This window comes from Engraulis encrasicolus, chromosome 13, assembly GCF_034702125.1.
Source record: "Engraulis encrasicolus isolate BLACKSEA-1 chromosome 13, IST_EnEncr_1.0, whole genome shotgun sequence".
Lineage (NCBI taxonomy): Eukaryota > Metazoa > Chordata > Actinopteri > Clupeiformes > Engraulidae > Engraulis > Engraulis encrasicolus.
The window spans coordinates 17,756,177-17,883,676 of NC_085869.1; the positions used below are offsets into that span (position 1 = coordinate 17,756,177).

At 42.6% G+C, this 127,500-nt stretch overlaps 3 protein-coding genes and 1 long non-coding RNA gene across 6 annotated transcripts in view; 3 read left to right on the forward strand and 1 right to left on the reverse strand.

Annotated features, from left to right (window-relative positions):
• The first annotated feature begins 23,394 nt into the window (after positions 1-23,394).
• Positions 23,395-27,565, forward strand: pcdh8 (protocadherin 8). Its single transcript, XM_063212858.1, has 4 exons — positions 23,395-25,743; positions 25,886-25,956; positions 26,462-26,595; positions 26,935-27,565. The coding sequence occupies exons 1-4, from the start codon at positions 23,395-23,397 to the stop codon at positions 27,300-27,302; spliced, it is 2,922 nt and encodes a 973-aa protein (XP_063068928.1). The 3' UTR covers positions 27,303-27,565.
• A 3,536-nt stretch (positions 27,566-31,101) lies between these two features.
• Positions 31,102-99,618, reverse strand: LOC134460773 (uncharacterized). Of its 2 annotated transcripts, none has more exons than XR_010037166.1 (3): positions 99,495-99,618; positions 88,721-88,790; positions 31,102-33,401 (listed from the first exon to the last, which is right to left on the reverse strand). It is a non-coding gene; the product is annotated as an uncharacterized LOC134460773 (long non-coding RNA). The 2 variants fall into 2 exon arrangements; XR_010037167.1 differs by lacking the exon at positions 31,102-33,401 and adding an exon at positions 84,790-84,930.
• On the forward strand, positions 39,942-44,406 carry slitrk5b (SLIT and NTRK-like family, member 5b). Of its 2 annotated transcripts, none has more exons than XM_063213312.1 (2): positions 39,942-40,124; positions 41,043-44,406. In XM_063213312.1, exon 2 carries the CDS (start codon positions 41,093-41,095, stop codon positions 43,730-43,732), a length of 2,640 nt encoding a protein of 879 aa, XP_063069382.1. In that variant the 5' UTR covers positions 39,942-40,124; positions 41,043-41,092; the 3' UTR covers positions 43,733-44,406. The 2 variants fall into 2 exon arrangements, with proteins under 2 accessions (XP_063069382.1, XP_063069381.1); XM_063213311.1 differs by lacking the exon at positions 39,942-40,124 and adding an exon at positions 40,602-40,648.
• Positions 99,619-122,386: 22,768 nt separating the features above from the next.
• LOC134460781 (glypican-6-like) overlaps positions 122,387-127,500 on the forward strand; it is an 86,213-nt gene continuing 81,099 nt past the window's right edge. The window contains exon 1 of the mRNA XM_063213323.1: positions 122,387-122,992. Within this exon, the coding sequence (XP_063069393.1) occupies positions 122,839-122,992 (154 nt within the window). The 5' untranslated portion in view covers positions 122,387-122,838. The remainder of the gene's footprint in view (positions 122,993-127,500) is intronic.

Consider the following 127,500-nt stretch of genomic DNA (forward strand, 5'->3'; position numbering starts at 1 on the left):
CACGAGGGTGCGGGGCCCAACGGTGAGTCAGTTCTGTGTCGCTAATTATGAGGGCCCCCTTTAAGCCAAAAGTGCCCGGGCCCTATTTCTCCCCCAGTCCAGGTCTGGTGATGTTATATTGATTCCGCTCTGCTCGCAGTGTCTGGAGACAATAAAGAGATGGAGTATTTCAGTTAGGCGCCTCTTTGTGATTTTGCTTAGAGCGAGAGACGCTGATGTTAAAGGCTTCTCTGCGACTCCCAGCTCGCACATAAACAGATGCTCACAGATGGGCTGAACCTGAGATGCTGGAGCCGCTCCAGTCTCGGCAACTATGCATGCAGAATTCTTCCTCAAACTTTTGGCACCAACTTCCTGTTTCATCCATAGACATGGGCTGAATCTCAAATGGTGCACTTGTGCACTTTAGTGTTCATGTTTCAGTGTGTATGCCGTATTAGTTACGCACTGAAACATAGTGCCCGAAGTGCACAAGTGTACCATTTGAGATTCAGCCAGGGTTAGTTTGGTTGGAGCAATAGAGTTTTTTCCAGGTGACATGTTTTGAAGAACACTTAATGTAACAGCCAATTCAATATGTGCATTAAGGCAAGTGGTAGGCCTACAATATGTTGTAAACAATGGTTTGCCTTGAACAGCTTATTCATGCTAATTCTCATTATATCCCCGGATACTGTATATACTAAGGTTTTGCCTTGACCGCCACTGTATGCTGCAGATATGTTATTTTAACATGATAACCTTTGAACTTTTGAATAAATACAGGAGCTGATTAACTTTTGGAGTCCAATAATTTCAGAAAGACCAACCCTCAACATGGCTGATAATTTGCATGAAAACTTTTGAATGGGTGGACGGATTTGCACCAAATCTTGTGTGCTATCTAGAAAAAATACATGTTGGATGCCTGAAATGTTCAAGATGGCATTAGCTTAAGGTATTAACCCGGGGATTGTGGTGGCATTTCTGACAGTATGGGACGACTGTTAGTTGTTGTTTCAGTAAGACTCGCATTGTTCATATCAGTATATTAAACAGTAACGAGCAAATAACAGTAGGCCTAACGCACAAATGATAACAGTTTCTTGTCCATATCTATTTATAAAATATCCCCATGCTGTCGCTCAAGTAATATTAGCTTGATGTTAGTTGCCTAGTCACTGGCAGCACATCATTGTCACTGTAGCTTGTTATGCTGATATGTTGCTAATGGGGCTACAATCAAAATTATATTGAGAGTGATTAGATCTCCTCATAGTTACCGCGTGGCGCCAACTTGGCTTCTGACATTTATCAGCATATGCACAGCCAACTTGACCTGTCATAGAGCAAATCCATCTGGGGCATGTGTCTGACCTTTTTGACCGCCGCCTTTTTGTCATGACTGGAATTAAAATGACAAGCCCCTTCCTCTTTGCCATCACCTGCGCCAGCCTGCCTATCGAGGAGCGCGGCTTTGACAGTAGGAATACAAATTATGTTGGAGGGAGCCCACACTTATCATGATTCCAGTGGCAAAATGTGCCACGGCTAACAGCATAGACTCTGTGAGCTGGAGAAAATGGTGCTTTGTGATGTGAAGTCATCTGTGAATAATAGACTTTATTTTCCCTTTCCTATACTTGCAATCTATTTAAAGATGTCTCGTTTTCATCACCAAAAGGTGTTAGCTCATAGCACTTTCCCAGTTGTAGCCATTCAGCTAACAGAGCTCTTTGTATTTTGTCTGAAAAAGGCTAGCACAGTGCAAATCTGATTTGAAAAGACCATAAAGATCACATCAGCCATGATCTCTTTACTTCCTTTTTTGATGCCAAGACTAGGGCTGCACGATATCTGAAAAAAAAACTGGATACTCGATAACAGCATGCAATACCTCGATAACGATATTTAAATTATATTTAGAAATACAGTTGAGTGTTTCTTGTCGCTAATTTGTCAATCTGTTGAGGGGGGCATAGCTTTGGTCATGGAGGGCTTCTTGGGAACTTGTTGACATTCAGCAAGTGGAATGCACAGAAATGTTTTACTTGTTCGCAATAATAAGGTAATTTTCACGATACGCATATCGCCCCTCTTGATATCGCGATTTCGATACATTTTCGATATATTGTGCAGCCCTAGCCAAGACATCCATTCTAATCAGCATAACTTGTAAAGTGCTCTGTATCATAACCAAAGGTTAAAAAAAAAACACAGGGCCAGTGATGAACCAAGAAGGTGGCTGTAGCCATAGCCTGTACATGCTGCTGCAGCCTGCCTCTAGCTCGCCTCTTTCTCATCTGGTGTTGCTGAGCCAAAGTCCAGAGAGGAAGCAGGCTAAAAGTAGGTTATGTCTCGTCTGCCTCCTCCTCTCCTCCGACTGAGACTTGGCGCCTTCTCACCATCTGCTGTGGTGCTTCACAGGTCACTATTGTGTTCTTCGCCAAACAGCTATGAGAAAAATGATTAATTAACATTTCCGAAAAGGTGTGTATAGAGAGTCCAATTCGTTTCTTCTCTGAACATTTCATTCGTAAACCCCCTTTCAACGTTGTGTTGCCCATTGTTTGGATTTTAAAATGTTGTCAAATGGCTCACAGCAATCTCTCCTAATTACGTGTACAGGCCTATGTTTTGCACAGACGCATTGAGATAGGCCTACTGAACATCATGTTCTTTTGAAGCAGGAAAGTGGCAGTGAGTGTAGGTGGATATGTGACCATGTGAAGCTCAGCTGGTATTGACAGGAGACAAGCGCAGACAAAATAAGGTCCTTTGTGCCCATATGGAGAACAAGACGAATGGAGGAACAAGCACCTGGCACATTTCCAACCATTCCAGACACTGCTGGGTAGTTTGTGCAATTGAACTATCTAGGCTACAGTCACTCCGCCGTTGATGTGTGTTTTCACAAAAGATAAATGCAGTGTGGAAAATAATATTTTTAGGCCCCAGCTAGACACTTCCAGAGGTTAAAGCATAGAGGTAAATCAATGTTTTGTCTTCCACCTTCAGTTGTAGTCCGGGCACGTGAAAACAGCCAAGCAGAGAGACAAAGAGAAGACAATTAATCGAGAAGAGACAGAAAAGTGCTTGGAGTGCTCTTGAGCGACACTTCAACATGGGAAAAAAAATCATGTGTCTGATTTTTTCTCTCTCTGTCTCTCTCTCTCTCTTCTCTCTCTCTCTCTCTCTCTCTCTCTCTCTCTCTGTTGCCGTTTGCCCAAGATGAATGGGCTTTTCAGATTTAAGAAAGTGCATGGTTGAAATACAAAGAGGGGCTCATCTATCAGAACTGAATAGCCGTGTGCTGTGCTGCATGGAGGGGGAGGGAGGAGGGCAGTGGGACTGTGAGGCTTGGGGGGGCTGTGGGCCTCTGATTAGACCCTAGGCCAGCCACTCTCAGGGTCTGCCGCCGCGCAAAAAAACATCAATCCTCTCTCTTTTCTGCCTCCAATGCCTTTGAACTGCAGGAGACAATTTCTCCACTGTAAGCTCTGTTTTAGACATTCTCTGAGAGACTTGCTAACATCCGCATATGTTACTGAACATTTCATGCCACTTTTCACATGTTCAAGGCAGATTTTATCTGAGGGAGAAGCAGTCAGAGGGGGGGGGGATGCCATCTGAAGTACGCTATGTGAGCCTTGCTTGTGCCAAGATTCGGACCATTCTCATTTCTGAAACATAAAGTACCAGTATATGAAGAATAATAAGTCACGGTACACAAATCCCTTGTTTCCATAGACATACGAAGAACTGTGGCCTTGGGGAAATACAGGAAACAACGGAAGTGATGAAGAGAAATAGGTGAAAAGAGTGAGTCAAAAAACAAGTTATTTTTTCACAAGTTTTTGAGTTACTGACAATTACATTTACAAAGAAGACAATGCTCAAGGAACTGTAAACATTCTACGCCGGAAAGCTCATTGCAGCTCTATTGTGCGAAAACAGCACATTCATTCATTTTTATGTACAGCACCCACCGTGTTTAATGTCCACCGAGACCAGGCAAGAGCACTGTGGTGCAATAAATGTCAGGCTAACATTAAATCAAACTGACATATCTTCTTAAGGATGAGGCCATTAAAAATTAACATGATTATTTAGACATGCAATGGCAGAGCTGAAATCTTTGACTAAACCGAGGCAGTTATGATCCCCGGGTCTGTCTGAAATGATTACGCTTCGTGTCAGTCTTTTAAAATGCTCAATCAGCCTTAATTGCTTTTAATTTACGACATTGCTGCATGCCAATGCTTTGAGCTGACACTGGCTCTGATGCACTGATGTTGCAGCAGCAGTGATGCATTCGCTAATGTCTCTCAGTGCTCAGTAACACAATAGCTTGTTGAAACGTCTAGTGGTACAAAACACTTGAGCGACTCATGTTTAAGAGTTTTACATCGGAAACAACGTCAGATTTCATGTAGTTTTGCGATTTGCGATTGTTCCAGCGCCAAAACATTTGCCTTATACCCTAGCCTACCCTTATCTGTCCTATCTCGTGCAAGTACCCAAGGTTAACAACTTAATTTAACAATCAGTGTAATTGTAATCATACTTGGAAATGTTTAGCAAAAGGTTGTAGGAAACAATACAGTACTATTTACATTAAGCCCCTGTGGTCTTCTCTTCACTGATGTTGAAGGAAGCTAAAGGCATCTCCGAGAGGCGTGACTGTGGTGTAGTGTCCTTCAAGCTACCTTCTACACTGACTATTGGGGTAGCCTAACTGTTGAAAAAAACTTAAAGGGACACTGTGCAGGAAATGGTCAAAAAAGGTACTGCAACTACAGTATGCTGTTCATTGAAACTGGGCTGCCTAATGCCAAATTTGATCTTTACATGAAAGTTTACTAAGTAATAAACAAATATTTTTTAGTGTGGTCCAAGTACAGCCATTTTTGCAGCTAAATTTAGTGAATACTTAGAATTTGATGGTGGTGGTAAGTAATCATGAAAAAGGTAACATTAGTGAATGGGCAGCATGAATTCTGGAAATAAACAACTAAAAATCTCACACAGTGTCCCTTTAAAGGTGCACTGTGTAGAATGGTGGCCTGAGTAGGTATTACAACACAACTATGCCGCTCATTGAAACTGTGCTGCCAATTGTCAGATTTGTTCTTTTCATTAATATTTTCTAAATAATAAATTAATATTTACTAGTATGACCAAAGTACAGTACATTTTGCAGCTAAAAACTGGAAAGTAAATGGTGGACAATGGAGAGGATCCCCCTTTTTCTGTATGAAAAGTGCACATTCCCAGTCATAATGAATACAACATAATGAATTTGATGTTGGTGGTAAGTGTTCATGAACAAGGTAACATTTGTGAATGGGCAGCATGAATTCTGGAAATAAACACAATATTACACAGTGCACCTTAAAGGGGTATGCCACTATTTTGGGGCTTAATACAGTTAAAATCGTTGGCTGGGGTTTATAAAGGTGGTAAAGTGTCTTGTTTTTCATGTGAAGCGTTGTCTTGCTTTAAGACAAGTTAAAAGAGGGAGTATGTCGCTAAGCTAGTGAAAGTCAATGCATCCATGTAGCATTGCTACATACTACACGGATCCATTGACTTTCACTAGCTTAGCGACATGCTCCCTCTTTTAACTTGTCTTAAAGCAAGACACTGTAACTGTATTAAGCCCCAAAATAGTGGCATACTCCTTTAAACTACCTACTATAAGCCATACACGGCCATTATATTACACAGAGCCTTCTGTAATACATTACGACTCGGTCATTGCCTTTCTGGTGACAGTATACTGTATTTATAACAGGGGAAAACACTGTGTCAATACGACAAAAGATGCTAAGCATTACTCGTTAGTTATCAAAAATAAAGAGTCTTTTGCAACAGTCAGGTCCCTTTTTGAGTAATGCGATGTTATTTTCTTGTACGATGCCAGTGTTGTATCCTTCTGGCAGACAGCATCTCAAGCTTTCAATGCTTCATTGATGCAGACATTGAAAAGATTGCACAAAAAATACATCCATGTTTAGCAAGAACTCTCAAATCCTGATACAAGACGCACCTTTCACATGTCTATTAGTAGTCAGTGAATGCCTCAGCCACAACCGCTCTGATGCTTGTTCAGCAGCCTTTGACAACTCCTTTAAAGCTTCTTTGAGTGACCATCCTTGAAAACTAAAATCCTGCAGTTCTGTCTGATTTACCGACAAAGCCTCCAGCACCTTTTGCCACAGGTCTTGTGTAAGTGTGTGTCTTTGTGCCTGTGTGTGTGTGTGTGTGTGTGTGTGTGTGTGTGTGTGTGTGTGTGTGTGTGTGTGTGTGTGTGTGTGTGTGTGTGTGTGTGTGTGTGTGTGTGTGTGTGTGTGTGTGTGTGTGTGTGTGTGTGTGTGTGTGTGCATGCTATGCTTGCTGGCAAACCCATGTCCAAACCCTTGTCATTTTCTAAACCAATAGTGCTGTATGTGCCGTACCGAATACCTTGGCTGCTTCTTTCTCAAAGACTTAAAAGAGTTTCATTATAGAACATATAAGAGGGCAGTTCTTCAGGGTAAATGGTTGCCATTTAGCAGTACGTACGTCTGTGCTTTAAATGAGCTCTTAGGAAATGTGTCATGAGGTGAACAGCAAGTGGACACTATATTAAGTCATTCATTGTTTTGGCAGAAATAGATAAAATGACCTACCGATCCTGAACACACATACACACAGACGCACACACACAGACGTGCACACACACAGATGCGCACACCCACACACACAGACACGCACACAGACACACGCGCACGCACACACAGACACACGCGCACGCACACACACACATACACACACACACACACACACACACAGACACACAGACACACGCGCACGCACGCACACACACACACACACACACACACACACACACACACACACACACACACACACACACACACACACACACACACACACACGCGCACGCACACACACACACACTTTTTTTTACCCATGATTGGCGATAAACTCTTTACAAGTCTTGGCAGTGAGTGATGTAAATGTGTCCCAAAGAAAGCAGTCATGCATCACAGCACGCGGTGAACACTTCCTTCGACAGCTGTCAGTCTCTACTCGGTGAGAGCCCAACATTGCCCCATTTATTTAGCTTTAGACAGTTTTGTTGTTGGTTTTGGATTATAGCTACTACATTGGACTCATTTGACTTTCTTACTGCAGTTATGATTGTGTAAAATTAAGCGTGATCCAAAATACATTGCCTTTTTTCTTTCTTTCTTTTCAAAACACATATTGTTTTAGCCAGTGTGTTAAGCCAGTGAACCCAGTGTTTGTTCAATAGTGCTTAAGTTCTAACCCTCTTTATAATCTCTGCTCATTTATCCAACATGCAAAAAAAGGCATTCAAGGCAGCAAGGCAGAATGAATGCCTCGCCTTCCCTTCCAGAATGGTTGATCTGTTGTTTCTTTGTCTCTCTCTCTCTCTCTCTCTCTCTCTCTCTCTCTCTCTCTCTCTCTCTCTCTCTCTCTCTCTCTCTCTCTCTCTCTCCCTCTCTGTGTCATTCTCCCCCTCTCTCTCTCTCTCTCTCTCTCTCTCTCTCTCTCTCTCTCTCTCTCTCTCTCTCTCTCTCTCTCTCTCTGTCTCTATCTCCCTCTCTCTGTCATTGTCTCTATCTCCCTCTCTCTGTCATTGTCTCTCTCTCTCGCTCTCTCTCGCTCTCTCTCTCACTCTCTCTCTCTCTCTCTCTCTCCGCTGCCCTTCATCCAGAACACATGGGCTGCTGGAGGTTCGCATCTGAGCCCACGAGAATGATGATATGTGAGCCTCTAAGCCTCCTGAACCAATGGGTTTAACGTTAGCGCATGGGGCGAAATGGAGGGACGGCACGGCCTGGCACACACGCCCAGACCAGAACGTGTCAGAAGCTCGACCAAGACGTGTGAAGGAGCAGAGAGTGCAGGAGAGAGATGGAGGGGGGGGGGGGATGGGGGGGAGGTACGTGGGGGCTGGCGGCTCAATCGCTGGCGGCCCCTGGCTGTCTCAACCGCGCATTCACAGTTCACAGAGCTCACCGCGACACAGCCAGCCACAGCTCCCGGGGTGCTCGGGCTGTGCCGTGCGCGCCAGCCCTTGCCGAGCTCCGCCACAGTCTCTCGGTCCTGCTAATGGAAGGCGAAAAGCATTATGACAGGCCAATGAAGAATTCATTCGAAATATATTCGGGAGTCCCAGCGACGTCCCTCTGTGAATCCTCTCAGTGGAAGAGGGGACACCGCACAGGCTATGAAGGTCTTAAAACCTTAAAGTGCTAAATCACTGTTGGTTTGTACCTGGAATGCAACTTCTACAGACTAGATACAATACTCCCAATAACACTAGTACAATAACGGCTAGTACATTTTGAGCTGTTGTGATTTCCACATGTAAATAATGTGCTGCACATGTACTATGTCACAAAATCACTGTTGGTTTGTACCTGCGATGCAACTTCTACAGACTAGATACAATACTCCCCAATAGCACTAGCACAGTAACATCTAGTAGGCCTACATTTTGAACGGTTGTGATTTCCGCATCTAACTAATGTGCTGTACACGCACTATGTGACAAAATCACTGTTGGTTTGTACCTGCGATGCAACTTCTACAGACTAGATACAATACTCCCCAATAACACTAGCACAGTAACATCTAGTAGGCCTACATTTTGAACGGTTGTGATTTCCGCATCTAACTAATGTGCTGTACACGCATGTGACATGTGGCGTGCTCTGAAGCGTGCATCATGCCACCGCACTGTTGATTCTGCTTGACTGAGTATATTGACAGGGGTAGTCATGTAGATGTTATTGTGCCACTGCCAAACTTAAGTGTTAAGCATGTAGACATTTTTTTATGTCTCACAGAGAAGCATCAAAATCGATAAAGCGTGAAAACACTGGGGAGTTCGTCACAGAAATGCGTTCGACTCTGCACCGCACCACACCATACCACACCACATGTTGCATGGCTTTCTCCCATTCTTTTTCCAGCAAAGTGAAGCCGTGTGAGGCATGAAAATGAAGAGAAAACGCTGTGCGACACACACACACACACACACACACACACACACACACACACACACACACACACACACACACACACACACACACACACACACACACACACACACACGCACGCACGCACACACACACACACACACACACGTGCTTGAAAATGATCATAATGCTCAGGTAGTGAGTGAGTGAGTTTCTCTCCCGTCGCCCAGATTGAAAATACAATCATGCTTGAAAAGGGAATTGCAGCTGAAGGTAGAGAAAAGGAGGGCAAATGGAGTTGGAGGTGGCAGTGGAGGAGGTGGAGGAAGTGGTGGAGGAGGTGGAGGAGGTGGAGGAGGTGGTGGTGGGGCCTGTGGGTGGGAGTGCAGTGGTGTAGAACAGGGGGGGAGAGAACTGGCTACAGGAGGAATGATGAGTCCTGACGGCCCGTCCCTCCCCTCTGCACGCTGCTGACAGACAGGGAGGCTGACACGGGAGGGGGTAACGGGGTCAGTTGTCCCGGGCCCAGGGAAAGAGGGGTCCCAGAATTGGGACCTCGTTACATTGTACTGTATGTACTGTATGTATTGAGAAGGGGGGGAACGGGGGCGCTGTGGCGCAATGCGCTAAGCCCCCCAAATTTGGGCTTGCATGCCCATGGGGACCCCAGTTCGAGTCCGGCCGGGGTAATTACCCAATCCTCCCCCATCTCTCTCTCCCACCCACTTCCTGTCAGCATCTCATACTATCCTGTCAATAAAAGGCATAAAAAGCCCCTAAAAATGAGAAGGGGGGCCCTTTCAGATGATTTTGTTCTGGGCCCGGTCAAAGCTGCCAGCGGCCCTGCAAACAGCTCCAACCACATGGAGACCATGTCACCCCAACCATGATGGAGGCTCACAGATGAAGTTGCTTTGCAGTACTCTATCATTAAAGCTTCTCTCTCTCTCTCTCTCTCTCTCTCTCTCTCTCTCTCTCTCTCTCTCTCTCTTTCGCTCTCTCTCTCCCTCTCTCTCTCTCTCTCTCTCTCTCTCTCTCTCTCTCTCTCTCTCTCTCTCTCTCTCTCTCTCTCTCTCTCTCTCTCTCTCTCTCTCTCGTGCAACGGCCTTGAATGACATTTGCAGGATAAGCAAAAAGTCAAGCAGAAAAGCGTCAGGGCATGCTTACTGTATATACTACATGCTTTTTATGCCCGAAATATCTGCCACCTGAAGGATCTGGAGACACTTGACACCTTGACATTATATAATGTGTCCTCCCGGAAACTTCCAGAAATGACAAATATTCAAATGACGAACACCACACAAGCTCTTTATTATTCACAAGATGTACCAGATATATATATATACTATGCTCTAGTCTAACCCAATAGCATTTTAAGATGTTTGCGTATGCATGTCCTTTGCATATGTGAGCGGTTCCTTTTCCATGTCAAACATAATAATTGGAAAGAGTTGCCACACGTTTGGCATGTCTGAAAGCACAGGTCTACTTGAAATATTAAACTCCGAGATCTCTTAGCAGACACAAAGCAGCACTCCCTCCCCGTGTGCCACTGAATATATTCATAGGGGCTGCCTGCTTGATAGGAGAGGAGAGGAGCGCACCACTGATAGCAAGCAGGTGCATAAAACTCCCCTGTTTATGAATGATAAATTGTAAGGTTTGGACAAGACTGCAGGTTGCCAGTTTCCCAGAGACTAGCACAAGCTGTGATGCTTTTACTGGTGATTTGGGCTTTTTTCTTCCCCCCTTTCACATACACACACACACGCATACCTGGTCAAGGACAGATGGGTCCTTGGAGAGAGAAGCAGTTTCTTTGATTTACATCAAAAATTCATCATGTTTTTGAAGAGGGTTCATCTCAATTCCATTCCTGTAAGTCTCTTTTCAAGTCTCAGTATTACATAACACAGGTCATTTGCACAGGTCATTTGGTAATTCAACCCCCACCACCTCTCTAATAACCCAAACCTCTACCCTCTCAAACATACAGCAGCCTACTTGTACACACATCCCCCACCTTCCCAGACTAACATTTACAAGAATTACCAACAGCTAGTGGATATTTAAAGCCATGTCTGTCATTCATTTCACAACCACAGAAATAGCAAAAGATGTCATTGTTTGTTATCTGTTGCTTAGTTACTATTGTATGGATCTAATTAATCTCTGACAGTGATGCATTGCAGAGGGATCATTTAATGAGAAGGTTTAAAATACATTCAAACACAACACAAATCAGTGTTAGTGTATTTGACAGCATGTGTGGCCTTTACCAGAACACTACTGTACTGTAGGTTGAGAGTGTCTGTTCAACCAATCCGTCAAGAAAAGCAAACCAGAGCGTTAATAAATATATAAATGAAAATTCAGCACCTTCTGCCCAAGATTGTCTTTCATCCTGGGTATGTAAATGAGATTTTCCAATTCACTTCATCCATGCTGCTTATACACTATGGCCTCTGGCACTGTATGTGTTTAAAGGAGCTGTTGACAAACTCCTTTTCAGATCGCTCTTTAGTTATTTAAGACTTTGTGTGCATCTGTGGTGCATATCTCTCTTTAATCTGTGTGTGCGTGTGTGTCTGTGTGTCTGTGTATGTGTGTTTGTGTGTGTCTGTGTGTGTGTGTGTGCACGTTTGTGTGTGTCTGTGTGTGTGTGTGTGCGCGTGTTTGTGTGTGTGCGCGCGTTTGTGTGTGTCTGTGTGTGTGTTTGTGTGTGTGTGTGTGTTTGTGTGTTTATGTGTGGGTGCGCAATGCATGCTTGTGTATGCGCATGCATGCATTTGTGCGTGCCTATGCTCATATGTACACGTGGAAGCACATCAATGTTTTATCTGTATGAGGGTGCGAATATGTTGTGTATGTGTTTGCAATTGTATACTTGTGTTCATAGGTCAATGTTACACAGGAGAAGGGAAGAATATAAGTTTTAGCAGAGCTTGGCTCATTTCAGTTCCATTTAGTATAACAGCGCCGAGGTCAAGGATCACCAGGGACCCGGCTGCGGCTGGCAAAGGAAATTATTATGCTAATTTAAACCTTGGTGGTCCCATGTCGTGAAACTTGCTGAGCTTTAAGAACTTTGCAAAGCTGTGGCCAATTTGGTAGATCCCTCTCTGCTAAGCAGCATATGAAATTAAGCCGGTACTTTAAAAATCAGTTAGCATTCAACCTCCAAGACTCACTGACAGGAGGAAGGTCACCCAAAGTGAGAAAACATTATTTAATTTATTTTAGCTCACACCATTAATTAACTGCATTTTGGAGGAAAGCTCTTTAAATAAAGGGTTGAAAATGGGTTGCCTAAATACAAATGGCTACGGCTTTCAAAAGGGAGGGGGTAGGGACGCCTTGGACTGACCACAGGGCGTCCACCAAAATTAAAAAAAAAAAAACCTACCCCATCACTCTTAGAAGAGATAGGCTACCTACGACCTATATACGAACATTTTATTTGAGTTGTAGGTATCACCTAGGTAGGTATTGTGTTTTCCAATGTGGCCAACATGGGTAACCAAATTCACCGCATTAAGAGTCCAACATTTATACAGTACTGGGTGAGGGCCATTTGCTGTGTCTGTTTTAGCCTAGGACTCAACATTCAACATTCAACAAACATTTATTCAACAGACATCTGTGTGACATTGTTGATCACTGTCTCATTGCCACGGAGGAGTATATCGGATTTGTTCTTTTTACAGTCTATTCTGAGAGAGGGTCTTTTTTTAAATAGCCCCCTGCCCCCCTCACCATGCAGTGTGGATCTGATTAACCTGCGCTCGGCTCACCAGGACGATTCCTGTTTACCCGGTGACTCAGCCCCGTAATGGAGGCTGATAACGCTCGGCAGGCTACAGAAACATTATCTGCACCTCAGGATTCACAGGAGATTGCCATCCCTTTCACCCTCCATGATCTGCACCACACATCCATATCAGTGCAGGAAAATATACTGGTAACCTTTGGAGAATGCGAGGCCTTATTTGCTTATCTATTTATTGGGGAGCCTCTGGTCGATATATCTGATTTAAAAAAAAAAACTGAATCGCTCACTACAATCACTATGGCTCTAAAGCAGCCTTTTTAATATTTCTTATCAGTCTTGCAGGTGTGTGAGTTTGTAGGTCGGTCTAATGCAAAATTGAAGGAATAGCTTTAGCACCGGGGTAACTAAACATTTTCTTGTTCCATTTTTTCATGGGAAGGATTGCTGGTGCAAAAGGATATGTGTGTATGCCACACATCTCAAAGCACATCACTGAGTGTAATTTTTTGGAACAAAGGACAGTGCAATTCCTATGGCTTGCTTTCTCACTACTGCCATCTAGTGTAAAAATCTGTTTGTGTGTGTGTGTGTGTTTTTTTTTTTTCAGAGAATGAGATCACTCAAATGATGGTCATTGTGTAGCTCACAAAAAGCACTGCTGCGTTTCCACCCTAAAACGCATGAATGTTGAAGTGATTTGTTTGTTAGATGAGGCAATCGTGTTCTAACAGGTACACAGAGTACGGTAACTTGGTAACAGATAGTCAGGATTGGTCCCAATGCAGCCAGCTAGGGGAGAAAGGTGCAGGGGAAACTGGCACAGCCACCCAGCACTCAGCCAAATCAATCTTCCTCTAAATTAGGGACAATCCACATCAATTGTCGATAGTCTTCAGGAGGAAATTACTTGCAATGAGGCCCGCAATATTCACACCCTTCAGAAGGGCAGATTCTGAATAGAAGCGGAAATAAAGAAAAGTGTACACCTGAAGATCAAAAGAAAGGTAGAATTTGACACTTCTTGCATATGCACATTTTTAATATAATAAGAGACTTACTCACACTCTCATTTCGCCTGCTTGCACGGCTGACTGAGAGCAGCCAATCAGTCTGAGAAGAGCACACACTTTCAGGCACAAACCCACAAACCGTTAAACATGACGTGAATATATCACCTGATGATCTTCAGACCAAACTTAGGACTTGTCTTTTTGAGACAAGAAAATATCAGGCTTCTATACAACAAAATCAGTTTGTGCTGTACACAATGATGTTAAAATGCAACAGAGAAATGAAAACAGTAATAGTGCAGTGTAAAATACGTGCACTAAATTTGACACAGGTGGAAATCATGTCTGTCTGGCCTTTAACATCATACCTCTTTGGGGCTCTAGTTCAGTGGTTCCCAACCTATGGGTCAGGACCCCCCTTATGGGTCGCCAAAGATCCAACGGGGGTCGCGGAGCCCTCTTGATTTTAAGGGGTTTCGTTTTAAATATATATAGCCCATGTTGAATAAAAGACAAAGCATTTAACTAATAAATGCATAGACGAAACAAATTGTAAGTGCTACATTAAACATTTATTCTATATTTGACCAAAGACGAATTGAGGAATAAAATAACTAAAATAAGTTATCGCAGGAAACGGAGGGCATCTTGTGACTCCGTCTCGTGCGGGCGCTCGCGTGGTTGGGTCACCAAAGCTTAACATAGTAAAAACATGGGTCCCCTAAGAAAAAGGTTGGGAACCACCGCTCTAGATTATACTTCAGTAAGGCCTTTGATATGTGATGCCATGTGAAAAAGTATTTGTTGTTATTTGTTTGTAAATGTTTCAGGCCTAGTCCATTGCCAATGTCGACTTCTTCAATGCAGCCTTCTTTTCACCAATTCTGAAGGAGATCCTCGAAATCCATCCTGCATGCACATATTTTGCTTATGTTGAAAGGATTATTTCCTTGTTCTCCTTTGGTGTGTATAGTTGACTTTGTATGCCCTACACTTCAAAATGGCACCAAAATCCCGAACCAAAACAGAAAGCAAACATATAACTTCTCCTCTACGACTTTCAAATGGAATCTCTAAATGAAAATGGCCATGCAAGCATTTGTATGCCTAATTTCTCGAAGTTATATGGCAATCAAATATTTGTACTGTAAGTGTGTTTCAGCCAACACTAGGGGCTACAATTGGAAGTGTCCATATTGTAGCCCCGTCCTATTGTCAATTGCAGGCCTCCAGATATTGAAATAAATGTGCTAATACGTATATTTCAATATTTGCAACAGCTGTGTTGCAAATGGGTTTGGAGCCTGATGATCAACACCCATGATTATATTTGTCAGTATGTTACAATAGTAACATACAATAGTAGTAAGGTACAGTATTTGGAACCATAACATAGAGCTAAAATGACTGAAATGAAATTGCTTTGCGTAAGCATGGCCCAACTGCATTCGTCCTCCTCACTCTGTGGAGCAGCCGTGTCTCCAAGTGATCCTGAATGGCTTCAAACAACATGAAATTGTTCCAGTTTTTCCTTTTCAGTCTGCATAGTGACTCATGTGTGTCAAGAGAATTGGATTTAATTTTAGATAGTGATCACGCAGAGGCCAATTCTTTGAAAAGCCCCAAGAATTGAGCATTGCCAAAATCAACAGCTTGACTAATTGATTCCCGCACAAAAGCTCCCGGGCACTGCGAGGACACAGTTGGGATTCAAAGCAGTTGAAAATCAATACATATGGAGAGTGGTGTCATTGTTTGGCCTGATTGATACACACTCCCAGAGTAATACTGAGTGGCTTTGCGGCCAGTAATAGTTTTATCAATATTAATCTCTGAGGCATGCTGTGATTCTAGACCCCTAGATGGCGCTGTCTCCTGAGAGTTACCAGAAGGCCCCTATACTAGACGCCTAATTGGTCAAGCAAAACAACACCACCACAAAACCCACAACAACAACAACAACAACAGCACCATCCTGATCCAAAGATGAGATTTAGGTGCAAATCCCTCCTCGTGTGGGCGTAGAAAGAACACTTGCAAATCTGATGCTTTAATGCGTGTCATGCCTGCCTACACAACGGAAATGCAATCTTTTTTTTTCTCCGCCGTGATTATTTTTGTCCCCCCAATGGCCACTCTATTCTGCAAGGGACTCCATTGGAGAAGAGAGAGGCGTTTGAAGACGGCGGGGTTCAAACCAGGCTGGGCTGGGTTGGGTTGGGGAGTCTGCATGGGGATGGGGTAGTGGTGGGGAAATCAAGCGAGCATCATTTATCTCGGGATGCAAATGTGTCTTTTGATCTTGCTGTGTTTTCTCAAAGACCTCATACAAAAAAGTACAACAAACACTTGTCCCTCTCGGTGCCAAAACACATTCACGCAGGGGGCTTGTGTGTGCAGTGCGCTGTGCTGTGCGGATCCAGCATACATTCCAAATGTGCATCTATATCACATGAGGTATCACTAGGGCTGGATGGATGCAAACATGATAAGCCCATTGAGAGCCAATTATAAGCATTCTGTTTACGATTCAAGTGCATCTTAATAGACTAATTAAAATTTCATGAAAAGATGAATAACGGTGAAATATGTCATGCATTTCATTACAATAATTGGTCTTTGCTTAGCAAATCTTTTCCCATTTTCCCCCAGCACTGATACATGGAATGCAAATTGCGATATTCCAATTTTGGATGAGCAGAGTAGACCACACATTTTCTATTCATTTGCTACACACATTTTTAAGGCTGGGAGAACACACATGCAGACAGACACTCACATAGACTACCCAAACACTCAAAACAGACTAAAACACTGGCAATACTTAAAGCCTATTGTAATCACAGACATAGACAAGTCCACACACACACACACACACACACACACACACACACACACACACACACACACACACACACACACACACACACACACACACACACACACACACACACACACACACACACACACACACACACACACACAAGTACAATTCTACTGTAAGTGGTACATTAATTAGGTAAAAAGTCTGTTGGCCTGGGTGATTGTGCTAAGACGCAGGGGCGTGCCATGTCTCTCTAGCCTGACTTAAGGTGTTAATGCCACAGGATGGAGGCACACACACAACACTCTGATCATCTGTCACCTAACGCATCTGCTCTGCTCTCTGCCACGCCACGCCAGCCATCTGACACAGAAGGCCAAACACTCCATCAAAGCTGGGAGGCTAAGCCCCCGTCTAGCGGCTAGACTCATCAAATCCCAAACTAAAAGCCACCCCCATGGCGCTTGGTGCGTACGGTATGACCCCCCGTTACCCGTCAACTGACATGGATGCTGCCGCTTTTCGGGTAAACATGGGGTCAGTGTAAGAGAGACAAGAGGCATCTGAGGACAAATAGAAAGCAGGAGACAGTGTAGTAAGATGGAAGAGAAGTCATAAGCCTACATTTAAACCACTAATATATTGCAAAACACATTTCAAAACATAGAATTCAAAACATTCAGCATTGAGTGACAACATGATAAGTCATCAATGTACCAGAATGGCATCATGAGGGATGTTAGATGCACACATTCATGAGTCCATGTGTGAAATAGCATTGTCCTCATACTGTACAGCTGTTAATATTTGTTATGTATTTTTTGGCATGTTAGCCTTTATTCAGATAGGACAGTGAAAGAGGGACAGGTAATGAGTGGGGAGAGAGAGAGAGACGGGGAAGGATCGTCAAATGACCCGGGCAGGAATGGAACCTGGGTCGCCGGCATAGTGGCCCAGTGCCTTAGAATTAGGCCACGGTAGGGACGTGCTAGCCAGGCTGCGCCCTCCCAGTGACGCAACACCTTCGCCGGCGTTGCTTCTATCAAATTGAATCGCGATTGCAAGTCTATGATAATCAGGCAAGGGTCGTACAACTGTTAATATACTACTGTGCAGGGCACCGTCTCCTATTTATACAGACGCTAAAGTTGTTACTTAGGTTACTACAAAATGATGTAGTTATTCCTATTTGAATGCTGACGAACAGCAGGAGTAATTCTTCGTGCTAAGTCTAAACATCTTAACAGGATTTCAGTGTAAGGAAGGCTTTGTGACCACTCCTAGAAAACCTGCCACCCTGTGTGCCCCCTTATTTGTTAGTTAATACATTCGAGTTCATTCTTAAAACACGTACAGTACACATGTATGCACACTCATGCATGCACACATGCACATGCACACATGAACACACTCGCATGCGGATGAATAATTGTATTACATTCCAGGAAATATCATGACAACGAATGTTCTGTTATGACATGCATGCAAACACATTTTACTTCTTTATTTGGACTGGCAGATATACATTAATCGTGGCACAATTCAAATTTGGCTTCAAGGAGTCTTATACAGCACTAACACAAATCTTCTGTTCATGATGTGCTATGTGTTTAAGATGGCACCTGCGTTTTCAGATGATGATGCTCCCAATGATGCAAGATAAAGAACAGAGTTTAGTGAACTATTTGGGCCTTCTTTTTGACAGTCCATAGATCTGTACATAGACCACACATACACATTTTATGTGCATGGCTCAGACTACCAAAGATGAGCACAATGACTTTGCAGGAGTAATTGCAGTTGTTTAGAGCAGTATACAGTGGTTGGTATTTCAGAAATTTTAATGAGTAGTAGATATCCATATATGAGTGAAATGTATATGCCATTTCTAAAATAATAACTTATCTATTGTTCTCATTGATCAATGTAAGATCAGGTGAATTTTGTAAGTGATGAATAGCATCTCCCTAAGTCAAACCAGTCTGTTTTAAAACTTGAGTTTTAAAACTTGGATGTAAAGTTGTCCGTTTTGCGCCGCTCCTAGCGGTCATAACGTGCAATGTACAGTCCCTTGTGGGTGGCGCAACTATTCAATACATGAACCATGGTCTCCCTTTGATGTCCGTGGTGCATCATGCAGTATATGTTGTGTTGAGTTGGGTACCACAGCGACAAGTTGGCTTTAGTTGGTCATACTTGTAAGCACGCTTTGATTGTGAATTTATGAATGTCATCATGCAAGGCTGTATTACACAGAAATCAATCACACACACATGCACGTGCATGCATGCAGGCATGCACACACACACACAGTCACACACAAATCCGTGCACGCATGCACGCACACACATGCACATGTGCACACGCGTGCACACACACACACACACATGTGAACATGCGCACGCGCACACACACACACACACACACACTGAGCCTGACCTCGCAGAGAATAATACCAAACCCTTGCAGTTATTACAGAAGGGAAGAGGTAGCCAATGTTCTCCTTGGCTCTCCTGTGGCCTCTTCAGTGCCTTGAGCAGTTCTGAGGAGGAAGGAACAGTACAGTTATCCAGAGCAGTGCAGTACAGTACTGTATGTCTGGCAGACGGGTAGGATCTTATGAAATTGGGAGCTGAGTGAACTGCTGACCTATAGTCCTTAGGCACACACACACACGTGCTCGAGCGCGCACGCACACAGGCACGCACGCACACACACACACATACACACACTCAAACACACACACACACACACATACACACACTCAAACACACACACACACACACACACACACACACACACACACACACACACACACACACACACACACACACACACACACACACACACACACACACAGACACAGGCACAAACACACACACAGACACAGGCACAAACACACACACACAAACAATCTGGCACAATCTTGATGTATGAAGTATACTTGTACACATTACGTTGTACACACAAAAAAAAGTGTTTTGAAGATCCTGATTAAGGTTCCCGTTTCAGGTATTGGGAGATACAGTATGTGGATATAAGAGCCTATTTCAGGAGAACTACTCTCTCTGCCATATTCTGCCAAAGAGCCAAAGCCTTGTTTTTTGTTATCAACAAATGGTGGTTTAACTTACAGTGTGTGTGTGTGTGTGTGTGTGTGTGTGTGTGTGTGTGTGTGTGTGTGTGTGTGTGTGTGTGTGTGTGTGTGTGTGTGTGTGTGTGTGTGTGTGTGTGTGTGTGTGTGTGTGTGTGTGTGTGCACTTGCCTATGTTTGTACTAAATTGTGAGCATACTACAGAAGTGTGGATAAGACTTCTGCAACAATATAATAACAAAATAATAACCCCATGAGCAGCCATGTCCATTTCAATACTGGGCTACATCACAACAGCTATATTCCAATGTGGGTCACAAGAGGCTATGATGCGCTTGAACAGAGTAAATGCTTTTGGCGAAAAACGTTTTGGAATACATTTTGAAATGGAAAAAAAAACAGAGATGATAAACTTCAGATGTTGTCTGCCAATCCTCCTGTCTTTAATTACTGAAACAAAGAGCTCATTAGTCCAACAGATGGCGGCTCTTGTTAGCATGCAGTAATGCTCTTATGGCCACCACCACGTGCCTGAATCAATCTGTGATCTTCCTTAATCACCGCCCTTAAGTAGCAATCAAGGAACCCGACGTTCTGCTTTCAATTCGCCTCCATTTCAGACTGAAATAAATGTGTTTTTTTTCTAGCTAGAATGGCTGTGAAGATTACTAGGGGCAGGAGTCATTGAATATAGTTGCTGCTTTCAATAGTTGTTTGTTTTTGTCATCTTTTTTCGATCAATGTGTATGGGGTTTGAAGCCATCGCTAAACATGTCCGAGTCGCCATGTGTCTTTTCTGATCACTATTTAAAATCCACTGCAGAAAGTACCTACACTACAGCTTTTATGGTGAAGTCGTCCATATTTAGTGAGCGTGTGTGTGTTGATGTTGATATGAAGACAAGGCCACGGTACCTTCTTCCTCGACGAGCTAATAAGATGAGAAGTAAGCCTCTCAGAAACTCTGAAAGGCTGCTTGGAAATCCTCTTAGAGGGAAACAGCTCGTGCTCCAATTGTTTAGTATTATCCTTCAAACTACTTCATATGAGCCCTAAAATCCAGGATTTGGACACCCTACACATGCCAGACCGTGGTTTGGTAAAAATCTGCCTCTCTGAATGATTGTCTGAGGATAATCACCAATCACCATGTTTACCATCCACCATGTTGCTGTCATATTATGAAGATACACTTGCCAGTGAAGTTTTCATTCTTGTTTAGCCTATTGGCCAGTGTAGGCCTACATCTTTTTTCCCATGTTTTTGTAAGCTTGTTTAGTTTATTAATTTATTACTATAAATATTAACTTATTTATTAGTTTATTAACTTATTTAGGTTATTAATTTTAAGTTATTTGTTTAGGGCCAAACTGATATTGATGCTGGGTTGCTGAGATGCAAGGCTGCTTTTCAAACTGTGAAATTCATCAAAAACTGTTATATATAAATAAGAAGCTTCTTGGCTACTTTACGTTCCCACTTACACCCCCTCTACAATGCATTTCACAGTCTGAACAAGCTGATAAAACTGTAGCTACTGATAAGATGTGCTGTTCTTTGCTCACTGTTATCTATCACAAATCGAATGGTCCTTATCTTTTTAAAAGAGGAAGAAAATCCAAACAACATCTTATCTCAAATTAAATGTCTAATCAATGTTTATTTCCTATATGAGCTTCTTTGAAATGGTCTATGATAAGGTATGGGGTTGTAGATAAAACCACACCAAACCTCAGCACTCCAAACTTTTTATCTTGTTTGTAAGTGGAACGGAGGCCAGCTAGAGTGTGGCGTGGACCGTTAGTAAGCCTCCCTCCCGATGCCTCAATACAGTGCGGTAGCGTTGGCTATCGGACCGCCCTTTAGCTCAGTGAGCTCGTATTGTGACTCCCATTGCCAAACCGATGTAGTTGATGAGGTGGCAGGTTTGCGCCCCAAGGGGGACGAACTGTGCAGGAACATCTCAGTCACATAAGGGGTTCATAAAGCACATAAGGTTGTCATAAAGCACAACCACAAAGGCGCAGAGTGAGAAGACCATGTCCTCTGTCGGTATAACATCAACATGGGGTGTCAGACTTGTAGACCAAAGGTTGCCGGTTCGACTTCCGACCCGCCAGGTTGGTGGGGGGAATAATTTACCAATGCTCTCCCCATCCTCCTCTCCCCTGACCATGGTACCGTCCTGCCGCACTACTCCCTTTCGGACGCTATTGGGAGCTGTCCCATTGCACGGGTGAGGCATGAATGCATTTTGTTGTGTGCAGTGTGCACTTGTGTGCTGTGGAGTGCTGTGTCACAATGACAATGGGAGTTGGAGTTTCTCAGTTTGGCTTTCACTCTTTCACTTCACTTCACATTATCTGTAGTTAGTTTTCTGTGAATTTAAAGTTAGTGTGCAACATTTTGGGTGTCACAATTTATGCTGCCCATTCACGAATATGCCTTTTTCATGAATACTTTCTTCTGACATCAAAGGCTTTTTTAAAACAGTTGCAGGCCTAGTGTTACAATAAAACAGACTCTTCCATCTAATGTTTCTTAAATATGTGTTCCAATCTCGCTCACAACAGTGACGGGTGTAGCATTCAAGGGAAGGGAAAACATTCACACTGAACCGTTAAAGCCTTGTAAATGATATCTTGTATATGTGTTAATTGCTGAAGACAGTGCTCTGTGTGCCTGTGTAAATAAAAGCACTGCATGCAAAGTACCAGACTGATAAAAAGTAGCCTACTCTCTGCTGCATCTCAATGAACGCAATTTTCACAAACAATAGCAGTGAAGTGAAGTGGCTCCTTTGAAGATGTAAATCGGGAACTGGCCTGCAGTATGTATGGGCTCTTTTCAGGGGCGGAGCTATAGAGGGGGCGAGCAGGGCATTTCCCCCGGGGCCACGGGCCCTCCTGTATTGGTGGTTGGGGCCCTATTGTCACCTTGGCGGGCTGTATAAGGGGCCCTATAAGTGTCTTGTCCCGGCCCTGTGTGCAATTGATTCGCCACTGGCTCTTTTCATGATTCTTTTCCAGTGTAGTGGGTAATGCAAACAACAAGCCACAGTTTTCTGTTTGTATGAATTATTGCAGTCCTTTATGTTGGGAAGGAGTATTGGGAAGGAGTAAGTTGTCTAAAAAAGGGTTGCATAGAACTCAATTGGAGAAAATACTTTGGAATTACACTACCAAATAAAAGTGCATGTTTAATTTGGTGCACAAGTTCAGATGAACTATTAGTAATGCAAATAAGAAACATTTTATTTTACGCACAAATTTTCCACTTCCAAAAAGCATATCGAAAAGTGCATGTTTAAGTTGGTGCATAAGTTCAACAATTAGCAAATAAGAAATTGTTTATTATTATTATTATTATTATTATTATTATTATTATTATTACACAATTACTTTTTACGCACAATTGTTTTTGAACAAACACGGTCGTCATATGGAGGAACTGTAACCACACCTTTTGACATGGGAGATGGAACTCCCACCCTGTGGCAGGCCGAGCGACGATCATTGGTCTACAGGGTATTTGATTTGCATAAGTCATGACTTACACGCATCTGGTAACAGTTGCCCAGTCAGTGAGCAGCAAATCATCTGCCAACAACTATGTGAACTTAGGTGTAGTGTTGTTTCGTCGATTGTTGTCAAATTTAACCTTCATTTCAAACATTTTCCTTTTATCAGTCAGACATGGCCTTTCTGGTGAAAAGTTTAACACTTGGGCTTTACATCAGTTTAGTTCACTGTACAACGACAAAGTATTTCACGTACGAGGAAGACGCACCGGGCACGGAGATTGGAAATCTATCTCGGGATTTACAGATTGATCCAGATGAGGACCCCAACACTTCATTTCGTTTCATGCAGGACCCGGACTCGTCTTTGATTCAAATGAGGCAAGTGGACGGACTTTTGACTGTGGGAGAGACCATAGACCGCGAACAACTGTGCCAGCAATCACCAAGGTGCCTCATCACATTTGACGTCGTCACGTTTTCCAAAGAGAAGTTTCAGCTAATTCATGTTGAAATCGAGGTGAAAGACATTAATGACAACTCGCCACAATTTCCTGCAAATGAAACTGTGTTAGAGATTTTGGAGAATGCCCCACTGGATTCGCGCTTCCCGTTGGATATAGCAGTTGACAAGGATGTTGGCAACAACTACATCCAAAGTTACCAAGTCTCTCACAACAGCCATTTTGGCATTGAAGTGCGCACGAAAGAAGACGGCGTTAAATTCGCAGAACTGGTGTTAGTAAAGAGACTGGATAGGGAGATCGAGGATTCATATACAGTCGAAGTAACAGCTTCCGATGGAGGGGCTCCACCGAGAAAGGGGACAGTCAAAGTTGAAATCAAAGTTCTGGACTTCAATGATAACAGCCCAACATTTGAACACAATTCACTGAAAGTCGAACTGTACGAAGATTCACCTGTTGGATTTCGTGTGTTGAAAGTCCACGCATTTGACCCAGACGCTGGTCTAAATGGTCAAGTGTTCTATGGGTTTGTCGAGGGAACCAGTGCCGAAATCATGCGAGTTTTTGAAGTTGATCAACATTCTGGCTCAGTAACCTTGAAAGAGATGGTTGACTTCGAAAAGAAAAGGTCCTATGAGATCAACATCAAGGCGTCTGATTTGGGCGCGAACCCCGTGCCATCCACATGTAGGGTCATAGTGGAGATTTTGGATGTGAACGATAACGCGCCAGAAATCAGCATTCAGCCCATGACGTCTGCCAGCGACGGCGTTGCGTTCATCACAGAGTCTGCCGCCAAGGAGAGTTTTGTGGCTTTGCTCAGCACCTCGGACAGGGACTCCGGCTCCAACGGCTACGTGCGCAGCAGCCTGCACGGCCACCATCACTTCAAGCTTCAACAAGCCTACGGTGACAACCAGATGATTGTAACTGCCACAATGTTAGACAGAGAGACAATCCCTGAATATAACATAACTGTGGAAGCAGAGGACTTTGGATCCCCTCCCTTTAAAACAGTGAAGCACTATACAATCAGGGTCACTGATGAGAACGACAACGCCCCTCTTTTTAACTCATCACTTTATGAAGTTTTCATCTCTGAAAATAACATCCCAGGTTCCTTCATCACAACAGTTGTGGCTACTGATATTGACATTGGTAAGAACAGCAAAGTGGCATATAAACTTGTAGAAAGTCATGCCTTGGATGGTGACCCAATAACAACATTTGTATCCATCGACCCAGTTTCAGGATCACTGTACACTTTGAGGTCGTTTGATTTCGAGACTGTGAAGCAGACTGAGTTGACTGTTGAAGCAAGTGACGGCGGCGTACCTTCCCTCTCCAGCACCTGTGTGGTCAGAATATATGTCATCGATCAAAATGACAACTACCCATACATTACATATCCAGACATCCAGAACGACACAACTGAAGTGCAGATTCCCTTCAACGCCCCTGCTGGATATGTAATACTTCATGTCAAAGCTGAAGATGAGGACGATGGTGAAAACAGCAAACTAAGCTATGAACTATCGGAGGGTGACCGAAAGATGTTTTCTGTGGACAAAAACACAGGGCAGGTTTCTCTGAAGCAAAAAGTGAGTTGTTCCTCCGATGAGGGCATGGACGTGAAGATCAGAGTGAGTGACAGTGGCATCCCCTCTCTCTTCACCGAGGCCTCCATCCAGTTTGTGATATCAGAAACCCAAGACTTTCATGAGCAGTATGTCATTGCTGTGGAGGATGAGCGTGAAGACAACGCCCATGTGGACGTCTCCTCAACAGTCATGGCACTTGTCGGTGCAGGATGCACTCTGCTGCTGGTAGCAAGTGTGAGTCTCACACTTTTCTGCAAGTTCCAGCAGAAGACAAGAGACTACGCTTCTAAATCAGACAGGAAACATGGATTGTTTGGAACGACATCTTTGACTGTGTACAATGCCTCAGAGGCCAATATATACGGTGGCACAGCACGCTTCCTAAACCACGGGAAGAAGCCTGTTCATGATGACTCATGTGTGTATGAAGACAAAACCACTGATTCAGAGTCAAAGGTGAGGTTGTTATAGGGGGCTACTGGTATTCAGACATAAACCAATAAATAAATAAATGATGAGAATACACAATAATGTTCAGATGAACACACAGCCCATTTTTTATTAATGGTTGTACATATTCTCTTATGCACTTACACAGATTTTCGGAGCATCGAGGTCCTTTGATGGAACAACATTGTGGCAGGATGACAAATTCAACTTCCAAAGAAGGTAAGGCTATTTGGAGACTTTCAAGCTCACCCATTAAATATTAAGCATCTCAATACCAGAGAATTTTAATTTTTTTGCTCCACTGTGTTTCAATCTCAAGTATAGCCTCATAATTGTACCATTGTAGAATGGTAGAGTGGTACAATTTTACCATTCCAAATGTAGCATTCTACCAGTGGAACACTGCCCTAGTCATTAAAAAGACTTCAGTAAAAAAAAAAAGTCTTAAGTAATACATTATGACTAGGTCATTGCCATTCTGGAAACAGCAAAATTGTAACAGGGGCCTTGGCTTAGCACACATTCACTCAAAAATTCACTTTTAAAACCTTTCCAGGCGCGCAGTCAGATTGATTTTCTTGTTTTTAAATCTAACAGCAGTGGTGGTCACCAGTGGGGGCTACTCTGACTTCACAAACCGACCCATGGAGTATTTTTATTAACTCAGAACATCAATAACCGCTGACACACATGCAGGGACTAACATGTTTGATTGTATCCACAGTGGCACTGGCAATACGGACCAGCAGAGCGTGAAGGACAGTGGCAAGGGGGACAGTGACTTCAATGACAGCGACTCTGACATCAGTGGGGAAGGACTCAGGAGGACACTTTCCACCTTTCAGCCGTGGGCAAAAAGTGAGTTTTGTCTTTGTTAAACAGCACAGAAACGCACACCCATGCACCAGTCACCTATAGTCAGGGCTCTAGATTAACTTTTTTTTTCATCACCAGCCAAAATGGCATAGTAGATGTTAATCTCACCAGCCAAACACACACTTACTAAGGGATAAAAGTGTCTAGTAAGTTGGCATTTTCTTCCAGCCAACCGGACATTTCACCAGCATTTGGCCGGTTGGCTGGTGTTCATTTAGAGCCCTGCCTATAGTGTTGGAAACTACAGACTGATGGTAAGTGTTTTAAACAGGAGACTGATGTAATTCTCAATCCCACAACCATATTTTTTCTCTGTTCCAGACTCTTTTCATTCATCTAATGCACTCGCCGTGGATTGGCAAAGCAGCTACTGTGTCATCCCCACAACCCACAGCCTCCATGCCGCCCCAGGGAACGCGTACACAATAGGCTTTTCCCATGCAGCAGCCTATAGTAATACCCATGTTAATCCGCAGTCCTGGAAGGAATCCTGCTACAACACAAACATTCCCAAAGCCGACGGATCGGCACAGACGTTCTGTGGGACAGGCGTCCTCCTAGCTCCTCCACACAGCAGCAGTCACCATCATCAGACGAGAGACCTGGGTGCCAAGGCAGAGGACCAGCGCGAGCCGGCCCAGGACTTCCTCACAGTCACAACACTCTCAGAGATCGCTACCACCTTTTAATCGCTGTGAAATCCCAACACGGTTTTGTCTCTCTTTTTTTCCCCCTTTCTTTTTCTTTTCTTTCCCGCCGTGATTCACAGAAGGGGTTTTGTGTTCGACAGATTTGTTAATGCACCCCGAATTAACATATAAATAAGAATCACTCTCTGTAAGTGAACAGGAGATGTAAATATTTTTGCATAAATAGAGAAAGAACTTGTCTGTACACACATGAATCATAAAAAGTGGATTTTTATCATTTGACACTTGTTTTTTCTATCTAAATAAAGGAATTGTTGAAAAGCCTGAAGTGTTACCAATTCCGGCAGTTAAACCTTTCAATCTCATGAGGCTATAGATGGTGTTTTGTGCAGAATACAAATCAGAGCCAAGGCTTGACGTGACATTTTATATGAAACCAGAAATTGGTGTGAAATTCATATTGCATGATATCTATTGAATCCATGATTGACAAAGAAAGGCCTACACATAACACATGCCTAAATATACCCTTTTAATTTTAGTTTTAATTGTGCTTGTAATATAACCCGAGGATAATAGCTTTACAGTTTATCTGGAATAATCTCATTTTTTGACAGTAATTTTCTAAATGGTGTTTATGGAAAACACGTTTAAGCACAGTCATTCAAACGAGTTTCGGTTTGCAATAATTTGATTTCAAGGGAAATGCCAAAAGAAATAACTTAATCAATGCACTAATAATACAAATCCCTGAACGATACATCCTTGTATATTAAAGCTTTATTTGAAAGGAACTTGAACTTGGAGTTTTCCTCTTTAATTGGCGAACAGGCTGGAAGTGGAATTGTCATAGAGAGCAATAAGAGATGTCCCTGCACCCCTAACCTATTTGAATGGGAAAGAATACTCAGACAGGCCTCTCATTCTGTTATGGCTATAAGAAACATAGGAAGTATTTATTAAAGCTAATGTGTTCCTTTAAAATATGCCAGAAAAGGTACTGTAGTTCAGCATCAGAAAACACAGTGTTATCATGCTCTTCCTAATCAGGTTCAGCAGCCTAAGAACAATGCAAGCAGTTCTATGTAGCCTACATTACAGGGGTACGAAAATTAAAGTTCAGAGAACCTGTGGTCAGACTTGGATTAAAGAAGCAAAAAAAATACACAGTCATAGTGTTCAGTATGTACAGTATTTGTCTGGTGTAGATAATTGTTTTTTTCCCTCCAATGGTGAGGCAAACCATCCCAGTCTGTTATTTTGTGTGTGGGTGCCACCTTGTTGACAAGGCGACTGCTGACTATGCCTGCTATTGCTGCTGAAATACAGTCTTACAGGTGCTGACGGAACACAAACTCCTATCTGCTGCAGAGTGCAGAAGAACAGGACTGTTATATAGAACATAATGCAATATTAATAATAGGGAGAGAATGCTATTGATTTGAAAAGTGTGTGTGTGTGTGTGTTTGTTTGTGTGTGTGTGTGTGTGCGTGTGTGCGTGCGTGCGTGTGTGTGTGTGCCTAAGGACTGTAGGTCAGTGTGTGTGTCCTTTGAACTACGTTCTGCAATTATCCCTAAAAGGTCCATTTCAGCATGACTTATAAATCCCGTAATTGTTTAGTCTATGGCTATATGCAAAAGGGCTCTGTGAACACAAAGCCAATCTGCGACTTGTCTGAATGCGGATTATTCAGACAGAGAATTCCCAGATAAACTCAAAAGTTCAGCCAAGACAACATATCTGGGCTTTTAAAAGCTTAAGATCTATTTCGAGACATCCTGTAATGCATTTGGCCACAAAATGAAAAGAGAAATTTGACCCACATGCGCCAGCTGTGCCACCAGAAGAGTCTGAAGTCTAAAATCCTTCTTTTCCCCCCCTGCCTTCCCAGGGCAGATGAAAAACACTAAGAAATGAAAAGGGCTGAATTAGTACATTGTGGTGGTCAGGGAATCTAACAGGGGGACAAAGGGGTCATTTTTCCCAGGCCCAGATAGAGAGGGGGCCCAAAATTGAGTTTCCATTACATTGTAGGTATTGGTGAGGGGGCCCTTTCAGATGACTTTGTCCTGGGCCCAGCAAAAGCTGTCAGCTGCCCTGTTGGTGTTAGATGGCATTTGACTGGACTTCACAAAAAATATTTTCACCACTGTACATGTAATCTTGAATGCCTACGAACTAATTAGAGAGTGCCTTTTGTTTGATAACTCGGTGTAGAATGACATAAAAAGCTAAAACGAAAGAATTCCAGCTGGTTTGTCAGTCAGTAAACATAAAACCTTTAGCTTGGATAGCTGGCCATTTTGCCCAACAACACTTTGCCTAAACGTTTCCCCAGCTCTTTAAAAGCAATGGTCTTCATTCAGCAAAGCAGCACAGCACAGCAGTGTTTTGCTCTTGTTGTCGCAAACTGAAGATGACACATCTCCAATACAATATGAAGGGCAAATGGCATTAATCGATCCGCCAGATATGAAATGACTAACTCTGTTTTGTATGTCCTACTATGTAGGTCAAATGGCTGTGTGTGCATCGACCAGACACGTGGGGCTACACATAGTAGCATAATTATCTGGAGTGAGTGGATGAAACCTCTCTGATTTTTGCTTATCAACCCATCAGTTATTCTATTTTTCTTATCAAATGAAAGTGTTGGACTATAATATGATTTAATGCACACCAGAGATTTATGAGGCCTAAAGATGATGTGCAGCACATGATGGCGTGTTTGTGAAGAGTACACTGTACACAACACAACCACTTTTACAGTTTTTTCTCGGTTGTTTACACACAATTTCTGGTACTTGACACACAATTCTGAAAACATTTCACCCATTCATTCACCATACCCATGAACCAATGCCACTGAACAACAATCACAACTCCTTCTTTACACTCAATTTTAACTTTCCATTGTAACACACAACTGTTCCAAATCACTAGCCAGAATTATCTGGATTTCACACACTTTTCATGTAGAATATAGCACTGGTTTTGAGAAACATTGTGACACAATTCCATTGAAAATACTAAAACCAATTGCTATACTACGTTGTACGTATGTGCACTTCCTCATCACATGGACAAACTCCATGGGCCTGTGGTATGGGACAGTGTATCTGGGGCAGAAGTACTCAGTTTGATTGGCAAGATATGTTGATATGCATAACAGCATATCTTGTAGAGATGTATAATTCATTGCTGTCAAATCATGCCTTATGAACTGTGTTGGCCTTGTGCTGTAGGAACCTAGTCTTCACTTGAGAGAGGTCAGCTCTCATCCTCTCGGCTCAGAGGTTGAAATGTTCCCCCTATGTCAATCCTTTTCAGCTGTACCATAAACATAAATATTGATTGAAGGCGTCATGTCTCAGTGCTACTGGACTACTAAGCAGCACTAGTAAATATACTGTAATATGCAGTTGTAATGCTGTTAAGAGCTGTATCCCCTGGCTTTTAAAAGAGCTCATTTTGGGGTCATCTGAAAAGTAGGCCTCTACTGTATATTCAAGCCATCACTACCATCATCTGGTGTGAGTAGTGGGAGAGGGACCTCTGCTGTGCCTGCACCAGATTTACAGCACAAGTAAGCAACATTGCCATGCTTCTGTCATCATGGCCACAGGCATATTGTGAAATATGTATCAAGTAATCAATCAGTTGAAAGTGTAGCCTACCTCTTCTGTATGCTCTTCACCAGAATGGCACAGTACAGTAGCCGCAGTAGGCATAGGACTGGAGCCACACACTAGCAAATATTTATACTTTGACATCTTAGACCAGAATGAAACGACAGAGTGTAAAAAACATAACTGTGGATTGTTGAGATGTATTTTTTATTAAAACCATTTAAATGTCAGAAAATCAGTAACATTGGAGCCATTAGTGTCATATGCCTGCACGCAGTGACTCTATACTGCCCTACAAAGGCAAAGTGCAGTAACTACGCCAACATTGAAACTGAGAAAAAAAGCCTTGGCATTAGGTTGGGTGAGTAACTATGAATTTGTCATGGCAATATCTCTAAAACTGGACACATTTGGACCATAAGGTTGTATCACAAGACAAAGGAGGTGTTATGAAAACCATTTTCAGTCTTAACCCAATTTTGACAAGTTACTGCACTTTGCTTTTCTATGGCAGTATATGCAATATATTATTCTGTCCTGTGTAAACTGAAGTATAGTCATGCACATCCATCAGTCTAACAGAAAGAGGCTTCACGGTCTGTAACAACTATTACGAAGTTACAATCTAGAATCTGGGTTAAACTTGCTTTCATAAGCCTGGTAAAGCCAGATAGCCTTAAATCCAATTCCTTTCCCGTGTCTCCTGAGTGATTTCCTCAATCTCTGTCCATGGTGCTGAACTGAATTGCACATTTATTGCATGTGTGCGCACTGTGATATGCATTGCCCTGTCAGTGCCTTGTGATTTAACGATGATTACACATCAGCATCACCTATTTCCCCCCTGACTGGAAACTTATTTTAATTTAATTAGTTCTGATTTAATTGTGTATTTTGATTATTTTGTAACGATCAGTAGCAAGATTAAACCACAAGGTAATTGTGGCAATCAATACTAAACGTCTACTTTTTTCTCTCCAGGGGTGTTTCATGCCCTCATCGCTCCATAGACAACTTCCCAGGCTTTCCCCTCTGTCCCGGTCAGGCGAATGCAAATGTAAACGCCAGAGCCCTTATCTTTGTATTTTCACCGACTTCAGTGTTAATGAAACTGTCCTCGAAGACCTGATATCTAAGACTTTTATCTTTGCCAGTCAATACTGCGGACAGGGTTGATATCCATCCATCCATCCACCCACCACTGTCAGTGATAGCTGCAGGACAGAGGACGGAGGGTGGGAATGGGGGTGGGGTGTTTGAATGATTCCAAGGCCTGGTTGGCTCACTGGCAGCAGAGGACATTTCAAGGACACTGTTAAATAGTGTTATTACTTTTAATGATGTGGCTGAAATTGTATTTTTGTTAATATCGTCCGAAATTTGAATGACCATTCACGTTCCTCAACCATCCCGAGCTCTGCTCCAAAAAATTGCCTTCTCCACCAAGGACATTGATTGAAGTGTTTTGTGTGTAGAAACTGTTTGCAAGACTAAATAACAACGTACGTGAGTTTCACTTAATTACACGACTGCTTGGTTTTTTTTTTTGTCCAAACAGTGGGAGCGTTATTACAAAACTCAACAAGTTACTGCCTTCAGTTAGACCCAACTCGGGTTTTTAGGTCGTCATATCCTTGGACTTGGAAATTCCTGACATATTGTACAGCACACATTACATCCCAACAGAAAAGATGTTATAACATAATAAACACACTCTCCAGGTTCTTAGCAATGAGCAATGACAGGATAAAATAAAAGAGCCTTCTTTTGTTTATGCCAAAGCAGACCCTCACATTTCCTCTGTGAGTGCTTTTGTAAACCGCGGTCTCTTACTACATGGCAGGGGAGGAAAACATGTCACCAGTACTCAAGTCTTATGCCGCAAAGGAATCACAAGGCATCCGTCTCTCTCTCTCTCTCTCCTTGTGCCCCTTGCTGCAAGGACGGGCCAGCTGTTCATCAGACTATTGCATATTTCACTGTCTGACCACGGTGGATGGACATGGCTGGTTTGGCCATAGGGCATACAGGGCATTTGCCTGGTGGACTGTTGATGATTTTGGCCTGGTCCTCCCCTCCCCTCAGTGTAGTGGTTTCAGTCCTCATGCCGCTACAGCAGACCTCTCTGAGTCCGAAATCGGCGATTTACATATTCAGTTTGGCTGTTGTGGTCAAATTAGCTTACAATATATCACTAAAATTGTTGTCACAGCAGACTTCATTGTCTCTCAGTCAGGGGCGGAGCTATAGGGAGGGCGAGCAGGGCGCTTGCCCCTGGGCCCAGGGCCCTCCCGTGTTGGGCGTGGGGGCACTATTGTGAGCTTGGCAAGCTGTATGGGGGGCCCTAGCAGTGTCTTGCCATGGGGCCCTGTGTGGAATTTTCCCGCCACTGCTCTCTGTGCCTGGCGGACCGGTCTTCGCTGAATACTGCCCCAGTCCACCCCTGACAGTAGCTGGCATCAATCCATCCAGTCAGCCATGTTTGTGGGATCTAGTGTGCCACTTGATCTGGAAGAAGGAAAAAAACAAAGCCAATCAAGATTCAGTGAAGAGTGCTTGAGATAATGTGCCTATCAATTACCCTGATTGACTAGGCTGTGTAATTAGCCACACCATTCAGTCTTCTTTTTTTTACGAGGCAGGCTGGCTGCAGGCAGTGTTGTTGACTTTAGTTCATTAGCATGCGAGACGGCAGAGAGGGATTCTCACTTTATTCATCAAGAGAGAGAGAGAGGATGTTTCTTATTCACTGTTGTATTTCAATTAACACCTGGCTGTCATGTCTCTAACTCTATGGAAATGCACATCTGGTGGGCGTTAGGCTGTCACTTCGATCGCTTAACTTGTATTCCAGGTTGACGCGATACCTCAGATGCCTGTGATTTATGAGATTTTGAACAAATACACTGAAATGGACCATAGCATGTTCACTAGTAAGGACTAAAAAAGTGGAGACCCAAAAAACAGTGTACATTATTGTTTTCTTGATTATTTACTTTATCTATTTACTAGTTTAAAGGACCAGTTCTGCCAATTTCAATATGCTGCTGTATTGCTGACGCTACCCTTGACTTGTCAGAACCCGGTGATGCTGCATTTTTTGGCTCAGCCCTTTCCGAGATATGAGCTATTCTGATGGGGGCAGCTTCTGTTTACATTTTTTAAAATCTTAACATAGGCCTACTGCAAATATTTTCCCAAAAGGTATCACTGTTTGCTAGTTGTCTGCTGATGTTGCATAACCTTTTGGATGTTTTTGAGAATAAATAAAAATGTTTTTTTGAAATGTAAACAAACACCTGCCCCCATTACAATGACCATGATTTCAGAAAAGGCTGAAGAAAAAGAAAAAAAAAACTCAGGTACTGACAAGTCCAGGGTAGTGTGAGCATTAGCCTACAACTGCATGTTGAAATTGACAGAAGTTATCCTTTAAGGGGCTGAGGTGCAGAGGTATATAAAGGAGTACATTCAGGATGTAAGTACAACACTAGCATATAATACCCGGAAAGCACTGATGATCATCAAAGACACAAGCCACCCTGCACACAAACTGCTCAGCCTCCTGCCCTCTGGAAAGAGGTACAGGCGCCTCCGTTCCCGTACCACCAGGCTGGCGAGCAGCACAATGCACCAAGCGATCAAGATGCTGAACACTCAACCCACTCTCCCTCCACTGTCAGCCTCTAGCCAGCAAGGCCACTGACAACCCCCCCCCACCCCCCACCACCATATCTGCGACTGAACATTCCACCTGCACTACTATACTCGTGACTGAACTTTCAACCTGCACTAACTCAAAACATGCACACACACACACACACACACACACACACACACACACACACACACACACACACACACACACACACACACAAGCACACTGCACTTTCTGCACTAAACCCAAACATACACACACTGACACACACACACACACACACACACACACACACACACACACACACACACACACACACACACACACACACACACACACGAACACACACACAAGACGCACACCGCACCTTCTACCTGCACTAAACACATACACACACATACACACACACACACACACACACACACACACACACACTGCTGCTGGTGTACTTGACAGACCTTTTTTAATATTTATTTTCTTCAAAATGCTACTATTACCATGTCAGAACGCTATAAAGGACTTTTTTTAGGAAAAGCACAAAAGCACAACAGATACCTCTTAATGTATGTCCTCTACAAGTCTTCTGTTGTCCAGTCTTGCACTTTAAATGTCTGTATGAGCACTGTCTATGTCCATACTGTCTTAAGTCCATGTATAAGTACTGTCTATGTCTATACTGTCTATGTCCTTACCTAGATTAGTCTATGTCTAATGGGAAAGCAAGAAATGTAATTTCAAATTCTTTGTATGACCAGTGCATGTAAAGAAATTGACAATAAAACCTACTTGACTTGACTTGACTAATATATATTACATGACACATAGTTATTCCACTGCACCTAAAGAGGGTTTTCATAAATCAGCATATTTGCTTCACTATAGGTGGGGAGCCCCATGATGCGTTGTGTGACGGGGGGCAGTGGTTGCAGTAACCGGAATGACACACAAAAGACACTCAAGATAGTTTTGCTGATATATTTGACATTAGTTTGTCTTCATATAACCGAATGAGTCCTGGCACTGCACTCATTCGTGGCATTTGACACCTGGCAAATTGGAGCTCAGTGCAATGAATAGTTTGAAAATCAGACAGACAGACAGACCGACAGACAGACAGATAGATATGCAGAAATACACACAGACAGCAGACAGAAAGCAGAGAGACAGATAGATAAATCTTGTATGACCATCCTGACCTTCATAACCAAAGACTAAATTCAGCCGTTGGTCAGCATTGCCATCCAGTGGCACACAAGAGTACTACAAGTGCTGTGAACAAAATTAAATGAAACCTGGTGACAGGGGCTGTTAAGATTTAATATTATATTAATTAGGGTTTACACAGGCAATATCATGTCTCCATATCTACCATATGTACAGTAATTATGTGTGCATTAGTGTCTTTAGTTGCCTTTCGTTGTGTAATTGCTGTAGTAACAATCCATTTCCAATAAGGAAATCCGTCTGCATGGAGGCTAGGTCAGTGTGTGTGGACGATTTACAGTATATGAACTCAATTCCAGTCAAATAGGTTATATTACAAAAAGCAAATTATATTGGGGGGCGCTAACAGGAACGCTAGGGCATTATCTTTCCTCATTTACTGTCAGCCTCAGTTGGAGCATGATTTGCTGCTCAGTATGAGCAGGGGATCCTGGTTTAACGATGTTCAGACCTTATCACAAAAGGTGATCTAATGATTTTCTGGACCTGCCCGTCCTAATGAGTGTGCAAATGTCAGACAGGAGGATCATCTAATTACTGAAGTCATCTTTGTTAAGAGAAAAGCTAAAAGAGAATGGTCAGGGCAGGCAGGGAATCTCAACCCCCCCCTCCTCATTAGTGTAGTTTGATTCATTTTTGAATCACGTTATTAGAAGGGAAAAAAATCAAGATCAACATTGTTAAAAAGTAGATTTTGAATGTTTTGCTGTTAGGGTTTTTCATCGCCTTAAGCAGAGCAGACTTGTTGGATGAGAGTATAGCCACTTTTTTTTTTTTTGCAGATGTCAGATTGAATAAATAGCAGATGACTCAGTGGGGTGGCTGTGCTGTATAATGCACCAACTTCCTGCTTTCCAAGGAGCCTTATTCAGGTGATGAAAATGCATGATGCCATTAGAGCCCTGCTGAAACCCACAGCAGACACCAGGGCTGGACTGGACATCCAGCATAGCGGGCATTTCCTGGTGGGTCCTGCACTCCTTAAAACCCTTTGAGGAGTGCCATCACAAATATGTGCTTAGAATTTTGCCCAAATTTTGAGTTCTCATTATGATGTCATAAGGACTTTGCGAGATTTTCAACACAGACTTCTATGGGAGCTGTAGAGTGTTCAAGTAAAATTCTAGAAGAACCTTTAGAATTTCCTTACTCCTCAAAGGGTTAAAGAGGGCCCCTCATAATTAGCAGTGTGATTCTCCGGTGGGCCCTGCACCCTTGTGGGCCCCTATTTTCAGAAAAGTTAAGAAAATATATAGTATACTGTATACACAGCATATATACAGTATATATTATTATTTATTTTCATTTTTTATATACATTTCTGAAAATAGGGGCCCACAAGGGTGCAGGGCCCACCGGTGAGGTCAGTCAGTTCCACGCTGCTAATTATGAGGGGCCTTCTTTCAGGCAAAAGTGCCCGGGCCCTATTTCTCCCTCAGTCCAGCCCTGGCCGGCACTCTTCCGCCGTCATCATTTCGCATTATCGGAAGATGGCCGTGACCTGTTAGAGTTATTGATGAGGTCTCACAACTTAGATATTAAGCTAACAAATTATGCTAAAAACACCCGATGAAATAAACGGTCTTGGAAATATCAGTGTCTGTGAATTTAGCTTTTTGAGTATGTGTAGATGTGAAGTCAGCAAAACCACCCATACAGTAAGCGCAATTTTATGATGAAATTTTATGATGGAAAAAAACCTGCATTGTTTAAAAAAGGTAGCCGTTGACTTGAGAGAATGGAGTGAGCATTTCCTATGTCAGGTGCGCACGCATAAGATGGCCCCGTCTTCACACACCTAGCCAGTCTCACCTAGCGGATAGGCCGCGTGGCATTTTTCTGACAGGACCGCAACGCTGCAGCATCCTGCTTTGTGACTGGTGATCCCTGTATTGCTTACTGTCTTTGTTGACATACAGAGTTGGCTTGGTATACGTGACCTTAGCTTTTGTTTCACAAGGAAACGACTTGACAAAATACCCCTCTGGCAGCTTGTCACATTGTTTCACGTCTTCTGCCCAGATAGTCCACAAGAGACAGATATGCTTTGATGTTAATTTCGCCTGAACGTTATGTGAATGCAGACCTAATGACCCCAGATTATGAGTCATCAATCCTTTCCAATCATACTCTCTCTCTTGGGTTTGACTCAGGGGAGGGTGAAAATATCTTTAATTGCAGATATACAAATGAGCTCAGTCTTCTAGAAGCTTTGGCTAAATATTAAATCAGCCCTACACGTGACTGTACACTTCTTTGCTTAACATACCCCTCAGCCAGCCACGAGCCATTCAGGAGTAAAAGCCATGTAAGAGTTGTTACACCCTACAGAGAACAAGACTTTATAAATAAACCTGACCGTCAGGGGTGCAGACAGGGGGGACAAAGGGGACAGTTGTCCCGGGCCCAAGGAGAGATGGGGCCCAGAATTGGTTCCTCATTACATTGCACCTACTGGGCAGGGGGGCCCTTTCAGATGACTTTGTCCCAGGCCCGACCAAAGCTGTCAGCGGCCCTGCTGACAGTTGTTGGGGAAAATGCATATTGGTAACTTCTGCAGGGAGGGCGGGCACAGCGCAGCTAGGGAGAAGTGAGTCTATTAATTAGCGGGTATGCGATAATTATACCTCAACGAATGTTTTGCTTTCCGCAGCATTTGCACTGCGAGAGGGCAAATAACTAACTACTCTTATTACTTTAGTATGCAGCTGACCTGAGAGGCTCTTGTGTCTTCAAAAACGCTTTCTGCATACAGATGACCTTGTTGTACTGTGAGTGAGTGAGTGAGTGAGTGAGTGAGTGAGTGAGTGAGTGAGTGAGTGAGTGAGTGAGTGAGTGAGTGAGTGAGTGAGTGAGTGAGTGAGTGAGTGAGTGAGTGAGTGAGTGAGTGAGTGAGTGAGTGAGTGAGAGAGAGAGAGAGAGAGAGAGAGAGAGAGAGAGAGAGAGAGAGAGAGAGAGTGTGTGTGTGTGTGTGTGTGTGTGTGTGTGTGTGTGCGGGCCCGCGTACATGAACCTTCTGTGATCAGGATTACTGCGTTTATGGAGTAATTATGTTAATCCACATCTTTGCATTTCTAATCATCACTCGCTGCCTATACCACTAACCGCTCACACATTGTGTGTCACTTCATTAGGCTAAGCAATTATTAATTATTCCTCTGCAACCTAGAACTATTACAGCATCAAGTGTGTAAATATTGTGTCATCATACCGTTATTAATAGATGATGCAAGACTGGCAACAGGGCCAAGGGCATAGTGGTGATATCATCCTTGGCACATTATGGCCAAAGTGCCAGGCAAATGGGACTTCTCCATTTGAAAAACATCTCTGGCATTTTACAGTGCTACTATATGCAACTCCCCCTAGCTCGGGCTTGTGTAATTCATGCATGACAATGGTGAAATTGTATATTTCATGCACTGAATGGTCGTGCTGTTACAGAGGGTAGTGTCTCACACCACAGACTGGATGTGGCAAAGGCCGGGGATGACTCAGTTTGGTGTCAGCCTTCGGGAGTGGATGTAGGCTATGCTCACGGCGGGCATGTAGGCCATAGTTAGTCATGCGCATCCTCTATGGTTATTTTCTATGCACGTTTGGGGTTTTACCGTCACATTCTCGTTAAATACACATGAGATTTTGCATGCACAATGTAGGCTTCCAACTTGGGAAAGGGTAGACTACACATGGGAACAGAACACCAAAGCGCAAAACGTGTTCTTACCCCTCATATGTGTTGGGGGGTCTTCTTGAACTATGCATGGTGAGCTAGAAAATCACCTTTTGAACATTCTGTAACTATTGCGCAAGCATGGTCTCGTTCGCTGGTCTGTGTTGCTGTTTGGGCTTTTGCCATTCACAATCACTCTTTGAACTTCAGAGAGGCGGGACTCAGCGATAGTGACAAGCGTTGCACATTTGAGGAAAATCGCTCCAACAGCGTGTATCTCAGTCAGTCCCATTCTTAAACCATGAGAGGGGTAGGAGATGGCAATAGTAAAGACTGCTACTTTAGCTGCCCTCTTTAGTGGAGAGCTGCGCTTGCACTGTGGAGCAAACAATTATTTCAGGAGCGTGTATTTATCACCTCTTCATCTTGGCGTGCGTGTGTGTTTGTTTGCTCCCACTTCAGAGCGCGCGAGTGCACTGCCATGTCGGATTCATCGTCACGTTGTGAGTCGACAGCAGCCCAAGCAGCAGTGGTTGCTTGGCAGAGCAGAAACCAAATCATGAGCAACTGTACCATATTTGCACATTCGCGAGGACGGGACGCCGAATGTGATGTTCTCTGCTGAACACTTGGATATTTACATGGAATTGTTGCCACTTCGAAGAGGTCTTCTCGAGTAAGCGCTTTAAAAATGTATCTGTCGACATTTGCTCTCTATATATGTCAAAGTCATTTACTATTCAGTCGACTGAACATTTGACGTTAGACAAAATAGCGGTAATCGCCGCTTGCAGTTGCAACTGTTGGATATATGTCACCATACGCCCAAACTTACGGAACTAATGTAGAAAAGGGGAGTGATCCTTCATTAATGTGTTTCCACTGAATGCGAAATCAACTTACCAACTCGGTGACATGCAAGAAATAACTGAACAGCGACATATCCGTAATGCCGAGGCTGATAAAGTGATCGGGCTGTCACAAGGACATTACAAGGGAAGCTGTGTTAATGCCCTCAAAGTAGTCTATGTGGGTGCGCGCACTCGCGCCCTTGGCGTGTGTGTGTGTGCATGAGAGGCAAAGAAATGGAGAAAGCTCATAAACGCTCGGAGGAACTTTCGCTCACCGAATATGCACAACAATAGGCAGACAGAAGAGTTTGGTGCGAGACCTTTCACGATGATAAGGGAATTCTTCTAGGTGAGTACTGTTCTAAACAAGGGGCGCAAAAATAGGTTACAGACGGATGTAGTTGATTTGAAGCTTTTCCAGTTGCAGTCATTGCCTATATGTTTTAAACCATACTCAAACCATATACCGGACAAGCATGTACAAAAAAGAATAATGGATATATGCTGCGTTTTGACCTTTCTCTCTTAAGACGCACTGATCGTCGGTTATATTTCTCCTCCTCATACACAGCCATGTCCATGTTGAAATGAATAATATTTCAAGTCTCATGCTGTTCATCCTGTCAAGCAGGAGTTGGATTCTCATGTATTATGTTGCTTTACTTTATGTGGGTCGAGGGAAGTGATTAAAATAATGCTCTTTCAACAGCAAAATGTATTTTTTTCTCTCTTTTTTTCCCCAGATGACTTGGCTCTGTTGCACAGCCGCGAGTTTGACCATCCATTCCCCAAGATGCATATTTGGATCAGTACCACTCTGCTAGCTGTCACATCATTGAGTTTTGTGGAGATGCTTGACAGATATGGAGAGGTATGCAGAGAGCTGTGTGACTGCGAGGAGAAAGATGGGAGTCTGGGCGTCAGTTGTGAAAACAGGGGGATAACTAGCCTGGCAGAGATAGAACCGGTGCACTATTCCACATATAATCTACTCCTCACTGGAAACCTTCTTAAGAAACTCTCTCTCAACGACTTTGTGCAGTATGAGGGAGCCATCATCTTGCATCTGGGAAACAATGACATATCAGAAATCGAGGCAGGGGCGTTTAATGGACTTCAAGGATTAAAAAGACTGCATCTCAACAATAATAAAATCGACTCGTTAAGGGAGGATATGTTTATTGGTCTCGAGCTGCTGGAGTACCTTCAGCTCGACTACAATTACATTTCCCACGTTGATGCCAGTGCCTTCAGCAAGCTGCGTCATCTGGAGGTGTTGATTTTGAACGACAACCTCTTGTCTGCCCTGCCACCCAACGTCTTCCAGTACGTCCCCTTGACTCACCTCGACCTGCGAGGAAACCAGCTGAAGCTGCTGCCGTACCACGGTCTGCTGGAGCACATGAATAAAATTGTGGAATTACAACTGGAGGAGAACCCGTGGAATTGTTCGTGTGAACTCATCCCCCTCAAGGCCTGGCTGGAGAGCATTTCTTACACGGCTCTGGTCGGAGACGTCGTCTGCGAGACCCCCTTCCGACTCCACGGGAGGGATCTGGGTGAGGTCTCCAAGCAGGAACTGTGCCCCCGGAGAGCAATTGCCGAGTACGAAATGCATGCAGAGCCTGCCAGGAGCAGTGAGGCGTACGTTCAGACCACACCGGCTTCAGTGGCGGCCTCTGTAACATCAGCAGGGGGGACTTTACGGTCTTCAAGGCCTACTAAGGGCTCTCGCCAGTCGGGCAAGCTGAGATCTAAACCCACTCAGCGGCCGTCTCCCAATAAACAAAACTACGGGCCCATGGTGTCGTATCAAACCAAATCCCCTGTGCCTTTGGACTGTCCTGCTTCGTGCAATTGCAACCTCCAAATATCAGACCTTGGATTAAATGTGAACTGCCAAGAGAGGAAGATCGAGAGCATTGCTGATCTTGACCCTAAACCGTACAACCCTAAAAAGATGTATCTAACCGGCAATTACATCCCAGCCGTGCATAGATCCGATTTTGCTGATGCCACAGGATTAGACTTGCTCCACCTGGGCAACAATCGAATTTCCACCATCCATGACAGTGCTTTTCGGGATTTGGCCAATTTGCGACGGCTTTACTTGAATGGGAATTTAATAGAGCGTTTGACAGACGACATGTTTTACGGCTTGGAGAGCCTCCAGTTCCTATATTTAGAATACAATGTCATCCGCGAAATCGCGCCAGCCACCTTTGAGCAAGTCCCAAACCTCCAGCTGCTCTTCCTCAACAACAACCTCCTGAAAACCCTACCAGAGGGGGTGTTTAATGGATTAACGCTCGCTCGGCTGAATCTGCGTAATAATCACCTCCGTAATCTACTGGTGGGGGGCGTGCTGGACCAGCTGCGGTCGCTGGTGCAGATAGATCTTTACGAGAACCCGTGGGACTGCTCCTGTAGCGTCGTGGAGATGAAGCTGTGGCTGGAGCAGCTCGCCAGTGGCACCGTCGTCAACAGTGTGGTGTGCGAGTCTCCCATGAGGCTCTCGGGGGAGGACATGAGATTCATCCACGCCTCCCACCTCTGCCCAAACACCTCCAGCGGTGGCGGCGGCGGCGGCGGCCTGCCAGGCTCAGGCTCGGCCTCAGCCGCGCCCCCCTCGGAGGAGTCTTTACCTGGCAGCACAATCTCCTTGGAGTCCTCCCTGGATTACGACAGCTCGTACAGCCCCGTCCCCCTCTCCGTGCTCATACTGGCCCTGCTCATGATATTCATCATGTCTGTGTTCATCCTGGCAGGGTTGTTTGCCGTGGTGAGACGCCGGCGGAAGAAGACTCAGAACGAACGGGCCCCGTCCATAAGCGCAGACCTGAGCGCTTTCAACAGTCTGTACAGCAGCGGCAGATCTACTGCCAAAGTGAAATCCTCGGCGGGCCAGTTGTACGAGTACATCCCTCCTCCTGGTAATCAGCCAGCCAAGAACCCCACCTTCCCCATTAATGAGAACAGCATAGTTGAGCGCTTCCGAGACTTTGATGATTTGAACGGAGCGTTCACCCCAAATTCCGATGATGAATTGGCGAGCAACGCCAGGAGCTCAGAGTACAGCGAGTGCACTGGCGATGCACTCAAACCCTCCCCCATGCAGGAGGACAACTTTTTCTACAGGGATATTTTAGCACGGGACAACAAACAGGTACCTTACAGGGGTAGTAGTAAGCAGCATTGCAAGCACGGAGGAGGCCATTCCTCCAGCCACTACAGCCAGGATTATGATGTCAGGCCACAGTTTTTGCATCCAGACAGCCGAGCCCAACAGACAATGGTGTACTGCACCACCACACCAGCCACAGTTTATGTTGAACCCAACAGAAGCGAATATTGGGAGCTGAAAGCCAAGCTTCACTTTGAACCAGACTACCTTGAAGTCCACGAGAAACGGACAACATTCACCCAGTTTTGATTTGTTTGTTTTTTCTAGGAAATCCTCACATGGATCATGCTTTTTAGTTCTGGGTAGAATGCATCTTAAAAACATTGTAAATTCTTAACATGTAATAATGATGAATTGACTGTTCAACTCTCTATATAACAGATGATGTTTTTTTTCTTGGAGTGGATCAACATTGTGCCATTTTAGTATGCGAAGCCATGGCCGAATTACAGACATTCTAACTGTATTCATTGTATTCTGATTATAATGGATATCTCCAAATATGCATCCATGTGTTCTGCATATGAATTGAATATTGATGTGTAATGCAATTTCTTTACTGGGTTTACTGTGTCTGTCTGCAATTCCATATCCATTTGACTGTGTTTCTCATATATTGCACTATTTGTTAAGGTCATCAGCAAACAATATGATGTCTGTTTTGTAGGATTTACCATTGACAATCTTTTATAGACTTGTATATTAGTCATTGCTGATGCAATTACAGTGAAACAGTGAAACACAGATAACAGCGACATTATTTTTTGCAGGCATGTCAACACATTCATATTATGTACATTATCACATGAAATAACATTCCTCCACCATTCATCCGTTTGATTCAGTCATATTTATTTTGTTGCAAAAAATGACTGTGTGTGTGTGCATGTGCACTTGTGAATGGGTGTGTGTGAGTGACGGTGTGTCTGTGTGCGTGTGTCTGCGTGCGTGCACGCGCGCGTGTGTGTGTGTGTGCGTGTGCGCATGTGAATGTGTGTGTGTGTGTGTGTGTGTGTCTGTGTGCACGTGTGTGTGTGTGTGTGTGTGTGTGCACGTGCATGTGAATGTGTGTGTGTGTGTGCGTGCCTGCTTGTATGTAGCTCCTGGTAAAAACTGAAAGACTTGGTACTTTCACAACCTCTGCACAAGAGTCAGGTTTGGAAATTCAGCCTGCTTTCTGTCTGCAGGTTGAGCTACATGAATTGTTATTCAAGTCCCCTGGGAGCTTGTCATTGCCAGGCTGCCAGTCCCCACTGTGACCTGGCATCATTTCCTTATTACTCATGACAAGATATGTAAATATGATTTTAACAGAGCATTATGAGGTTGTGTGTGGTGTTCATATTTTCCTTTTTTTATGGGAAGCATTGAAGGAATTATTAGCAATATGGTCTTTTACCAACAATGGTTCACCGTTGAACATGTGCCAATAAAAAATTCATGAACTGCTGGAGGCGGTAGGGCAGGCTTGTTTTAACAGAAACATTATTTGTTGCCGTCCTAAATGTAGTAGTCCATGCTTCCATCTGCAGCACACTGCATTAGCAAGATAGTGTTGTTTGAAAAGTTATGTCAAGTTGGTTTTGTTTTAATCGATTTGTGTGGAAACCGCGGGGGCAGAGCATTCATGTAAAAACAAATCTGGCACATCATTTTTTTGTTATTATTGTTTTGGTTTGAGGTAAAAGATATCTATCCATTTTGTGAAGCTCCCCTAAAAATATATAATTATTATGATTTTGATACACACACTGCCCCCCCCTTCTTTGTTGGAAACACAAGGAAATGAAAGCAAGATATTTAACAGAACAGTACATTGTGAAAGTAAGCATTGGCATGAACAGAATTTTGCTTGCAAGACTTCAGGGAAAGGCACAGGACAACACTGTCAAAGTTGAAAAGTAATGTGAGATTAACCTTTAACAGGTATATGTTCTTATGCTATGGACCTGAATATTATGATTATATATGATCATGTGTTGTGACATTCAGGCTGTTTGGTCAATCTAAATGTTATTCAAAGCCAATTGTGTACATACGCACATAATGCAAATTATTCCTGATGTATTTTAATCTTTATAGATGTCGCACAAACTACAGTATTTCACTTGTGAGAAGTGAATGGACTCACTATTGGTGTATTGAACTGACGAGATACAAATGGCTATTTGAGTGCTTTGAGTGAGTGTTGGCATCATTTGTGGCTGCCAATAATTTCTATGATTCCTACCATACATATACAGTACTAACATGGCAGTGTGGGATATATAAATCCGTGGCTTGAATTTCCTGGTCTGTGAACTTGAAACTAATAAATTGTAACTGTATAGTGCACATTGTCTTCCTGTCTACTACACCAAGGATATATTAAAATGCAGTATGTTTCCTATTGTTGGTGTATTGCAATTTCAAGATAAAAAAAAATATTGTTTGTCATGGTTCCCATGCTGAGTGACTATGTGTCATCCTCTCCACATTCTTGAGAGGTGATGGGGGTGGAAGAAACACATAATTGCGAAACTAATTTACATTTTTGCATGGGAGTTTGGAGAGAGAGAGAGAGAGAGAGAGAGAGAGAGAGAGAGAGAGAGAGAGAGAGAGAGAGAGAGAGAGAGAGAGAGAGAGATTTACTACACCATGTAGGCTAAATAAGCTGAAGAATTTATAGGAAAACACAGTACCAACAACAGACAGTAGGCTTTGTTGTTTTTGCAGGACGTCAAATAGAACTCTGCGTGTCAGCTGTTTAATTCAGCATATGACCACAACATTAAAGGACTTGGCTTCATGCCCAATGGCAAATTTCCATGCAGACCTTGGGATTGCTGTGCCTTAAATCACTGAGCACAATCTGTTTTGAAAAAAAGAAAAGCGTTTGTTGACCACGTTTATGCCACAAAAGTAAAAAATAAAAATTGTGCATGGACCAGAAAAAAGCGGTGTTGTTCTTGCTCTACTCGTTTGCATTCGCTTACTAAGATTAGTGGAAGCACAAATTCTATTCATATCCCCCAGCTAGGCTCATTAAAAGCTCACCTCTGGCTTTGCCAATGTCCAGTATAATCTTCCATACTATAGGTAAGAAAATAGCATTTTTCCCTTTGCTTTGTGGGGCACACTGGGAGGCTGGAGCTAATGCAGTCATAATGTCCTACTCTTATCGGCCTGCTAAATACATCGTTGTTTTTAAATATACATAGCTATGTATAAAATATATATAACATTGTGAGGAAATGGATGTGTATTACGGTACATGGCTCATTCTCATGTGGAATTCATTATTGTTGCAGAGGAGAAGAGGGTAGTTTTCTTAAAATGGCTACCTTGTGCAAATCCTTTCGGAAAGCTTTAAAGCCAGTCTTATCAACAAGGCACCACATTTTGATTTCAGATATTATCTGCATTACATGGGTGCACACACTGCACAGCCATTCCAATCCAACATACCATAGAAGGCTAAAAAAGCTGGGTTTATGTCACATTTAAATAAATATGATGTGCAACACAAGTTAAACAATTAACATTTTCCCCCTGTCTTGCCCACTTTGAGTTTAACAAGACTCCTGAGATATCTCCTTGAGTAACTCCTGCATGTTAATGGCTCAGTTTTTATGTGCCATGGCATTGCTCCCTAGTGTTTGCTGCAGCTCCCCCTGAACATTTTCTGACAATAAATATTTCACGCCGTTCAGAAAATACTTAAAACCCAAATGCTTTCAGGTATTGTGCCATGGCCACGATACCGCGCTAAATATCTTGACTCAACTATTTGGCAGATTACGGGTGTTACGTTACGCCGAATGCTTGCGGACCACGGTGCTGCTTGGAAGAGAGAAAAAATTAGGACAGATCTAGATTATGTAAGCTTGAGGAGGCTCTGTCAGCTACCGAGGAGACTGCATATGACTGCAAGTTGTGCACTGGAGGAGAAAACTCAAATCTGCGTGTATTATTCAAGCAAACAGTGGCTGATTATCACTGCGAGTGGAATGCTGTCTCATTTCCATAAAAAACATGTTCTGGCCATGCGTGGAGGGCCGTGCGGTGTGTTGATATATCTCTGTCTTTGTAGACCCCTCTCCTACATCTCATCTGTGCGTCTTGGTCGCAGCGACATTCCAACGTGTGTGTGCGCCTTGTGTGCATAAATTATTGAGCTGCCGATCTAGTCATGCATGCCTCAAGGAGTTCAACCAGCGAGGAAATAGGGCTATCCTCTCGCCACACATCCTGTGCCTGAATAAAAAAAAAAAACTTTTACATAATTCACAGGCGCACCTCGTAGCTGCTAAACAAGTGTGACTGTCATTGCATTCGCCATGTGTGTATACGTTTTTAATAAACACAGACCCCAGGCTTCACTCTGATACTTAACTGTTCATCTAATTGAAAGGAACAGGTTTTTAATTAAAAAGTTTAAGCAGATATTTGAAGTGTCCCTGTGCATCTTGTAAGAACATTTAGCACAGCTTGAGGCGATGGGTGAGGGGCACGGTGACATTTATACAGGCTCATGGAGTCATGCTTAGTCTCAGCAAGCAAGATGACAACTCTTAGAACCCTCCCCCCATCGCTTTCTCTTTTAACGCTGTAAATTATTCTGCATGTTGGGGATTTTATCCAGACTAGTGGGTCTACAACACACACACACACACTCACACTTCTCGTGTGTTTCTGTCTTTGTCTGTTTTTTTGTCTTCTCCACACCTGGAAACAAGCCATGCTACATGTTTTATGTTCCATGTAGCTCCTATAGGCCCCTGAGATGACCGAGTATAGTCTTCGGTTCTTTTGACTTAAAGGGACACTGTGCAGGAAATGGTCAAAAAAGGTACTGCAACTATGCTGCTCATTGAAACTGGGCTGCCTATTGCCAAATTTGATCTTTACATGAAAGTTTACTAAGTAATAAACAAATATTTTCTAGTATGGTCCAAGTCGAGTCATTTTTGCAGCTAAAAATGGCTATTTTTGGAAATTCAAAATGGCGGACCATGGAGAAGATCCCCCTTTTCATGTATGAAAAGTGCCATTTTTCCAGTCAAATTGAATACTTAGAATTTGATGGTGGTCTTAAGTATTCATGAAAAAGATAACATTAGTGAATGGGCAACACAAATTCTGGAAATAAACAACTAAAAATCTCACACAGTGTCCCTTTAAAGACAATTCTGCGAGTTCCCAAACTACTCCGCAGTGCTTGTAGCATTGTCTTAACTAGTGTATAATTCATGACAGTAAGAAATAGCTCTAACAGTCCTTTAAAAAAAGAGAGAGAGAGAGATTCTGACATTCATCAATGTTAACTCATTTGAGGTTTGTTCCACAGATACACACTCTTATAAATATTTAAGTTGGTCTTCCGCACAGCTATATATTTTGGCTGTTGGTTGGGATATGATGAGTGTTTTTTTGTGTTTTTGTATGTAACAGTGGAAGACATGAGTATTAATTCACTCTAAATTCTGCATTCCTCACATCAATGCATTTGACAGCTCATTTCCTCTTAAACCTCTCAGGTGATTCATCTGAAAACTGTCATGTAAACAGCAGGTTTGTACTTTTTTGCGCATGTGTAGTATGAGTAGAATTGTTACTGTAGTGTGGGTAATTCCTATTTTACCTCAGAAAGTATGCACAGAGGCTTACTGCAAACAAACTACTAGAATTTCACTGCCTTCACAAGTGCACAGCCAGATTCTACAGAACACAATTTTCCCAAGCTGTCTTTGACATCTTCAGGAAAAGTATGTGCAAATCTGTCCTGAATGTTTTACTAGTAGCCTAGATATTCACCCAGAGAATGCTGGGCACTGTTTTCACGCATCAACTTTCTCATACTTTCTATCATGTTTGCATTATCAGGACAACTTCATAATGCCCTGATGGTCTAGACTCTAGACTTACAGAGAGCTACATGTCTACTTGTGCAGACATTCACGTCATTGGTACATACTGTAAAAGGTATTGGAAAGCAAGCAGCTATTCAACGATGGCATTGAGAGCATCTGTGAAGAGTTTGTGCTAGCACTGTTGGTGCCCTGTCCTTAACCTTTACCTTGGTGCCCCATCCTCAAGCTTGATGGAAAATGCTATGAGGATTGAACAGACAAAATGTACAGAGCATATGTGTCTTATAAAGACCAGATTCTCCAGCAACATATTTTTTTATGTGCTTTTGAAGTAGGCTACTGTATAAGCATTCACATTGTGTAGGCTTTTCCATTGATCAGTGGTTGGTGTTGCTGCCACAATAATTAATGGGGAAATTGTTATCTCCCAAGGATGGTCAAGTAGTGCCACATATGCAAAACAGTCTTTTGAAGCACCTTTTCTTAGCAGTGCTAGTGGCACTATATGAACCCAGAAGAAGGTTGTGGAAGTGTTGCTACTAATGATGCTAACAGGTCACGCAGGGGTCCCTAAGCAGAAAGATGTATTGCAATTCCATGGAAATGAACGTGGCTGGCAAACACAGCACAATATAGGGGATGGTGTGCTGTTTTTTAGCTACCATAACCCCACGTGAAGGCTCCGTATAATCTGTGAATTATTTCCTCATTCATTCAGGCCAAGGTAGTCCAGTTCAAAGAGCTGTTCTAAATTGATTTTTTATTGTTTAGTAAGTGACTATTAGTAAGTAACTTCAGTAAGATACACCACCATGTTAGTTGCCATGGCTACACCTATGTTGGTTGCCTGCTGTGACGCATGTCTGTTGACCTTGTGCGGAGCGTGAAGATGCTTCACCGTTCAACTTTCAAAAGGTTTACTCAATTTTTGGCAAGATGACAGGAGCCAGGAGGTATACAGTTTCTGTCAAACACACTTCACCTCACACAACAAAAAAAGGATCTCACTTCAATGCACACATCAAGGTCTGACTGAGTGTGAGTGGCTGCAGGACCCAAAAAATGAGAACAGCTTGGATATCATCACTCATGGGCAAGTGGTAAGCTGTTTAGAGAGTCAGCCGGTGTGATTTCTGGCACAGCCAACCAAAGAAATTAGATTGGATAAGGACAATCACTCCCTGGAAAATGCATTGGCCACAGTGTAGTGCAAAGGCGTAGCCTGAGGACGCTGTGTGCTTGGACAGTGGGTGTGGTTTTAATTATAGACTAGAAGCATGTCCAGAAAAAGGCCCTTTATAAGGGTGTTAGAAGCATTTTTTAGTAAAAGTTGGGAACCTAGTTTTCTAAGACAATTAGAGTACCCTGAATTCAGCTAGCCTGGTTCCCAAGCTGAATTTTGAGTTTTTGACCATGAAATGGGCAAAAAACAAAATGGCCGCCGAAATTCTTGATTTTGGGCAGAATACGTAGAAAGTACCACTTCTCCATGGAAATAAATGTGCAATGCTCACATATTTGCATTTATCATGTATTCCTACACTTACACAAAGGCAAAATGTCATGGCAAAAGGATAAAAAATACTATAATTATGCCGTTCTAATAATAAGATATTCTCGTAAACTGGCATTCAATAGCAATAGCCTCCATGAAGCACATTATCATACAAAATTGTCATTCAATAAGATTTGGAAAGAAAAAGAGAGGCAAAGAAGATAGTATTATCTAAAAGACTAAATATTGGGACATGAATATGTCCCCTGTTCTTTGAAGGACTTTGATGCCAAACATCTCTTCGGCTGTCGGCAATAAGGTTGTCTTGAGAGATGGCTCACTCATCTCCTTCAGAGAACGGGGACATATTCATGTCCTAATGGTCTCTTTCAGTCGAATCGTTCGCATATCTATGGGAGAGTTACAATCACTCCCGATTGCTGGTCCAAACTAAGCAGAACTCCAAGCACATCCTGTAAGGATAGCGTTCCTATCACCCTACAGACAATCAGTGGTCCTGCCCAGAACCCTATGTTCCTGTGGCAGCGTGTTCACATCTAGCCGGTAGAACCGGACAAAGGTGGCGGGGTTGGCCCAACCAACCACTCTGCACACCTCTGAAACTGCTGCACCCTTGAAGAGAGGACAAGATGTAGAGACCTGCACTGGTAAAGTGAGCCCTAATCTGAGCCGGGGGTTGGCGACCCTTGGACTCATATGCCAGGGCAATGGTTTGAACCAACCATTTGGAGACCTCTATTTCAAAACTGTGAGCCCTGTAGAGGGCTTGATGAAGCACACAAACAGCTGCTCAGTGTTCCTAAAAGAGTGAGTCCTGTTCATGTAGATGTGTAAAGCGTGCACAGGGCACAAGTTGTGTTGTCACCTCTCTTCCACGGATCTGAAAGGTGGTGTGCAAAAGCAGTTTGGAGAGGCCCCTCTTGGAGGGGCTTGAAAGGGGCCCCACACATAGCCTCCAGTACTAGAGAGATATCCCAGGAGGGTATCGTCTGATGTAGCATGGGGCGTAAGTATCTAGTGGATGGGCACTCAGAGTGTTGGAACCGAATCCTACATGGCACGATGAAATCGCTGCAAAGTAGACTTAAATGGTAAAGCCTTGTCTCCCCCCAATAAGTCTTGTAGGAAGGACAACACCATCTGTACTGAACACTTTCGCGTTGGTCACACTAGCGTTGGAAGACAGGTTCAGGTTATACAGTGTCAAAGTAGATTGGGCCCTGGCCCCTTAAACTGTCCTGATAACGTTATCCAGAAAAGCGGTTAGGTTCAAATGTTCCCTTGCCAGACCCATAGGGGCAGGTGGCCCCTGGGCTGGGGTATGTCCTCCTCCTGGTCCGTTGCCAGACTCGAACCTGCAGGAGAGGGGAAAGTAGCAGGAGGGGCTGAAGCCCCTATGCTCTCAGCTGAGGCCCCTGAGCCCCGTGGGCTAAGGGGGGACAAACCCTGAGAAATCTCGCTTCCTTGCAGGAGGGGAAAAAGGGAGGCGTCAGGCGAAGGCGCTCGTGGTGCATTATCCAGGACTTTGGGAGCGCACCATGCCTGGTGACAGGGTGCGCTTTCATGCCAAGCGCAGTGGCCTGGGGTGATGGGCTCCAAGGCAGCTGCTCGAGCTGGGGAAGCCACATCAGCCACTAGGGTGGTGGTCAGTACCTGTTGTATGAGATTCTCTGTGGTGGCAAGGAGTTGGGATAAAGAGTCGTCCACCTTAGGCGGGAGATCGAAGCACTTTGCCAGGGGGGAGTCAGAGTCTGGCTCCACTGAAATTCTTTGCCAGCAGTCGACCGTAGTCAAGAGAACAAAGGGACAGAGCAGGCTAGAACTAGTCAAGCTCTTGTAACTCGTGTCCTTATGGGTACTTGTGACCTCAGTCAGGAGACGTGAGTCCAAGGAACCGGGTACGCACAAATGTTTGTAAAGAACTTTTACTCCGTATTGTTTCTAATCTGCCGTGAGTAGATTCCGTCATTGTGAAGTTTCTTGCTGCCATGGGGAGGACACTGTACATTTCATATGTTTGATCTGCAATGTGTGATCTCAGGTTAAAAGAGAGTGTCCACCTACACAAAGCTGGGGCTGTCTCGGTGATCACAATTATGCTCTTTTATTGCCTGTGACATTTACCCACCCCTGATCAGAATCTGGCTAAACTTGTGAGCCAATCTCTTGACCACAAAGTGGCCTTTTTGGAATTCAGACAAAATGGTTCTGGAAGCTGATTCATCAAGTAGATACACTGGGCCCCATTGTGCATAATTAAGATGGCCATACCACTTAAAGTAGGGCAACATTAGGCTGAAAGAGTGAAAATTCAGATCCCAGGTAGCTTCACGTTGTTCTCTTGTGTATTGCAGCAGAACAGTAACCATATCCATATACTGCCACCAGTTCACATCATCAGATTGACTCTCAGCAATATCATGCAGAAGATTTCTGTCCTTTTCCTGATACTGGAATGAAATCAGTTCACTAATGTCTGAGGATCATCACCATTAGCCATCCTAGCAAGACAGGTAGAGAAGACTTGGCATGAGAAGACCCTAAAGCTATTGCAGAGTAAACTTGTGTATCGTGGCTTTGTTGTATGCCTTTCCTGCCAGAACAAGTTCAACAGGGCCGTAGCCAAGCAATCCACCATCCATACATTGGTCAGTCCAGATCCATTCATATGTTCTCCTATGGCCTTAAGGAAGTTGATTGACAAGTGAAGTCCTCCTAGGCGAGGTATTCATCTGTTGTTCTATTCTGAAATTGCCCACTTTAACTCTTCAAGTCTGCAGTACAATGCTTGGTCAACTGTGATAACTGTTCCTGTCCAAAATGTTAAGATATGACAATGCATTTGTATTCAAAGTATCAAAACGTGTGCAGTAGCGAGGACTATTGGCAAATACCCCGCAGCAGTCTGTTGTTCCTTTGATGACAGTGACTGATTGAACACTGGCCAAGAAGTCTTCATGTCTAAGTTTTGACAGTGCAAGAAGAAAGCTAGATCCGTAGCCTTTGCTTGTCTAGCATACTTACGCTCCTCTCCAGATTTTCCAAAGCATGATTAAGCAATGGGTGCTGAAAAAGTTGGCTTGAATGTCCTATGAGTAATCCAGAGAGGATGTAGCTCCATCAGGGAATTTGGCACATTTAATGTATGTCTAGTAGACACCTTTGGTTGTTTGGTTGGCCTCTCTGCCATGCTGCCATTTGTGTTGCATGGGAAGTATTCTTCCCGTCAAGTGTTTCATCCAGGATATCAATGTTATCACATGTGTAGTGGATGAATTTATCTGCCACAATGTTTGTTGGAATAATGGCACCACTCTCTTGGTTCAGTGTTTTAGAGTGCCCTCAGCTAAGGAGGATCTGGACTTGGAAGACCTGGTCCTAACTCAGACAATGACCTGCCTGATTGAAAATTCATATTAGGGCTTTTACCCAATAGCTTGATGAAGAGTACAAGCAAGACTGACATGTTTCGGAGTCCATTTTTTGCCATCACTGACACAATAAACAAGGACTTTAGCCTCATTCAGAACTCTTCTTTGAGGAAGTTTTTCCTTGCCACCAATTCCATCATCTTCAAGAGATGTCTGGCCACTAACAACCAGGCTGAGTAGCATGTATAGACTATCTGGAATGTATGCAATAGTATCTGATAGAATATGTAAAATATGTCTGAACATTTTTCAAAATTTACGTTATATGTAATATCATGGTGCCATCTAGCGATTTCTGGACAGTTTTCAGAGAGCCAATAGCAACTTTCAGTGATTTTTTGGAAACACTAAATACTTCACATTATGCAAAGTATTTCTAAAATACTTACATCAATTTTCTTAACCATATAAACACACATAGGCAACAAATATCTTCAAATCTCAAATATCTAGAAAAGCTAAATATTTAAAACGTTTAGGCTAACACCTAGCCTACAATATTAGCATTATTAGCATTCTAGAAGCTATTTTATACTTTTTAAAATCCTCTATAGTAGATACATTCATCAACAAACATTAATGGGACACAAAATGTTAGAAAAGAGCATTTATTTCCAAGTACAGCAATACTTGGTAAAAATGCTCTGTCAAAAATAGCGTATTTTGGCAGCCATTTTGTTTTTTCAATTTTAACTGTCAAAACCTCAAAATCCAGCTTGGGAACCAGTCTAGTTGAATTCAGCACACTTAAATTATGTTAAGTACATAAGTTCCCAACTTTTACTAAAAAATGCTTCTAACATTCACAAATATGAAAAATGTGTCTAGACTATTATTTATTTCTTCAAATGCTACTATTACTATGTCAGAACGCTATAAAGGACTTTTAGGAAAAAGAACAACAAAATACCTCCTCTTAATGTATGTTCTCTACAAGTCTTCTGTTGTCCAGTCTTGCACTTTAAATGTCTGTATGAGCAATGTCTACGTCCATACTGTCTATGTCCATGTATGAGTACTGTCTATGTCTATACTGTCTATGTCCTTACCTAGATTAGTCTATGTCTGCATGGGAGAGCAAGAAACGCAATTTCAAATTCTTTGTATGACCAGTGCATGTAAAGAAATTGACAATAAACTTGACTTGACTTGACTTGACTGGTTCCATGATTTAAAAAAAATGTGACTCTCACATCGACGCCGGATGTCCGGAATTTGAATTGCATTGTGGGTCCGAGCGGCTGCTGCAAGTTCAAGCTCTGGTTGAAAGAGGATGTGCTGTTAGACAGTGTTAACTACGGGGAATAAGTAATCACAGCTGTCAAAAATTCACGGTGTCCTGTGACCTGTTCCACACTCCATCCCTGGCGGTAGGGGCATTGCACTTTACTATGCCACCAGTAGAAGAAGAAAGTCCATGGCCGTGTCTCAAATGCTGCACTTGTGCACTTCGGGCACTGTTTTTCAGTGCCTAGGGCGCTCACACTGAAAATTTCAGTTGAGCCAGTGCACTGAAAGTGCCAGGATGATCCCCTAACAATGGCGGAAAAATGCAGTGCTTTAATGATAGACACTGCACGCACTAAGCGGCGGCCATGTTGACAATAACACAGAGGAAATGTGGCATTCAGTTCAGTAGAAGAGTTTGGTCAACAGTCTCTTAATTCTGTAAGTAATGTTGATGGGACACCAGTCTTTTCATGCCAACCAAAGTATTGTATGTGTGATTGTTGTCATTTGGGGTGAAGGACATGGAAATACAAGCACCAGACGCTGTGCATTGTAAACAGTAGCCAACTTATATTTTGGCGAGCTAATGCCATGCTCATCCGTCACTTCCAGCGAGGGCACAGTGCATAGTGCTCAAATTTTTCCACGACACTATGCACTAAAGACTTCAGTGCACTGTGTGCACTGTGCACTGACTGTCAGTGCACTGACAAAAGTGCGTAGTTTGAGACATAGTCCCTGTGTCTCGTATCGAACACTTGTGTCAGTGCACTGGGTTAGCGCATAGTGCTCACAGTGCACTGGGGGTCTTTAGTGCATAGTGTCGTGTAAAAGTTTGAGCACTATGCTGTGCCCTCACTGGAAGTGATGGGTGAGCATAGCATTAGCTCACCAAAATATTGGTTGGTTACTGTTACATTGCACAGTGTGTCGTGCTTGTATTTACATTTCCTTCATCCCAACTGGCAGCTATTTCGCATACAATACTTGGCTTGGCATGGAAAGGTTGGTGTCTCAGCAACATTACTTACAGAATTAGGAGACTGTTGACCAAACTCTTGTACTGAACTGAACGCCACATTTCTTCCGTTTCATTATCAACATGGTGAGCGTTTAGTTTGTGCAGTGTCCATCGTTCAAGCACTGCATTTTTCACCATTGTTAGGGCATCATCCGGGCGCTTTCAGTACACTCAATTAACCAAATGTTTCTGCGAGAGCACCCTACGCACTGAAATGTAGTGCCCGAAGTGCTCAAGCGCGCCATCTGAGATACAGGTAAGGCTTTCAGGCCGACCAGAACGGAGCTGGTGCCGGTGCCCGCACTAGTTACGTTCGGCAGTTAAGTGCTTATCTGCGAACCGCCCGTGTTCATAACGGGCTCTGAACTTTTTCCGAACGTGATTGTGTTACCCGGATGAACCTGCTGCCGGCCACGCTGTCATCACGGTTCGCAGAGAAAAACCTAGTATCTTGCACCAACTTTCCGGTTCGCGAAAGCTAAAATCTGTGGTGTGAACACGACGGCCGGTTCGCGATTAGGTGCGGGAACGGGCATCGGCACGGTTCTCAGTCGGTCTGAATGCGCTAAGGGAGTGATCCTGGGCAAATCCTGGTTTGTGTTCGTAGTATGCCCTTGTAGGACTTCATAGAATTTGAAGTGGCCCCTCGAATGAAAAAGGTTTCCCGCCCCTGGTCTACCATCTTTGCTGCCAACTGAGTGGGGAAGGAGCATGAAGCTGTTCCCTGACTGGGATACCCTGAGCATGTTATCATCCCCGGCACTGCTCCTTTAACCCGTTAAGACATGGCGTTATAAATTTGCTGTTACCAGAACAGCAATGACCAAGTCGTAGTGCATTACCAAAGGCCCTGTGTTATGTCAAAGTAGTGTAGTACTATGGTAGTTAACTTTTCAATGTCTTTTACAGCGTGCCACTGGAGGTACGGCGTGCATTAAGGGGCTACGGTGCTTGTTTGGCTGCCTGCCCTCTTGCATGGGTGAAGAATAAATGCATTTTCGTTGTATACTGTGTTGCAATGACAGCAGGGGGTCCCCAGTGGGCATTTCTCCATTGGCTATTCTGCCTTCAGATCAGCCGTTCTAATTGTATGGATCTAGTGACCCCATTCAAGGATTCAGAGACATACTGCACCGCCTATTAGTATTGACAACCCTTCATTTAATTTATTACAAAATGCGCAATAGATCCAGAGATAAATGGAAATATACACAACTTTTACCGCCAGGATCTTTTAATTGGAGGTCTGAAGATATTTAGAATAGAAAAAATATATATTTTTTCCAAATGGATTTTAAGGAAAGGATTTAAAGGATAACTTCAGTCAGTTTCAACATGTAGTTGTAATGCTCACACTACCCTGGACTTGTCAGTACCTGAGTTTTTTTTTTTTTCTTTTTCAGCCTTTTCCGAGATATTGGTCATTGTAATGGGGGCAGCGCTTTGTTTGCATTTTTTTAAAAATGTATTCCCAAAAGCATCCAAAAGGTTATACAACATCAGCAGACAACTAGCAAACAGCAGAACCTTTTGGGAAAATATTTGGAGAAGGCCTATGTAAAAAAATGTTTTAAATGTAAACAAACGCTGCCCCCATTAGAATAGCTCATATCTCGGAAAGGGCTGAGCCGAAAAAGGTGGCATCACCGGGTACTGACAAGTCAAGGGTGGCGTGAGCAATACAACAGCATATTGAAATTGACTGAAGTGGTCCTTTAAATAAAAGGGGCACAAGGTAGGATGACGTCGCTTGTGCGGTGCCCGTGGCATACCTGTCTCAAAATGTACTCCGTAATGAAAAAATGCTGTTCAAATGAACTCGCTGTGAGAATGTTTTTCATCACGGAATGCCAGCAGTTGATACAAATCTGAATGCGGTATGTAAAGCGATTTTTCGTATGAAAAGTGTTTCCCACGACACTCCTGCTCTGTCAAAAAGTTGCATTCAGGGTTTTCTGACAGCGGACCGTGGAAGTGGTCGCGAGAATCATCGTTCACTTAGCCGATGGTTTTGTGAATCATTACTGACTCAGGACAGTGATTAATGAAACTTTTTATCCTACCTGGAGCCCCTTTAAAGGGAATAAAAAGAAAAAGGGCATGCACAGAAATATTGGCACCCTTTCTTAATATGTGGTTGCTCACCCTTGCACAGCCTCCAAACGTTTTTTGTATTCATCAACAAGGTTTTTGCACTCCTATGGTGGTATTCCCCCCCCCCCCACACACACACACACACACACACTCATCCTCTTCAACAGGTATGGCTTATTTCTTCTAATGACAGATTTCACACCCACACCCCCAAGACTTTCAACTGGGTTTACATCTGGCATCACATTTTAGAACAATGTTTTTTCCAACCATTCCACTGTGATTTTGGATGTGTGATTTGTTTTTTTTTCTGTCTTGCTGGAATGTACGTGATCTTCACCTCAAACCAATTGTTCTTGCAAAGGGTGATGCCAGGGAGGCCCGTCATGATACCTGAGCGGTCAAGGCCTCCAATACCGGATGCAACAAAGCAGTGACATAGTATTATATTTTGCGTTGCCCCCTAAAAAGTTAAACAGTAACACTATTACATGGTCCATGGTTGAGATAGTTCTAGCCAGGGCTGGACTGGGAGAAAACTAGAGATGCCTCGGATCCGGTTCCGGATCCGGATCCGGCAGGATAATAGGGTTTTTCACAGGATCTTAAGCAGTGGATCCGGTATCTGGCATGTTACCTAAAAATCAGGGTCTGGTGCATCTCTAGCCTAGGCTTTTCAGTCAGTCTTTCACAACCCCAATCACTGCATGGAGTGAAAGCCCTTTGGAAGCGGCCGTTGCAGGCAGTGTGGCAATAAGCCATTGAGTCTAAAAAATAGTTTTAGCCAACGTAATAAAAAGGGCCCATGTGTGCGAGTAGACTATAGGTTTCAACCCTTTTGTAGGATCCGGTATCCGGTTCCGGATCCGGCAGGATCTTAAGCAGTGGAGCCGGTATCCGGCAGAATCCTAAAAATCAGGATCCGGTGCATCTCTAGAGAAAACACCAGGCCGGGCATTTTCAGCCAAGACCAGTCAGCCAGGCATTGAGAGTGACAATGAGGCTTGTGACAACATGTCTAGTCTTCTGTTACGAGCTAGTTTGAACACAACAGCCAAAATGGATATTCAATTCTGACTCGGAGATGTCTGCTGTAGAGGCATGACTGATACCACTACATTGAGGGGAGGGCCAGGCCAAAATCATCAACGGTCCACTGGGCAAATGTCCTGTATGCCTAATGGCCAATCCAGGCCTGGTTCCAGCCTATGCTGAAGCTGCTGTGCCATGCAACAGACTTTTGGATGAAACAGGAAACCTTATTCAAGTACATCTTACAACATAGTTCTTTTAACTTCAACATTAACAATAGAGGAGGAGATCACATTTCCCTTGCTATCAGAAAAGTTCAAAAACAAAGCCATGGACTTGATTTGCCTATAGCAAAAAAAAAAGGGGGGGGAAAGGGAAGTAAGACTTTTGGAAGTGTATTTAAATAATGGATACATAGCCTTAGCCTATTCAGCAAAAACTGACAGGGGAAAAAATGAGTTGCACGTAAGAAAATGCATGCAAATATGAAAGAAAATGATAATAAGTAGGCTACCAAAAAAGTTTTAAAAAGAACAGAGGAAATTCAACACAAAAAGCAGAGGGGAGATAAACACATAATCTAGTTTCATTATTCATCATGACGCAGACTGGTTTCAGACTTTATATTAGAAAATCAGAATTGGTGTTCAATCATTCTTGGATGTCTGACTCCTGTGTGTTGAGAATACTTAAACTTGTATGGTTTTGAAGTTGCCTAGTTTCCCATTGTTCAATGTGAAGAATAACTTTAATTAATATGTCCTTGGCGGAATTCTATTATTGTTATCATTGACTCTATTAACTAGGAGGAAGTGGTGAAGGTGTCTTTTGAACACTCAGGATTTTCCTAATCCTTGATCCTACAAATGCCTTATCAGCGCACGTTTTTTTTTAATCTCATACATGGGATTGACACTTTGATGTGCAATTATGATTGTTTGATATTTTTTCTGATGTTCCAGGAAACAGTGAATTGTATTTGAAATACCAAACATCAAACGTTTTCTTTATGAGAATGTAGCTGAAAGGAGTCAAAAGATGTTCTACATTTGACCTCTACCTCCGAATATAAAAGTTGCAAGAGGCAACCTGTACTACGTATATTCTTCACGTTCTGTACCATTTATATGCATTTCTTGTTTGATACAGGCCTACACTACAGCTCAAATGTTAAAGGTCACACAGTTGATGTAACGCATTGCTCAGTCATTGCATCAACTCATTGCTGTCTACAGTGGCTGACATGTAGTTTTTTTGTTGGCATATTTCTTATACAGTACAAGTACATCATGCGTGACAGGCTATTGGTTCTGATATTTTAAGTGAATGGGCGTTAATTATTAGTAATTGTAATGCACTATAGCCATCATAATCAACTTTCCAATACAGTGCAACTGAAAATGAACCCATCGCTGTGGAGATCTGCCTACTAGGGCTATAACGATATTGTATCTAACCGACAAATCATGATTCACAATACTGTATGCCAGAAGGCAGTATCGTGATACACCCTTTCAAAGTTTTGTTACCTTTCAGTCCAGAAAACAACCACATGATATATGATTGTTCCTCAAATCATCATCATTACTATTTTTTAACTTTTTTATATTATTAGTTGCCTCTTGTAACCTATTCTACAAACTGTCATAGTTCTTGAGATTTCAAAAATCTTGATATGAACCGAATTGTGAGTTGAGTGTATAGTTACAGCCCTACTGCTCACTGATGTGTTTTTTTTTCTCTTTTGATTGTTTGTGTATGATTTAACGAAACGGCAGTGCATTGGCACATTACTTCCACCTGCACTAATTGAACAAGCAGCATTAACTGCGTATAAAATTATCTCATTAAGATGCATGACAGTTGGAAGCATTTTGGTAAATGCATTTCCTATATGTATTGATGGAAAATCATACATAAACCCTAATGATCACACAGATTCATGGAGCACAAATCACCTGATTTATAGGATTTATAGGATCACCTTGAATGAGAAACCTGGCAGGATTTTTGCTCTCTGTAGCCAGGATTGACACTTCTGACTGAAAATAGCAATCACACTTCAAAGTGTTTCAGATTTCGAGGCCGGGGCATGTAGCACTTCTCTTAGTGAGGTGAAGATGAAGATTCCATTAATATTGTATGCGAGACACCTTTGTGGAGGTTGATTAGAAACTTGCTGCTCCCTTTAATGAACCTCCGACATTCTCACTCATGCCATACACTGTGAGACCCCTGATTTGGACAGGTTACAAACGTTCAAATCAGGAAAAGAAATGCACATTTTACCATTACTATTTTTTCCCTATATTTTTAAAATGTTTTTCCATACTATTTATTTTTGTATATTTTTATAGGATGTAGCCTATATTTAATGTGAAATGTATGCATTATGCTGCTTGCAGCATTTATACTACATATAATTTAGCGTCTCTCAAATGTATCAGTTTCTGTGCAGCGCAACACATCTGGTCGTGAAGGTCAAAGGGTTGGCCAACTAACTCAGTCCACGCCGACCTCCTTGGAGAAACCGTGCAAATAATCCAGAAATGATAATCCCCTTACTGTCACTCTGACAAGACTGCGCTCACTCAATCACCCGTCCACTTTCCTTCCCTTTGTCACCCGCAGATGGATGCTGCAACACTGCCCAGCGAGCTGACACACACATATGACATTAACCTCCGACCTTGGCCAGGAGTGATCTACTAGTTATCAGTCCCTTCCAGCTGTGGATCTTGTCTCTGCCAAGGACGTGTCGTCCTTCCTCACCAGTGAGCCAGAAGAATTAGCCGCACAGCACACCCCTGGCGTGATTGTCGGTGCGTCGCCGCCCGCCGCCGTCGCTGAGAAAAGTCAGCGTGACGACGCCGGGGTTGCGACTGTGATTAGCCCTAATTAATCTTCATAAAAATTCAAAAGGCTAATGTGTGCCACAGCGGCCAATAGAGCCAGTCAAGCTTGCACAAGCTGCACACCGCACTGTCCTCTGCTTCATGGATGAACACTTTTTTTTACTAAGCTGCCAGTGGAGAGAATGGTGATAAAAGACTGATACAAGAGAAAATCAAACACACAAGCAATTCACTGTGCTTTACATCAGTAAGAAAACGCATTCAGATCAGCAGACAATAATTTACAAAAGAGAGATGAAGAGAGATTAAAAAAAATAAACGCTCTCATGAATGTATGCATGCTTTCCAAATGTTTTAAAGATGTCCCATTAGATCTGACGAAACACACAACCCACTAACACAAGATGTCTTATCAGGGAAGAATATCGCTGGCTGGCTGGCAGCGAGACTTTTGTGTGTGTGCTGCACATTTGGATATAATCTGCCCTCCGCCACTCGGATGTAAACAAGAAGAGTGGCCTCATTACCGTATTGGAAACTCTGGGGTTTGTTGCTGCAAGCGTTTTGCATCCGATGCACAAACATGCTGCCTCTGCAGCTGAGGTTTCGGAGGAAGGAGGCTGTTAGTTTACAGGCATAGTACTCTGTATGGTCCTTCCAGAGATGTCTTCCCAAGTTTTGCTCGCACTGATTCTCACTGATGTTTCCGCAAACGATGCCTCGCTCTGCGCTGGAGCCAGATAGTTCGTTCAGCGTTAGCACATCCTTCATGCACTTTTGTCCCATCGGTTAACCCAGTGGTTCCCAAACTTTTTTCCTTGCGCACCCGCTTGTACATTTCAATGTGGTTCGCGCACCCCCTAACCGAATGTTTTTGTGCACTTATGGCCACTCAAATATGGCTTCACTGCACAAATCATTGCACATTATTTTCAGATTTCCAATAGACTTGCTGTTTCTTCTAGCATACAATTCACCATACAATTAAACGCTACTTCATTTTCATTAATGCTGTATAAAAGACATGCACCCCAGTTTGGGAAACCGTGGGCTAGACAGCAGGATGTGTGGGGGAGACATATTGAGGGCATGGACAGACTCTAAGGTGGTCCTTTTAGGAGCCTCAAAGGGAACTCCCATCACTGTCCCTTTCTCTCATTCGTTCGAGCTCATTACATATCGGAGGCATGATTCTAAGACCCCACAGACACTACTGAGGGCACTATTAACACTGGCATCAATGGGAAGCGGGGGCAAGTTGTATCGGAGGCGTGATTCTAAGACCCCACAGACACTATTGAGGGCACTAGTAACCAGGAGTGGGGGAGAAATAGGACCTGGGCACTTTTGGCTTAAAGGGGTCTCTCATAACGCAGAACTGACTCACCGGTGGGCCCCGCACCCTTGTGGGCCCCTATTTTCACTTTTAAAAAAAATATTTCTGAAAACAGGAGCCCACGAGGGTGCGAGGCCCACCGGGAAATGCCCGCTACGCCAGATGGCCAATCCAGCCCTGCTATTAACACTGGCATCAATGGGAAGCCGGGGCAAGTTGTACACTTGCTTTCATGCTGTACATGGCCCACTGAACTGAAAGACTTCTTCTAGTTCAGTGGTATGGTCCAAAACGTCTAGCGATGTCCCAGTTTCATCCCATTTGCTTACAGTCTTTTATCCACACCAAGTAGGCAGCTGCCTACCTGCCTTTTGTTACATTTCAGTGTTGCACCTACTGAACAGAAATACTTTGATAATATGCATACATTTGATGCTTTACAAACAGGATGCTTGCCTTCAAGGCCCTTCAACTGCCTACGTCTAGAGGGGGGGAAATCACATACTTAGGTATGGATATTACATGCAAATACATACATGAGTTCAAACTGTGGTGTTTACCATAATGTTTAGACCATATAATCCCACAGACAGTTGCAGAAAGACATAATGCGTTTTCAGAGGAATTATTTTTTCCCCCCAGTACAAATGTGCAGAAGAGCGCAGCATCATTACAATGTCTAGAGCAATTTTTCACAAGAGTGCAGTAGGCAGTCACATCAACAAACAAAACCATAGCCAGATGTAGAAGCTTTAGATGTAATTTGTCTGATTCAAAGAAACCTTAGGTTTTGCAACACCGTGTCATTGCGTTTTTTTTTCTCTCTATTGACAGCCACAGTGACAGACATGGCTTATGGCAGATGAGACAGCTCACGGATATGACTGTGGAGAACACAGTCTGGAGATAAGTCACAAAGCTGTGGATTACCAGCCCAAAGCACCCCTTCTATAAAGGAACAAATCTAGGTGGTCGTGACCTTGGGCAGCACTTTGGTGGCAGCCTAAGGCAATGTGGGCGCGATTGTTCCTTAAACTTCGGCTTTTTTCGCACACCTCAGCTGGCAGGTGCGTCGGAGATGGCACCATGGGTCACTCAGCAATAGTTTAAAGAAACTCCCACACACTGACCATTTCGCTGTTCTTTCTTTAATAAACAACGTTTCGGTACTAGAGCTTCATCAGGCAATGATTGCCTGATGAAGGTCTAGTACCGAAACGTCGTTTAATCCTGATTGCCTGATGAAGGTCTAGTACCGAAACGTTGTTTATTAAAGAAAGAACAGCGAAATGGTCAGTGTGCGGGCGTTTCTTTAAACTATCGCCATTGTTCCTTAGAATACTCAGGAAGGGTTACAATCCTGCTCACAACACTGTGGCCACTGCAGTTGGTGTGGTCCACATCCGTTAGGTTCCAAGCAGCCATGCTAATGTGCATTAAGCTAATGTGTTAATAGCGACTTGAAATGAGCCTACATGGGTGTGAGTGAGACTAATGCGTAGCCAGTGAACCGACGTGCTTCTCAGTGCTTCTCAACGTGCTTCTATAATACAAGAAATTAATCCAAAAAAAGTAGGATATTTGTTTGGTATTTTTAGCTTTCATTTATGATAGTACATTGTAGATCAGGGGTCCCCAACCTTTCTGGGTCAGAGGGCTACCAAGGGCTACCCGAGGGCTACTGAGAGCTACCCGAGGGCTATTTTGTTCAAAATCCTCTACTGATGTTTTGACATAATTCCCAAATCACTCTAGGTTGAATGATAATTTGCTTATAAGTTATAAGGAAATATTAGTTATAGGCTATAAAGAAATAATTGCATATCCTCCTGACTACCAGCAGTTTTTTTTTTTCCTCTCTAGAGGACATCTGTAAACCGCAATATCTCCCACCCCATACACACTACTGTGCTAACTCCCAATGGTCTTTGAAGAGGACATTCAGAGCTTTCCAATGATACCATGTGTGTAGGGGTGGGGCTTTGGGAACTTTCTATTTCTTTGCAAGGAAAATGGTGTCCATTAAAAATAGGCCGCTTTTGGCTAAAGGGAAAGTAAATGCATAATACTTAAAAGTGGGAAATTATTGTCTTAAAACATCATCTTTATATGTTATTTCAATCTCTTCAGAGCACAATTAAACCATTTCTAAATTAATGTAACATTATTTAATCCCCATATTTAGGCGTTAAAGAAATGTCCTCTAAAATGGACATTGGTAGTGACATCTTCCATTTTGTTAGTATTTTTCTAGTCAGAAAGTCAGTATCAGAATCAGAAGGAGAGACACTTTACAGCACATTATTGATAAATAATCCTAGATGTGATGTTTGAGGAAGATGCTGAAGGTTCAGAGACCTCTTAGGATTCATTTCAAGCAGGAAAAGTAGAATCAGAATAAGCAGAACTTTTCCTATTGATGCATTTGTCGCCCCATGTGGAGCATGACTCTGATGTGTGTCTGACCTTTGCAGGACAATATTTCAACCAAAAATTAAATTAAGACTAAATTAATCCTATAGACATGAAGACATGTTTGTTCCAGAGATAATAACCCATATTTCACACATCAGAACTATAAAATTAGTCAACTCTGGTGAAAGTTCTCAGTTGAGGGACCACATGTCATTCAAGCTTCAACTGCAAGTCCAGTTGCTTAAAACAAAATTGCTTTGACTTGAGATGACCTGCATGAATGATAATGGTCACAGACACATCCAGTTTCCACCTCAAACCAATAAAACACTCATTGTTAACTCATAAATGCTCAAATTTACTAATTATTAAACTGATTGTTATGCTTTTTCATCCAGATTGATTGATAGCAATTAAGGTACATTTTCAATGTACGGCCTTCCAATGTCCACTGTAATGGACACATTAAATCTTTAAAATGAAAAATAAAAATTCGAAAAAAATGTTGTCAATCTAATTTTTTGCCTTCAAACAATTGGGGGAGTGAAAAAAAACAAAGATTTTTAAACTTTTTTTCCCCTGGTAGTCAGGAGGATATTTAAATCAAGAAAAAACATTAACTGTGACTAAAATCTTGTAGTCGACACTGTTTACAAACATCCTTGGTGGGCACATCAGAAGCTCCCGGAGGGCTACCTGTCGCCCGCGGGCACCACGTTGGTGACACCTGGTGTAGATGGTGACAGGAAGCCAGTTGGGAGAGAGACACAGGGAAGGGTTGGGAAAGAACCCGGGTCGGCCGCACAGCAGACGAATGCCCTACCGTTAGCGCCACGCTAGGGCCATGAATCACATATTTAATAGTATAGGGCCTATATGACGATTAGGTTAGGTGTATACTTTTATGAACAATGTAGCCTACACAACTGTTTTTCCTATTGGAGATGAACATGGTCTCCAGGGTTCGCTTTGGTGGAGGAGGTGCAATAGTCTAGACAGACAGACATTACCAGTCAGTGCATAACAGATATGCCTATTGTTGATGGCTCACTCACTGCACATTCTCCCTCAAGAGACACCATAAACTCTTGCCTGATTATCATCGACTTTCAAATCTCGTACCGCGATGTTGGTCTGACCAAGAAAATAACCACACAGTGGAGTCATCATCTTGATCCCACGCACTTTGGCTGATCAAAAGGCGTCTAGGGTTGAAAAATGGCGGTATAGACTGTGCACGTCACCTTTACCCGCCCAAAACAATTATTTCTTTACATCAATGACGTGTGAAATCGCCCCCAATCATCAAAGCAATGCCTTACAATTCTCCAAGAGCTACCATTTTCGCACACATTGACTCAGAGGACCCTTTGACCGAAGACTTTCCAGCCACGCAAACATCTTATACTTCCGTCTTTGCTTCCTACTGAGTGGGGAATATGAGCATGGAGTCCATGAGCCCTGAGCCCTGTTATCATCCCCTGCACCAGTGTTGCCAGATTGGGCTGCTTAGGATGGCCGTGTGCGGTGTAAAAATGGCATTTAGCAGAAACACCCGCCCAATTTTTGCCATAGAAATCAATAGAATTGGGCGGGATTTTGTGCTTCTAGGCGGGTTTTGAGCATTTTTTGGGCTGGAAATCATCAGCCTCATCTGGCAACCCTACCCTGCACTGCTCCTCTGGGGTGTTCGTTTGGCTGCCCTCTTGCATGGGTGAAGAATAAATGCATTTTCGTTGTATACTGCGTTGCAGTGACAGCGGGAGGTCCCCAGTGGGCCTTTTTCTCTATCGGCTATTCTGCCTTCATATCAGCCGTTCTAATTGTATGGATCTTGTGACCCCATTCAATGATTCATGAGACATACAGCTTCCCCAACCCCTGCTATACTATACTGCCTGAGAAGAATGGGCAAACTGTTCCACACAGAAATTATTATCCTGCACACATAACAACATTGTTGCCACTCTACTTGGTGTGGTCCACGTCAGTTAGATTATCTGGGGAATAGCCGCCAAACATAATTTTATTGCCATCAATGACAATGCTCATACAGTAAACTCTTCTGAATCTGAATAGACAAACTGCTACACACATGCATTACTGTTATATCCTGCACACAACACTGTGGCCAATGTAGTTGGTGTGGTCCACATCCGTTAGGTTACATGCAGCCATGCTAATGTGCATTAAGCTAATGTGTTTGTAGCGACTTGAAATGAGCCTGCATGGGTGTGAGTGAGACTAATGCTAAGCCCTTGAAACTACGTGCAATGCTTCTCACTGATTCAGTCCCATTGCTTACAATTTGAAATCGTGTGCAATCATCTGCAATGCAAGAGATGAATTACATTTTCACTGCAATTATCAAAAGAATGCCCCCCAATTCTCCAAGATCTACCATTTCCAGCGCCACAACATCCTATACTGCCTGAAAAGAATGATTCAGAATCAGATTCAAGATCTTTCATGGGTATATCCGCCAAACACAATTTCGTTGCCATCAATGACGATGACAATACATTCTTTAATCTGAATAGAAAAACTGCTACACACACATGAACTACTGTAATATCCTGCACACAACACTGTGGCCAATGTAGTCGGTGTGGTCCACATCCGTTAGGTTCCATGCAGACATGCTGATGTGCATTAAGCTAATGTGTTAATAGTGAGTTGAAATGAGCCTACATGGGTGTGAGTGAGACTAATGGGCAGCCAGTCAACCAATGTGTAAAGGTTCTCCCATTGGTTACAATTTGAGACTGCATGTGGTACAAGAGAAGAATACGATAAGATGATGGGATTCAGTACATCTTGTTCCTGGAATAATTTGTAGGCTATTGGAAAGAAAAAATGGAAAGTACGTATCTGACGGGGACAAAAATCAGTTCAAGGGAAATCATACATTGCTCTTCAAGTCAACAAAGAAATATGTTGAGCTTATCAAATCAATGTAATGAGTGTATAAACATTTATAAATGAGGTCATCTTCAGTAGAGCATAATGAAGAGGACACACGTGTACAAAGTATACACTAGTAAGGTCATGCTGGTCTGTGCTTGGTCTCAAATGTGAGAGAGCTCATTTTTTTCCAGGGATCTTTCAGAGGGATACCCGCCACACAACACACAGTGGTGTCATCATCATCTTGATCCCACGCACGTAGGCTGATCAAAGGCATCTAGGGTGGAAATGGCAGAAGAACAATGTACCACCTTTACCCACTAAGACAATTATTTCTCTCCCCGTCACTGATATGTGAAGATCCCCTAACATTACAAGAATAAGAATACCTTCCCATTCTCTGATCTGCCATTTTCTTACACATTGACTCAGAAGGCCCTTTGACCAAAGACCCTCCCTGACAACATCCTAAGCTACCTCAATCACAAATGAAGAAGCTGAAAAAAATGGTCTGAGATCAGAGAAAATATCTGATATTAATTACCGTATATTGAATACTACACTAGAGGCTATGTTTGCTTTGTAGTGCATTGAATTCATGCAAGCATTGAATCAGTCTAAGAAGAAATTACACAATACGCACAATTTTCACAGTTGGCTATAAAACAGTATTTCGCAGAGCAAACCCTTTCCCATTTCCCATTTCCTTCTGTAAGCAATGACACCACATGGAAGAGAATGGACAAAGGTTTTACAACAGAAAGAGCAAAGCTGTTAGAAAGATCAATGGTATTAGAGGAACATCAAAGCTTTACTTATCAGTCAAAAAACTGTATCAGCTGTGGTCCAAAATCTTAGGACGGATGGATCTGCAACTGTCTCACAGAGGCATCCAGATGGGCCACAGGCTTTAAAGGGACAGTTTGGTCAATTTCAACATGCAGTTGTATTGCTCACACTACCCTGGACTTGTCAGTACCTGAGATTTTTTTTTTCTTCTTCTTCAGCCGTTTCCGAGATCCTGGTCATTGTAATGGGGGCAGCTCTTTGTTTACATTTCAAAAAAACATTTTTATTTATTCCCAAAAACATCCAAAAGGTTATAAAACATCAGCAGACAACTAGCAAACAGCAGTACCTTTTGGGAAAATATTTGGAGTTGGCCTATGTTTCATTTTTTAAAAATGTAAACAAACGCTGCCCCCATTAGAATTGCTCATATCTCGGAAAGGGCTGAGCCGAAAAATGTGGCATCACCAGGTACTGACAAGTCAAGGGTAGCGTGAGCAATACAACTGCATGTTGAAATTGACCAAACTGTCCCTTTAACACCTCCGCAGAAAGTTGTTATGCAAGTTCCTCACAGTTACTGTATCTAAAGAAGTAGAAATCTAAATCGGTCTGAGTGACTGGGTGATTATTTCCCATGACACAATGTGTCGCACATGGCGAGGAATGGCATATGTGGCTGTCGTCCTCCAAAGAAGCCTCTCTCACAGCCAAGTCACAAAAAGCCCAGAGTGTGCTAGGGTTAGGCCAGCCTTATTCTGACAAAAATGAAGACTAATGGGACTCTCTCTCTGCTCTCTCTACTCTGAAGTCATGATCCCAAGAACAGTCTTTTTAGAACTGATAGCATCAAAACTGTAGAAGAGAGCATGGTGCCTAAAGTGAAACATGCTATGGATAGCCTACAGGTCTTATGTGGGGCCGCATAAGTGCACCTGTTGGATGGAATCATGAATACATAGATATTCTAGGCTATTGCTCTATGCATAGAGAATATTACCATTACTCATTGCTAGGGCTGTGACAATATTGTATCGAACCGAGAAATCGTGATACACAGTCACGATACTGTATCGTGATACAAGGAGGTAGTATCGTGATATGCCTTTTCAAAGTTTTGTTACCCATTAGTTCAGAAAACAACCACATGATATGAAGTGATAGTGCTTCCAAGTTTCAAATTATCATCATTATTATATTTAAACTTTTTAAGAATAATTAGTAGCCTCTTGATACCTATTCTACCTATAAACTGTCTAAGTTTTTATTCATAATTTTATTTTATAATGTTAGTACATGTGAAAACGTGGAGTGTATCGAACCGTAGGGCATAAATTGTGATACGAACCGAATCGTGAGTTGAGTGTATCGTTACAGCCCTACTCATTGCCCTTCATTTTTGGTCATTGTGTTCTTTTCCAACTTGACAATGACCCTAAATTTTACAATTTGACACCTATGGCCCGTAAGCTACGCTACGACACAAACCGTCTGGCCGTGCCGCCCGCTCGCTCTGAGCGTTCCCAGTCAAGACTGTTCTCCGTCACTGTCCCCCAGTGGTGGAACAAACTCCCAGTGGCAGAAAGACGAGGCACATCTCTCTCAACCTTCAAGGAACAAGTAAAGACTTCTCTTTCTGGACTATTTACTGCACTAATGCTTGAGCTGGCCCAGTCCCAGGGTAGACTGACTCTACGGCATTGTTGTGTTTCTATGTGTGCACTCTGCTTAACACTGTGCTAATGTGCATAAAAAAACTAACCCTACATGACATCTGCCTGATTGTTCTGTATATTTCCTGCGCACTTTGTATCTGCAAGCGTTTTAGGTTATGATTACCGTATGTCCTCGTTTGTAAGTTGCTATGGTTAAAATGTGCCTACGAAATGCAATGTAATGTAAAGATATAATAGCCCTAGCATCTAATCCAAGAGTGCCATTTCTCTTCATCAGTGTTGCCAGATTGGGTGGTTACCTGCCCAATTGGGCTACTTGAGATGGCCGTTTGCAGGTAAAAACGGGAATATATTGGCCATTTGGCGCTTTTTTCTGCAGTTTTGTGCCCATAGAAAGCGATGCAATTTGTTGATATTGGGCGGAATCCAGCGCATTTTAGCGTTTTTTGAGAACCTTTTGGGCGGGATTTGATCAGACACATCTGGCAACACTGCTCTTCATCCCCAGAGCTAGAGTAATTTTGACTACAAATTTTGTAGAGTTGCATGCAACCTCCCTATTGTGGCCTCACAGGTTTGGCTTGCTTGCCAAATATATATTAGGAAGCCCTGCTGATTTTATTAGTTCACAGTCACCAGCTGTGGCCTCAAAGATTAATCTGATGATGGGTTAAGGTAATATAAACACATGGCTCATAAACACAGTTGGCTAATGTGTAAATGCATCATGTTCAAGTATCTAAGTGGGACCCTTTCTCATTGAAGCATTCATCATCCGCACAGATAGGGCTGAGGTGGTGATAAAGCACTTGACCCTTTGCCATACTAAACAAAAAGGTGAGTTTTTTGGAGATTTTTTTTTCACAATGTATTGTGATCCATGTTGACATGATCATCTATTACATAGATATGTTTGACAATTAAAAATGTGTAAATGCCCCAATATAATATAGCCTATAGAGGCTAAGGCAGCCAGAAGCTGAACACTTCTTCCGTTTCATTAACAACATGGTGTTAAGTGCGTGTAGTGTCCATCATTCAAGCACTGCATTGTTGGCCATGATTAGGGCATCATCCGGGAAATTCTAAGCGTGAGCGCTCTACGTGCTGAAACATAGTGCCCGAAGTGCACAAGTACGCGATATGAGACACAAAATGGTAGCTCTTGGAGAATTGTAAGGCATTGCTTTGATGATTGGGGGCGATTTCACACGTCATTGATGTAAAGAAATAATTGTTTTGGGCGGGTAAAGGTGACGTGCACAGTCTATACCGCCATTTTTCAACCCTAGACGCCTTTTGATCAGCCAAAGTGCGTGGGATCAAGATGATGACTCCACTGTGTGGTTATTTTCTTGGTCAGACCAACATCGCGGTACGAGATTTGAAAGTCGATGATAATCAGGCAAGAGTTTATGGTGTCTCTTGAGGGAGAATGTGCAGTGAGTGAGCCATCAACAATAGGCATATCTGTTATGCACTGACTGGTAATGTCTGTCTGTCTAGACTATTGCACCTCCTCCACCAAAGCGAACCCTGGAGACCATGTTCATCTCCAATAGGAAAAACAGTTGTGTAGGCTACATTGTTCATAAAAGTATACACCTAACCTAATCGTCATATAGCCCTATACTATTAAATATGTGATTCATGGCCCTAGCGTGGCGCTAACGGTAGGGCATTCGTCTGCTGTGCGGCCGACCCGGGTTCTTTCCCAACCCTTCCCTGTGTCTCTCTCCCAACTGGCTTCCTGTCACCATCTACACCAGGTGTCACCAACGTGGTGCCCGCGGGCGACAGGTAGCCCTCCGGGAGCTTCTGATGTGCCCACCAAGGATGTTTGTAAACAGTGTCGACTACAAGATTTTAGTCACAGTTAATGTTTTTTCTTGATTTAAATATCCTCCTGACTACCAGGGGAAAAAAAGTTTAAAAATCTTTGTTTTTTTTCACTCCCCCAATTGTTTGAAGGCAAAAAATTAGATTGACAACATTTTTTTCGAATTTTTATTTTTCATTTTAAAGATTTAATGTGTCCATTACAGTGGACATTGGAAGGCCGTACATTGAAAATGTACCTTAATTGCTATCAATTAATAGAATCAGTCTAAGAAGAAATTACACAATACGCACAATTTTCACAGTTGGCTATAAAACAGTATTTCGCAGAGCAAACCCTTTCCCATTTCCCATTTCCTTCTGTAAGCAATGACACCACATGGAAGAGAATGGACAAAGGTTTTACAACAGAAAGAGCAAAGCTGTTAGAAAGATCAATGGTATTAGAGGAACATCAAAGCTTTACTTATCAGTCAAAAAACTGTATCAGCTGTGGTCCAAAATCTTAGGACGGATGGATCTGCAACTGTCTCACAGAGGCATCCAGATGGGCCACAGGCTTTAACACCTCAGCAGAAAGTTGTTATGCAAGTTCCTCACAGTTACTGTATCTAAAGAAGTAGAAATCTAAATCGGTCTGAGTGACTGGGTGATTATTTCCCATGACACAATGTGTCGCACATGGCGAGGAATGGCATATGTGGCTGTCGTCCTCCAAAGAAGCCTCTCTCACAGCCAAGTCACAAAAAGCCCAGAGTGTGCTAGGGTTAGGCCAGCCTTATTCTGACAAAAATGAAGACTAATGGGACTCTCTCTCTGCTCTCTCTACTCTGAAGTCATGATCCCAAGAACAGTCTTTTTAGAACTGATAGCATCAAAACTGTAGAAGAGAGCATGGTGCCTAAAGTGAAACATGCTATGGATAGCCTACAGGTCTTATGTGGTAAGTGCACCTGTTGGATGGAATCATGAATACATAGATATTCTAGGCTATTGCTCTATGCATAGAGAATATTACCATTACTCATTGCTAGGGCTGTGACAATATTGTATCGAACCGAGAAATCGTGATACACAGTCACGATACTGTATCGTGATACAAGGAGGTAGTATCGTGATATGCCTTTTCAAAGTTTTGTTACCCATTAGTTCAGAAAACAACCACATGATATGAAGTGATAGTGCTTCCAAGTTTCAAATTATCATCATTATTATATTTAAACTTTTTAAGAATAATTAGTAGCCTCTTGATACCTATTCTACCTATAAACTGTCTAAGTTTTTATTCATAATTTTATTTTATAATGTTAGTACATGTGAAAACGTGGAGTGTATCGAACCGTAGGGCATAAATTGTGATACGAACCGAATCGTGAGTTGAGTGTATCGTTACAGCCCTACTCATTGCCCTTCATTTTTTGGTCATTGTGTTTCTTTTCCAACTTGACAATGACCCTAAATTTTACAATTTGACACCTATGGCCCGTAAGCTACGCTACGACACAAACCGTCTGGCCGTGCCGCCCGCTCGCTCTGAGCGTTCCCAGTCAAGACTGTTCTCCGTCACTGTCCCCCAGTGGTGGAACAAACTCCCAGTGGCAGAAAGACGAGGCACATCTCTCTCAACCTTCAAGGAACAAGTAAAGACTTCTCTTTCTGGACTATTTACTGCACTAATGCTTGAGCTGGCCCAGTCCCAGGGTAGACTGACTCTACGGCATTGTTGTGTTTCTATGTGTGCACTCTGCTTAACACTGTGCTAATGTGCATAAAAAAACTAACCCTACATGACATCTGCCTGATTGTTCTGTATATTTCCTGCGCACTTTGTATCTGCAAGCGTTTTAGGTTATGATTACCGTATGTCCTCGTTTGTAAGTTGCTATGGTTAAAATGTGCGTACGGAATGCAATGTAATGTAAAGATATAAAAGCCCTAGCATCTAATCCTAGAGTGCCATTTCTCTTCATCAGCGTTGCCAGATTGGGTGGTTACCTGCCCAGTTGGGCTACTTGGGATGGCCGTCTGCGGGTTAAAATGGGAGAAATTGGCCATTTGGCGCTTTTTTCTGCAGTTTTGTGCCCATAGAAAGCAATGCAATTTGTTGATATTGGGCGGAATCCAGCGCATTTTAGTGGTTTTTGAGAACCTTTTGGGCGGGATTTGATCAGACACATCTGGCAACACTGCTCTTCATCCCCAGAGCTAGAGCAATTTTGACAACAAATTTTGTAAAGTTCCATGCAACCTCCCTATTGTGGCCTCACAGGTGTGGCTTGCTTGCCAAATATATGATTAGGAAGCCCTGCTGATTTTATTAGTTCACAGTCACCAGCTGTGACCTAAAAGATTAATCTGATGATGAGACATGTGGTTAAGGTAATATAAACACATGGCTCATAAACACAGTAGGCTAATGTGTAAATGCATCATGTTCAAGTATCTAAGTGGGACCCTTTCTCATTGAAGCATTCATCATCCGCACAGATAGGGCTGAGGTGGTGATAAAGCACTTGACCCTTTGCCATACTAAACAAAAAGGTGAGTTTTTTGGAGATTTTTTTTTCACAATGTATTGTGATCCATGTTGACATGATCATCTATTACATAGATATGTTTGACAATTAAAAATGTGTAAATGCCCCAATATAATATAGCCTATAGAGGCTAAGGCAGCCAGAAGCTGAACACTTCTTCCGTTTCATTAACAACATGGTGTTAAGTGCGTGTAGTGTCCATCATTCAAGCACTGCATTGTTGGCCATGATTAGGGCATCATCCGGGAAATTCTAAGCGTGAGCGCTCTACGTGCTGAAACATAGTGCCCGAAGTGCACAAGTACGCGATATGAGACACAAGGATGGTCTTTGCCTTACGCCCAGTACCGACTGGGGAAACTGCCAGGCGGGATCCGCGACGCGCAATATCGCGCTGGGGGTGTGGTCACGGATACTCCCATTAGATTCTCCCCGGGGCTAACTACGCTGCTCACCCGACTTTCGAGCCTTGTGGCGCGGGCTGTGTCTCGCAGCTGGCACCGGGTAGACCGAGCGAGATAACAAACGGCGAACGGTCGTTAGCACACATTACTCACTCAATATCACAACACAGTGTGTACATGGCTTAAATACGATTGTGTTTTGGTCCTGGATAACATCTAAGCCCCGTTATATAATTATAGAAGTACAGAAGTAGTCTAATATAAGCTTGTAGCTGCCTGGTTCTGGTAAAATGCTAACGTTAGCTTATCCAGTTAGCTCAAAACATCGAGTGATCAAATGGCAATGTGGAGTAACCTTTTTTTTGTTACATAAGTTCGTGGTGCATTTGTACATCAATCCGTGGTAGTCGTGACATTTATAAGCATTTAGGGTCTTTATATTAAGCAAAAACGTGATGTTGGAAATCACAGAAATCGCCGCCATGTTTTTCAAAAAAATTTGTAACTCCCGCCCTTGCTACCCATAAGCCCATCTAATTGGTTATTGGACCATCAAATTTGCATGATATAGAGAACTCGTCTATATCAAATCGCGTCCCGCTGCGATATCGCTTCACCTCCGCGCTGTCAAGCGCGATATCGCCCCCATTCAAAGTCAATGAGAGCGGAGCGGAATTACTCTGTATGGGTACGGGCCGTTACCGTGCGGTCACACCGCCGGCGTTGAAAGAGCTAAAATTCTGCTGACTCCTGCCTGGAAAGCACAGATCATTGGCGTTGAATGCAGCAAAAGGTTCAACCTGAAGCGTTCGACCAGGAATCTCGACCAACCGAAGTTCGTGTTGAGAAAAATGTGAACATTTCATTGGCTGCCGCCTGCTGCCGCCGAGCTCATTGCATATTTTAGATGAAGTTCAACTTTTGACTTTTGACGTTTTTGACGTCCTCGACTCTAGAAATGCTTTTGCGGCTTTTAAAGCTTCTGCCGCCTGCTCTCCCATATAAAGTCAATTACTTCCGCATCTTTCCACGCGTTCAACGCCGGCGGTGTGATCGCAGCATGAGTCTCAACACAAGGGACATCCTTTTCACAAGCACTGATGGGCCAATATGTACGAACGCCTTTTGTTCACAGAAGGATGAAAAGTATAAGCTTTTGAGGACCTAAAAGACCTACATCATTTGCCTGACATTTCATTTTCACTATCGTGCACACAATATGCCAATGACACCACAATAGTTGGACTCAGGACTCTCCACTCACTCGATTCATGCCTGCAGTTCACCTAGACGGAGCTGTCGAGAGAGTGCAGCCCATTCATTCCGAATGGAGTCTGCTCACCCGTTGGCGCCCCTAGAGTGCAGTACCACCCGGAAAAGTGGTGAGTGGAGAGGCTGTAACTGTTAAACAGGCTGTGGCGCAGCCTGTAAGAATGACCTTGTTTCTAAACAAACTGAGCGCTACCAAAGTTCTCTATGCCTCGTTTTACATGTCAACAACCTTGCGAGCGACTCTTTTGAGCAACTTTTAGTGTCGTAAATGGAAAGTATAGATTTATTAATTTACGATGCCTAGTTCAGTGCCAACCCATCACAGCAGAGGCCACATTTCTAGCTCTTGGAATTCTAACTAGCGCTTGGAATTCTGAATGCAGGGCACATATGGAGTTGGGATATGTAGCCAATGTGAAGTGACGTGAAAGCCCACTGGGAAACTCCAACTCCCATTGTCATTGTGACAGCACTCCACAGCATCCAAGTGTTCACTGCACACCGCACACAAGGAAATTGCATTTATGCCTCACCTGTGCAAGGGGGCAGCCTCCAATGGCACCCCAAGGGAGCAGTGCAGCAGGACGGTACCATACTCAGGGTACCTAAGTCATGGGGGAGAGCACTGGTTAATTACTCCGCCCACCAACCTGGCAGGTCGGTAATCTAACCGGCAACCTTTGGGTTACAAGTCAGACGCCTAAACCGCTTACCCAAGACTGCCCTGTGCAACAAAAAAACCCACCCCTTTAAACACCTAGCCACGTAGGATTTTGGAATTCTTGTCTGTGAGTGCAGCCAAGCACATGAAATCCATGTATAGAACTTCTGCTTTCTGGGAGTTCACATCAGAGAGGACGCTGACCTGGGTTGTCAACACCACTGAGTGAAGAAGGCACAGCAGATACTTAATTTCCTCAGAGTACTCAGGTAAAACGTCTGTCAGACGCTGCTTGTGTCCTTCAACCACTGCTCAGTGGAGAGCATACTGACGTACTGTGGTTCCCAGGCTGCACTGTGACACAGAGGGAAGAGCTCCAGGGGGTCATAAAGGCAGTACAGAACTTTGCCGTCTGTCCTCTCCATTCTCTGGAAGACCTGTATAGCAACCGGTGCCTAAAACAGGCCAATCCCACTGAGAGACACATCACACCAGGGATACAACCGTTTGAACTGTTGTAGATACAGGTCCATGAAAAAAGGACAAACTGACTGAAAAACAGCTTTTACACAGCAGCCATCGCTGCATTAAATTATATTTCCAAAGCACAGTGTAATACTGCATGAGTTTGGATGTGTATGGCTCTGATATGTGTGTGGGTGGTCCATTTACTGTAGTAAGGCACAAAAAGTGTGTTACAAAAGATACTGTATCTAAACATACAATATCAATTTTCGAACCAAAAATGATTGTGTCCACAAAAGGAAGTTGGCAATAATGTTTGTGCATGTGATGAATCACTGGTTTTATTCATTGGAAATGAATCAATTAAGAAATGATACGCTCTCTTCAGACTTCATTATTTCGTGGGAAAAACTAATTTGTGCATTTCAAGGACAATAGACGGTATGGTGACTTTTTGTGACATAAAAAGCTTTTGTCTATGACATAAGGGTTCTTCTTCTCTTTGTTCTGAACATCGCTTCTGGTCTGAATGAACAGTGTTAAACTCTGTAAGGAGGTCAGCGCAAGCTCTTTGTGCTCTCTGAGATCTTGCTGGTATAGTGCTTTCCCATCTGGTGGAGACGCGTGCTGTTTTTTTCATATGCTTAGTTCCAGAGCCATTATTGAAGATAAGTGTAAACATTACTCAAGATATGTGATACAATATTAATTTTGCCCAAACACCACTACACATACAACACTGAGGGGACAGCTTTCATGAATTATTCAAGTGCCTAATGTAACATTCGCAAACTTTAATTATTTAAATACATTCCCAATGTCTTTTAGTAGTGGCATCAAGAGCCGCATTAATGTTTCAAGCCTTTAATTTAAGAATTTATTGTGGCCACCAATTCTGGACCAACGTCGTGTAGGCCTACCTGCATGTTACAGTTGTAACCTTGTAAATACTCTTCATCCCTCATTCATCCAGCTGCGAAACAGCAGAGCAGCATTTATCTCATAAAGCCAAAGACCAAAGTGACGCACGTCACTGAAAAAAAACACTTGCATTATACGGATTAAAATAGTGCAGAGCAAGGTAAGCAGGCCTACACGGTTGTTCAAATAGGCGTTTCAGAGTTCCCTTCTTTAAACTTAAACATTCCTTCATACATCAATTCCTTTTTGAATGTGCAGTCTTAGCTGTATGCAGTACAATCAACAGATAGAGATTGTCCTCACGTTATGTATGTCTATGTGTATGTGATGTACCTATGTACTGTATGTCCGTCAACTATACCTTGCCTGTGACTGTGGGTTACTGTATGCCTTGTTCAGGGATGCAAAATGAATTTCAGTGAAAACTGACAATAAAGTGTTATCATATTGCATCGTATCGTATGTTATCGTATTGTATCATATCCTATTATAAATGGAAAGGTTTTTTACCAGGTAAGTTGTATATAATTGAAGAAATTTTTTACACAATATCCACAATTGGATAATAGATGCTGGGAAAACTCAGCCATGCAAGTGATTTAAATGCCTTGGGGCATCATATACAGTAAATGACGCTTGTTTTATTCATCTGCCCAGCGCCTGGGGGAGTGATATTAAGCCTGAGAGAGGGAACCCAAACATGAACACTTCAGTGGGTTCACACCAGTCATATCAATTCACAGCAAAAATGTCTTGAGGAGGACTACATCAGATTTAATTCACGGCTCCTTGTCTCTGACATCTCTCATTTATGCAGCGTCGTGTTAAAAGTTGCTGAGTGTTGACTTACGAAGCCCAAGGCCCCGTGGTCTTGGACACCCATTTGATATGCACCCTGCTGAGGCTGCATGGCGCTTTTCTGCCATCTTTAAAGGACACTCACCTAAATAGGCTACTACGCGGTTGCTTTCCGACAGAGATTAACAGTTGCTATTAATCCATAAGCCTGCTACGTATCTGTCTGTCCATGGTTGCGTTAGGCTGTGCTTTTCGCTAGAGAGGAGCCCAAACATTTTCCTCTCTTAAGGAAATATGGTGGACGGGAATATTGTAGCAATAACAATACAGTAATAACAAAATAAAATGTGTTTTTTTTTAAGATGAAGTCCAGGAGTCTTCAGTAGCGAGATTTGTTTACTAGTTCTTAGTCAGGAGTGTGAGTGCGAGTCTCAATCTTTGCCATAGGGAGTTTATGAACAATGGAGGCGTATGCAGGGTTGCCAGATGAGGCTGATGATTTCCAGCCCAAAAAATGCTCAAAACCCGCCTAGAAGCTCAAAATCCTGCCCAATTCTATTGATTTCTATGGCAAAAATTGGGCGGGTTTTTCTGCTAAATGCCATTTTTACCCACACACGGCCATCCTAAGCAGCCCAGTTGGGCGGGAAACAGCCCAATCTGGCAACACTGGGCGTATGACTGAACGTTTTCTCTTGCAGATGATTTTTCGATTGAACATAAATCTACTGTAGGTTGCTGCATGGCTTCCTGGGTGATAATCCCGATGATGGTTGGTTGGCCCTACAGCAATTGGCTTAAGAGTCAGCTATGGGAGCTCTGATCAAAGCGGTGACCCCTCACAGCAACACGGAGGAAGCAGAGGCTGTACCCAACTAGTTGCTATAGCAACCAACCCAGTAACGATGGTTGTCTCAGGGGTCCACTGGAAAAAGCAAAGGAGAAAAATGACATCCATTACAATGCCCAAAACAACAATTTTCCTTTCATTTATTTTTGTTTCTCTTTGTTTTGTTTCTAAAACCTTTTGAGGCGCAACGGTTTATTTAAAGTCACAAAAGAAGGTCAGAAGCAGCAGTGATCTATGATATTTTGTGGTGCCTCTATAATATAATATAATATAATATAATATAATATAATATAATATAATATAATATATTTCCACCACTTTTATCGTATTTGTATGTAGCCATGATTCTTTTAATTAAAGTCCCTCTTACATTTGCAGCAGATCTTAATTGGTTTATTTTCTGCACCTCATTTCATCAACACCTAAATACAGTCATCAAGAAAACAACGAGGAATTGGTCTTTTGTAGTGACTGCCAAATCCATTATTATTTGATCCCTAAAATGTATGGCAGGGTTCTTATGTAACGCCTCTTACACAATATCGGCTTCGCATACAGGATCTACTTCCAAGTGGCCGCCGCTGTGACCATGAGCTACATGAGCACAATACAAGCTGACACAAAGTGACCTGGGATTTTGGGGCTGTTTGTGTGTGTGTGTGTGTGCGTGGGATGCCTGTTTCAAGTTCAGGGCTAGTGAGGGTCCCCAGAGAACGTGAGCGCCTTTTAAACATGAAATATTCACCCTCACACACTTGGAGAGGGATCACGCAACGACAGTCTGTGAGATTTATAATTAAGCATCGCGGATTAAACTGAGGAACGGAGCCTAATGAACTGCTGAGCGAGTTTTGTAAACTAAACTGAAGAAGGATGCCGTTAACCCGATGTGTGGGCCCCGTACAGTTAGATGCATCCAGGCAGGATAATCAGTTCCCACGGGTACTCCGCTGCTATCACCGGCCAGCCTAAAAAAATCAATGCACTTATTAATTATGCATACTGTGAAGGACAAGGATAGAAAAACACTGAAAAACTCCTCGTTTTCAGACGTTTGACTCTCCCTCCCGTACTGTATTGAGTGAGCTCTGCAGGGTTTTCTTTTTCCATATCCCGCTGCATTGTTTTCAGGGAGCAGAGATGGAGATGATGGAGTATGTGTATATGTCTGTGTCTGTCTGTGGCTGTGGCTGTGTGTGTGTGTCTTTATGTGTGTATATGTATGCGTGTGAGATAGCGCAGTGAGTGTTGTCATCTTTTTTATGCTGAAAAAGCCTTTCTGGCGTGGCACCGGTGCCACGACATGTCTTGCCATGCTGTGCAGCAGTGCGTACGCTTACACTTTTTTCCCTGGCATCCGTGCTGCGCGCGAGTTCCTGTGTGTGTGTCCTGCATTATTTATGACCTGAAAAAGGTGGAACACTAGAACCATTTTAAGGTCTCAGGGCCTCTCTCTGGCGCAAGAGCTGTCACCCTTTTGTTTAACAAGATGTGATTTGGGTGAAGTGGCACTTCAAAATAAGCCTGACTGGAGCTGACTGAGGGTACAACCATGATATTCATATTTATGAATTTGGATATGGATTTCCAGAGGTGCCTGAGTCATCACTGTCCAGTGTGATAAAGAATGAGCGTTCTCTGCTACTCTGCAGTTCGTCCAAAAAAAATCAACAACACTGACCTACTTAAGAGCCCTTCCTTAAATAAGCCTATCAACGACTTGCTCCATAACAACTTGTCATCATGCTTTTTTTTTCAAAGCGTTTTGTAGGTATTAACAGACCACAGTCATGGGACATTTTCATCAGACTTGTACAGAGTGAACACTTACTGAGTGCAAAGCTTATTTCTGGAACAAAATGGAGGACGAGTTCCTTGTTTTTATTTTATCCCCCTGGTTATTAAGGTACTGGCTCTCCCAGCTTGGCTACTGTAAGAGTGTTGCATTGCATACATTAAAAATTATGCTTTGCTTTGCTACACAGTGTTCCTTTTTTTTGAAGCTTCAGGCAATTGATCATATTTTTCAATAAGGCAAGCTGGCACTAGGGCCGCTGATTGTATTGGAGCCAATATCTCATTGTTTTTCGGACAGAGAAAGAGAACATCACTGACCTGTGTACTGACTTCATGATTAAATGATGTCTCTCTGTCTCTCTGTTCATGATGTCTCTCTGTTGTAAGAATAGCGTGTCCAAAAAAACAACCGGAGCTACAGAAAATGCCCAATTGTAGTGGTGTCTGAACCTTGTTCAATGCATATAGTGCTCATTGTTTGTGCAGTCAATACTGTCAGTAAAGCACTTGCCTATAGGAAATACAACCATGGATGGTGCGGCATCCAATTTCTTAGTTTGTCCTCTTGTATCAGCATACAATTACATTTCAGACACATCTTCCCACACTCCCACACCTTTTTTTGAGTCAATTTTGCGTGCTCTACACTTATCACAATACACAATACGTGGACCCTGAGAAAGCCAGACATGGCAATTTATTCCAGGTGATATCATCAACCCGGGCTGATTGCTTTTACGTGGCCAAATAGCCTTCTGTGTCCTTATCTCTTTAAGTCTTGACAGTGGAGTGTACTCCCACCTAAAACCATCTCACCAGGCCAGTGAGGACTTAACATTCTCCATCCTCTCCCTGCAGTGCAAGAGCACAAGACCGTCAATAGATCCCAGTCTATGTCTTGGTCAGAATTCAGAAGATCACATTTTTTTTTGGTGCATCAAACTGCCGTTAGATGGGCAGTTTATCTTTGCCTAACATATTGGTGTTGTTGTTTAGTCTATCAGTGATCATCACAAAGCCAGCTATTTGTTTACAAAAGGGTTGAAGGGAGGGTGTCACTTTAATCAAATCCTGGCATCAAAGTCATAGGCTGACTGTGCCTTCAGTGCAGAGTTGCTGAAGGCGATTGCCGTGTGTGAAAAAGCACTCATCATTGAGAGGCTGCCCGGATGTAAGCCTTGGAGTTCTGTCAAAACAAACATCTTCTGATGTGAACTTGAACGGCTTCAGGGCCAGCTTACACCTCTTAATTAATATTTAACACGTTTAAGAGCTTAACATTGATGATAAAAATCGCTAACATTTCAAGTAAAGCATTTCTTGTTTATCGTAAAAGGGTAAGGTCATTGTTTGAATTAGGAAGACGTTAAATTTTTGTCTTTTTGCAGCTCTACCGTGGCGCATATGGTAGGGCACTCGTTTGTTATGCGGCCGACCCGGGTTCGATTCCCGGCCCGGGTCCTTTGCCAACCCTTCCCCGTCTCTCTCTCCCAACTCACTTCCTGTCACCATATGCACTGTACTATCATTAATAAAGTAAAAAAAGATTAAAAAAAAAATATCGTACATTTTTAATTTGTGGTCTTTTTTGCTATTAATTTGGCGTCATGAGTGTCAGCGAACTGGAAAGCGAGCCAAGTTAGTTCCTATGTTTGTATGAGCTGGGGGTTGCGCTTCTCCATCTGATGAGTTGCCGCACAGCACTCATCATGGCTGGAGGCTGTGCTGCTTCAGCTTCAGCCTCAGCTTCTGCGCCGAAGAGAAGAGAAGAGAGAGTGAGTTATTTAAAGACTACCTCTCACTATTGTGCCACAGCCAAGACGAGAGAGGAGAGACAGTCCTCCTCTCCACTGCTTGACAGATGCTCACACACTGCTCTCACTCTCACACAAATCCAGTATTATCAAATAGATCCACTGATCTACGGAAACTAACTTCTCCCCAATTTCCCCCAAATCACAAAAAATGCTGCCTTATCTCTAGACCATAGGTTTGGTATTTGCTCATACGACTATCTAGTGCACGCCCGTCCGTCTCTCAGCAGTGCTGAATGCTAAGGCCCTCTCACATTGTGAAGTCCCTGGAGCGCTCAGCTCAGGAGAGTGGGTGAGAGGAATGTTAAATGCATCTCACTCCAAAACATTTCAGGATGCCTCCTAAAGGGGGCTAAAAAGCAACTGGGGTGACAGCGGAGGAGGAAGTAGAGGGAGTAGAGCAGTGGTTCCCAAACTTTTTCAGCGGGGACCCTCTTTTAAGACTTTAGTCCATTATGTCCAATTTTGTCCATTAATATTGCTAGATTTTCCCTTAATAGTTTGTCCACTAATATTGCTAGAAATCCACAGGACAGCAAACGCATCTTTTAGCTGTTAGCTGTTAGCCTAAGGATTTCCCATTTTTAGGGAATGGCCCTTTTGTCTGCGACCCCCCTTTCAGTACTTCCGCAACCCCCCTAGCAGGGCCTGACTATCCATAAGGGCCAGTGGCACAGTGCCCAGGGGCACCATCAATTTACAGCTAGTTAGGGGACACCACATGACACAAACTTTACAAATATTGTTCATAAAGGGGGCACCTGAGAGGTGTATTGCCCGGGGGCACCACATTGCCCCTAAGGGTTCCAGACCCCTGGTTCGGAACCACGGGAGTAGAGGAATGCATGGAAACTGACAGCTGGTGGAGATTTCCACCGTGGCCTCATGCGGCAACAAATCACAGCAAGTCTTTACTTGACGCCGGTGTCATAAGCATGTCATTACAGTGTCATATATAGTGTCATAACAGTCATAGATAAGTCATAAACATTATGTCCATGTCATAAACATTGTACGACTGTTGGCCTTAGGGTTGTCTTTGCCATAATCGAATGTCACTTCAGGCCAACAGTCATCAAATGTTTATGACATGGACATAATGTTCATGACATGTGCATAACTGTGCCATGACACTGTTATGACACTGTAATGACATGCATATGACACCGGCATCAAGTTAAGTGTCACAGCAACTTTTTGTACATGCTGCATTAGGATACATGTGAGAAGGCCCTACTGTGGCTCTAACGGTATAGGGTACTCGACTGCTACGCCGGCGACCTGGGTTCGATTCCGGCTTTTACCACCAACCCCCACCCACACACACACACACACACACACACACACACACACACACACACACGCACACAAAGGATACATGAGAGAATATAAAGACATTTGCACTGTAACAAGTCAAGCATACTGTATGTGGACGGATGGATGGATATACTGTACATATATTGTATATTTGGTCCAGTTTGGTCCCGTTTCATCAACATAAATTGATCCATGCTGCACGCTGCTTGATTGTTTTCAAGTTGACAGTTTGCTTCATTGTTTGGCAAAGAAGAGTTGATGCTCACTTCAACCACGACAAGCAACTATACTGTAGACGAGGCGTTGTAAGACAAAGCCCATAAGCTATGCAGAATACAATACTGAGAAATGTTGAGTGGGATCTATTCTTCTCCAAACTGAAGTGTGTTCCTGACATCATTAAAGGCGCTTAACTGTTGACACAAAATGTTTCACAAAAGGACTCACTTGAGATAGCTGATTGTTGTGTTTATAAAGCTTGAGTGAGGGAAAAAACTAAATAGCATTTCTGGACATCTCTTGACAGAGACATGTCTGTCTGTGGCACGTGAAGAAGAGGCCTTAAGGAATAGTTAGCACACAAAAAAAAAAATACACAGGCCTCATTCAAGGCGGCATAGGATTAGCTGTGTGTAGGGCCGAATTAAGATGGCCTGGGTCCCCTAGGCTACAGGTTGCTGTGGGGCCCCCCAGAAAGCAAATTCTGAAACAAATGCACATAGACAGTGTCATAATTACAAGATGGAAATTGGGGACAACATATATACCAACTGTACTGAACACAACTGATACATTTTTTTCAATATTGCATCGTTACAATTCTGCAACTTCTCACTTTTGGCCAAACAGGGGCCCCTTTGGCAGGTGGGGGCCCCTAGGCTGCAGCCATATCTAGCCTGTGCGTTAATCCGGCCCTGGCTGTGTGGCTGAGAAAAGCAGAAGAATTAAAATGCAAATGAGAGAGGGATTACAGGGGAGGGAAACATTAACTGTTAGCATTTCCTCTCCTAATTGGCGCCATTGTGTCTTATTTTAAGCATCCATCACACTCTCCAAATACATTTCAAAGCAGAATTTCTCATTGGTCTTATTTTGTTTGAGGGGGAAATTGGTTTCTTTGGGGACCTCAGTGGTCATTATTTCCGTGATGATTTGTTTCCACACGCCTCGGACGAAAAACAAAATAAACAGATTTTCAAAGACAGGCGAAAAGGGAACTGTTTTATAAAGCGCTTGCCTTGCAGGGGAGCACAACGCTTAATTGTTTTGATGTTTCTTTATGTTCTTCTTAAGTACCTTTTTTGGATGGTTCCATCCTGAATACCCCAATCAGTCCAGACAGCTAAAATCATCAAAACCAAAAGCTCAAGGAAGAATACAAACTTATCCCCTGGATAGATTTTAAGGGTTTCATCAGCTGTCTAAAACGTTGCTCGTGTTATTCAATGAGAGTGGATGCAAACCGGTCTTCTTCACTTCAAAAGCCTGTGCTCTGTGAATTTGCTCTAGGCTTGGTTCCGACTTGACGCTGGCACACACAGAACTCACTTTGATCTCTGTTCATTTTTTGGTGGAGGAGGGCAGAGTTGCATGTGATTATATTTTGCATGTGTGCTCAAACAGCACCACTGCCATACAGCGTGGTGTTAGAACAACGATGACTACTGTATTGCGTGCTTTGTATTTTACACATGTCTTCTTTTTGCACTTTAGCCTTTCAGATCCCTGGCATCTCTCCTCACACGAGAAACAAGATAGAGCTGTCACAAACCATGCTGGAAGGTGATGGGGCAATTAGGTCATGGGATATGAAGTAAGGTTAAGATGTCGACAGGATACTGCTAAGCATTACCGTATCTGACTTCAAATAATCTTCTTGTTCTGCTACAATTGATGACTCCAAGTTTTTATGTTGGTGAATCAACCCCATCTGTCACCTGACACAAGATCATCTGCTTAATGTTGCTTACTCCACAGCTGGAGGCTGACACACTCTTTCATCAGAAGCATTGTTTTTATCTTGTGTGCACAGCTCAGCTGCATGTTTTTTTCTCCTTCTCCCAATCCTCTTTTTGTAATATTGTGTTGTGCATTTGCTACAATGTAGACAGGCAGCAGTGTACAACAGCTTAGCATCAGCTGTGGGGGTCACTGCCAGTTCTGGAATTGTATTGTTTGAATAAAGTGCCCTCTGCTGGTGGTATTGGTGCATGACTACTAGTCAAGAAATTGTTGTGTGTAAACAAGCTGTAGTGTACTAATGGTGATGGTTTTAGGAACAGCACACAGCCCCAAGCAACCCCGCTGAAAAAAATCTCCCTTACCGATGGCTTGCGGGAAACAGGGGCAGATGGGACACCTGACCCGAGGCAGGAAAAATATCATTAAAGGCTGATGGTAAGACTCACATGCATGGCTACAGCTCCGACCTCTTCAGTGTGACACTGGAGGCAATGGGGAAGGCCAACGATGCAGGTCCTGAAACACAAGGAAAGGACAAACATATATTAGTCTAATGACAGTGGAAACAGTCAGCAACCAAATCCTCACGTAATGTCGGTAGCACTTAAAAATAGCAGTCCCTTAGAAACAATTGAAAGCGAAAAAAAGTGAAAGCCCATTGGGAAACTCCAACTCCCATTGTCATTGTGACACAGCACTCCACAGCACACAAGTGAACACTGCACACTGCACACAACGAAATTGCATTTATGCCTCACCCGTGCAAGGGGGCAGCCCTCAGTGGCGCCCCATGGGGAGCAGTGCGGTGGGACGGTACCATGCTCAGGGTACCTCAGTCATGGAGGAGGATGGGGGAGAGCACTGGTTGATTACTCCCCCCCACCAACCTGGCGGGTCGGGAGTCGAACCGGCAACCTCTGGGATGCAAGTCTGACGCCCTAACCGCTCACCTATGACTGCCCAATTAACACCTTATTAACAATTATTAATGAACTCATTATTATAAACAAAGCATTTATAAATGTTTTGAAATGAGGAAGAACCAATCTACGGCTGTACAGCGGAATGGGAATAGGCTCCTCCAGAAGGAGTTTGATTTTGCCTCCCTGTGTGTGTGTGTGTGTGTGTGTGTGTGTGTGTGTGTGTGTGTGTGTGTGTGTGTGTGTGTGTGTGTGTGTGTGTGTGTGTGTGCGTGTGTGCGTGTGCGTGTGTGTGTGCGAGAGAGAGAGATAGAGAGAGAGAGAGAGAGAGAGTGAGAGAGTGAGAGACCTGCCTTGGACTGAATGTATGTACGTGAGCTATATATGGTTAATATATGGGTAAGGATGTGTTGTAATATCTTTTTGTATTTATGTATGTGTGTATGCTACTTGACACCTTAATTTCCCCCTAGGATCAATAAATGATACTCTAATCTATTCTACCTGACACATATCTAGTGATTCCATCCCTTTTGCTCTTTGGATGGCAAACTTCCAGGACTGTTGCGGCTTTACTGTGTCTGTGGTGTTAACACAATATTTCTTACTCATTTTCAAACATTTCAAATGTTTTGTTGATAAACATCCATAGTTCAATCGGCTGGGCACTCGACTGCTACACCGGCGACCCGGGTTCAATTCCAGTCCGAGGTCATTTGCTGAGCCCTATTAAGAAGTTATTATTTACACAGTGTTTATAAAGCTTTTTAAGGACTGTTACTCTTAAGTGTTATCATAATCTGTTATTCAGAGGAAATTTCCGAAGTTTCCGAAGTTCCTAGTTTCAAAAAGTAAAAAAGTTAAAAGGAATATTAAATAAACATATTAATTTAACTTTCCCTTTAGTGTGCACTGTGCTTAAATAGCCTACTTTGAAATAGTTTTCATGCTGCGGAATGAAGAAAAATGAATAAAATATTTTCCTACACTGCTTAAGCTTACATGGGAACTGTTAAACACCTAGAGGCAAACCCATTTACCCCGAAACTGAAAAGATAACAAAGCGACAACAACCAAATCAACAACAGCATGGACATGCTGCAGTTTTGAAAAAAAGGGAAAAATGCCATACTGGTGTATTTTTTTCAGCCTTTGTGACATTTCCAGGAAATGCCAACACAATTATAAAGTCAATACACTTAGAAGTTACTGTTTGTCACTTCAATTTAGCTCATTCTGTCACATCATTCCACAGAGAAATGGAATGTTTATTGACACTTAACTATTAACACTTAATAACACTTAATAACAAATTATTAGACAAACGGAAGCTTGTAGTTTGCTTACAGACCCACCATCTCAACACCAGATGAGAAACCTTTTCATCAAGCCATATTGTAAATAGTTTAGATCAACCTCCCCTACAAGATATAGACTTGACTCTTATCTGTGATATATTAAAATTGCTGAATATTTAAAATGATGGAACAAGTGCAATTACCCCCATGTGTGTATAACTGAGGTGAAGCTGTGCTAGTTCACTACTTGGGCAGGGCTTGACATTAACTTTTTCACCCACCGGCCACGGTGGCTAGTGGTTTTCCCGAGTCACTAGCCATTCAGATATTCCACTAGCCACAGATTTTATATTGCTTTTTTTTTCTTTATCATGATGATGTACGTCTAATTCCAGAAGATGTGGTGCCAAAGCAAGATGATTTTTACAAGGAAGTACGTATATCAAGTAAATAGAAATCAAGCTCAGCTTTTCTTGAACTTAAATATAAACAATTAATACACAAGGGGCAAACAACAGAGTATAGTGCAAGATGTGTATGTCATACCAAGGAACGAACTGCCGGCCAAATTGGCTAGTAACACTGAAATCAATACTAGCCAAAACCAAGTTTTACCAGCATTTGGCCGGTTGGCAGGTGCCAGTGTCAAGCCCTGCACTTGGGGCTTGAACCCGCCACGTACCAGTCAACACTCCAGTTGGTACATGGGAGGCATAGCACGATCCCACTAGCCTCGCGAGCCATCCTACGTACTTCCGCATAAGGATTGGCTCCACTACTGTAGTCTGGCCGTGCTTCTCTGTGGAGTGCCTGGAGCAGTAGAATTTTGATCGCAACGCCCCCCCCCCCAGAAAACAGCCAATAAGCGAATACGCTCCCCACGTGGTGTCCAATAATTTCAAACCATAACTGAGTGCAAACTTCCTGCTTCCTACAATCGCTTCAGAGCAAACAAATGCCAGACCATGAATACAAAATGAAATGATAGTATTATGGGATGGTCAGGACCAGGCAACAATCCCACTGAGCTAATGGTCCAGACTGATACATGAGGCTATGGTAGGGAGATTTACTAAAATTCTATGCCGAACTCTGATAGTTGACATCCGTAACATGTGTCATCCCAATGGAGTGGCGGAACCCCACAACTGGGGAGGTGACAAGCACAGAAGAGACCACACTTATTAAACACAGCAGGCACAATTTTGTTGGTAACTCTTTTGCACTGTGGTCTAAAGTGGTCATCAAATAATCTGTTTCTTCTCTCTCTAATCCCACCTTCACTCAACCAATCTAAAACTACAAACCTGTTGATACAGGAGGAAATTAGCACAAATCCAAAAGTGCAAAAGTTGCCTGAAGAGTGTTTGGGCGTCCCAGTGCATCTCTAAATTAGTTGCACTGTGAACGGTAATTCCAATGCAGCATTGAGTGCTCGTTCTGATCTGAAGGACAGCAACCCTGTCTGAAATCTTTTCCAGAGTTTGCGATCCCAACCACAGACTGAGGAGGGAGGAGGGCAAAACAAATTATTAGACAAACGGAAGCTTGTAGTTTGCTTACAGATCCACCATCTCAACACCAGGTGAGAAACCTTTTCATCAAGCCATATTGTAAATAGTTTAGATCAACCTCCCCTACAAGATATAGACTTGACTCTTATCTGTGATATATTAAAACTGCTGAATATTTAAAATTATGGAACAAGTGCAATCTTCAGCTTTACCTGTCAGAATCAGCTGATTCTACGAAACACGCATGCACATGCAGGTGTATAGGTTAGATCAGCAAAGTGCTCATGCAGGTAGGAGTAATATTATGTACAAAGGCATGAAAATTGAAGCAGAGAAATTCTCTGGATTTTAAAGTGCACAATCCAAAATGTATAACAGTGGTTCTGTAGCAAAGGGGAGTAGAGTTGACCTGCCAGGACTCAAACCCAGAACTTCTGTGCCAAACTGGGGCACACTGCTACATCAAAGATCCAGGCTTGTTTGTGTGCCATTCAGAACACACACACAACTCTAATGATGATCACTCCTTCATACAGCCTTCCTCTTTGTCAAGCACACTCTTGCACTTCACACACTCATGGTGTTCATCACACAACTGCCCATCATGCCTCTCCCATGCATCCAGTGTGCATATCATCTATCCTTCACCTGGGTTCACTTGGGGGTCCTCGCATAGAATTAAGGCTCACACACAATTGTTACGCTTCCCATGTCCTCACGGCAGCCATTCCTCTTCTGACACCATTTGTAGCGAAGGGAAGTAAAGTTGCCCATCTGGGACTCAAACAAACCGGGAACTTCTAGGGTGCCAAATTGGGTTTCTGACCGCTACACCAAAGAGTCAAGCTGACCCTTTTTTTTGGGCCATTGTCAGTTGGAAACTTTTTTTTTGAGTGTTTGCATGCAACATGGGTCTGTCGACCGGGCCTCTGACAACGTTGACCAGGGGTCCGTTTCTCGATTATTGTCGTATAACACCATTCCCTTGGATTTAGTGGTAAGCGTCGCTGTCAAGATGCAGTTGAGTCGCTCGTACGAAGGACTTTGCTAACGACGACAGCAAACACGCTTTCGAGAAACGGACCCCAGGCCCAGGACAAAATCATCTGACTGGTTCCCCTTCTCAATACAAACAGTGAAATGGGGGTCTCAATTCTGGGCCTCCCCTTTCCCTGGGCCTGGGACTACTAACCCCTTTGCACCCCAATTCATATTGCAACCCAGTAAGATTGTCAGAGGGAGCATCACTGTAAAATTAAAAGTTCCCCAAAGAACGTTCAGGTTTCCACACTATCCAACTGTTGGATCTTAGAGGAAAGCTTCCAATTTTCACAGTGTATAGAAACATCAGCGAAGTCAGCCATTTGGGAGTCATTATTTTCTACGTTATAGACATTTATCTTTTGGACTTTGAATCCATGCACACATTCAAACAATTTACATAAGCAATTCATGCAAGTCATCCAACTTCATTCATTGTCAAAATAAGGGCCAATCCAGAGCCATCATTGCCCCTGCCTTTTAGAACGTCAATATCTTTTACTGAACAGGAATTAGGCGTGAATTAATCTTCCATCATACATTCCATCTTTATAAATACATGCAATAATAAAAAAACACACTCCCACATTATTTGCTCTTTCATTTTTGTACCTTAAATCTACCATTACTTTCATTCCATGCAGTAGCCTAACGCTTCCCCTCAAGACAAGGATTTAATTTGGCCAACCAGCTAAGTATTGCACTACTTTGTTTTCCATGTCAAAAACTACATTATTCGTCAAAAAATGCTAGCATGCTCCCACCTCTGTGTAAATATAGTGGCCAACTATGTCTAATATTTACATACAGTGAAAATACTGTAGGCCTATCTGTAACTTGTAATACTCTCAACATTCAAATATGTAAAATATATATAGGCCTATATATATCCCTGCTCAAGCTTTGGCGGGATCTCCAGGCCAATTCGTCCCCTGTCTTCAGTGAGATTTTACACATGAATAGGCCCAGAGGTGAGAGGTGATTTGGCCTGACCCTGGTTCACACAGATAAATCTAGTCCCTGCCTTTTGTAAGGAAAACCCTCCCCCAGGCCCCTTCAATGGGCGGGGTTTCACAAACTGCCATTTTTAAGGGAGTTGGTGGCAGCCACCAGTAATGCGTCAAGAAAGACAATACGAAGTGAAGAAGAGGAAAGACAAGTAGATGAGAGGAAAATACACATTCCAGATCTCAAACTCAGACCAGTGCTCCGACTTGACTCCTTTGTCATTGATTGAAGTTTACAAGCCGATCAAAATGGGCTTTATTTAGGGTCATTAAGTCAATACGATGATTGGATAGACCAAAAAACACGGCTGACTTATTCGATTCTCTAAGACCAGAAAACAATGATGTAGGCTAGTGCGCACGAGGGGAAACAAAACTTTGCATCATTGCCCGTTTAAGTTGTATTATGGTTTTGTAAAGTTTTACTGTGTCCTAGGCTATAGGCCTATCTTTGAAATGCAAACCATTTCTTAATAAATCGGTATAGGCGTATAGAAATAAGATGCTTTGCTTTTAACTGTTGATTTAACTTGAAATCGACTTAAAGTTGATAATGTTTATTTCTGCATAGGTTATCCCAGTTCAATTAGTTGAAAGGCGTGCAAATAAAATGTATTGGTTGTGACAAACTTCTATTAAATTAGAGAGGGAAAGTAGTGTGGATATAAAGCTCCTGAAAGTAACTTTCTCAAGCAAAGCTCTTGTAAGCAGCATTTTGACTTACCCCGTAGCATTAAGCCAGCAGAAATTAATTAGCCTACGAAACAAGCGCATTGAAGATAATTAAGGTAAAACGGAAACCGGTGTGCTTCAAACTTCATCGCGTGTTAATCCTCGATGAAATGAAATTGATCATTTTGTTTTCATCAAATTGTCTGTCTAACTTTCTGTCAAGGTGTGTTGACAACAAACCACAGCCTATTTCATGTAAACTGTTACAACCTGTTTTCTTGTGTTGATAGTGAGTGGCTCTTCGATTGGTGGTTTCGTGTCGGAAGTAGTTTATTTAGGCCTATGCAAATTAGGAGTTGGGGTTGTAGATATTTACGTTCAACGGGAGCCGCCCTTCATTCACCACATGGTTAACAGCGAGTAGCTTGGCGCCACTTTCGCATTTATTTTGTTTCATCAAGTTGTACGCGTTAAAATTAGGCTGCTAACGGCGAACTCAGTTACTTATCGTAGTAATTTACTAACGAAGTTTGTGCATTAGTTTGGAAGATATGCCTGGAGCAGTGACAGTAAATGGTAAGTCTGTTCAAGTGAGTGAAGATGGTGGATTTCACAGGCGGGTGTCTTACTACGCGCATGTTATTGACATGAAACCTGTTGTTAGCTTTTTAGCGTTGTTCGGTGGTCGAAGTCAATTACGATTACTAATTGTGTTGAACTCCCTACTGCATTCGACTCTTTTACTGATGTGCTATGCTTTAAACCGATTTGTAGTAAAACAATGCGATATCAGGCGCATGGCAGTCCCTTTCCTCCATAGTTGGAATGAGGGAGATTTGAAAAGCGTGCGCCTCACTGCAGTGCCTTCTAACTAGTGGCAGGAGTAGTAAGTTGTGATTTTCTAGGGCGCCGTTTCTACTGTCTTTGGTAAAAACGCAATTCTTTTTAAAGCGCAAAGTATTTATGGAAAGTGAAGTTATTTGCGTTGCTTAATTGGCCATTGGTGAGCGAGTTTGAGAGCCTCAAGAACAAAGCGGCAGCACATGGGGCAACTGCAGGCCGCGCGCTATGGCTAGGTACCAGAGCTAGGTGGCTAACCATGTACGTTAGCATGGTGTCCAAGAAGTGTGAAAGCCTTGCTGACAGTATTTTTTAAAAGATCGACTGCTTAAATCTCGAGAGTCGTTTAACTACCATTCAAATTTTTTGTGCACACCTTTGTCGGTACCTCCACCTCAAGGTACATTTTGAACATTTGGTCACCATACCCATTCCCAAATGCGCATGGACCTGAGGCCGGTGCAAAGCATTCGTCGGCTAACAAGCCAACTCATATTTGTTTGTATTTTTTGTCTTGACCAAAATGGATGTGTTGCTGCCTAGTTGTTATGTGGATGTTTCACACAACTCAATACAACTGGAAATGGCAAATTAGTAGTTTGCGAACGTTAAAAATACACACGCTAATTAGCTAACCGTACCTAGCTCGCTAATGGCATGCCTTGAAGAATGCTACATGGCTAGCATACTATTTCGAATGCATTTACGTTTTGGTGTTTTTGTCGAGGGTAAGACTTAAGATGTTAAGTGAGGGGTACTTCTCTCTGAAGCAACATACGAGTGAATTACTACTTAATGCGCCTTTATATTTTGATCACCTCGAGTTTGTTTCTGGTTGTAAGTGTGAGGACTGCGGACTCAGCGGCGCCATGTTGGTGCAGACCATGGGGGAGGGGTATGCGTGAGTAGTGGGGCATTACGCATGCGTGAGTTTCACAACGCGGGTCGGAGGTTGTGTATTTTGTTCATGTGTGGATCTACATAGAAACATTGGTGAAAATGCAAAATCGCCAGAATGTTGAAATGGCAGATTTTTTTGCACGAGTATGAAGGCCAGGTGCTCTACTGCCATGCAGCAGGTGTAACTTTCTTTGACTTGGGTGGTCTTGTTCGCAATGGTATTGTGAAATGCAAGGAATGAGCCATTGCTGATTGTATAACTGCTGCCAAGAGACCCCATAATCGCCACTAAACCTGTTGATGACGGTCATAAGATGTGAAATGCATTTTCATTTATTCTAACTGTTGCTGTTCCTTGTCTGTTTTCTTTTTTTTTTTTTTTAGGCTCCATCCCTTTTCCATGGTGGCGCGCACATGGATGGCTACCAAGAGATTGGTGAAGTTTTCTGTGGACAACAGGCTCAAGCATTTCTGGTACTGTCCCTGTAGTGCCAAAGTGCTTACAGTGCAGGTAGTACTAAGCGATACCTACTGCAGTGGAGGCACTTCAAGCACTACATTGACACTCAAATTAACCTGTTTCTGCGACAGAAGACCCCGTTGTATTCACCTGTTAACTTCTGCTTATGCTAAGGTGCATCTAGTGCAGATAGTGAAGTAGACTAGCACCTACTGCCCTAAGTGCTCCTTCTGGCATAAGGAGCAGGGACTTGCATCTGGTGTGTGTGCGTGCAGGCGCGTGTGTATGTGTGGCTGCATATGTGCTTTCTGTTCTTTTTATGCAGTTCTCTGCTAGTTTTGCATAGTTGCACTACAAGACTAAATGAGTTGTGCAAATCTATGCAAAACTGATGGTGGCCTGCTTCCCCATCTTTTCCTGTGCTGTTTGGCTTGGATGAGGCTGCCTGTTGCCGTGCGCATCTTGCAATGCTTCTGTTCTGTGTTGTGTTGTCTGTCTGTCTGAGATGCCCCAGCCACCGTCCTTTCCATCAGGTTTCAGCAGTATTAAAGTGCTTATAGTGCAGGTAGTTACTTACTCATCTACTGCAGTGTGAGCACTTGAAGTACTTCTAGATTGTGGGCAACAGATTGAACGTCCCCCCCACCCTCCGAAGCTGCGCACGCAGGACAGTTGCCACTGGACTCTGGTTAGTTTTGCTGGTTTGCATTCCGCTTGTGACTGTTGCTGTGCAAATCCATGCAAAACTGACCATGGCAGTGAATCGTCGGCCACATCCAACGGGCAAAATCCCTTTCTGTGCAGGTTGGGATTAGTAGCAATGCTCTTCTACTGGTAAAGGTATTGCACTTGTCCCGGCCTGTTGAGAATTGGGGAAAGAATACTGCAGCATCGTGATTTTATCCTGTTGTATTTCTTTTAAATGTTTGAATGTATTGTGCTGAAATGTATTGTCCTTGGTGCAGCATGATCAATAAAAAAAATATACATCTGCACATTTGTGTTTGTGTTGTTAACATCTTAAAGCACTGCCAGTAAAGAGTGGGTGTGCTGTGTAGTTGGAAGCTGTTCACAGAGCTCCATACGAGGGTGAATCTCCCAGTGTTCCCATGGGTTTCATTACTGGAGGATGTGGACCGTAATCTAAAGGATGTCTATTGGGAAGTATTTGTTCTTTACTGCAGGAATGTTGAACTATTGGTAGTAATGTGAAGTACAGTTCTGGACGCCCCTGCTGCGATCTTCAACCCCTAGGTTGTCATGTACCCGGTACAGTTAATTGACCTCTCCCCTGCCCCTAAGGTACTAGGTTTATACTGCAATGAATTCAATTCCAAATGGTCTAAACTAGTGGTTCCCAACTTTGGGCCCGCTTGAAATGTTCACTAATGTTCAGGGCTCACCTCTGACCCAGTGCTCACCCAGTAAACAATACACCTCAATTAAATGATGAACCACATGCACACACATAATATTTTGATGAGTGGAAAATGATTCCAAGGCCCAATTGGAATACATTTTTAAGGGCCACCAGTTGACCCTGGCCCACAGCTTGAGAATCGCAAGTCAAAACTTTTTCTGAAATCACTCTTGGAAGTTACGGTTTTATCCAGCAGGGGGAGGCAGAGTGATTCCTGTGCAACATGGATCAGATTAAATTCTGGTTTCAGTAGACCAGTGTAATTCACTGACAGCTGGGGCAGTAATTCAAATTCGAATATGGGGTTCAACCAGTGTACTGTTTGGAGGTACATCCCTGAAAGGGAAAGTTACTCCGTAACTCCTGTGGGCTACCCGTGGGCCACGGCTCTGGCATGTTTCTGATCATTCTCAACACAGTGTGTGGCTATATCCGCATGCATTTTGCATCTCGCAGAAACTATTTTTATGATTCATCTATTCTCCATTGTCAAGAATCCTCAGATTAAAAAAATAAAATATAAAAATGACCAAACATCTGTAATTTCCTCCCAATCTAAGTGTAAGGGACAAATTAAAATGCAAGAAGGCCTGCCATATAGCCAGGATTAACCCACAACAACCAACACATTTTCTCTTCCAACTTTTCGCTCTTGATGTTTATATAATTCTGTTTAAAATAACAGTAGGCCTACACAAGTCAAGTCAGTTTTAATTCCTTCACATGCGCACTGAACAGCCTAAGAAATTGGAGAGGTTTCTTACTCTTCCACGTGCTGACCGACGTCACAGTATAGAATGCACATAAAGCAGGTGTGGGGAACCTTTTTCATTCGAAGGGCCACTTCAAACTCCTCCAAGGGCTGTAAGAGTTGTCCAAGGGCTGTACTATGAACACAAACCAGGTTTTACCCTTGTACTTTAGGTCTATATAGAAGGCAGCCACCTTTAAAACAGACCACACCTTCTGTAGGTCCCCTGAATATGACTAAACTAAATTGTATTGCAGATGAGATTTCTAAGATTCCTTTATTACAAAATGTGTCGTATTTCATGTGAAGCTGCATAACACTAAAACTATATCGGGGGCTGGATGAAAGCACATGAGACATAGGTTCCCCACCCCTGACATAAAGGCTTGATACATACCTGACATCACAGTACAGGAGAGGATGCATAAAGCAGGGGTGGGGAACCTTTTTCATTCGAGGGGCTACTTCAAATTCCTCCAAAGGCCGTAAAAATACTCCAAGGGCTGTACTATGAACACACACCAGGATTTACCCGTGCTCTTTAGGCCTATATTGAAGGTAGCTAGCCACCTTCGAAACTGACCCCACCTTCTGTAGATCCCCTGAATATAACTTAATTGTATACATGGGTTCGCTGTGTTTGTAAACACGATGTTGTGAGGAGGGGCAAGACACTGGCAGCCAACCACGTGAACTATTTTTATGACCAACAGAGGTTTCCAACAATCAGGTTGAGTTGTGTGCAGCTAGTTTCGCGCAGTCAGGTTAAAACAAAAAATTAGAGCCCCTTTTATTGCAGATGAAATTTCTAAGATTCCTTTACAAAATATGTCATATTTCATATGAAGCGGCATAACATTAAAACTATATCGGGGGCCGATGAAACGGCCTTAAGGGCCATAAACGTAGTATGACAATAGCAGTGATGTGTAATAAACACATCTTTAACCTGACCCCTATAGTAGGCTATCTGTGATAAGTTAGTTCTGAGCTACTAAGTAATACTGTATTTACCTGTTAGGTTCAAACCCTTAACATTTGTAAATATGAAACACCTGAAATGAAAGACACAGAGAATCCTTAATTAAGTTTCAAACCGGCTTGGAGAGCGGATGGGGAGAACCGTCAGCTACCATTTTCCCCACTCGTTCTAAACGATGTAATAGCCATAAGTCATATTTATTGGAGGATTTTCCCTGATAACAATTATCTCTATCCGCTAAAGGGAAAAGGGGGCGTACCCGGATAGAGATTAATTCATTCACACACACACACACACACACACACAAACACACGAACACACTAGCCAGGCTGCGCCCTCCTAGTGACGCAACACCTTCGGCGGCGCTGCAGATCGAATCTCGATTGCAAGTCTATGATAATCAGGCAACGAACACACAGTCCTTGGCCTGCCATGTGGAGACGCAACTCTGTTGTTTTTGGGCATTCCATTGTTCTGGTACAGATAAAGTCCTCGCACAGTCCAGTAATCTTCTGCAGCCTTGAACAGGAATTCTTGAATGTGAAAGGGCACATTTGTGCCACGGCAACATGTTTGCTTTCATATAGAATAAAATACAGTTCCAACATTTCCCCCTGTTTATTCTATATAGAGACAAACATTAACATCATCCAGTGATGACTTCAAATGATTTTTTCTTTAAATAGGTACACTTAGAGGCCCCGAGCATAATCCCCTGGGTCAGGGAACAGATCAGGGACCTGGATGGAATCGTCAGATTGGTGTGGAGGCTCATGGTCTCCACCAACAACATCATCATAGTGTCATCGACATCACTATCCTGTCTAGTTAGAAGAGCATATAGGTTTGACATTTTTTCTTCCATTTGTGCAATGGCAGTGGTACTAAATCTGGTGCACAACACTCTAATACAAAGAATACAACAACATCCACATAACGTGAGGATCGCCGCAAATATTGCAATAGACATGATTATGGACGCTGCCAACTGTTTGTATTGGCCAAACATGTCAGAGGAACCATCCCACACTGAAGTATCGACCCCGGAGTGGTCTCTCATTTTCTTTTTGGTTGAGGGATCCCAGTCCCTCTATCGCCCTGGTGAGACTTCCGTCAGCTGCCGTATTGTTCGGTATGAAGGAACAACATTGATAACCAAAAATAGAGCACACACTCCTATCGGCCAAAAGCATATCAACCGCAATACGAGATTGGAATGCCATTAGGCAGGTTGCCTTCAGTTGTTCATGGATGGCCCTGAACCCGAATTCAGTTTTGTTGCCCAGCGCCTGCACATTTATAGTGGATGTTGTTCATTCTGTCCACATTTTTGTTTATAGTACACCACCAACATACAAATGATTCAAACCCTGATGCAATTTGATTCCACATTGTAGCTCTCTTATGTTTGTTTTAGGTTAGGTTAAGGGGTGAAGTTTCAGAACAAGGTTTCATTTAACATGTGCCCTATACACATATTTGTTTGATGCACTGATTAATCCTAAAATATCTCTCCTGTTTGAGACATGTGCCATCCACATGACTCAATAAGACTTAAGTAATTTCCGAAACAGACTTAGCACAGTAAATGATGAGAAGTAAACATCTTCCAACACCCTCCAGTTCATGGGTGCATGAGTGATTCTACGATTCCCCTACGCTTTTGGCAAAAGCAAAAAGTCAATTATCAGTATTTTTCCCAACTAAATGACCTAGATGTTTACATAGTGCCAAACAAACAAATTGCCAAGCTTAATCTTAATAGTTAGTGGAATTGGCAAATCAAATCCACGGACTTAAAAGTGTAGCCGAATCAGAGAATCACTCGCATAGCCTACATCAAGGCAGGCTTTTTCAAACATTTGCTTAAAGAAATACACAGACATTAGTTTAGAGGAGGTGCACAGATTAGAGAGCATTATAATAGAGAGGAAACAAAACATGTTTTGTTAGTTTAGACAAAACAAAACCCAAAGCCGCCCAACCATTCTCTCATAATCTACAATCAAAATAAAATAGATAGCTCTACATTCCCGGGGAACAACAATTTATCAAGAGCAAAATTATGAAAAAGAAAATTACTCTGGTCAGTATCTGACTATTGTGGCTCACGTTTACATTACAGTTCCTTACAGAATAGGCGATAAACGCAAACTGACAAAATGTGGTGTTGACCACATAGTTCATCCAATATAGAATGTAGAAGAAAAATTAAGAAAAATTAAGCATGCCGTACAAAATGACTATACCCATAGTATTGGCTGTCTTTACATGATAGTTAGGCCTGCATAAATCACTTTGTAACAGAACTGAAATATATTGGCATGCAGTCCTCACTGTCCTTTTGTCATGAGGTCATGGTGATATAGGGGCCTAGCCCAACTCCTGCCAATAATGTCAGTACATTCAAAAATGTATTTTGTAAAAATAAAAAATTTGAGTATGAGTAATATTTGAGAATCCAATAATATTTGAGAATCCAATAATGGATTATTATTGAGAATCCAATAATAATCCAATAATCCAATGCATTGTCATCACCCAGACATACAGATCACTAGATGAACCAATCAAAATGTAAGAGATAAAAAGAAAGAAAACACAACTGCCATTGTAAAATACGCAACTTTAAAAGAAAAATGAAACAAACAACCAGACAGACCCTTTATCTGGTATAGAGGTCAGACCTTGTCTAACTTTTAGGTCAAACTTTCCATGGTTTGAAAGAAAGAAAAAAAATAACAGTTGTCATTTTATCAAGTGTTATAACTAAAATTATTACCCAATTGAAACAAAACAAACTCTGGGAAAATCTTGTGAAACTTATCAAATTAAAAACAAAATTCACTTAACCTAGCGATCATTTGTATTGTCTAGGTTCCTTCCATTCATATCAGTTGTGTTTCAGCTCGTTTCCATAACACTGGGCCTGTTCCTCAAAGAACAATATATATATATATATATATATAGGGAAAACAACTTTCCTTCATGTACACTCAAGCCAGATCAATTTGAAATCATATCAGAGCAAAAAATGGTTGACTTCATGTATCGGTTACATAAAACATTTTGTAACAGAACTAAAACCTTATTGGCAATCAGTTTTCACTTTGATTGCAAGTTGACGACTGAAATGAAAAGACAGAGAGACAACTGTCTCTTTGTTTATAAATCAAACAAATGAAAATATAAGGATCCCAACGTCATCAAATTCAAACTTTTAAAAGCAAATAGAGAACATTGACATGTCTCATCACACACCATGTGAAGCAATGTTCACACTTACAGTATTAAACTAATGACAATGATAGATATTTAACATAACTTTAAGCTTTGGTATTGTTTTATCTAGGTCGGTGTTCAGTTTTTTAGGTCTTATTGTCTTTTCAGTGACAAACAGGTGGTTTAGCATACACTGTTGGAGGTTTCTTTCTGTCTCTGCCACAGAAATTTGCATGTTAATAACTGGGCCTGCTGTGTCTGATAAGGGGTGCCTGCAGAAGACCTTGGGCTACTTAGAGAGAGCCTCTGAGCCTTTTAATATCTATCCGAGCTAATGTAAACATCTACACATAGGACACTGTTATCTTTGCTTGGGCGACGTTGTCAAGCGCCTCTGTGTATTCAGAGTCTAGTTTATCAGAGTCAACATTGTGCTCCAGTCATTAAAATAAACCATTAAAATTAAAATTATTAATTCATTAAAATTAAACCAAACCCATGATCCATTGATCAATAACTCATCAAAATAGAACATAATAAGGCAAGAAATTCGATGAAATAAAACAAAGAAATAAGTCATAGTTAAACGTCAATCAAAACAAAATGACAACCTAAATTTCTAGAAACGTTCAGCACATGTGACCTAACTCTCAGACCAGGTCCAAATTGGGTTTACTCACAGCACCTTTGGGCCATCAAATAACGCCTGCGTTATTTCAAGATCTCAAACCCACTGTTCTTTCAAAAAAAAAAAAATAAGAACAAGGAGAAAGCTTCATCTATTCTTTAGAAGAAACAAAGACATTTTGGTACTGTAAATCATGAAAGCAAACTCTTTTGCAACTACACTACACTACCATGACAGTGCACGGGGCCTTTAGTAATACATTATGACTTGGTTATTGCCATTCTGGTAACAGCTAATTTATAATGCCGTGTCTTAAAGGCTTAAACATTAACATGTTAACTTTCAATTGAAAATAGTAAAGAAACAACATAACTCCACAACCCCGTTTTCTCCTAATCAAAAATAAATGGGTAAGAATGTGTGGAAAAACAAAATCATGACAAAATCCTACACCTCAAAGTTGAATTGTAGAATAAAATAAAAGGCTTATTCTTATTTTAAAAATGTTGTTTCAACATGTGCACTCCCAAGCTCCAGCTAACTCTGAACACAATAGAGTACCTTCACTAAACACTCAAAAAAAAAAATTCTTCCACTCTCAGACATATTTAGACACTCACTCCACAGATACACACGTACACTCCACAGACATATATACAATCTTTCTCACACACACAGTGGGGTGTCCCACTAGGACAATTCATACAACAAATAGGGCCCACACAGACAGACAAACAGATATCCATATTACTTGCCTTGTATGACACAGTGTTATAAAATACAATTATTATTATTATTATTATTATTATTATTATTATTATTATTAGGGGCCAAGCAGCGAAGCTGGCGAAGGCCCCTATAGAGTTAGTAGGTTTTCTTCATTATTATTCTCTAGTCACCATTCCTATCCCTTAGCAAGTCTATGGCAGCCCATAGAAGCGTAGGTAGGAAAATGCTGTAAATTGGCACACACATTAGGGATAGTCTCAGCATTACCCACAGCGATTTATAGGTCCCTAGTCCCAACGCTCTAGCGCCACCAGCAGGTCAAAGTCGCAGGTGCGTTTCTGCTTGTAACTTTTGAACCGCTGGGCCGATTTTCATAAACCTGGTATCCCTGGAATCCTTGGGCCAAGACGAATCCAACGCACCCTATGACGTCATTTTCCGCCAGGATAGTTTTCCCGCCATTTTGAATTTTGTGAAATTCAATAAAAATGCTATTTTTTCGGCAATTGTTGAACAATTCAGCCGAAATTCGTTATATAGAATCTCTGGACTGAGCTACACATGGGGTCTTCAGGAATATTGGATATCTTTTATCTTTTAGCCGTGAGAGCCAATCAAAATTGTCGTAAACGTGGCGAAACAGGAAGTGAGGTCATATCTCAGCAACCGTTTGTCGAATTGGGCAGGGATTTTGTGCACACATAGTAGTCCATCCCATGACCTACCACAAAAAAAATCAGATCCCCAGCTCAAACTCTGTAGCGCCACCAGCAGGTCAAAATTTTAGCTACATTTTTGCCTGTAGCTTTTGAACCGTACTCCCAATTTTCAAAATATTGGTACACAGGTCATCTTCACACTATGCTGCACGGAGGTATGGATTTTCGTAAAGATTGAAAAAACTATCAGCTCTCAGCAGCCATTCAAAATTGTGGAAAGAATGGAGGGATTTTTCTCATCTCTCTGTCCCCTTTGCCAACGGCACCTGCGCACGTTCACTGACACCATTCCCGGCAGGGGGTCTCTGGACACACAAGAGACGAGAGCTTAGGTGTGTGCGTAGTCTGCTATTGCTCTAGTGTCAACCAAAGCCCCACTGCCCCAGCCCCTGCACATACCCCCCCACCCCCACCCCACACACACAGACAGAGGGAGAGGGAGAGGGAGAGGGAGGGGGAGAGGGAGAGAGAGGGAAGGAGGGAGGGAGAGAGAGAGAGAGAGAGACCATTGTTGTTCTCTCGGTTCCTCTGTCTCTCTCTCTCACACACACACACACACACACGCACACACACACACGCACGCACACACACACACACACACACACACACACACATACACACACACACACACACACACTCACACACACACACACACACACACACACACACACACACACACACACACACACACACACACACACACTTACTTCTATATACACCAATTCCTCAGACCAGTCTCTCAAAAGGCTGGCCAACATTACATTGCAGCCTATAGGATTCTTATGTTTAGGATTTCAAGGACATATCTATTTTCAGTAGGCTCCCGATTCTTTTCCATAATATTGTATGTCATATAAACAATTTTACTAAATAGAATGATCACAGAGGATTATAATTGCTGTCCAAAAAGCAAGCCTCTCAAGTATAGAAATGACTTGCTGATATTTTATAGACTAATTTGAGAGGGAATGGAAATGTGTTACTCAATATAAATCAAGGGCAGCACAGGCCCTGCCATGTCCAACTGGTAGGGCATGTTTATCATGGGGCTGACCCGGGTTTGATTCCCAGGCCAGATCCTTTGCCTACCCTTCTTGTCTTTCTCCCCATTTTCCCCTCCAAGGAATGCACCCCAACATTGGCGAGATTTGGGCCAAAGGGGGCGCTGCAGTTCCTTCTGTTGCCATGGCAACTTTGGCAAGTTTACTGCTTGGCCCCGCATTGCTGCTTGCAGCTATATTTATTATTATTATTATATGGTAGGCTATCTGAGACATTAACTGCTCAGTGAGTAATCCAAATGGCTGTCATTTTCACACTAGTTTTGCTATTTTTGCTATTTCCTGCATTGCAGTGCGGCTAGCACCAGAGTCACAGAGGAAACGTACGGGGGTCCCTTTGACCAGAAGGGTAATTTCAGGTCTAATTTTTTTCTTGGTACAACAATCCCTCTAAGTTTAGAACGACGTCTACCTCTTCCACATCCCCGCCCGTTTCCTCATAATCATCAAACCAGTCATCGGCCGAGGGGCCATGCCCGTACGGTCGATACTGGTACTCTCGGTCTAGTCAGGAATTTTGGTGTTGGCCTCGACGTTGGCCGTGATAGTTTTGGTGTTCATTGTAGTGTTCCTGTTGGCCCTGCTGGCCAGGCCATAAATGTTAGGTTTGTTGTAGACAAATTTCCATTAAACCCATAGTTTTTTACCCAGTAACACAGCGGTGCTACTGCACTAGGATTTTCTCTATGCACGATTTTTCAGTCCTTGCATTGCATTTCAGCAAGGAACTTTTCACTTCTTTTGCTGTTACTGCCCCCCATTTTGTCTCTATGAATTTAGTCCAACGTTACTACACCTACAGTGCCTCTATTGTTGGATACACTTTTCAACAAGATAGCGATCAACGATCGTTTGTGGTAAGATTCACTTCAACCTCACAGGTGGAATCTTCTTGCATACAGGCTTCCACAAAGACTCGCTATTTGGACCTTGTTGTATTGGTATGAAACGTATTACCGAGTGGTAATACGAATCCTTTCACGCACACTTTCTCTCAACGCAGAGAACACAGAATTTAAACTAGTTTCTCGTACTAGGGGAGTCTGCCCTCCCTTTACGTTTACCTGATAGAGTCTAGAATTGTCAGGGTTTTATCTTCTCTTATTTTACCGTTTTTTCATTCAATCCTTTTAAAATAAAAATAAAAATGTAGGCCTACTCACGATTCTCTGGTCTTTTCAAGATTCCCGTCAACCGTCGGATCCCAGCCTGCGAGGGAGAGACCAGTCCCGGAAACGGGTCTTAGTGCTGTGGCCACAGACTTTCCTGGTTCCCTCCTCGCGTGCTGGAATCGTCGGGTATCTTGGGATCCGGTTCTGAAGGACCAAGTAAATGTTAGGTTCAAACCCTTAACATTTGTAAATATGAAACACCTGAAATGAAAGACACAGAGAATCCTTAATTAAGTTTCAAACCGGCTTGGAGAGCGGATGGGGAGAACCGTCAGCTACCATTTTCCCCACTCGTTCTAAACGATGTAATAGCCATAAGTCATATTTATTGGAGGATTTTCCCTGATAACAATTATCTCTATCCGCTAAAGGGAAAAGGGGGCGTACCCGGATAGAGATTAATTCATTCACACACACACACACACACACACAAACACACGAACACACTAGCCAGGCTGCGCCCTCCTAGTGACGCAACACCTTCGGCGGCGCTGCAGATCGAATCTCGATTGCAAGTCTATGATAATCAGGCAACGAACACACAGTCCTTGGCCTGCCATGTGGAGACGCAACTCTGTTGTGTTTGGGCATTCCATTGTTCTGGTACAGATAAAGTCCTCGCACAGTCCAGTAATCTTCTGCAGCCTTGAACAGGAATTCTTGAATGTGAAAGGGCACATTTGTGCCACGGCAACATGTTTGCTTTCATATAGAATAAAATACAGTTCCAACATTACCGTATGTTATTGTTGATTTTTATGTCAAATAGCCACAGCTGGCAATGAATGTAAGTAAACAAAGAAATACTAGTGAGCAGTAGGCCTAAAGGCATCATCAGCAACAACAGAGCAGTAGGCCTAGTTATAATAAGGAGAGTAGGCTACTTTCGTGTATGTGGGTGGATAATATTGACATGTGTTTAAATAGCTTTTTCAGGTTATTGTGGAAGCTATTTGCTGACCCAGTATAAAATACTCTATTGGGCCTTCAAAGAGTTTTGTTTGTGATGCCACCATATTTTCTGTGTGCTTTATGAATTCCCAGAAAGCAATTCCTTCAGACCTTTGTGATCACATAATTAATTGCATCAATCCAGATGCATTTGATATTTCTCCTGAAATTAAATCAGGCCTTTAATCTGAAGGCAAATGGTTCATTTTCTAAGACCAGGATTTCAACATGATGGCGCATTAGTCAAAACCTATGACTTGCCAGCAATCAGATCTGTCCAAAGTGCTGCTGTCCTGTCCTTCCTTAATCACGGTGCATTAATTAGCATATCAACGATGAGCTCTGTCCTATGATGTGATGAATGGAACCAGCAGGTTCCCCTTTGTCATCCCCAAAACTGTAATAAATTAGCTATTTAACCTTATTAATCATAGGAGTGCAATGTCATTTGTAGCCCTTAGGGCAATGTCATACATGACAGTTTACCCCAACTCAATTAAGCAGCCGTAGCGGGCAGGACGAGGCAAGAGCTGTGGAGCTCAGGTGATTAAGAACTGCAGGCTACCCTCACTGCAAGTGACTCCGGCAGTGACCATGTACTGCTTGAAGGTTTCTTACTTTTAAATGGTATGTGTGTGTGTAGGCTAGATGTGATTACATTATGGTAGATAAGATTAGATTCTTTATTGTCCCATAGGGGTATTTGTTTTCCCATCAGACTGTTCAGTTCCATCAGGTTAGATCTTGTACACATCTCATTTGTTATACATATAGAGCTAGACACCGTTTTCACTCATAGACACATTAACATCCTCAGACATCCATATACAATACATACACACACATCTATTCATATACTCTCCAATATACACTCCTCTACATTCCTATATGGTAGGCTTACATGTAATCACGATGGGGCATTTTAAAACCTGCATGTGCTTTACATCCACATCACTGATGTCTGTAGTGCAGTGAGGTAGAAATGTTACATGTTAGAGAGATGCGGATTTTCTGGCTGTGTCCCTGGTGTTGTGTTTCATAACTCTGCTGTATCACACTGTATTAGCAGGCAGGAGAAGGAAGGCAGCGTTGCCTTTTGCACACGTATTGCGTCTTCATTTAGGCTGTTTATTACACATCTGTGTTGGATAAACAACCCTTTTTGTATTTAATTATTGTCCCTTTACTTTTGCATCTTTTTTTAATGCAACTCACTCTGAGTAATCGTTTGTTTTGTTAACAGGTAGTGCATGACATGACATGAGAATATCGATGTCAGTAATGCACATTAAAAAGGAGACTCATTCATTAGCTGGCATTACAGTGCACACCAACAATAACCCTTACAGATGTTCACGCATACAACTGTGCTGTAGTGTAGGGTGCCACTGAGGTTGTGCTGCAACCCAACCCAACCCAACAGGACTGTTCTTCTCCCCCACTCCTGCTTCACTTTGATTCAAAGGGTTTCATTTATGTTGCAGTCTGATGTTTGATGTTTGATATTGGATGTGCCTATGATGATGTGAACTGGGACTTGGCCAGCTGTCGGATCAGCATTATTATCTGCCTGCCTGTGAGTCGGAGGCAAATCAGACTCTGGGTCTCGGAGGTGATCCTGCTCTCTTCCTTGCACGCTGCTACAGGCAGGGAAGCTAACATGGTGGGGGCAAAGGGGTCAGGTGTCCTGGGCCCAGAGAGAAAGGGGGGGCAGGATAGGTTCCCCTATTACATTGTATGTATAGAGTGGGGGGCCATTTCAGATGACTTTGTCCTGGGCCTGGCCGAAGCTGTCAGCGGCCCTGGCTACAGGGATCGGCTGGCTTGGCAATCCTGTGCAATCGTGTGGGACCAGTGGTTCATCCTTGACTGGGACAAGGGAGTGGCTGTGGCATGGTTAGGTTTAGATATCGTATTTACAAGTTCACTACCACTTTATTTTCAAGTGAAGTCAAGTCGGCTTTATTGTCATTTCTTTACATGCATTGGTCATACAAAGAATTGAAATTACGTTTCTTACTTTCCCATACAGACATAGACATGCTTTAGGTAGGCTATATATACATAGACAGTAGCCTACACATACAGTACACCTATTACATAGAGTACCTATTACAATACACATTCAGACATTTAAGTGCAAGACTGGGCAACAGAATACATACATTTTGATGGATGCTTTATTTTCTACCCAGAAGAATTTTTTTCTGACCGTATGTGGACTGTGTTGATATTGATCGGCCAGAAAATCATGGCATTTATTATATTTGATGTAAAAATGACTTAAGGATTTGCAAAGTGCAAGTTAAATGTTCTGCGCAGCACAATCTGTAGGAGACATGATTGATCATACCTCGAAAGGCCTGCCTGTGAAGTGAGGATGGATGAAAGTGAACACACAATTTTGCTCTATGTTTTTGAGTGCCAATACATGGCATCAATCTCTTTTCATCATTCCCAAAGCCTTGTTTGCTTAAGGGAGCGTGCGTATAGAAAGACAGTTGGGTTCAGAACCATAAAAGTAATCATCCCAGCAAAATTAAAGTGGTTCGACAGGAGCTTTAGGCTAGTTTTGCAGTAATTGATTTTTTTTTTACCAGTTGCTTTAGAGACTATTGGGTCTGGTGCTGCAACTGATACACATTCTTGTATTTTTCTAACATCTTCTGGTTCAGTTGCACTTGAGACCCGTGAGTGGGGTGTGAGTGAATTGTAAAATTATCAGGGGAAGTGTGTAGTTTGGAGCTGAGCAGATGGGCAGTCACATGTCCCACTTGATATGTCTTAATACAGAGACTATAACATCACAGTAGTGCAAACAACACAGGCCACATCATTATGTTAAACAAACAGAAGGCTTTTATTTAATCTTTGAAAGGCTTGGTCACACAGGGCTTTACACGTATTACAGGGCTTATTACATTGATGTTAAGATAAGTTTTGACTTCAGTTGTTTCAACTATTTGACTGATATAGGCCCTGCTATTACATTTGAAGAAGGGTAACACTTTGTGGCTCATTGATGATTTCTAGTCCAGGACTCAAAGATAAAGTCTGGCATATAGTGGTCTGTTGTGTGACTTCATCTTTTATTTTTACTCCTGTCCTCCTCTTCTTTAGAATCGACAGTGTGGCGCCATCTTTGCAACGGATATCACTGGAACCAGTGGTGTAGTCTATGTAGAACGCGGGTATACGGAGTATACCCACTTCTAAATTTTAGGGGCTTCAGTATACCCACTTAAAATTGATTGATCCATTATTTTGAATGGCACAAATATATACAGTATACCCACTTCAAAAAATGCTCCAATATACAGTATACCCACTTCAAAAAAGTAGACTACACCGCTGACTGGAACTAGATGTCTGGCGTAAGTACAAAATATGGACTGATAAATGCTGCAAACAAAAATTCTAAATAATTTGTCAGTGTACAGAAGTGCAGTAAGTAGATGTTGTGGCACCTTGTAACTTGAAACGTGAATCCCTTGAAAACAGACTTATGAGCCTCAGTTGCAAAACATCAACCTAGAGGATGACATTTTTCAGGAATTCCCGCGGGTCCCGCGGGTCTTGCGGGATTCCTGCGGGATGGGAGTCAAAATTATAAAGATGAATGGGAGCGGGAATGAAAATGAACGTGAGCGGGAATGCCGCTTATTTTTTCTTTAAAAAACAAACAAAAAAAGCGTAGTTTTTTTGACGAAACAGGATTGGGGTTGATTTTGAGTGGGAGACATTATTTTCAGGAGTGGACGGGATGGGATTTGTTTTCTTTTACTCCAGGACGGGATGGGTTTTTTTTTCTGGGACCGGGATGGGACGGGAGTGAAAATCCACTCCCGTGTCATGCTCTACATCAGCCATCTCTTCATTCAGCCATTTTAAGTTTACATGTCCCTGGTTTTCCACTTTACTGTCTTCGATGAAGTTGATGGCACAGTGAGATGCAGTATTTAACTCCATCCAATCTGTTGAACCTCTTTAAAAAGTAACTGTGGCTCAGTTTTGATTGCCTGTAGAGTAGAACTACCCAATCTCCCGTCTTTTATGGCCAGGTAAATCTTATTAGTCTGTATTCATTTGACACTCATTTGATTTCTTGCTTTATGCGTTTAGCCATTGAAATTCTTCAGCTCTTAATAAATGTCTGGGTCTTAATTAAATGAAAAGACATTTTGCTTCCTGTCATTATTAGTACCATGGCCTTCAGCAGTGCGTTCTGCAGAGCTGTACCTAACTGAATAGCTTTGTAACTGAATAGCTTTGTAAATAGTGTAGTGAATTGAAATAACACGTGTATTACTTTTAATGAACATCATCTCATGCCTGTGCACAAACATATCTCCAAAGTCCTTGGATGATTTTGAATCATTACTGGCTGGCATTGCCCACAGGACCTAGGTTACCATGGCCAGGGTCCGGGGAACATGTCAGTGCCGCCATATTTGTCTCCACACACTATTATTTAACCTCCAGATTTGCCTGGACCATTCTTGTTGTCAGTATTGGGCGAGAGATAGCAGGGGAATACTCAGCATTGAGGGCATTGTAAACCTCTGCACTGGACCTTTGGCCACTCTCACACCTAATCTGCAGAGGCGCCACACTGCCAAGACACAGCAACTGTCTGGCCACAGGTTTTAGATTAAAATTGATTGCTGCAGTAACACAACAATGGCTGTATCTACGCCAACCTGACCACTGAATGAGCCAGCCAGTATAGCGTGGTCAATAAGATGTTTTGTTTCGTTGATGGTTTGGCCCTGTAGTTGAATATCACACATCTCCTGAGTCTGATTTCAGTTACTCGGCTGGATTAATTAAAAAGGCATTGATCCTAGTCTTTGTTCACAGTGTGGAGACAAAATAGATGAGCATGAGGTCTGGGAATATGAGGAGCTTGTTGCATGCATAAGGGAGTCATTAGAAGGAGAGACTTACAGCAGGGCTGGACTGGCCCTCTGGCATAGCGGGCATTTCCCGGTGGGCCCCGTACCCTTGTGGGCTTCTATTTTCAGAATTGTTACAAAAAAAAAAAAAATCTGAAAATAGGGGCCCACGAGGGTGCGGGGCCCACCGGGTTGCACTGTCTGTCTTCTCATAAGCTATGCCGTTTTTGTGGCACTTTGCATGCACTGAAAATTGGGGCCCACAAGGGTGCAGGGCCCACCGGTGAGTCAGTTCTGCGCTGCTAATTATGAGGGCCCCCTTTAAGCCAAAAGTGCCGGGGCCCTATTTCTCCCCCAGTCCAGTCCTGTCTTACAGTCATGGTGCTGTTGAATGTCATACCAACCACCATTAAATTGGAAGCACCCAGTAATTAGTGAATGACATTTCAAAGAGCGTTAAGTACACTATCGGGAATCGGAAGGTTTTGATAGCAAGACCGATGAAAACCTAATAGATGAAAAAAAAACTAAGCTGTTGCTGTAGTGTTTCTTTGTTGTATTTGCCCATCTGAAGAGATGACTTTGAACAATTACATGGTTGACATGATGTCATGAATGTAAATAAGCCACATCTGTATACATACCTAATCAAAGCCTAAATGCTTGATTTTCCTTCAGTTCTCAGGTGGTTTCTTCTCAGATGGTGTGTCTTTTGCTTCTGTGTCCACCGCCCAGACAGCAGTAGGCTACCCTGGAGAATGCCCATCATGTGTAGTGCCCAGGACCTGAGGGAAGATGGTAAGAACCACACAGAGACATTGAGAGGATATTGAAAACGTGTGCTCTCAGTGCTGCCACGACGGGTGGGGGTGTGACTTCTGTTATGAATAAATAGCTGGATCCAACATTCACTTGTTTATCTTGTGCCCATGAGTATACTAGATGCACCGTGATGAATGTGTTAGGTACGGTTAGGAATGTTTCACAATCAGAAATTGTTTCACAATCTTCATGCTTTTGTAGTCAGTCACACGAGTAACACTCACATGTATGCCTACATTTTTCTCTCGGGACTCCGATGTGGATTTTTGTCATATGCAGTAAACGAATAGCATTGCACATCAGGCTAATCTGTCAGAGCACTTACACAATAACAAGTAATGCCTTTCATGTTGAAGCAATGGCAGAATGCATAATTGTTGCTCTGTCAAGGAAAATGGTCTGTCTCAGCTATAAAACAGATTTTCATTATCAGACGACAATTTTCTCTCAAATGTTGTCCAGAGATATTTCATACTGTAGATTTGTCAACAGTTTATCCTCCAGGGACGCTCTGCCCGAGATGCAAGATGTAGACGCCGTCTTGAAGGATGATTATTTTTTGCTTCCTAAATTAGTTTTGCATGTCATCCAGATTTAGTGGTGCATGATGATGTCTTAATGGTAGGAGGACGGTATTGTGTGAAACCATCTAGCAGGCAATTGTGTTTACCATAGAAAACTGAGTCTTGATCCTGTCTTTTAAAGGTACAATAGCTGCCATGGTTCTTTCATAATATTGCTACTTATTGTTAAAAAGAGCATGCGAGAAAACATTACAATAAATATATCCTCAACTCATATTTAGAGCTCAAAGTACTATTTCCAAGAAAAGGGCACATACATGTAATTGCTTGTCATCCTTGCACAGCAACAGGTGTGAAGATATGTTTTCTGTCATTTGCTTTTCAAGATATTGTGAGGTAGGATAGTTCTACCAATTTTCAAACAAGTCTGTCTGAGGGTGGTCAAACGACAATGCAGCCTGTGCCATGATGTGGAATATGCAGCCTAATACAGTATATGTCAACCTGTTATAAATAAGTGTTATATACTGTATTTGCTGTTACCAGAACGGCAATGACTAAGTCGCAGTGTATTACTAAAGGCCCTGTGGTATGTCATAGTAGTGTAGTGCTATGGTAGTTAACTTTTCAATCAGTATTACAGCGCTCCACTGGTGGAACGGCGTACATTATTGGACTACGGGCAGGTTTTGATGAGGAGGGAAGGAGAGACCAGAAAGCTCTGGCATGAGCAAGGACTGTCAGTAAGCTCCCCTAAAAGCATCAGCTAATATAGGAATACGCTCAAATCTCAGATACCAACACCTCCCTCCACTTATATTTTAGGAAAACTCTATCAAGTCAGACCTGTAGCATTGTACAGATGCATCTTTGCATAGGATCTTGTCAGGGCCCAAGCACCAGGGTGTGCCCTACAGAAAGCCTTATTTATATATATTTTTAAAAACACAACATCAAGTAAGCACTGTCTGTCTTCTCGCAAGCTTTTCCTTTATTGTGGCACTTTACATGCACAAAAGCTTGTGAACATTTGATTGATATGATCTCTATATAGCCTATGGTACAATATTGGTCGGGCAGGCCAGATGGAGAGAGGCTGTGGGTGCACAGGTGCACCAACCCACAGGTGCACTTGAGTGAAGTAAGTAGGCCTAGCAACCATTAGTGAATTGCTTTTCTGTATAAAAGGCAATAGTGTGGCTTTCAATAACAATGATAACAAATATTTTATTAAAATGAACCTTTATCATTTGATGAAAGCAGTACAAGACATGATGAAAATGATGGCATGGTGATAACTATTTACACAATTACATTTGTACAAAGTAGATTAATAAAGCCAAAAAACTAATAAGACTAAAGTTTGCTAAACAACACAACAAAACAACACATTTTGCAGTAGGCTATTCTTGCATTTCAATTTTGGGGCAGTCAATGACCAACTGATTAAGCTCTGTGTGGTGATTTGTTGCTAGCAGGAGTAGCCTATAATATGTTGAACTAGAAATAAATCCATGATGTAAGTACAACACTAGTACTTGATTACATAGTTGTTACAACATTTATCATTGTAACTAATGATGACTTTTCTTTTGTTTTATTTCTACTTCTACTCTATACACCTCTAATCAGGAATGGCACTGTTGATTCTCACTCTAGAAACCAAGGAAAGCGTTGATGACTGACTTCCCGTTCCAAACTCATATACCATAGATCAGTATTTCTATATGTAGAGTCACAAATTGGGCAAAAAAACTAATTCCAAAAAAATGTGGGACAAACAATGTCTGTACACATTTCTACGGTCTCTCATAGAAGCCAGAGTAGTGGTTTACTTAAAGGTGGGGTTGCAGATATGACATCACGTTGGGGGAACTCCCCCAGGATTCTAAGGTTTTACATAGACTCCTATGAGCCTGCGGAACCCCTAACTGGGGCAGTTCCCCCAACGTGATGTCATACCTGCAACCCCACCTTTAACTGTGAAAACCCGCTGGTGGGTTGAGATTCCATAGAATTCCATTGTTTTTAGAATTCTACTGAGCACTGCTAATAAGGACTTCTGACATCCCAAAACCACATCATGTAAGGCAAATTCATGGCCATGCTTCTTCAGCATCTCACACATAGAGTACCGTATGAATGACCCTGGCTGCCTTATAACACTGTCACAGCAAAATACATAAAAAATAGAGTATGCATTTTTAACTTAACTTTTTCTAGCATTGTCGTGTTGTTCAAAATTATTAAAAAATAACTGTGACTAAAATAAAAGTAGTCTGTTCAGATTTACAGTTGAGTAAAATCTGACAACACTTAAAGTCTTGGGATGAGAGTAAAATGAATGAAAACATAAAACTTTCATGCAAAGATGAGACTAAAACTAAAATGAAAAAAATAGGCTGCCAAAAACTCCAGCTGCTTTTGTTGATTTTAAAAGACCAGTTTTTCTTCCATTATGGACCCATTCACTTTCTCCAAAACTGGAATTACACTCAAGAATCCTCCCCACTGCTGTCTCTCCAACAGACATAAAACTTGTTGAGGTGTTCATTAGGATTGGCAGGATTCTGATGCTGACATGGTGTGACATTCAACAGGAGCTATGAGGGCAACAGGGGTGTTTGCCCTTTGACCTCTGGAAAAGGAGGCTTGCCAAGTTTTCTCCCATTTTGACTAAACCATGCTGTCATCTCCCCTGTGTACTTTATCTCTGTGATATTGACACATTATTTTAAGTACCAACTACAACAGGGATTACTATAAGTATGTAAGTACTATAAGCATGTATTTTACTTCTTTAAGGAAGAATCCAATTTTATATTTTTTTAATGGTACAGGTCTGATGAGACTTATTGAATAACTCTTAACTTGTCGAAATAGCCGAAGTGCTACTGTCAGGTCTGACCGATTGGACAAAAAGATAGTGAAACTCAAATGGAATGTGGAAATGAGGCTCTTTCCCCAAAAGTGGAGGTCTCCTTAAACATTAATGACCAGGCTCAGTAAGCGGAATATTAAGCCACTCAGAAATACAGGAAATGTAGCCGTATCAAAATGGGTTTTAGTCATAGCTTTTGTGCCGTTCTAAAGTCAGTATTGTTAAACATCTATTTTTAATGAATCAGAATGATTATACGACTCTTTGTTATCACACAAAGTTTTCCATTCTGTTTGTTAGACAGTCTAGGGAAACTAGACATGTTTCACTGTTTGAGGTACAATTCACTGTCAGTATGAATCACACTGAATAATACAATTTAACACTTTCATATTTTTTTCCCCAACAACCTCTTTAATCTGTCAATCTACAATACAGTACTGCTGCTGTGCACTAATGCACTTCATATAATGTATGTATGTAAAGATTATAATAAGCTGCCAATGTACATCTTCCCTCAAGCAATTCCCTTTCCTCATTCCGTCATTTTGGGTAATGACATATAAGGTTCAATTACAATTCAGTTCTCAGTTATCTGTATAATATTCTTAATTCATTCAGTTATTCAGAGCTGAGCTTTCCTGTAAAAAAACATCAATATTGTTTATTTTCCAGCATATTTTCATAAAACAATCCAAGGGCAGTATGATGGCTTCCTTGTGGATTTGATGTATTGGAGAAGTGTCTCTTTCAATTATAATCATGGCTACGCATGTCAATTTTTGTCAACCGATACCATTGCCAAGCGGGCTCCATTGTGCATTATAAGAAGGCTTTGTGGATTTCATGCCCTCGTTTTTAATGAATGTCTGTATGCAGAGTTATACAATTTCTGTTAAGACTGGCAAAGATTAATTGCCCCTGTGGGTAAAGTGCTCGAGTATGCTGAGAGGGGCATGAATGATCATTTGTGATAACTTGAGTCGGGATAGATTAAGGATAGATTACATGCAAGTATTTCGAAGGGGGAAAGTTTATGGTAACTGTGGTTGTCATGATTCTATTAGACTAGTGTTTCTCAACGGGGGCGTTAGGAACCCTAGGGGGGGCGTTGGGAAGGCTACAACTGAGAGGGGGAGATAGCTGGAATTGGGGGGCATTAGCATGCTTTTCTTTTTTAATACTATGGTGGGCGTTGGAAGGCTTATGATGAGGTCAAGGGGGCATTGGGAGGCTTATGATGAGGTCCAGGGGGCGTTTATTCAAAAAAAAGTTGAGAACCACTGTATTAAACCTTTTGGGATCCTGCTCTTGCCCTGTCATAATGTAAACCCCAGTGCTCTTCACCTAATGATGGTGTAGAACAGTGGTTCTCAACAAGGGTGCCGGGGCACCCTGGGGTGCCGCGGGCCCCCCTCAGGGGTGCCGCGTAAACGTGGCTGATGAATAAATTATGTAATATAATACATATTTGTCTAAATTCATAAGTTAATGCTGTGGAATCAGTGGAATCTTTCATCTGCCATATACGCACAATAAAGCAAATATAGGTCGCCCCAGTCAGCTGCAACTTCGAACGTTGGTCGTGTGACGTCTCCAAATGTGTTACTTTTCTAAGCTTGTGTGGTATCGGATGCGATGCCATGTCACGGCTTGTTGGTTTGGGGTGCCTTGAAGTTTTTCATGAATTGAAAGGGTGCCTCGCCTAAACAAAAGGTTGAGAAACACTGGTGTAGAATGTCAGCAGATGCTAGCGCTTTACCGTTTTAAAAATGGACATGATGAGTAATTCTGCCACAATTACTAATGTCAGATGGATACAGCGGTTGCACTTTGATGAAAAGATATGACCTGGGGATCTAATGCATTTCTGACTGCCATGTTGAGACCTACTCTCGTGAACTACTGATCAAGTAGCCTTTCAAAATCATAATAAACGCTGTCCCTCAAGTATGTTGCTTTCAGTGCAATATGGCTATATTACAGGCTACATGACAGAATTGTCTACTAAGAGCAGATAGTATATTATACAGTATATCACGAAAGTGAGTACACCCCTCACAGTTTTTGCAGATTTGTGGGTATATCTTTTCATAGGAAAGCGTTACAGAAATTTCACTTTGACACAATGATTAGCGACCTTTTAACAACATATTTAACCGCTTAAATTTCTTGTTCACTCAGAAAAAAACATAATACAGCCATTAACTGTGAGGGGTGTATTCACTTTCATGATATATTATACAAACCCCAACTCCGATGAAGTTGGGACGTTTGGTAAACAGTGAATAAAATCAAAATGCTATAATTTTCAAAACATTCAATCTATTCATTAGATGGAGAATAGTGAAAAGACAACATATTAAGTGTTAAAACTGAGAAAAAATATTGTTTTGGGGGACATATGTACTCATTTCTAATTTGATAAATCCAACACGTCTCAAAAGAGTTGGGACGGGGACAATAAGTGGCAGCAAATGTCGAGGAAGACTAAAAACAAAACAAAAGACAACATTTAACAGTTAAATACATTAACCGATGAGATGATTTTATATAAAAAAACAGTGTTAATTCCTATCTTGGACATGATTTCACCAGCTTAAATGGTGGGTGTATTCCTTGTCATGTTTTGCAATGTTTTCCTTTCTGTAGTGCTTACAGTGTGACAGGTCTTGACCAAAAACCCACCATTTTATCACCTGCTGGTCCTTATGATGGAGCCAAACTGTTAAAACATAGTAGAGAATGCAATTTGACCTTACTATGTGGCAGTAATCGAAGATCTCCCTTCAAAATATAATGCATGAGTGGCTTTTCATGCTGTTTAAAACCCATTTATACCATTCAGCACTGTATTTAACTCTACAGATGAGTGAGAACATCTTAACCAATGCACTACTGCACCCGCATGCCATCATGGAGGCTGACTTTTGAAGCTAGCACTAACACAAGTTGGATGGTCCATTTTTACTGTAGCACAGGATGTGCAATGCTCTATTATTGTCAAAAAGAATGGACTTCTACAACTTCTGCTGACTTCTGTAAGCAAAGGACAGTTTCCCATGTCTTCTGTGTCTATTTCAAGTGAGCTCAGGTGCTTAGGAGAATGTTACACCCCTGTATCATTTTCATGCATTAAGCATTCTTAATATGGTAAATTTTCAATAGCTCTAGCACTCCAGGAATTAGAGTGAGACTACAGCCAATATATATTTCATGATGTCATGAACCTATACAATGATTTTATTAACAAAAATATGTCTTATATACACTCAATTGTGGTAAATCAAAGGGAATTCAAAAATGTATGTAATAACTATGGTAATTATTCCCTTTGCATCTTTAATTCTGAGTGACTCAGCCTCTCTGTGATGATCTTATACCTGGACACCTATATTGTCCGTCAGTACAATTCATTTTGAAATGTTCTTCTTTGTTGTTTTATCTTATTTGGATGTTTACTAAATTTCACTGATCACCGTCCCAACTCTTTTGAGACGTGTTGGATTTATCAAATTAGAAATGAGTACATATGTCCCCCAAAACAATATTTTTTCTCGGTTTTAACACTTAATATGTTGTCTTTTCACTATTCTCCATCTAATGAATAGATTGAATGTTTTGAAAATGATAGCATTTTGATTTTATTCACTGTTTACCAAACGTCCCAACTTCATCGGAGTTGGGGTTTGTACATGAACTGTGCTCATCTGTACTGGAGGGGGATGTGTGTCACGCACCTTATTGTGCATACATAACACACACATAACTGCTGGGCCTTCTGAATGACCAAGGGTAGCCTATATTAATCAAATAAATAATGGGTGTTGTGAAAGATGTGGCAATGGAAATGTGTATTCATTTAATGCACAACTCCTATCTGAATCATTCCAGCCTTGGTGTTTTTCATGTTTGCAGCGGCAGGCCTGCCGTGCCGACATGGGGGAGCAAATGGGTATGTTGTCCTGGGCCAAGGGAGATAGGGGGCCCAGAATTGGATCCCCATTTCATTGTATGTATTGGGTAGGGGGCCCTTTCAGATGGCTTTGTCCTGGGCCCTGCCAAAGCTGTCAGCGGCCCTGGCAGCGGATTGGGTCCCAAGCCTTCAAAATCCCTCTTTGCCCTGTATAATTCTGTAGGCCTCCATGGCCGTCTGGCCACTGGGTATCATATGAGATTATTGCAGATAATCCCATAATGTATCCTGTAATCAATCTAAATGTCTGCTCTCATTGGTGTGTTCACATGCATACCATTTTAATGTTAGCCCAATAGCCCGTAGTGTTCTTCTCCGACATTGCCTGTCCTGTTGACTAGTTATTTGGGCCTCATATCCACAGAGGCTCTGTGCAGTGTCCAAAATATGGCATCTTATGGAAAGAGCAGTTGCTCACTAATAGAAATATTATAGGTAGGCCTACACTGACTACATATTGTCAGTTTTCTTTTCAACCAGTATTATGCCAGAAGCAATAGTCTGTCATGTGTTAAAAGTTTTCATTATTAACATTGCGCTGTTTTATGGCTTCATCTCTCTTTCTATGACTGGTTTGGTTTGCTTATTTATCCTGTTTGAAAGGGAATTGTCTTAGTTGGTAGACAAGGTGGTAGCCTACAAGTGACGGGGGCGTAGGTAACATAACATCGTGTCGTCGGCTATAGAGCTTGCTCCGTGGATTTCTGTGCCAGTGATAACAGTCGGCGTATGAAAGCGCACCACCCTATATATCCACAGAACCCGAGACTCCGCTCCACATTTTCTCTCTGTTAACACCCAATACCCGGACAGACGTATTCTCGCCTTGTGCGCTTCCACTTCTCTCCCAGCGCCGTGAGCAAGGACTCCTTCAGCGGGTGGAAGTTTTCCCGAGCACAACGTTTAAAGCGCACAGCCAGATAGGTTCATGTGGCGGCACCCCAGCCTCGGCGTAGTATTTTCGGCCAAAAAGTGGGATCCTCCACCACCACGGGCTCTTCCAAGTCTGCTTCTGCTACTGTTTTGAAAGGGGGAACATGTTCTTGTTTGCTCCGTTTTGTTGAGAAGAGGTAACGAGCGCTCATCTTATCCAGTACCTCCGGATGTACTGCAGTGTGAATACCCAGAGCCGGTAGCTACTGTGACGCGGAGTGAAGGAGTACGACTGGAAAGTGCACCATGTTGAGATTACGCACCGCTGTCCTGTGCGCTTTCTCTTTCCTCTCTTTCACAGTGGAAGCAGATGTCAAAACTCAAAACTGCAGTCTGGTCAGAGACGCTTACATCGCCAAAGGCTTCACCGTTACTAATGTCCCTTACCAGGAACTCTCAGGTGAGCACGAAATGTAAACGTTGTGTGCTACCTGTCAATCGCATGTCCGGTGTGTGTTTAGGGGCTGTTGAAGAAGCACATGGTTAAAGTTGTGGTACTGCTGCCATCGGGGACACAGCTGAGGGGGGAGGTAAACTTTGCTATCGTTTTTAGACTATCATATAGCCTACGTTCCATCTTTTGTAATTGGCACCTTGTTTTCGGATCGATTTGTAAAAGATCCTGCAATCAATTACACTGCAGCAGCTTGTGATCTGCTCGCAGCTTTATCTCTTTATCAATAATAATTTTGCAACACCTGTGCAGGCAGGCACGCAGAATGGAGAGAGAACTACTAGCTGCAAAATGAGACAAAAAGAAAGAATTGTAACAATATGATCTGATGAGATGGCCTTAACCTTCTCTGGGCTGGCTAGTCTGGTGGTGTGTCATTCTAAAATGTGAACTACGCTTCATCATTTAGGTACAATTTCACCTGATATATGTAGGCCCATGCCGTCTTGTTGCAGCTTTGCAGAAACACAGTTATGAATAGGAAAGTCACTATTAGATATGATTTGGATATATAGTCTATATAATAGCCTACATGCGTTTCATTGGGAAGTACACTGCACCAGAAATAGGTTTGACTAACTTAGCAGAAGAATTGGACAATTGACATTGCCCAAATACAATGAAAACACTGTTACTGTTATCTGAATCCAGAATTGTCTGTGTTACAACCATCATCAGGGTGTGCATATCGCTGGGAAGATAAACCGCTGGCTTTGAGTCCATTATTTATGAGCTTGTGTTCAGTGTGACAGCTTTTATTGGATTCATAAAAAGACAAACATTTTTTGTCTGTGCCAACATTGTTTGCAGCATGACTCAAGTATCAATCATTTGTGTGTTTTAGATTACACAGATTTTTAACCTGTTGCTTTGGATAGGATGGTCAAATTTAATAGGATCTAAACTGCACCTGCGCACTCATGTTGTGCATTGTATTCTTTGTGGCAAGAGAGGGTGTGTGTGAGAGAGAGAGAGTGTGTGTGTGTGTGTGTGTGTGTGTGTGTGTGTGTGTGTGTGTGTGTGTGTGTGTGTGTGTGTGTGTGTGTGTGTGTGTGTGTGTGTGTGTGTGTGTGTGTGTGTGTGTGAGGGTGGGTCGGTGGTTGTATTATGCACACATGCCTGCCATATGTGTTAAAAACGTGTATGAAAATCCTTTTGTTGACATGTTTTGACTTCTCCGAATGTTCTTTGCTCAGGCCAAAGTGTAATTACATTGATATTTCTGGGCGTCCCATTTACTATTCATCATAGGCCCATATAGTCAGCCTGCCAGAGTTAGAGGAGAGCGTTGTGCAGGGCACTGCAGGCATTAAAATGCTCATTACACATTCGCTGTTAAAACCCACTTTATGGAGATGAAGAAAATGACACCCCTCTCATGACCTACTCACCACAAGCATTGTCTTTAGTTTATTAAGTGATTTGGTGGTGGTCAGTTTAAAATTGTTCTCAGGGGTGGAGTTCTCAATTTGTGGGTAGAGTGGTATCGCTTTGTTTTACAGGGGCAGAGTGACTCTCCCTTTTTTAAACCATATTTTATGACTGCTATGATTTTTTTGCCCAGTGCAAGTGGTATTTCATGTCATTAAATGTGCCATTCAGAGCATAGCTATGTTGGTTTTAGTCAGTAAGCCCACTGTGAGGCTGTGAGTTCTGTGGGGCCAAGATTTGAAAAAAAAAAAAAACTTTGGTTCTTCATATTGGAATAGGACAAAGTCCTGCCATATTAGCTGTTAAATGTATAGTAAGTGCCATGTGAGGTAAAATACATGTGGTTATGTATGTCATAGATGTATTCATCATGTCATCTGCAGACATTTGTTAGACCAACTCTTGACTGGGTTAAAAATACATTATATTTACAATATAGTTTTATATTGCTTCTGATAGTAAAAGTGATGTTGGCCATGTTCAAGTCAAGTGTAGTTAGCTTTTATTGTCAGTTTCTTCATATGCACAGGTCATACAAGGAAATTGAAATTACGATTCTCTCTCTATACCATGAAAGGACATAGACATACACAGGATTGACATTTAAAGACTGATATCAAAGTGCAAGACATGACAAGTAACAGTGATGGACCAATAACAGTTAAGTTCACTAGTAGTAGTTGCTTCGAGTGTTGTTTCTGGTCTCTGGTCTGTTCTCAGGCTGTGTCAAGCTGCACCTGGACGTGGTTCAGCTTCTGTATTGCAGCATCTTGGCATAAACACGTTTTATTACCAAAACAAAACAATTCTTTACGACCTCTAAAATGGCACTAAATTGGAGCCCACCTCTTCCAAGCTTACTCACATAGTGGGCCCCAGTATGGAGCGATCCTGCTAATCAAACAAACTGCATTTTATATCTTATAAAAAATACTTTATCTCAAAAGTGCGAAGTGTGAGTTTTTACATTTCATGTAATCAGTGCGGTGCATGTGGTTCTGAGGTTATGGCGGTAGTCGTATGGCAGGCATGGTTGCTATTAGGTGGCAAAGGTGTAGGTTTGGCTTTGAAAGTGGTGGGGACATTACTATGGCAAATTGTCCCGGTTAGCTATTTCTGTATTATATTTGTGAAAAAGTGGTATGGACATGTCCCCACCATCCCCACCACCCATGGGTGGTGTGATTAACTGATGGGGAGAAGCACTATGAGTTGGTAGGGGAACATGATTTTTGTGCGTTTTCTGTGTGTAGTGACATTGTGCTGCGTGTGGCAGAATAAGAGTGTGCCAAGTCTGTCGCAGCCACTGAAAACATTTGATTAGTTTTGCTAAAACATAGCTTATAATCAAAGTCTCCCATTAAACCTTAATTTTTTTCTGTAAAGTGCACTTTAAAAAATAAGCAGATAAAATAAGCCTGAGTGTCGCTTGGCTAGAAGCTGTGACTCGTTTCTTGCTTTTTCTTTTTATAATTCAGCTGGCAGGTCTGGTGGGGGCGTAGTGAGGTGAGGTGTGGGTATATAGCTGAAGTGCCTCCAAAAGAATTTGAATGGACGTTTGATCTCCCCAACAGGGTCTGGGTATCTGGGGTGAGTGGCGCTTGATTCAGCCAGGTCAGATTGAATGTCACAGCGGTGTCAGCATTATTGACAGCCCCCGTCACTGCTTTGAGCCGCTGGAAGAAAGGCCAGGTGGCATGGTAATGCCTGGGAACGTGGCGTTTGCATTCAGAGAAGGCCCTTGTTGTTCTGCTTGTCAGCAACCTCTGTGGAGAGGGGCTGAATAGCTCATTGAGCCTGCAAACAGAAAGAGAGAGAGAGAGAAGGGGGGGAGTGAGAGAGAGAGAGAGAGAGAGAGAGAGAGAGAGAGAGAGAGAGAGAGAGCGAGCGAAAGAGAGAGAGCGAAAGAGAGAGAGAGAGAGAGAGGTTGGCTCTTGGCCTCCTGCGAGTTTTTGGACTATGTCTGCAGAGCTAAAAATGTCCAGCGCTCCTAAGACTGCTGGGCGGCACTCTTGTCCATATATTTAAACAAACATGTCTGTGGGCCCATTACATACCAGTGTCCCGTAGCCAGACATGTGATTGACATGGTGAAAGTCAAGCCCAGCGCGACAGACAGACAGACAGACAGACAGACCAACAGACAGACAGACAGACAGACAGACAGACAGACCAACAGACAGACAGACAGACACACACACAGATAGACACACACACACACACACACACAGATAGACAGACTGACAGACAGACCGACAGATAGACACACACACAGACAGACAGACCGACAGACAGACAGACAGACAGACAGACGGACGGTGTGTGCGGCTCCCAGTTCTCTGAACTGTTTTAACTGAATTAACCGACTCGAGTCTGATTCTGGATGGAGATGTTTGCCGGCTGGGATCATGTGTGCCGGTCGGGTCGGGTCGGTCGGGCAGCGCCAAGTCCTCGGCTAGGCTGTGGCGCGGTGGCGGGCCCAGCTGGACCCTATCATTTCATGTCCTTCGCAGCCTGCTGAGCCCTGGCCATGGCGGAGGACAGAAATAAACGCTGTTGACATTTTACAAGCTCCTTGACTGCGTACGCTTCCTGGCAAATCATCTCAGCCGGTGAATGCGATGTGCTGTAATGTGTCTGCTCTTCTTCTGAGAGCGCTGTCCGAGACTTGAGCTGTAGAAAAAATGGGCATGGATCTGTAGACAGTGAGAATGGCAGTGCTAACAGTTTGCTCTGACTAACCATCACAAGTGTTATTCTAAGGTTACAGCGCAAGTTTATCCTTACTCTGCACAAGTGCAGCTCTGCTGTTGATTCCAGTAAGGCATGCCGATCCCAATTAAGGTGTGCATCATGAGGTGTAAAAGTGTAAATGTCTTCACGAGGTCTCCATGCATTTATATATATTTGGGTCTTCATCAGACAGCAAGGAGTTGAAGTACCAACAGTTGTAATAACAGAGCCGCAGAGCTTGTATTTAAAGTCTTTTGGTTAATGTGAAGTTTGTAAGTATGCACACATAC

Excerpts from the sequence above, each read along its gene's own strand:
- slitrk5b (XM_063213312.1), top strand. The coding sequence starts at position 41,093 with ATGCATATTTGGATCAGTACCACTCTGCTAGCTGTCACATCATTGAGT.
- pcdh8 (XM_063212858.1), top strand. The coding sequence starts at position 23,395 with ATGGCCTTTCTGGTGAAAAGTTTAACACTTGGGCTTTACATCAGTTTA. Across the intron at positions 25,744-25,885 it reads CCACTGATTCAGAGTCAAAG|ATTTTCGGAGCATCGAGGTC; the intron begins GTGAGGTTGTTA and ends GCACTTACACAG. Across the intron at positions 25,957-26,461 it reads AAATTCAACTTCCAAAGAAG|TGGCACTGGCAATACGGACC; the intron begins GTAAGGCTATTT and ends TTGTATCCACAG.